Consider the following 115,353-nt stretch of genomic DNA (forward strand, 5'->3'; position numbering starts at 1 on the left):
AGTCATATGCCATCAAAAAAAGTTTATTTATACTGACAGTTAAACAAAGTGTTGGTATAAGTATGGTATATTTTGACGGTATTAAAAATTCATCAATAAAAATCTTTTTTACTGATAGAATTTTATTGTCAATATATACAAATTTTTTTCTAGTGACATCAATTACTCAAATGAATATTACATTTAATCAAATATAAATATATCAAATAATTGATTAAAGAATCAATTATTTTATAATTGTAATTGTAGTATTTATTAAATTATTAATTATATATTGATTGATTTAATTTATCATATTAAGAAATTTTTAAAATTTTAATACTTTTAATATGAATTGAATTCAGAGTTATTTAAAATCAATAATAAAAACATAAATATAATCAATTAATAAGATAATTTTAAATTATGAAAGTTAATATTAATAATAAAAATTACGAGTAAATAATGATCTAACAATGATAAGTTGATTAATATTAAAATATTTTATCTTACGAGTAAATAATGATCTAACAATGATAAGTTGATTAATATTAAAATATTTTATCTTGCCATTAACATTTTAAAATTATTTAATTTAAAGAAATAAAAAAATTAAATTTATTATATTTAATAATGAAAATAAAACAAATTGAATTTTAATTAAATTAACGTGCATTAATATCAAATAATAAAATTATAAAACGTTATAAATGAAAACAAATGAAATCAACGTGCATTAATATTTTATTAAATAAAATAAAATAAAATATTATTTAATGAAATATAAATGTATCAATCAAATATAAATTAATAAAATATTTTATTCCATTAATTTAATTATGAAAAATTAATTTGATATATTTGCTTTATATATTTACACATGAAATATATCTGAAATACATCAATTACTCAAATAGATACTATATTTAATCAAATATAAATGTATCAAATAATTATTAGAGAATCAACTATTTTATAATTGTAATTGTAGTATTTGTTAATTTATTAATTATATATTGATTGATTTAATTTGTCAAATTAAGAAAATTTTAAAATTTTAATACTTTTAATATGAATTGAATTGAGAGTGATTTAAAGTTAATAATAAAAAACATAAATATAATCAACTTAAATTTTTGAATTATTTTTAAATTAAAAATATATTAAATAAAATAAAATGTATTTATTAGATGTCTCGTGACGATTTACATAACATTTTAAGCTATTCACATAAGATTTTTTTTTTTCATTTTTTTCAAAAGCTTTGGCTTTTATAAATTTATATAAAAAAAATCAAATAAAATCATCTTTAATGAAATATAAATTATAAATTATAAATTAAATATAAATTAATAAAATATTTTATTCCATGAATTTAATTATGGAGAATTAATTTGATATATTTGCTTCATATATTTACATATGAAATACATCAATTACTCAAATTGATACTATATTTAATCAAATATAAATGTATCAAATAATTAATAAGAGAATCAATTATTTTATAATTGTAATTGTAGTATTTATTAATTTATTAATTATATATTGATTGATTTAATTTGTCAAATTAAATTTTTAAAATTTGAATACTTTAATATGAATTGAATTAAGAGTGATTTAAAATCAATAATAAAAACATAAATATAATCAATGTAGTTTTTTGAATTATATTTGCTTTATATATTTAGACATAAAATATATTAATTATTGAATACTATATTTAATCAAATATAAATATATCAAATAATTGAGTAGAGAATCAATTATTTTATAATTGTAATTGTAGTTTTTATTAATTTATTAAATATATATTGATTGACTTAATTTGTCAAATTAAAAAAATTTTAAAATTTTAGTAGTTTTAATATGAATTAAATTGAAAGTGATTTAAAGTTAATAATAAGAACATAAATATAATCAATTTAATTTTTTGAATTATTTTTAAATTAAAAATGTATTAAATAAAATAAAATATATTTATTAAATGTCACGTAGTGATTTTTAAAACCATTCACATGCCAATATTTTAAGTTGTCCAGATAGGATTTTTTTCATTTTTGTCAAAAGTTTTAGTTTTTATATATTCATATAAGATAAATACATTTTATTTTGTCTCTAATTAATAGAGGAATTTTTTATAATTTATCCTAAGATTATATATATATATATATATATGAAAATGACATGAATGGTTATTGATTAATCAGAACTATATTCTAACTAGTTAATAATATTTTGTGTCTTAAGTTGCAAATCAAACTTAAAAAAAAAAAAAGGAGTCAAAGTAACCATCTGACTATCTTACTGAAAGAAAATGTTAAATGAATGCATTTATGTTCGGATTGGTCTATTACAGGGTTAGAGGGGTTTTTCTTTTTCCTAGCAATGAATTTTACTGTGGTACAATGAAACCATAAAAAATAAATCTCGTGACTGCTAATATACAGTTTCCATCTTACGTAATAAAACATGAATTTTTAAACTAATATTGTCATAGCAATTAATAGAAAGTAGCAACACCATAATTCATCAGAATAAGCAAGAAAACTCTAACCATTTTTTACCACCTGGGAGCCACATGGAATTGGCAGCACTGTACTTGTAGGGATTTTAGGGATTCGACCCCAAATGAAAGAAATCAGATTGGGACTTTGCAGAAACAGAACAAAAGGAGAAGAAATTGATCGAAAAATGAGAGGAACCAGATGAGAAAAAAAAAAGGAATCGACAGAAAATGTGAGGAATTTGACCCAAAATAAGAGGATTCTGGGAAGGTGCAGGAGGAGGAAAGAAAAACGAAAATGGCAGAAAGGGGTTGGTGTTTGAAATTTAGGAGAAATATAGCGATATTTTTTTTATAAAAAGGCCACTAAATTCTTGAATTTAGAGGCGTTTTTATTTAAAAACGTCCCTATACAAAAATAAAATAGTGCGTTTCTAATTAGGGAAACTATTTAGCATCATTTACACTATAAATGCTATTAAGTTTCTAAAAATCAAGGCATATAGTGGCCTTTTTTTTTTTTTTTTTTTAATAAAACTGCTACTAAAACAAATATGTTGCATTTCTTTGTTCAAAAAATCTCGTGACAGCAAATATACAGTTTCCATCTTACCTAATAAAACATGAATTTTTAAACTAATATTGTCATAGCAATTAATAGAAAGTAGCAACACCATAATTTATCAGAATAAGCAAGAGAACTCTAACCTTTTTTCCCACCTGGGAGCCATAAGGAATTGGCGGTAGTATACTTGTAAGGATTTTCGGGATTCGACCCAAAATGGAAGAAATCATATTGGAACTTTGCAGAAACAGAAGAAAAATGAGAGGAAATTGATCGAAAAATGAGGGGAACCAGATCGAAAAGGAAACGAATCGGCAGAAAATGTGAGGAATTCGACCTAAAATAAGAGGATTCTAGAAAGACGCATGACGAGGAAGGAAAAACGAAAATGGCAGAAAGGTGTCTGGTGTTTGAAATTTAGTAGAAATTTAGCGGTATTTATTTTAAAGAAATGCTACTAAATTCTTAAACTTAGAGGCATTTTCATTTAAAAATGCCTGCTATACAAAAACAAAACAATGCGTTTCTAATTAGGAGAAACTATTTAGCGTCGGTTAGCTATAAATGCTACTAAGTTTCTAACAATCAAGGCATATAGCGGCATTTTTTTTTTTTAATAAAAATGCCATTAAAAAAATACAATATGTTTCATTGTTCAAAAAATTATATTTTATATTTAATAATTTTGATAATTTATTACGATATTTTAATCAACAAATATCATAAAAATATATTTTTAGTGACATTTTTAAAAATAAATGCCGTTATATAAAATTTAATGACATTTTATATATAAATCTTGCTAAGTTTATAAAACATGAAACTTTGCGATATTTATTAATGAACACCATTAAAAAATTGCTACTAAATAATTATTTTACTATAACGCCAATTTGTTGTGCAATTTACTTACAGGCCTCTGTTTCCCCTTCTAAAATGTTACCAAATCTATTAGAAAGAGCGAGCAAAAAAGAAATCCAAACAGATTCGGTTGGGAATAGAAAGTTACCTTCTCAAGAATATACAACAATTGCTTTTTGCATGCCTCAACTGTGTCAGCCAACAATACTGTAGTAATCTTGCATGGAGGCCTAGAAAAAACAATAACAGTAGTGACTATTGCTGCCTTACTATACTTCAATTTAGAAGCTCATTCTATAAGTTAGTAACGTAATTATTTGAGAATTTTAGTCTCAACGTAAGGATATATGATGAGAAAAGCACACACAAGCACACACCATAAACGTAGGGCACCGAGGCCTAAACCAACAGCAGCTGTCCCAATACCATAATCCACAACAAAGCTAAAAACCTTCTTTCTTCCAAGTAAATGGCCCCAAAGTAAATAGTCAACCAGACGAAACAGACATATATGAAAGAAACAAACTAATTGAAGCTACCGAGAAATCAATAAATACCAACTCGGTCATGTAGCAACAATTTTTTTTTTTTAAATTCTTAATCTACTTTTAAATCTCTTACTCCAACACTTATCTGACCAAAGAGAATTGATAGGAGCATTTTGTGGTCTAAAGGAAAAAAAAAACATTTTACCTTAGAGTGTGTGTTGGAACATTTTCCAAATAATAAGTCATATGAATTAAATATAATAGATAGGACATAATTATTTACTAGAAGTTGTGTCTTACAAAGAATTATGTTTATACAAATAAGCATCTTTATAGATAGTTATATGTGTACAAAGAGACTTCTATTTAATTATAAATAAAACTCTTTAGATTTTTGAAAGTTACAAAATAGAAAATATCATTTAAGTAGAAATATTTTACATATAAAACAAAAGCTAGAAAAGCCTCACTAGTTTTCTATAGCCAAATCATACAATTCTATTCTTATGCTGATAAATGCTTAGTGGATTCATTTTGTCAATGCAAAATGCAGTCAAACATTGGGCTTATTTTATCTTCAAATTTTATCACCAGTAACTCATTTGCATATTAATTAATCAACTGGTGAGAGCAAATAAAACCCTAAGGAAAGTGGCACCATTACACCCTCTTAAGCTTTTTCTCAATTTTTCATGATTTTCTAAACTCCAAGGTCTAACAATCTTAAGGTTTTATTTTTGCAAATTTATGAGAAAATTTTATTAAAGGTATTTGATAAAAGTAAATGATAGACAATGGTTCATCACCAAAAGTTTATACTACAAGTTAAGGATTGAACTTTTGTAAATAAATTTCTGGCACGATCACCATGGCAATAATATCAATAGGGACAAAAACATGACTCCTGATGATTAAAATTGTTTGCCTATTTTGAAGAAAAGAAAGTACTCAGTAACAAGGCACCTTCTAAATGTGGCATTTTACATATTTGCGTCTGATATGAAACAAATCAAAACCAAAATCTATTGATCATGTTAATGTGGTTTCCAACTTCTACCATAAATGGCTTGTAAGGTGCATGCGTCCAATGCATTTACAAAGCAACCAATATATTGGTTGGCATTCAAGTATGCCATTAATTCATTTTTTGATTTTGTTGCTTGAATCCATTTTCATGATTGTTTTTCATATTACTTGGGCTACTGAAACTTATTAATTGTACATTCCAAAAGTTTCACTAGAATGGATCTTTCATAATTATGGCTAGTAGTAACATGAAATTAATATGGTGAATATATTGGTATGATTTAGTAGCATGAAATTAATATGGTGAATATATTGGTATGATTTATTTGTGAAATTTTATGTTACTATTTTGAACTGAAAGTTTGGCCAACAAATTGGGCTAAAAGTGATATTAAAGGTTAAATGGAAATGGCACATCATTAATAGCATTAATGTTATTGCTAAATACTGACAATTTGAAGGTAGTCCATCAATATCTTATTAGCTATGTTTATGGATTTGAAAAGTTTCTTTTTGATATACCATGGAGAAGATGACATAGTTTGCAATTAAAACAATTTAAATAAAGTTTGTTTTAATGCAAACAGAGATTATAAATAATTGTAATTATATAAGGCATTTATCTGCATAGAATTTTTTAAAAAAGGAAAATGCACAAGTTTTAATGTTTTTTTTTTTTTTTTATAATTTTGATGGCTAGGATGTGTACTAGTTATGTATAGTTAATGTGTAAACCTTGGATTGTTATGTTTTATGACTTGCTTTAGCATTAAAAATTAAAGTTAAATATGCAATGAATTCTAATTCCATGTAGCCATATTGGTCATAAGAGTAAAGTTTGAAATTATTATAAATCTAGAACTATTGTTATGACCCATTTGGGTGGTGGACATGATTTCAATTAAGGCCATAAAAATGGCTAATAATGTCCATGATAAAAGGTGTATATATATGATATTTTGATAATCATTTGATAAGTTTATTAATGGTCTTTTAATATGACTATATTCTAAAAAGGATCTATAAAACACCTTTGTATATATATGTAATTTGTTAATGAAAAGTCATGCTATTTGAGTATATATTTATATAAAATAAGTTTTAAGTTTAAATTAATAAAATAAAAAGCCATGAAAAAATAGTGAAAAGATTGTCTTGTTTCATTAATGGATTTGAGGCCTTTTAACAATAATTTACTAGGTGAAAGGAACATATGATGTATGGTTCACAATTTGGTGGCAATGATATTGATTTCTTAGGATATCAACAAATATATAAAATGGTCAAATGTGAAACCATCGTGACAGCAATAAAGATAAAGTGATATGAACTAAAAGAATTTAGTGTATAAATGATACCAATAATAGTTGAATTACTATGGAAAGAGCATTCTTTCAAGAATGAATATACATACATAATGGAGGTGTTGGTCTTATGAACCTATAAGATATAAAATATGAATAAGTTAAAATTTCACCACATGGTATAGAAAATTAACATAGCTATATTAGAAATTTAAGGATAAGATTCAAGCTTATAATATGAAGTCACCCATAAGGGAAACTAGACTTAACGCTTGGTATAATGTCAAGTTTTAAGTTTAATGAGCCAAAGTGCATAATTTGTATGTGACTGTAAGCACTATAATCTTATATTTTCATCCCAAATAAAGTGCTTGGTACTCATAACGATAAGGGAAAAATGAGGTTATACTCTTAGTAAACCTATAACATAAATATATTATAGTGTTATAGTTACGAGAATACTTTTGACAGCAGCTACTTTTGTGAGTATTAAGTATGGCCACTATTAAGAGTTTAAAAACTTGGCTCTAATAGCACTAATGAAAAAAATATACAAACACATAGCCAAAATAGTGTCTCTAGATACCAAGCATTCATTAGATATGGAAGTTTATTATGTGAGATAAGTTCAATTAATCAAACAAAATAGCTGGTTCTAAACATAATCTACCATGCAATTTCGATTAACTTTAACTTGCTTTCATTAAGTGAAGGTTCAAATCGAAATATTCATTTATTTATGCAAAAGATTTCCAAAATTATCAAAGATTTGGTTTATTTTGAAAATGGTGGGGGGATTTTTGGAACATTTTCAAAATAATAAGTCATATGAATTACATATGATGGTGAATAGTTATATTTCTTTAAAAGACATAATTATTTACTAAAATTTGTGTTTTACAAAGAATTGTGTCTAACAAATAGGCATTTTTATGGATAATTATATCTGTACAAAAAGACTTGTATTTAATTATAAATAGAACTCTTTTGATTTTTGAAAGATACCAAATAGAAAATATCATTTAGGTAGAAATATTTTGTATGTGGAACAAAAACCAGAAAAGCTTCTCAAGTTTTTTATAACCAAATCATATAATTCTGTTCTTATGTTGGTGAATGCTTAGTGGATTAATATCATCAATATAAAATATAGTCAATCATTAGGTTTCATTTTATCTTCGAAATTTATCACTAGTAACTTATTTGCATATCAATTAATTAAAGTGGTGGGTGTGAATACAACCTTATGAAAAGTGGCACCTTACACTTCTTAAAGCCTTTCTTCAATTTTTCATGATTTTTTAAAATGAGAGCAATTTTGTCAATTTAATCCAATATAATGTATTGAGCTAACTTGAAGTCTCAAGCTTCATGTTAGCTTGACTACCTCAACTGACCATCTGACATCATGTGGGAATGTTAACTTGTCACCTTTTAATTAGGTCATAGACTGGTAGCCCAACTCAAGCCAGCATCGTTAGCCCTAACCTTGCAACTTAGGTCACCCTCACCATATAGGTATAAATAATCCCATTCCATTAGGTATAAAAACTTTAACTTTTCATATCTATTTTTAAGTTTTCTCACATTTTTACTCTGTTTTCAAGTATTGACTTAAGCATTGAAATAAAAATGTCAAAAAAACCTCTGGATTTTGTTATTAATCGACCTTTCACCTTGTGATTTCATCTTTCTGCTTTTGTTAAGACAGCTCGACACCAACATTTTGGTGAGTCAAGTAAAGGGACTTAAGTTTAGTTGAACAAACATGGCATTTAGGAAAAAAGTCATGAAAGAAAGAGAAAATGTTGCAACTGAGATTAGATACTTAACCTAGCTAGCAAAACCCTGACTGAATTAAACAAATAGCCTTAACAATGGAACAATTTGAAGCACTCACCCAACAATTGCAATCCTTAAAAAAGATGATATCAAACTTCACTCCACCATAAACCTCTAAAACACTGAACCCTACAACTTTAAAGAACCAACCAAGATAAAAGTTACCAATTTATAATGACAATGTTACCTCATTGGCATCTGAAGAAGATGAAACATCATTTAGCCATTCACTTACAAACACTTAAACACACATCACCACTCAAAAATCTAAACAAGCTACTTTAAAACCCCAATTTAATAAAAAATTAAAAGCTCAGATGGAAGTAATGGAAAAAGAGCACAAAAATAAAGCCTTCACCTTTGATAATGAGCTAAAGTTCTAAAAAATTCTCCATTTACCAAGAACATCAACTGAGCTTTGCCATCAAAGGGATTCAAAATGTCAACTTTGGAGACTTATAATGGTACCTCTAATCCTTTTAATTACCTTAAGCTTTACAAAACTAATATGTTGATACAGGGAATCGACAAGTCTCTAATGTGCAAAGGGCTCACCACAATACTCAAGAGAGAGCTCAATTATGGTATACCAATCTGAAACCAAGGTCCACTCCTCTTTAAAAAAGCTCGATCACTTTTTTTATCCCACTTTATCAATAATCGATAAACAAAAAAGATTATTTTGAGCCTAATGTCTATTTACTAAGGATTAAATGAATTCTTGAAAAAGTATGTCATACATTTTAACTATGAAGCTTTTCAATTCAAAGACATAGAATAAGCTGTAAAATGGATGCCCCAATAAATGAGCTAAATGATAAGGAATATCACTTTAAGCTCACCCTCTCCCTAGAACCACCAAAGACTTTGGTTGATGTTCTCTTAATTATGAAAAAATGCATCAATGTTGAAACTATAATGAAAAATAGCCAAGGTTAGAGAGGTATATTTCCCTACTTCAGCTTTAGAAGAGGAAAAGAAATAAATAATCCTTTAAGATGGAAAAATCTAAAAAATACCATAGGGCAAAAAGCTTGAGCAGAAGATATAATACTACATTACGCTGAAAAACTCTTGAGAAAAAATTTTGATGCAAATAAAAAGAGACCCTGAACTCAAATGGCCTAAGCCATTTACGTAAAATAGCAAGAGTCCTAATTAAAAAATGTGCTTTCTATAGAGATTATGGCTATAATATTGAGAATCGTATCAACTTGATGAATGATATATAGATCTTGATCAAAAAAGGTTGGTTGAATAGGTTTGTGGATCAAAGAAGGCAAGAATAAGGGAAAGAGGATTTCAAAAATAGAGATAAGGGAAAACTATAAAAAAAAAACCAAAGGAAAAAAAGAAGGGGCAATGATTAAGTTTATACTGATTAGAGGGTTGACCAAAGGGATGAAAAGATAATGATATGGATAATGACCTATTGTGAGAATCATTAACATAATAACTAGCGAGACCCGATGTTAATCAAAAAGAAGTTTGATCAAGGCACAGTTACGACTATTGGTTCCACGACCAAAAAATAAAAAAATTGAAAGAAAAAATTGGTTTCTTTTAGCTCGAAAGATTTGGAGGGAGTTTAGTTCCTATATGATGACATTATTGTTATATAGCTCATGGTGTAAAATTATATGGTAAATAGAATCTGGTTTGATAATAGGAGCTTGATTGACATATTTTATTATTTGACTGTGTTGAGGATGTGCATTATTGAAAAGATGTTGAAGCCATTTTCTACCACTCTAATCAGATTTGAAAATGAATATATACCAATAAAAGGTACAATCAAATTGCTAATCGTACTAGAGACTGAACCAAGAATTATTACCTTGGTAACCAAATTCATGATAGCAGATGTCACCTCAACAAATAACATGATTTTAGGTCAATCAAACTAGGCTTAGCTCTTTAAGATTAAATTTCTTACTCTTAATAATGTTTGAGAGGTTTGAAGAAACCGGTCCACAATAAGGTAATGCTACGTTACAACTATAAGAGGAATAATTGGGAAGCAGATTGAAAGCTTAGCTAGAGCTGAGGAGACCGAAACTAAAGATGAAATAAAGGTCAAGGTCAAGATAATGGAAGAAGCAGAAAAAGACATTTAGGGAAAGAAACATGAGATCGAGCAGGTCAAGAAAAAAAATACTCACCTAAGAGCCAACGATGAGCTTCTAAGCTCATAATCTGTATATACTTTTTGAAAAAAATTTTATGCTAAACTCCTCAGTCGACACTAACATTATTTCAAACTGAGCTCTCAAGTTAGTTTTGTGAATATATGAATGACTACATTTATCAAGCTATGAAGCTTATGCTTTCATATCAATGTGTAAATCTTTTTAAGTAAATAAATTAAGCTCACCAAAATTCACAACAAGATTTATCCTTCTTCCAAAAAATAGTTCTAACCTAAGTACATTAAAAGAAATCATTAATCAAATGCCTAAAATTGATATCAGCTGATCAGATCGACAGAAGACTTCATACTTGTGCAAAATTTTGAAAATAATAAAAATAAATGTATTCAAATAGGAGCCAAGCTCAACTAGAAAGAAAATTGGTATAGTTATTAAGAGATAATTCCATCATATATGTACGAACACTATCATATATACCTATAATTGATTACTAAGTAATGCTCCACAGATTGCATATCGACCCGAACATGAAACCAATTTGGTAAAAAAAAGAGATGTTTTACCCCTAAGAGATAAGAAGTGTTAGAAGAATAGGTCAGTAAACTACTAAGAGCTAACTTCGTTAGGGAAACATATTGCTTTGAGTGGATAACCAACATTGTAATGGTGAAAAAACATTATGGGAAATAGAGAATGTGTGTTGACTTCACTATTCTCAATAAAGCTTGTCCAAATGATAATTTCCATTTATCGAGTATCCATTAGTGGATGACAATGTTGAATATGGTCAATCAACTATATGGATGCATGTTCTGGGTATAATCAAATAAAAATGTTGAAGAAAAATGAGAATAAAATATGCTTTGTGACTGAAAAGGGATTGTATTGCTATAAAGTGATGCGTTTGGGTTAAAAAATGTAAGGACAACCTACTAAAGGTTAGCCAATAAAATGTTTAAAGATTATATCAGATGCAATGCTGAATGTACGTTGACAGCATGATTGTGAAGCGCAAGAGCTTGGACAATAATATATGAAACTTGAAGAATACCTTCAACACACTAAAAAGGTATAACATAAAGCTCAACCTGAGTAAATGTACCTTCAAAATTACAGCATGTAAATTTTTAGGATAAATGATCAACTAAAAGGTGATAAAAGCTAACTTAGAAATAGTTCAAGCTATTTAGGATATAAAGGCTCCAACCACAGTAAAAGAGGTACAAAAGTTAATTGGAAGGACTGTTGCACTGAACAGTTTATGTCAAAGTCGATAAATTGATTCCTATTATTCTTTAAGATATTAAAAAAATATCTCTCATTTTAAACGGACACCTCAGCACCAACAAGCTTTTGAAGAGCTCAAGGAATTATTCAAGATATTAAAAAATATCTCTGGTTGAGGCTCGACGAGGTGTTATATCTCTACATCACAACTACAAATCAAGCTATTAGTTCAGTACTAGTTTGAAAAAAAGCAAGAAAGCAAATGCCAATATATTTTATAAGTAAAGTATTGACTGGGGCAAAGCTTAATTATCAAAGAATAGGAAAACTAGCCTATGCAGTTATAACCTCAACTAGAAAACTCAAATTGTACTTTCAACCTTACATTTATCGACCAACCGCTCAAAAAAATCTTGTAAAAGCTTGAGTTATCAGACAAGCTGATCAAGTGGATAGTTAAGCTCAATAAATATGACTTACACATATTACCTAAACTGACTCTAAAGTCATAGGTATTAGTTGTTTTCATTATTGAGTGTACCTTGATTGAGCCGAAAAAATAACTAACATAGTTAATGATTGAAATAACGAGGAAACGTAGAAACTTTTTGTGGATGAGTCCACCACCAATAAAGGAAGTAGAGTTAGCCTAATTTTGATTAGTGCAAAAAATAAGCAGTTATAATATATGTTGAAGTTCGGGTTCAAATACTCGAATAATGAGGTAAAATATGAAGCATTAATCATAGGCTTAAGATTAGCTGTTGACTTGATGTAAAAAACCTATTTATGTATAGTGTGATTCCCAATTAGTGGTCGAACCAGTGAATAGAAAATTCAGGGCCAAAGAAGAAGAAATAAAAAAAACCTAAACAAGGCACAAGCACACTTAGTGATGTAATTAAGATACTAAGATCAGAAAACATATTAGTTAATTAGCTATCCAAGTTAGTATATGGGATCACAACAGATAGCCTAACACACGTCCTAGTCGAAGAATTGCTAAAGAAGAGCAATGATGAGAAATAAGTCGATCAAATTGAAAAGAGAGAGTCATGGATGTCCTTAATTAGAGCATATCTAGTAAAAGAGAATTACCTGAAGATAAAATCCAAGCAAAGGCTTTGATTAGAAAAGCTTTTCAATATACTATTATTAATGAAAAGTTATATAAAAGGTCATTTAGTTTGTCGTATTTGAGGTGTGTAGACGAAAAAGAAGTAAATTACATAATCAGAGATATCCATGAAGGAATATATGGAAACTACCTTAAATCTCGACCAATGGCATGCAAAGTTTTAAGAGAAGGATACTTCTGGCTGATCGTCAAGAAAAAAGTGACCAATTTAGTAAAAAAATATGACAAGTGTCAGAGGTTTTCTCATGTTTAACATCTACCCTCGATCGAGCTGACTACTATAATAAGTCCATGACCTTTTATGCAATATGGCATAGATGTGCCCAAACTTTTCATCCCAACCACTGGGTAAGGAAATTTGTGCTAGTGGTTGTTGACTATTTCACCAAATGGTTGAAGGCCAAGGCACTAGCCACTATAAAAGAGTCTTAAGTCAAAAAATTTGTATAGAAAAACATAATTTTTCAATTTGGTCTACTTTAGTCCATAATAACTAACAATGAAAAATAATTTAAAAATATAAAGTTCAAAGAATAGTGCTCAACCCTTAGTATTGACCTAAAGTTCACCTCGATCGCCAATCCATAATCTAATACTCAAGTCAAGGTGGCTAATAAGACGATATTCAAAGCTCTAAAAAGAAATGTTAAATGAGGCTAAAGGCAAATGGGTTGAGGGGTTTCTTAGAGTACTATGGGCATTGAGAATGACCACTGGGGTCCTAACAAGGGACATTCCTTTTAATTTAGCTTTTGGAACGAAGGCTATAGTTACAATTGAGATTGCCTCCCCAGCTTTCAAGTTGAGCTAAGCACTAAAAAAGGGAATGAGAAGGCTTTAAGGGCCAATTTAGATTTGGCCAAAAAGCAAAAAGACATTGCTTTAACAAGGGTAATAGCTTATTAATAAAAGGTCTCAAATTAATACAATAAAAAGGTAAGACAAAAGAACATAAAAAATGGTAACCTATTCTTTAGAAAAGTATAAGTCTCGAGAGTTGATGATTGAAAAGGGAAATTGGCCCCAAATTTGGAAGGCCTTTACATAGTAAAAGAAGTGGTATGAGCTGGGACTTGTAAACTATAAAACTTAAATGGAAATCCCATATCGAGAATGTAGAATGTGGATAATTTAAAAATCTATTTCCAGTAGAGGCTTTAAATTAGATGAAATGTATAATTATATGACCTATTTGTATTGTTGAATCCCAAGCTAAACAAAAGCTTAAAATTTAAGTACTTTCTTATTTATTTAAAGTCTAAAGTAAAGATGTATTCCTTGGAACAATGAACGGAGTCTAGATCGTGAAAAGAGGGGCCAAGAGGATCATTGTAGTTTTTTTTTTTTTTCAATGATCGGTATGGCTACCAACAGCCGACGTGACGAATAATGGCCAATTTCTAGAAATGATTGGCCCTTAAGTTTTTATTGGTTGAGAGGTTTTTGAAGGTCTTTTTTTTTTTATATAAGAGTGAAGAAATGAACTGAAAAAAATAAGTTTTATACATAAGAAAAATAGGGCCAAAATGATGTCGTTTTGGCACCCTTAAGATTTGTGCATGGACCCATTACTTAACCTAGGGTCCTTGCACTCGACCTGACCTGGCTCCCCATAGCCCCCCAACTGGTATAGTTGAACTGACATTAATCGGACCATTGATCAGTTCGGTTTAAGTACATTTTTTTGAATTTTTTGATTTAATTTTTAATTTTTATTATTTTTAGTTTTTATTGTTATTATTTATGCATGTTTAGAATTTTAAATTTTCTAGAATAAATATTTGTTTTTTTTTATAATAATAATAATAATAAATAACAATAAGCAATGAAAAAAAAGTTTAAATTTTTTATAGTGTTATTAAAAAAATTAAAATAATCCTTGTAAAATAATATAATAAAAAAAACTAAAGATAATAATGACAACAATAATAAAAAAATGGAAATGATTTCAAAACTTTTGATAACTTTATATTTGAAAAAAATAAAAAAGAATAATAACCAATAAATAAATAAAAATAATAAAAAATGTAAAAAAGGAAATTTTTATCTGAAAATGATATTCTAAGGTACCCCAAGTAGATATGACTACAAAATCTCTATGTAAGAAGATTTTTTTAAATACTACTAATGTATTAAAATATTTATAAAAAGTTTTTAATATAATAAAGTTTTTTCTTTTTTTCATAAAGTAAGATAAAATTTAACTAAAAAGTGTTAAATAAAATAAAACTTAACTAAAACTATTAATAATAATAATAAAAATATGGGAAAAGAAATTTTTACCTGATAATGGGATTTTAAGATATTTTAAGTAGTGATGTTTTAAAAATATCTAGGTAAGAAGATTTTTTAAAAAAATACTACTAGGGTACTGGAGTATTTATAAAAGAAATCTTTAATATGATAAAATTTCTTTTCTCTTTAAAATAATTGCAAAAACATTACAAAAAAAACTAATAAATTTTAAAAACATAAAATGTGTGCATCAACATATTGTCATTCACATTGCATGCATGATCTTATTTTTACAAAAAATAAATATAAGCCTCTGAAGATGAGATTCTAAAGTAGTCTGAGAAGCGATACCTAAAAAATTTCTAATTGAAGAAAAGTTCTTTTAATTTTATTAACGTATTGAAATATTTTAAAAATTATTTCAAGAAAAGGCTACTAATTTATTTTTCTCAAATAAAATGAAAAAAACAATAAAAAAATAATAAGTAAAAAAGAAAACACCAAAATTTTAATAAATAAAGGAAATCATTCTTAAACACTGAAACTAGAACTGTTTTTGGTTAAGATTAAATAATAACATATAATTAATTGGTACTGTTTTAAATGGATGATGTGAGGGTACTAATCATTTCTCATGCATAATTGACTTCTAGACCTAAATTATTTTATAGGTCCTAAAATTATATTTTTAATAATTTTAATTAATTTTAAGATTTTTATTAAAAAGGTGAATTTTAATAAGTGATGAATCGTACATAGCCAAAAAAGATTGGTAGCAACTCTATTTTTTCTCTTTTGTTTTTAAATTCATCGAGCGACTCCAAAAACCATTATGACACGGGGTTTTGAATCTTGTTGGGATAACTAAGTCAAGCCCCAAACTGAGCTCATTTTCATCAATACACCTATAGATGTCACAACCCTCTACTAGTCTGAACCTTTCTTCAAATTAGTTATACTTGTTTCATATTTCTAAGTTCATAACTAGCTTCGACATGTCACGTAACTTCTCTTATTCAACAAGGTTGTCTAGATTTGATATCAAGATAGGGTCAATAAGGGTAGATCCTAGGGTAACATTCAAGTAATTTGAGGTTGACTAGCAAAAAGTTGATATGAGGGTAAAACAATACATTTTATGGCTATACATGTATGCCACAAGAAGGTTGAGCTTAAGATAGAGTGAACCCTAGAAGGTATAATGATTCTTCCATATTAATCTTTTTTTCAAGTCTTGATGTACTAGTAACTTCTTTACTTTTTAATGAACTGGATAAAAACTATCTTAGTTTAGCCATCTATGCTATAATACTTTGTTGTATTTTCATTACTCTTTCCTTTATTTGTTTTTATGCCTTTTCGGTCTTCTCAAACCTAGTTATGTTTTCTCTTTTCATGACTCAAGCTTGAAAACGAGTATTATATCTGTGCGGGATTGATTGACTTGGGTTCTTTAGCTTTGTTATCCTTGAACCTTAGTTTATTAACTATGAATTAGAGTACATGATACAATATCATTGTTATTATTATTAATCTTTGCTTGTATTAAATTGTATGCATAGAATGAATGTAATGCAAATTGAGGCATTATTTTGGATCAATTCGAACAAAAAAAACTTTCATTAACCATAAAAATTCTTGTACATCATTCGATCATCTTTACATTAAAACAATTAAAATATTTAACCAAGCATATTACTCCCTAACTTCACATAAAAAGTCTAACAACAGCTGACTATAGCCTTGGGTCTGTATAATTTATTGTTTAAGTTCTTTTGCTTTCTCGATCATTTTGCTAATCTTTTATATAGTTTTGTAAATTTGAGAAGTCAAGTGTTCTATGTATTGTTGCCTATCTAAGCTTTCTGCTCTCAACATTTCCTAAGCTTCTACTTTTATGTTGTAAATGTGAGCCCATTCATCCTCTCTTTCTTACCATTTCATTATAATCTTATCCATATGGTTTTGATTCTTGATTAGTTAGTGTTTCACCCTTATCAGCTTTTATTTCAATTTTTTTTTGCATAGTGGAATTCTTGTTTTCTTCTTCCCTTAATCTGACCTTTAATTACTTGGTTTCATCGACAAATTTGAAAAACTTGTCCTTTCATGTCTACTGATCCTAAGTAAAAGTGACAATAACTTCTTTATTCTCTTTAGCTCTACCTTTCCAATACTTCATCATTTTTTTTTAAATCTTCGATTTCCCTTTTAGATTCTTTTAAAGGCCCAACATTCATTCTCAGCCTTTTGTTTTCTTAATGAAGATATTTCAAATCTCCTTTCAACATAGTCTGTTTCTTGGTTAACTTTTACAATGCATTGTCTTTCATCATCAGTCATATCTCAATTGATTAACTAGTTTTAACATTGTCAGTTTTGCTTTCTCTATTTTTTTCCTTCTACCTTAAATTCTTGCTAGGTAATCTCGAGGGCTGTAACACTAGCTTTGATAAAATGGTGGTAGCTATTCTACAATATCTTTCGACAACAACTTAACTTCATTGATTATTTTCACTCTCTATGAAAGATATCATTCTACCACATTATCAGCATACCTGGCTGGATTCATTTGATTGATATGTTTTAAGCTTTAATGACTTTTCAAACTTTTCTCATATAATTAGGTGTACCATAATTGAATTCGAGTAGGTTGAGTCCAAGAGTCATAGGAATAAACTATCGAGAATCATATTGTCTTTAGACCATAATAAGTATGTAGCTAACTACCCCCATATATTTAATAACGAGACCCATGGTTTAGTTTCACAATTGTATAATAAGGCTAAAAAAACCATCCATGCTGCTATCTACATTATGGCATCGATCGTGAGATTAAAAAAAATGACATCCAATTTTTTTTGTCCAATCTATCTGCCATTCTTTAATAACAAACCCCTTGATCGAAATAAAATGAGTAGAGAAAGACTGAAATGATAAATTTTTTCCCCAAAAGTGACTTTGAATCCAAATGTAGAGTAGCTGAGCACATCCTATAAATTGCCCTTCACCTTTCTTTCGATAGTAATTTAGCAACCTGATGGTTTCAACGAAGATGGTAGGAGATGGATTTATGCCATTACCTAATTGCTTGAAGAAATCCACTACTGACATTTTTACATGCCCTAATACCTTCAAAAAATTACCAACCCATAGACTACTAAAGCAAACATGTCTTGCCAACAATCATCATTCATATGTTTTTTTATGTGCTTTAGCAAAAATGTTGAAGGAATGGACTCGATTCCATTTTTTTCTTTCTCATGTTTATCAATTTGCTCAATCCTCACTTTCATGATCCTAGTAACTTCTTTCTATACCCTTTTGTTTTTTGCTTTTTCCAGTAGACCATATTCTAACTGATAGATTTTATCCAAAATAAGGATGTATACTCATCGATCATAAGAGTCAAATATTCTTGGTTGAACATAAAATCATCAATAAAATGGATCTCAAAATTGCACTACAGCTCTAATAAGTTATTCATTGATTTTTACCGACATAAGTAATGCCACATCCCCATACTTTCTAGAAAAAGATTCCTTTTTCTCTATTCCTCACTATTTTCAAATAGCCTCTTATTCTAACATGTCACTCTGACTCAAATCCATATACACTGATTGTGAAAACATTGAGATATGACCTCCCCTAAACATTTCTCTTTTTTATGTACTTTTCAACTAGCTCTTAACCTATAAATAGTTCTTACACACAGATGATGTAGTTGTAGGCATTATAAGAGCTTCTTTTGTTGAAAATTGGCCTGAAACAATACCTCCTAAGAAATATGATGCCTATATGGTGCACATAGCAAAATTAAAGGCAACAAAAGAATTAAATAGGTCAGTAATGTTAGTAAAATAAATAAATAAATAATCAAGCGTACCATATAACAAAATAGAATATACATAGTGCCTTAACTTTAGGTAATTTTTTTAAAAAAGATGACATAGCTTTATCCTAAGTTGGCTCATTACGGCTTACAATATGTTGGGTTAGGATTTATAGGTCTAAAGGTTCCTAGACTATTCCTCATATTATTGTCCATTACAGACCAGTAAGGTACTCTGATTCTTACCAATTGTAGGCTATTAACTGAAAGGTTCAATCTGAGTAGAAATATTTTGCTAGCAAATGCAAAAGTTATTACCTTACAAGAATATAACTACTTTACTTCCTTATAAAAAAAAAATAGAGCTTAGGTTTAGAGCTCATACGTATGAGTGAATATGTAAAATATGTGTAAAAAGATATATTAATCAAGCTATATAAGAGACAAACAAATGATAAAATCAAGATAAAATGCTAACATGCAAAATTAAAATGAAGGGAATTAAAATTAAATATCAACTGTAAAATCCAACAATTCGGGTAACATAAGATTAATTTTTAGCTTGAATCTAAAAAAAATGACATCCTCAATGGAGTCACTAAGCTATCATAACGATTTTGGGACCACTAGATGAAAAGTTTTAGGAAATCATGAAAAACAAAAGATGTCATTACCAATATTTTTTATTGGATGTGATTGGCAACCTAAAAAGTTTATCTTTTTAATAAAACAATAAAAATGAGTTTAAAATTTATTAAAAAGATAATTTTCAGCCTACGAAAATGAAATTAGATTCAGGAGTCAGTTACGCATAAGGAAGAATTAGCACCCCCATAAGCCTCATGAAAATTGGTACCAATTAATCATGCCTTATCTTTGGGGTTGGATAAAATGGTTTCGGTTTAAAATTTAATAATAATTCTTTTCATTTTTTGAAAAAGAAAATCAATTTTATTAGTCTTTTTTTAGGAATATTATAGAAAATCTTTAGGTTAAAGAATTACCTTAAAACCCTCTAACATCTAGATAGAATTTAAAGATAGTTCTTTTCATCTAAGATTTATTATAATATTCCTTAAAAATGAAAATAACATTCTTTGTTGAAGATAATTATTCGTGACTCTCCAACATCTAGGCAAAGTGCTAAGAATTATTTCGCTTAGAATATTATTTTTTGTTTTCTTTTATGATTCCACATTTTTAAACTACATTAAAAAAAATACATTTTTATGCGAAAAAACTAATGATGGTACAATTAGCTAGCAAATGATAATTAAAGGTATAAACATGCAAAATGACTACAAACAATAATAAACAAATGCATGTATGCCCATAGATGTTATGTACAATGATGAAATGCAATTTTGAAATTAGGCCTTTAGATATAACGAGATCACCCTGACTCTCCAACATTTAGGTAGATTTTGATACAACTATTTATATTTAAGGTTCCATTTTTAGTGATATATATTTTTTTACTCTTTTGTTTAATCTCATTATTATTGTGAGTTAAGGACTCATATGAAAAAACTTAATGAAATAAAATTTTTTGAATACTCCATTTTCTAAATGGCATTCAGGAATAAACTACTTCTTATGAGATTTTCATACGTATCCTCAAAATTTTAGGTTAGTTTTGGGTATGGGCTTAGGTTGAGGTTTTTAGTGTTTGAATGGTTTTTTTTTTTTTTTTTTTATGGCAATGATTTGTGGTTGTGAGTTGAATTTAGAGGTTAGGTTACATTAGGGTCTTGGTGGATTTGTTAGTATTTAGGGTTTCCTTTTAGGATTTCAAGGTTTTAGGATTTTTGAGTTTTAAGGTTTCAGGATTTTAAGATTTAGTGTTTTAATGTTTTAGCATTTTAGGGTTTTAGGGTTTAACGATTTTAAAGTTTTGAGGGTTTTAAGGTTTTAGGGTTTTGAAGATTTTAGGGCTTTGAATTTTAAGGTTTCGAAGTTTTAGGGATTTAAATTCTTGCGATGTTGAGATTTTAGGGTTTTGATATCTTGAAGGTTTAGTAGTTTTGAAAAAAATATGAACATCTCTAAAATTCTATAATATCAAGTCAAATTTTCGAATTAAGCTTGCTTTTATGATTTTCAAAAATTAATTTTTATGTATTTTTTTATATTTCCTTTTTCATAAAAATTTATTATTATTGTTATTTATTATTTATTTTCATTATTAAAAATTTTCTAACATCTAGGCGAAATTATTTTAAAAAAAAAATCAATTTTTATTCCCTCAAATATTTAGGTAGGGATTTAAAATTTTTCTTTCTTATCATTCTATTTTATTATTATTTTCTATTTATTTTCACCATTCCCATTTTTTCAAAATATAAATGAAAAAAATAAAAGCCAAAGAAATTTTACTATTATTTTTACTTTTTTTTTATTTATTATCTATTATATTTTAGCTTTTCATTTCTTATTTTTTTATTATTTTTATTTTTAGGAATATTTTAAAGAATGGCAACACAACTTTTGTCTAAAACTATTTTTTATTGTTTATTTAAAAAATAATAGTAATAATAATAATAATAATAATTAGCCTAAAGCTTTTATTATTCCTAAGCATTTTTAATTTATTTTAGTTATCTATAAAAAATTCACACATAACAACATAAAAAAATAGCATAAAAAATAAAAATGAAATAATAGAGATATAAAAAAAAATTGAGCAAGAAAATGAGAAAAAAAAATAAATATAAAATATAAAAATGCCTCTTTGTCAAAACAATTAGCAGTCCAACGATCGGTTCAGCCAATTTAGTATAGTTTTTTGCGGTCTAGCACGGTTTAGTGCGGTTCGTAACGATTTGAACAGATTTAGGTCAATTCAACTTAAAGGGAATCTCAAGTCATGTCAGATCAGTGCGTGGATCTTCACTCCTTAAACAACATTATTTTGTTTTTCTTTTATATTGTTATATAAAAATCTAATTTTTAAAAAACATCTCCTTCCTCTTTCATAAAAAAAACTTCCAAGCTTCTAGAAAAGTTCCAAAGCCTCTGTCGTCGTCCAAGTTCCAACTTTATGCCACCATGCTGACTGCCATCAAAAGTCATCGGTTGCTAATGTCGGTCATAAAAAAAACTAGAAGCCATCAAAATACTCCTCTTGACCCCCTTTTTGCTGATCCAAACTACTTTTTGCTAGAAAAACCTCAGGCAACCTAAATTTGACTTGCGAAGTTTCGGTTAAAACCTTTTTTTTTTTTACTTTCTTTGTTGGTTTTTTTTATCTGTTCTTTTTGGTGTTAATAGTGGTGGTTTATGGCACTGGGACCCCATTCTAAGGGTAGTGGTTCTTTTTTTGTCTTTTAGTTTTTTTTTTTCTTTTAAAGCTTAGGTTTCTTTTTGGATGGTAGTGTTTAGGATGGTAATGGGTGTTTGGCTTCTGTAGCAAGTGAAGGAGCACGCGACATTAGGGAGTTTGGGTGGTTTATGGTTGCTTTGTCATTTGGGTTTTTAAGTGTTGGTAACATGGGTATGTGGTGGCGATGGTGTGATTTTTGATAGTGCTGGAGTGTTTTGCTGGTGGTGGCTTAAAAGCTTGGCAAGTGGTTGCTTAAGTGGTATGATTTAGGTATAAGGCAGGTTCTAGTGCTTGGCCGTGGGAGTGATTTGGGTATGGGGCTAGTTTTGGTGCTTGGTAATGGGATGGGTGGTGTTCGAAAGTGTGGAGGTCCGAGCTTGGGTAGTGTTTACATTCCAGGTTTAATGGGAAAATGGTCCAAATGAAGGAAAAAATCGATCCCTTTTTGTCGAAGATGGCCACCTCTTTTTGTGTTATTCCCTTTAGCACCACGAGATAATAAAATTTAATTTTTGTAGCGTTGTAACAATGTGATGCTGTAGGAAGTTTTAATCAAATTATACTAGGGTAAAATAGAGTAAAACATGAGGAAAAGCAAGGATTGCATGAAATGAGAATTGTGCAATGCTGGTTTTTGAGATAATGGGAAAGCTTGATGGATGTGCTAGAATTAACGAGTAAAACATGAGGTGAAAATTGAAAAGATAAAAATGATGCACCAATTGGAGTCAACGATTTCTGGAAATAAGAGAAGGTTGATGACCATGTTGAGCTTTAGTATTGGCTTGCCTTTCTTTTTATTATTTATTATTTTTTTTTATTATTATTATTATTAATAAATTTTAAGACCACTTAATTTATCCTAATAAAAATAACTTAGGTTTAACAATTGAATTTGGATATCTATTGGGTTTTGAAATCTTAAGCCTAAATCATTTAATCATAATTCAAAATTAGTTTCGAGCCTACATAAAATAAAACACATCAAAGCTCGACATGAAATAAGTCTAATTCATATGTCAAAATGGGCTTAAATTAAAACATGTAACAAAACTCAAAAATAAATCACAATTTATTTTTTTTGGATAAATTTGGATGTTTACAACGTTGGAACAATCATCTCCTTATAATTTAAGCAATTTTTTTTTTTTTTTTTAAAAGTATACTAATGTAAAATTTTTTAAATAATTTTTTAATTATTATTATTATTAAATTTTAATTATTTATTAATATAATTATTATTTACTATAAAATAACTTTTTAAATTTTTTATTATTTATTAATTTTATAAATATTAATGATTTAAATTTACTATTATATATAAATTTTAATATGATGTCTTAATGATAATTTTTTTCATTGCAATTCATTTTACAGTTATTATTATTTTTACATTTAAGTATATTTTTTATCATTAATTTTAATTTATTATTATAATAATTAATTTTTTTATTATTATTTTTAATTTCATCAAAATTAATTTTACCATCTTATTCAAATAGATTATTATTTTCATTCCAGGAGGCCTCTTTATGCTGGGTTTGTCTGTAATTTTCCCCCTACGAAAAAAAAAGTTACAAAAAAGATTTGTTTAGGATGTTACGTGTCAAACTCCTATTATCTATAAATTATTTGGGGGTTTACCTTCTGATCCGAAAACCCTAGAAACAGAGAATGAAATATTAACTTCAAGCAATGGTTTTACTCGCAGGTGTCACGCCGGCGCCTCTCTCCGCATCGGGTCGGAGCTCCGAGAAGCTGAGCCTGCCTTCTCTCCAATCCAAAATGAAAACTGACCCGGAAGGCTACGAAACGGAGCTCCATCTTATCCACAGTCAATTCAACTCCGCTCTTGAGCTCTTCCAGCAGCAAGCGGCTCTCAACTTCTCCTCCATCACCGGCGTCGGTGCGGACCCAACCGTGGCCAAGGACCTCAGTGATCGCGCCATGTTCTTGGCCCACGTTACGCCGTTTTATCCCAAGCAGCTTGCCGAGTTCCCTTCCGATCTCGCTGCTTTTCTCAAAGTATCAGCGAGGACTCTTCCCTCGGGACTTAGGTTCCACGTCTCCCAAGCCCTCGTTCTCCTAGTTAATCGGAAGGTAACTTGGAAAAGGAGTAACTTGAAGTTTTTTGTTGTTATTAATTTCAAAGGGTGAAAACTTTTTGGTTGTTATTGTTGAATGCTCTGAATTTTACTTGAAATGTTGACTTTTTTGTTTTGGGCAGATTATTGATGTTAAAGACACCCTACCATTGTTCATGGAGTTGCAGACGCTAGGAGATAGGAATTTGAGGAAATTAGCATTTTCTCATGTTGTGCACAGTATTAGAAGAATGAATAAGAATCATAAGAACGAGGCTAAGAATCGCGCCCTCCAGAATATCTTATTTGCATTATTGCAGGTTTTTAAACAATGTCATTTGAATTGGAGGTTTCCTGTTGTAAAAATGTTGGATTTTTTTTAAAAATTATGTCTTCCATGTGTTTTATAGCAAGAAGATGAAGCAAGAGCAAAAAGGTCTCTTATTACCTTATGTGAACTTCATCGAAGAAAGGTTTGGTTTGATGACAGAACAGCAAATGCAATTTGTATGGCATGTTTTCATTCATCATCGAGGTATTTGTGATTTTTGTATGGTTGATAATATCTGCTGTTTATGCTGCTGAGTTCAAGTGAGTACATTTTCTGTATTCAAATTTTGCAGAATAATGATTGGTGCACTTTCGTTTCTCCTTGATTTTGAGAAGATTGAAAATGATGATGAGGATAGTGATGCTTCAAGTGGTGAAGATGAAACGACGCAAACACCTCAAGTTGTCATCAACAAAGAGGCCGTCTACAAGGTTCCTTGCATCCTATTCCTTTTTCTGTTTTTCTCTTTTAACCACTATTGTATGTTATTAGTGCCAGCTAGGCGAAGTTTCCTTGATTCTACCAGGGGTGATATGCTTAAAATGTTTTTAGCTTATGTTGGTTTATGATGATATAAATAAGTTTTAGGTGATTCAAAAAAAAATTATATATATTGCTGATGTATGGAATTTCAATTCCCTGCAGTTTGTGTCAGGTGTTTTTCTTTAAGGAACGCCAATTGCTTGCAATTTTTATGAGATGTGTTGTTGGTCTTAATGAAGTTGTATTAAATTTTCAGGCACACCATAAAGGTACAGCTGCTAGCAAGAAGAAAAAGAAGGCAAAACTACAACGTGCTATTCGAAGCATGAAAAGGCAGCAACGCATGTCATCAGAAAGTAGCACTTCTAGTTATTATTCACCCCTTAACCATCTAAAAGATGCACAGGTTTTGCCCTCTTTAGACATTTAATTAAGTTCCATTTGATGTAATTTTCTTTTATAGAAAGCTTTAAATTCTGTTTTGCACACAGGGGTTTGTAGAAAAGCTATTTTCTTGCCTTCAAACCTGCAATGAACGATTTGAGGTGAATGCTTTTCCTGATGTCTATAATTGGCGGATTTTGCTCTGCCTCTGTGATTTATAATATCTTCTATGGCGGTCATACTGATTTTATTTCCTATATCCTACCTGACTGTGTAGTTTTTGTATTTCAAATAAACTCTGTTCCATAACATTGATTGTCTAACTGCTGGTTATAATAGTTTTAGGTTAGGTTTATATTTTTATTGTGCTTTCACTCATTAATTAACTCATATTAGATTGTGTCATTAATTTTGAGTCTCCTCCTTTGTTTAACTTCAGGTTAAAATGATGATGTTGAAAGTGATTTCTAGAACAGTTGGGCTTCACCGGCTGATATTATTAAATTTTTACCCTTTCCTTCAGAGATATGTTCAGGTATGCTATCTTTATTTAAGTGTTTCTTTTTAATCAAAATGTAATTTCCTTGGTTAATAGGAGCTGATTATATTCTTTGCTGCAGCCTCATCAAAAAGATATCACTAATTTACTTGCAGCAGCAGTTCAGGCCTGTCATGATATGGTATGGTTTTCCATTTGATTGTTTGAATGGTCTGTTCTAACTACAGGCTTTTTGATTCTCTTTTTTCTTAAACTTTTCTCTAGTTTCCTGCCACCAATTCAATCTTGTTTAAGCAGGTTCCTCCTGATGCAATTGAGCCATTATTCAAACAAATAGTAAATCAATTTGTACATGATCGTTCACGTCCAGAGGTTTGCTTATGACTTAAAAGCTGCTTTATATATCATCTTTTTTGTTACTGGTTGATTAAATTGTTGCTTTATGTTCTAGGCCATTGCCGTTGGACTGAACGTGATAAGGGAAATATGTTTGCGCATGCCATTGGTAACTATCTATGTCATTTGCTTTCTGAATCCACCAACCTGCACAACTGCTCCCCCCATCCCTATGACACAGACACACAAAACCTAACATCCATCCTTCAAAAAATTCCTTCAAAATGTTTTCTGATATATTTGTGGTGCTTCTGTTAAAGTGGATTAATTGCTATGAGTTACTGGTTTTTTTCATTAGTGCATTCACTTATGCATACTATATTACTTAGAATCTGCTAAAACAATCATTTGTTTCCTGGTACTAGTTGATGACTGAAGATTTGCTTCAAGATCTCGCATTGTATAAAAAATCACATGAGAAGGCAGTCTCAGCCGCAGCACGCTCACTTATTGCTTTGTTTAGAGAGGTGTACCATTATCTTTCCATACTTTTTTGTATCCACATCCCTGCTTCTCTAAATGTCTGATTTCTTGTCTTCTTCAAATACCTTGATTGCATATTTCTCCACTTGTTTTATTGTCAGGTTTGCCCTTCACTGCTGGTTAAGAAGGATCGTGGACGCCCGGTGGACCCTAAGGCAAGACCAAGGGCGTATGGAGAGGTCAATGTCCCTAGCAATGTTCCTGACATTGAATTATTGGAACATGAAGATGAAATTGATGGCAGTGGGGATGAAAGTAGTGGTGAGGCTGCATCTAATAATTCTGTTGATGGCAAAGAAAACAGTGATGATGAAGAAGGCCAGTATACTGCAGATGATGGAAGTGAGGATGAGGATATAGTGGATGATGATGATGAGAATGATAGTATTGACAAGGATGAGAGTGATATTGATGAGGAGGAGGAGGAGGACAATGACGATGAGGACAAGGTTGAGACAGAGGAGGTGGAAGCTGAGGAGAATGATGACTATGAAGAAGTTAGTGGTTCTAGACGAGGTGACCGCCCTGGAGATGGTGAAAATGAAGATAAAAAGTCAAAAGCAAGAAAGAGAAAATTGTCTGACTTTGAGGGACAACTTATTGCTGCTGATACTAGCCTTCGAGCTTTAAAGAGGTTGGCAGAAGCAAAGATGAGCCATGTTTTGTCAGACTCAACAGATGGTATTCTTTCTGATGAGCATTTCCGAAGGATCAAGGAACTTAAGGTATGTTAAATTTTTTCAAACAGATCTAAGCTCAAGTTGATCCCAAAGGTGTGACCTTGTGGAGATCTAGAAGTTAATTTGTAATTGCTTTAAATATACTTTGATAGACTAGTTTGGACCTTGTAAAATCATTTACTTTTTTATGGTTTTTTATTTATGTTATTAGGCTAAGCGGGAAGCAAAAACTGCTTTGGCTCAACAAGGGTTTAAGATTCCAAGTTCTGATCAACTGAGTTTTAAGCGAGTGGATCCTGCAAAGCTTGAAGTATGTCTTCTCTTTCTTTACTGCTAAGTACTCTTTTCCTAAGAATAGTGACTGGTCCTAAGAACATAAATTCGTGATGTTTTTATATGTGCTTAAGGCCCATGTTCGACTTAAGCTTAACAAGGAGGAAAGACTGGCATTAGTAAAGGCAGGAAGGGAGGACAGAGTGCAGTACCAGGCTCGAACCGCTGTAAAACAGAAAAAGGTATTCTTGTTGCTTTTACAATTTATAGGCCACTTTACAGGATGTTAGTAATTGAATATGTTTCCCCTTTTTCAACTTTTGCTTAGTTTGAGAATCTTAGTTTACCTTAATAGATTGAGTCTTTGCTGCAATTAAAATGCATCTAAATGGTGCCACTGGTTGGATCCTTCTTGTACTTTCTTTGTCATGTTTCATTCATTCTTATATAATGTTGTGAACAGACGGGTGGTTTAAGCAACCGTCAGAAAGAACACAAGAAGTATATGCCTTTAGCTGCAAAGAAGGCCAAGGCTCAAAGATCTCGACAAGAGAAAAGTAAGAGGCAACGTTCTGGCAAACAGTTCCGTGGGAAGAAGGCTTGGAAATAATGAACGCACATATACAATTACACAAAACACAGCAAACGGGTCCAAAGCTTATTTTATGCACTAACCACTAAAGCAAGTGATCGAGATTTGGTGTTTTTTAAATTTCATCTGTAATTCTCGTGTCACTATAGGAGCATAATGTTATTATGGCGTAAACTGGAGAGAAGAGTGTCATTAATTTTTTTCTCCTTTCCTCGACGTGTAAGATGTTGCAATCTTTTAAGTTACTGTTGTAATGCATATTTGTCATAATTTATACTATCGGTCCAATGGAATGTGAAGGGCTGTGCCTCTCCTTTTTACTCTTGTTTTTTAATTAAGTCCAATTTTAGATGCATTTACCTGGATCAATCATCAATATCTAAGCATCAGGCCGTTTCTGGAATCAAAACCAATTAGATTATCCCAGACCAAGATTTTTACCTTTTAGGGTAGTTCCCACGCTTTTGATAAAAAGTAAAGGGAAAAATATGCAGATCTCTTGGAGTTTTCAAGGATTACTGCCCAGAGGAAGCGCACCTGATGACAGGTACCTAGCTACAGAACAACATAAAAGCACCTTGACACCGCAAATTCCAAGTAAAGCTCATTTATCACTTGAGCTACATCTAGATTCATGAGTCCTGGCACAGACATAAAATGCGAGGCGAAAACGAAATAAATAATAGATAAAATATAGCCGAGCAAGCAGAGAACCAAAAGACAGCTTACTCTTCAACCAAACACGAAGGTGAACCACTATTCTGGCCAAATATATCAGGGATTCCATCCCAATTCCTTGTCTCTCTTGCTTGCCAGTATCCTCTGATATAATGATAACAACCGTCTTCATCCTTCCGAAACCATCTTGGATGCCATCCTCTCTCTTGTAATTTCCTTGCCTGAATCACAGTACGATAAAATTTATATATCAAATCAAATAAGTAAGAAGTACAGAGAATCTAATTAAAGCTCTTTACCTCCTTAAATAACAGAGCACAATGATAATAGATTACACCAGAGATTCAAATGGGGCTTGTTTGAGATCCTTAATCACACTACTAATGTTTGAGGATCATTCTATGTTAGGCTCAGAGCCTATAGCCATTACCCATTGAACTCAAAAATAAGCAGCATAAAGCATATACCAGTTTCTGTAACTGTTCCAACCTCAGCTTTTCTGCATTTACCATTTCAGATTCTCCATTCTCCAGCTGTCCCAGGTCTGGCCTCAGTCTTGAGTCTGTCAGAGGCAATTTCTCCAATAAAACTATGAGTCAATTCTTTTAAGGATATTGCAAAATGGGTAAGATTATATCTTGTCTTAGTAACAGATTTGTCTCTTTTCACAGTAACACAGCTTCTTTCATTGGATCATACCCTTTTGGCTTCATAGTTGGATCTCCCAGTACATAATACATTGCCCCATCCCATTTGCCCACCAACATGGCCACCTTCTCACCTGTCCTATTGTCTTGCACAAATCTATGAACCTGAAATTATTGAGAGAAACCATAAATATATTCTTTCCTATAATTATAATCATTACAGTGGACTTGAGTTTCTCATTTTGATTATGTCAACAAGGTTTTCAAAGAACTGTGAGCCACTTTGGCACAAAACAGAGCACCAAATTTGCTTTCAGTATCATTTTACGAAAATTCTGTATTTTTTTGGCCAACTAAAACCTTTTCAACTCAAAATTTCTAATATTTTAGGGATAGAAGCAAATAGAATAACAATGTAAATCAACATATGAATTATTGTTTAGAACTGCTTCTAAGTTAGAGGTATTTTAGAAGAGTGGACCTTCCTGCTAATGCAACAAATCAAATATGAGCTTGTCCACCATAAACAGAAACTATGGTAAACTATGGAAAATACTTGATGAAGCTTGTTTTGCCCATTCATTAGGGAGTATAATATATGACCTGATGGGGATTTCGGTCTATGATAGATTGCTTCTTGAACTTGAGCTTGCAAGAGCAATTGCCACTGCCCTTGATGTGCATGGTGCCATAGTGATCACAATAGATTTTACCGAGAATAATATTGTACGTGGAAGTGGTAACTTTGCTCCACTGAAAAGTCTCTCCATCCTCAAACTGCAAGGTTAGAACACCAACAGGATCAAGTTGAACGGATCGTCCCAAAAATTGTCCATTGAGATTGAAGTTTGCCCAGAATTTCCATCCTCTACCCTCACGGTGACAAGCAACAATCATTGGGTGGTGACTCATCTGAACGTAAGCAGCTTGTCAAAGCAATTGTTAGATCGAATATGTCATACGACTACCCCTTGGCTTATTTCAACAAGAAGGAGCTAACAGAAAGGCTTCTGAGTTTTTCCATTAATTCAGCCCAGGACCAGTTAGTCCAGCATATTGTAGAGCTTAGGTGTGAAGATTAGTATACCTTTTCAGGGAAAAAAGGAAGTCCTTTATCTGGATGGTCAGCGTCATAGGTCTCTCCAAGAAGAGGATTGAAAGGTTTGCACTGTCGACCTTCTGTCAATGCATAGCCAGATATAGCAAAAGCTGCAACATGTAGTATTCTCATCAAGTGATTTTCCTGCAACAATTCATCAATCACTGGCAATAAATTATAACGTAAATAAACTCATTAAAAAACTGCTATGAATTCCTCATGCCAAGAACCTAAGAATGAAAGTTAAACACCATGGCAACCTTTAAACATGTAGCAGCAAAAAAGATAAACAAGACTTTATTTCTGGACAAGTTAGAAAACTGTCACAGAACCCAAACGCCAGCATCTAATTTAATGTTTACTGCAAGAAGGAATGGTTGAAGGAGAGCATCATTTAATAAATAGCAAAGACAAATAAAAACAACCCGCATAGGCAGTAGAAGGTTGCCTCCTAAAAACCAATGAAAGCATTGAAATCCTAAAATATTTCATAGAAGCAATCAAGGATGGGAAAATCAAGCTTCCATACCAAGGCTCAGGGTTATGTATACAGCAAGTTTCCTGACAAAGCCAACTCAAAGAAAAAGAGATAAAAGCAAATAATGGTGCATATCTAGAAATCTTGTCACATAAGAGATATCTAACGGGAAAAAAAAGGATCTTCCCATTATTTCTTTGCTTCTTCCTTTCTTTTTCTCCACTGTTTTCTCCTTCTCTTTATTTATTTTTTATTTGGGTTAGAGTAGAAACAAATAGTTTGAGAGTCGATGATACACAATAATTAGCAAAGGTTGCGAAACAACTGCTAATGATAAAGGAGACAGACTTCAAAAACCCAAGAAATCTAAAAGCCTAAGAAGTGTATTGGCAACTTCTAATATGCTGAGCTAGATAAGGCTGAGGCCAGTACATAATCTACCTGGATTAAAATGAAACTAGCAGATCATGCTTTAAAACTTCTTTGCCACAAAAGAAAGCAGAACTGAGGACCCGACCTGCTTTCCCAATTCCAAGGCTCAATCAACCAAGCATAAATACTCCAAATCCTCAAAGCATTTCTGCAGTGAAGAGAGTGGCTCATTAAAATAGACAGGACAGATCCCAGCTAAATCCTTTCCCATATTGTCCTTGATAATAGACCACAAGCCAACTGGCTTCTCTTTCTCCTATGGTTCTGGCAGATTATCCCTCCTTTTGACATAAGGTATTAAGGATGTTGAAGGATCCTGATTTCCTTTTCAGGCCTGCACAAACTATCAGAAAATAAAGCATCTTTATCATATAAACGGCCATTTCATGTTTCCCTACACCGATAGGAAGCACTTTTTAAAGCTTCTGAAGAGAAAAAGTCATTTGTATCAAAATATATTCCATCTTCATCTGTTCAAACATCTGCACCATCTTGACTTTCATTATCCACATCAGACTGCCCTGTGACATGACAGAGTAGAAATCTGCAACATGAGGAATGCGGGAGAGTTGTTCAACTTCAAAATCTATAGAACACTAGCTAAGGCACAGAATCTTCTCAGGAAACCTTTTCCTAACAAAAGCCTCTTTCTAGAGTAAACTAAATTTTCCTGCAGTCAAGCAAGCAATTATTTAATGGCAGGTTACAAACATGTAACCTAGGCCTTCCAATCAAGTTTGCCCATAAAATTATGAAACGTAATTTACCCATAAATAACTCTGCAATACTTAACCAATGCTACACACACAATATCAGTTAATGATTAAAAGAATAGTGAAGAGAGGAGGGGGAGGGAGAGCAAGATTAATAATTAAAAAGAAATTGTTTATTACAATTAAAAGCAAAACTAACCACTAAATCTTTTTCCTTGTCCACAATATGACTCACGTTCCTTTGTTTCATCTACTACAGTAGTTTCCAGCTGCGTTTTCTCCGTTTGCCAACAAATTAGAAGGTAGAAATGACACCTCAAACGCAAAACTTTTTTTGTGTTGACTTTCTTCATATTCTAGAGAAGATTAATGTAATATTATGAGACAAGTAAACAAAACTGAATATAAAACGACAACAGAGAAATGGGGAAAATGGCTCTGGATATTTGAGTAAAAATTACAAATATCAATGTTAAAAAATAAAGGAGATGTTTGTTTAGATGCAATCCTTGAGATGCAAATCAAACATAATATAGGATGATTATCATCCTATCCCATTCATCATTTTATCCATCAAACATTTCCTTAATATGCTTGCATTGAAGAGCCTTAGCTGATTTTGCGTCTGAGAAAGTTCTAAAACCATTAATGACTGCCTCGCCAATGCCTTCCTGTAATAAACGTGACCTTAGCTTATCGTTTGAGATGACAACATTCTCAGAAGGTTGAAAATCATTACTTGTCAACACTCTAGGGAAGAGATCTTTAGCATCCAGCAATGCCTCAATCCAAGCAGTTCTGTCCTCTCTTGACACACAACCCTAATGAAGAGTCTTTGTGCCTGTGAGTATGGTAAACCTTTTATCATCAGACTTGCTTGCACGAACTGAAGAAACCTGTGCACCAGTTTCCAAAATCAGTAATTTTTCCCCCAAAAATAAAATAAAATATATTGTTAGAAACCAATTTTCTAAAAGATAACTAAAGCAACGGAGGGTAGTAAGACATATATTCATTATTGAACCAAAGATATGAATTAGGGCATGTCTTCCCTTCTCTTGAAATGTGTTTTTCCTTCTCTCTTTTTTCTTTTCTTCCTATTGAAGTGTGTTTTAGCATTCTGATGGGAATCTTTTTTTTTTTTTAAAGGAAGAGCTTTGAGAGTGTTATGCTTGAGTAAAGCAGGCTAGTTTCCATGTACTTTCTTGTTGGAGCTTTTACAGAGTGGTGCCACTCAAAGGGGATGACTGAAATTGCATTTGGATGATTTGTTGACACGACAATGGACAAAAGAATCGTGTAAAAGGCTAGTAACACGAACCAACGCAAACTCAATCCTTTGCTATAATTCACCCATTTGTACAGGATCCCGGCGGTAACTTCTCCTATGATTGGCTCGCCACCGAGGCGTGATTCGTTATAGACGGCGAGGATTTGTCGCTGTCGGCGTTGATGGAGGAGACTTGAGAGGAGAAGCTTGGTTTGGAAGAATAGTTAACGGCTCTGATAGAAGTTTCGATGCTTAGCTGGCATTTAGGACCCGATTTGATTACAACTGCGTTGGCCCGGTCACGATCGATGGCCAAAAGAGCAATGCAGCACAGAGGATTCATTTCTTTTCGGATAAAAACAGCCGAACCTTGCATTCACCAAAACGACATCGATCAGATAATGCCGGAGACAAAGAGAAGTAGCAGCTGAGCTAGAGTTGAAGCTTTTGTGGAGAATCGATCGGATTGATGGCATGCGAGACCCGATCGGAGCTCGAAACGAAACGTTTTCGAAATGACATGGAAACGAAGATTACTTATGGAAAGGGGTGCAGTTACGAGAAGTTATAAAGAAGATACATGAATTAAAAATGCAGTATAGCGGGAAGTAAAAACTAAAAGCCTCATTTCATCGTATTGCCTATCTAAACATGTCTTTAAAAATCGAAATCCATTATTTTTTTTTCTTTTTTAGTTGAAAATTCAAAGAAAAAAAAAATATATGCATCCAAATTGACAATTTGCCCTCAATTGAAAAGGCTGATGATCATTGTGGGGGTTGAGCTGTCTTTATCGTACCAGATCCGGAATGTCCAGTTGTTGCCTTCATAAAAATCCTACAACCAATAAGCAAACACAATTCAAGCTTGTAGCCAAAAACTATGACTATAAAACCTTTTCTTAGACTTTACAATCACATTAAAATAAAATGACTTGTGAAAGAAAAATTGCTTTTATATATTTTTTTCAAAGGGTAAAACATAATACCATTTAGGAACAACCTCATTTTACCACTGACATTGCTTTTCGAAGTTGAACCTGAACCATGTTGGGAAATGTCCTATGTTGTTTAAAAAATAAAAGAAAAATGGCAACCAATCACCCATTAGATTGCGACCACATAAGAATATATACCAACAAATTTATATTCATAATTTATTTTTTTATTTTTAAAATTGTTTGTGTTCAATTCAATAAAAAATTATTATAAAAATGAGACGTGTCAGTTCGATATTGGTTTAAAGTTAAACAAAACTCATAAATTATCATATGAAAAATGAAGCCAAATCATGCACTGAAACAGTGAAGGTTGACATTGTTAAAATTAGAGTCGGTAATAATATCCGAACTCGTCAAATTTTGATTTTTATAAGTTTTTTTTTTTTAAGTTAGATTAAATCGATTTTTTTTAGAAATAAAATCAAATTTTAAATAAATCTATCTGACTTGATTTAATATATATAATTTATTTTTTAATTAATTATTTAATTTTATATTTATATATTATATAAATAAAATGATTGTATAATATTTTAATTTAATAAAAATATTATATACATATATAATTAAGATATAATATTAAAAATAATATTTGATAATTATTATATTAAATTAATTTTAAATTAAGTCATTTATAATTTTATACGTATATAAATTAAATCAAATCAAATTTAAATATTAATTTTTTAAAATTTAATTGAATTCGATAAAAAAAAAACCACCCCACCAGATCAGTTAACATCGCTGGTAAACATAAAAAAACCACGCGGTCTACCCAACAGATCACTAAAACTTGAGCAGTCATCAGGCACGCTAAGTCCTACGATGGAACTAAAAGTCTACACATCACTGCCACACATCTCAAAATGTAATTTTCTAAATTGATGTCATTCGTTCTCTCAGTAGTCAGGACCATCGAACGGACGACCTTTTCAAATTTTGTCTTTCCCCCAGTGCAACGGTCACACCCAATTATTACCCCTAAGGTACGTGGGTCCCAAAATTCTAAATTTCTCCAATCAAAGAAAGGAGTAGGTTGTCGCCTTGTCTTTTCTTTCTACAGTTTGATTGCCAACAAATCTCAATCTGAGAGAGAAAAAAGAAGGAGATTTTGTTTTTTTACGATAAAACGATGAGAATTTTTGGTGAAATGGAGTTTTGAAATGGGTTGTAATGTTGGATTATTGAGTTTGCGTACCGCCAAAGATAGCTATTCTTTCAAGAAGCTAATACTGTTGAAACGTCGCTGCTTTCTGTCGGGATCCAAGTTTGTTGTTGGCGTCAAGTCAAAACCATCAGGGGAGTTGTTCGCTTCTCCTTATTTGCGCTTCTTCAAGCGCCCTTCATGACCATGATCCCTTGCTCTCAAGTCTCTCTTGGATCTCGCTCGCAGGTCCACCGCCACAACAACCAAAAACAACTTCCTAGCTTCTGTTTTTCTTCCCGATGGACCCCACTTCTCGCCCCTCTGTCGTCATCGACCACGGCACCGGGTACGGTTTATCTTCTCATTATCGCAGCTGAATGTAACTGTAAATTGCTTGCTTGGTTGCTCACGATCTGTTTGATGAAATTCGCTACTTATATTTCATTTCAGACCATTTTATTAGTATTATTGAATTTGAATATGTGCTTGTATTTTTTTGCAGGTATACAAAGATGGGATTTTCTGGTAATGTAGAGCCGTGTTTTATTCAACCAACAGTAGTAGCAGTGAACGAGTCGTTTCTAAATCAATCCAGAACTTCTTCAAAATCAAATTGGTTAGCTCAATACTCAGCTGGGGTAATGGCAGATCTTGATTTCTTCATTGGAGATGAAGCAGTTGCGAAATCACGATCGAGTAATACTTATAACCTTACCTATCCTATTAGGCATGGTCAAGTGGATAACTGGGATGCTATGGAACGGTATTGGCAGCAATGTATATTCAATTATTTACGGTGTGATCCTGAGGATCATTATTTTTTGTTGACTGAGAGTCCACTTACTGCTCCTGAGAATCGAGAATATACGGGTGAAATTATGTTTGAGACGTTTAACGTTCCGGGGCTTTATATAGCTGTGAATTCTGTGCTTGCTTTAGCAGCTGGGTACACTACATCTAAGGTTGGTCCTTGGTGACTAATTTTCTGAAGTATTCTGTTGTTTTCTGGTATTATATGTCTTGGTTAATTATTTACTAGTATGTTAGATGAATCAGTTAGGGCTTCTTGATTCTTCATGATTGCTATTGTTTATTTTTGTAAACTAAACCTTTTAACTTTGAATTGTGAGTTTGAATGTTGGTTCTTGGATGGTTATGTATTCAGTAGTCAAATAACAATTGATTTAAAGCCATTTATTGATTGAGAAATCATTGTAATATTAATTATAAGTTGTCAATGTCCTGGGAAAAGTTTGAACTTTGAACTACCTATTTTTTTTTTTAACTTAATGTGTTAAGTTCTCTATAGAATAGCAATCTATGGTGTTGTTGAATCTGAGAATGTGTTAACAATAGACACTGTTGCAGTTATTTTAGAATCAATGGTGGTTTGTTGCAAATGCTTACAGATTTATAAATTTATCCAATCTTTACATTTGAAAGACATTAAGCTTGGAGGAAGTTGTTATGAGCTTAAAAGTCTTTGCCAACTTCCTCAAATATTTCTACTTTTGTACTCATTTGCGCCCCAATGCACATAGTTCATGTCATATACAGTTTTGATGAGTTAAAATTTGTTTATTCTTTTTATCTTTAGTTATCAGAGAGAATTATGATGAAGGCATATACCTATCACTAATCATACAGGCATGAGCTGTGGGGTATGTTGAATACTTCATGATTGTAGAGTTTAAAGAACTGGTCTATCTTGTATATAGCTTTATACCCGGTCTATCTTGTATTTAGATTTATACCATGCATTATGTGCACTGTTTGTCTTGCTAATCATCCTTTTATTTGATCACTTCCATTTAGATTGACCTACAGCTTTCTATAGTGTGAGATGACAGGTGTGGTAGTGGATATTGGAGATGGGGCCACGCATGTTGTTCCTGTTGCAGACGGTTATGTTATTGGGAGCAGCATTAAGTCAATACCTATAGCTGGAAAAGATGTTACTCTCTTCATACAGCAGCTCATGCGGGTATTTTTCTTTTCATGACTCTATAGTGCTTTGATATCATTATTATGTAAGGATGAGAAATTTATCTACACTCCTTGGCATCACTCAGCCTTATCTATGGTTGGATTTATATACTTATGCACTTCCTTTTTATACATGTGCTTTCAAACACCCAGTCCCTATATGTGCCAGTATCATGCATGCTTCCAATGGTTATTTGGGTTTTGTGGTATCTTCTTTGATGAAACACAATGCCATTTAATATATGTGCAGTTTATCATTTTAAATTTTGTTGCCATTTGAAGAAATGCTAGTTTTAATTTGACAACAAGATCTGTTCTCTGGAGGCAAGCTCAATTAGAGTGTCTTTCTGCTTTCTTTCTTCTTTTTTTGAACTTCTGAAGCTTTTGCATTCTATTATCTTTGTGTTCATTATATCTGTTCACCTAGATGGCTTTGCTTGTATAGGCTCACAAACACTGGACTTCAAATGTTAACTCTTCTAATAGGTGTTATTATGTGTGTGTGTGTGTATCTTGGATTTGTGGATATGGAGATTGTAAAATAATTAGTATTCAGTAATCATGCATCCTTGCCTTTTGACGCCATTATTTGCAGGAAAGAGGAGAGAAAATTCCACCAGAGGACTCATTTGAAGCAGCTCGGAAAGTCAAGGAGATGTACTGTTATACTTGTTCTGACATTGTCAAGGTTATTTTGCTTTCATTGGATTGTTATTTTGGAACAACTATTCACCTCATGATTCTTATCCAGCATGAGATATTGTGATGAAATTCACAAGTTCTGACATTCCAATGGTAATTTGATATTAACCATATTTTGTAATTATCTCAGGAGTTCAACAAACATGACAAAGAACCTAAAAAGTACATCAAACAATGGAGAGGCATTAGACTGAAGACAGGGGCACCATACTCCTGTGATATTGGTTATGAACGATTTTTAGGTCCTGAGGTCTGTTCTCCTTTTCCTTGCAAACTCATTCCTAAAGTTTATGATTACTGGAACTTTTGGCATTCCTCCATATTTAATAAGTACTTGTTTTTGGGATTGGTCCAGGATGACTAATGCTAGAGTAACATGTCTTTTTGTGGAGCAATTTAAGGATCCTGATTAACTAACTCTTGCAAATGGCTTGTCTCTTGGCTACCATATGAAGATTTTCCTTTATATTAATGTATATGTCAATCTCATAATATTCAAGCAATGATTTTCTTGTTCATCAGGATCTAATTACTCAGATGTTTGATCTTTTCCTTATTGTCAATAATCAAGCTATGTTTGCTGTAGAGGCTTGTTTGCCTTTCACCTATCATTGTTGTCAACTTTTTATTTGTTAAAAGCACATTCCTCCAGTCCTTTCTCTTATCCGCATATCATAAAAATCTCTCTTTAATATGAAAGAATATAGAGTATGCCCTAGCCATGCTCTTGCCAACAATATATTGGTGTAGACCAACAAATTATATTTTCTTGAATATTTAAAGTCAACTTGCAGCAATGGAAACATAATTGTAGCATATTGAGCTATCTAGTTAAGTTTTTCTTGATTTCCCATTGCTGTTTACGTGGCATTTTCCTACTTTGGTGATGCAACTAGTTAGTTGATGTTACACTTTGTTTTTCAAGAAATGATTTCTTGTTGCTGATGTTTTTCCTATGGTTGGTTTGACAGGTTTTCTTTAGTCCTGAGATCTATAGCAGTGATTTTGCAACTCCTTTACCAGATGTAATAGATAAGTGCATTCAGTCAGCACCAATTGACACAAGAAGAGCTTTGTATAAGGTGAAGTATGCATAGGCTCACAACTAAAAGAAAAGCAGATTGCAAACTTTGGTTCTTAGCTAAGATAAATCTAAATGAAAAAACTAGAAAGTATTTGAAGGTTGAGATGTACTGATTAAGGTTTGAACTGGTAGTCATGCACTTTGCTTCTTGATGGATTCTTAGATCAACTGTCAGTTTTTAATTTAATTTTCAAGGATTAAGTTCTCGGCAATGTCGGTTATTTTACATTAAGCTCTTGCATCAATGTCTTTTGTACTCATGAGTTTATTAGAATTTGTTTTCTCAAACCTGATCTGGTACTAATCTATATTTAAAGTCAGATGTTTGATTCCAAATTTTTTACCGCTATAAATTCTTAGCCTAGTTGCAAGATATTGGTACTTGCTGTGCTGACTGTTGGTTACATTCTTGATAATGACCAAAAAGCAAATGAAGCTTGCAGTTAAATACATAGACTGATGAATGAATTGAAAAGAGGAAAAGGAAATTTTCACATGTTTTTTCATATATTGGTATAAGAATTTTTACACTCACTATTTTAGCTCTTTTCAGAATATAGTGTTATCTGGTGGATCAACCATGTTCAAAGACTTCCACAGAAGGTTGCAGCGGGATCTGAAAAAGATTGTGGATGCCCGAGTCCTTGCATCTGATGCTCGGCATGGTGGGGAAGTAAAAGTAAGCATTTTAGTGCTTGTGTTTTCATCTCATTAACATTTTGCAAAAGCGAAGTGCTAATCTCCTTATGGGACTTCACCTACCAGGCACAACCTGTGGAAGTTAATGTAGTCAGTCATCCTATCCAAAGATTTGCAGTTTGGTTTGGAGGATCTGTACTTGCATCAACACCTGAATTTTTTGCGGTATGAATCTCCACTTCTAAACTCATACTCCTCTCTTGCTTTTGTCAGCCGATGTTCTTGCCTTGGTTGATATGTCAATTGCCTGATGCACCTGCCATTACTGTTGCCTTGTGCTTCTTAATCTTAAGCACTAAAATTTGGATTTTGGCTGAAAGTCTCCCGAGTCCTGACCTCCTTCATTTGCAGGCATGTCATACAAAAGCAGAATATGAGGAATATGGAGCAAGCATTTGCCGCACAAATCCTGTTTTTAAGGGGATGTATTGAGGCAAATATCCATTTTCAGCTGATTATTTAAAAAGCATTCTCCGATGATGCTCAAGTGGATGACTTGCTATTGCCACCTCCATCATGCACATCACCTTACTTCCGATGTTCCCTGTTTGCTGGGTGCTCATGTTTATTGGTTGTACGAGGTGGTGCAAACATGGTAGCCACCAGTCAAAAAGGGAAAGTTCTTACATTCATTCTTTAATCAGGAGCAAAGGGTCCTCACAACAGCCTATACAATGCAGTCAAATTTGTTGCCAGCTGGCCCTGCCAACACTTACGGATCAAATGGAGTATCAAATAGTTGAAAAAAAATATTGCTTAGCTGAATTGCATTTTTAGTGTTCAGCTTACTTAGGATGTGATGGGGATTTTTTACAAAATTTTTTTCTCTTCTTGGAGTTGGCCGAAGTAGGGTGGTTGGTTGTTTTTTGGTGGGAGCAGCGGCAAACTCCGATGGTGATTCTGTACTTTTGTTCCACTAGTACATTTTCTGTCAGAAAGCAAGATTGTAGGACAAATTTTGAGTCAGAAATTTGTTTTTGTGACATTTTGCAATTGGTATTAATCTTTTGTGTAATATTGATCAAAATTAGCAAATTTTCAAATATGGGTTACTTTTAATTTGACTAGTAGTGTGAACAATAGGTACATTTTACAACAATTAGGATGATTTCCTACATGGGCTTTTATTCTTTCCAAGCTTTTCCGAGATTAATTTTTGGAGTTACTCGACACCAAATGGGAAAAAAGGGTATTGGTGGTAGTAGTCCTAAACATTTGAACTCTTGATTTCAATAGTTCTGTATCAGATGTTACGAATCCAAAGCTCACACACTATTTAAGTGAAGTTGTTTGAATTTGGCTCATGGTAAATGGAGTTTGTTATAATTTTAATTATTTCAGAATTTATATTAAAAGGAAGAAAAAAAAAAGATAATTTTTTTATAAATTTATTCCATTTCATGTAAATAAATATGTTTGAATCCATTCAAAAACATGGGGCAGGAAGTCAAAAACTCTAAAACAAAATTCATTAACCCAGAAAATTAATCTAGCTAAACCAATATATATATATATACACAGTTGATTAAATAAAAAATATTTTTTTCATTGGAAAAGGTTAATAAATGAGAACGATGAGATTTGAACTCTCGATTTACATGTCTTACGAACCTTCTTAGCTACGTGGTACGTATGGATACTTATAGCAGTAGGAAAGCTTGGAGATGGTGAAAAAGGTAAACCTATCTTTCCTGTTTGTCTGATCCAACTTCGTTCCTTATTATAAATAGTCATCTTGCTTTCTTCGACGACTATTTCTAAACTCTGGATTTCTTTGTTTCTCTTTTGTTGCAATGTTCCGAAGTTGATTGCTGCTGGAGGGTCTTCTTAATTTTCCCTTTCCCTTTACTGATTTTGTTATCGTTTCCCTTTTTGGTTTTCTATCATGGTTGGTTCCTTGGGCTTTAAGAACTGGGTAATTGAAATTTATCTGTTTTATGACATTCTACGACTTGGGTGTTTGGTTTTTTTTCAATGGTTTTATCCAGTTGGGTGTTTTCGATGTACCTTCTACTTCTTCATTCGTTTCTATGATTTGACGAAGTAGGGCTTTTATCTGGATACTTTGACAATGCATTTTGGTAAGTTTACGTGTTGTTGCCTTTTCTATCATGTTTATCATGGAACTTTTAATTCTTTATTTTAATGTGTGGTTACTAGATCTCTCTCTATTTTTTATCTCACTGCTGTTTTCATTTGCTACGGGTTCAATTATTTTTTATTTCTTTGTTTTCAATATTCTTAAGATCTATGGTTAATGTAAATATGCTACTAAAAATTATCCTTGGAGTCTGGATTTCTTTTCCGTTTCAGTTACACTCATACTGGAATACTTGCATTCTCTACATATTTGATCTAAGGTTTACAGTTACTTTTTTCTTTGTGGTGCCTTTGGCTTCATACGGTTGGAGTTGGGAATGATTTTTTCTCTTTCGGTGCGTATTAGTCAGATTATATGGAGGCAATGGCCGAAGAACAAATAGATTTTGAAGATGAAGAGTATGGAGGCGCACAAAAGACACAGTATCAGGGAAGTGGAACCATACCTGCTCTTGCAGATGAAGAGATGATTGGGGAGGATGATGAATATGATGATCTCTACAATGATGTTAATGTTGGAGAAGGTTTTCTTCAGTTGCAACAGTCTGAGGCAAAACCGCAACCAGGTGGCATGGGCAGTACTGGACTTCAAGCTCAGAAAAATGAGGTACCTGAGCCGAGAGGTGAAGCTGGGGGTTTACAAGGGCTAAACATCCCAGGAATATCAGCTCAAGGAAAGTACCCCAATGTTAGTGCCCGTTATCCTGGGCAGGAGGGGCAGCCAGCTGTTAACAGACCAGAAATAGGATCTGGGAGTTATCCATCTGGATCTACCATTTCTCAAATGGGCAGTGTTATGGGGGTGAGCCATGATGCTCAAGTAGGTTTTCAAGGATTAAATTCAGCATCCCAGAAGGTTGGGATTGATCCTTCTGGTGTGCCTGAAAAGATTGCCAACGCCCCTGCTCAATCTCTAAATTTGGATACTGCTGGTCCTCAAGGTGCTCCACAGGTTCCTCCTAATACAATGGGTATGAATGTCAAGCATCCTAGGATGAATGAAAATCAGGTTGGGCCTTCTATAGAGAATGGTTCAACCATGCTCTTTATTGGAGAATTACATTGGTGGACAACTGATGCAGAGCTTGAGTGTGTTATCTCAATATGGAAGGGTGAAGGAGATTAAGTTCTTTGACGAGAGAGCTAGTGGTAAATCCAAAGGTTATTGTCAAGTGGAGTTCTATGATTCAGCTTCTGCGGCCGCATGCAAAGAGGGAATGAATGGTTATATGTTCAATGGGCGAGCTTGTGTTGTGGCTTTTGCTTCATCTCAGGCATTGAAGCAGATGGGAGCTTCTTATAGGAACAAAAACCAGGGCCCGCCTCTAGCACAGCCTCAAGGAAGGAGGCCAAATGATGGTTTAGGAAGAGGTGGTAATATGAATTACCAAAGTGGAGATGCAGGAAGGAACTATGGAAGGGGTGGCTGGGGACGAGGTGGGGGTGGAGGATCAATGAGAGGAAGGGGAGCTCTAGGTGTAAAGAACATGGTTAGGAGCTCTGCTGGAGTTTGAAATGGTGCTAATGGTGCAGGGGCCTATGGATAAGGACCAGCAGGACCTGCATTTGGTGGTCCTGCCACTGGCATGATACATCCACAGGGTATGATGGGAGCTGGATTTGATCCAACATATATGGGTCGAGGAGGTGGTTATGGAGGTTTTCCAGGACATGGTTTTCCTGGCATGCCTCCTTCATTTCCCACCGTTAATACAATGGGACTTGCTGGTGTAGCTCCTCATGTCAATCCTGTTTTCTTTGGCCATGGAATGGCACCTACCGGGATGGGAATGATGGGCTCAACTGGAATGGATGGACCTCATGTAGGAATGTGGGCTGACACAAGTATGGTTGGGTGGGGAGGAGACGAACATGGTCACAGGACCAGAGAGTCTAGTTATGGTGGTGAAGATGGTGCTTCAGACTATGGATACAGGGATGCGAATCATGAAAAAGGAAGGTTGAGCAGTGCCTCTTGGGAAAAGGAACGGGTTTTTGAGCATGAGCGGTCAGGCAACTCTGATAGGAGGCATCGTGACGAGAAGGAATGGGACAGGGAGAGGTTTGAGAGGGAGCATAGGGAACAACGTCACAGGGAAGAAAAGGACAGCTACAGAGAGCATCAACATCAAGATCGTGACTTGGATTATGATGATGACTGGGATAGTGGACAATCTTCTTCAAGATCTTGCAGCAGGTCCCATGTGATGCCAGAAGAAGATTGCAGGTATTGATCGAAGGATGTGGACTATGGGAACAAGAGATGCCTACCATCAGAGTGACAAAATATGCTGTGCATCTTCTTTACCATTTTTTTATCTGATCTCTAATTAAGTTTTCACTGTCAGTTTCTCTCCTCTTGGTTGCTATATTCATTTCAGCATTCATGATGATGATCAATGGTCCATATGCAGAGTGTGGCTTCTTAAGGGAAGAAGTAAGTGCTACTTGCATGGGTGGTGGGGAAGAATGGACTCCCCTTTCCTTTCTTACTGCATTCTAAAGAACAAATATTAGATGAAACACTTAATATTTGTGTTGAAAAACGTACTATTATATTCAATTTGGATATTCTTTGTGGGGATGGAATCCTAACATCCTACAGATACCATCCGCATTGGGTTTATAATTATCTGCCAAAACCTATATTCGAGGGAATGCTTTCTTGGCTTGTGGTCGTGATACTATAGAAAATCTTCTTGTTTATATGAATGTTGGGATTTTTATGTTAGAAATCTTGTTGTCATAAGATTGTGATATTGGTTGATAAGAAATCTTTCTAGCTTGTGATCTTTCTGTGCATTTTTTCTGGGGGTTAAAAGTGGGGAGGGTTCGTAGGTCGGTGTTTACTTGGCTTAAACTTTAGACATTGCTAGATGATGTGTATGATGGTGTGAGGTGAAGCTCATCTCTTTTTTTCACTTTTATCTTGCTGCTTCAATTTTGTTTCATGATGTTCTCTGGCTACTTTCTTCCTCATTTGCTTTTTGCTTGTTCTTTTTCTATAAGCATATTAGCTTTTCAATTGAAGATAATTTTTTTTGAATAATGCATGAAGCTGAATATCAAATGGTACGCATTATACATTACCAAATCATTGTATGATTTTTCCCCTTTCGCATGTTTGAAACTTGACTTTTGGTAGGTTGTTCTATATGTTAGAGAATTTTACCTTTTCTCCCATACTGGGTCATTCAGTTGATTTTTCCCCCATCAAATATTCTTTTATTTTGTTAGAGTTTTGGAATCTCATGTATGCTTATATGCTATCCTACCCAAATAATCTTCATCCCACAATTCAAATGTGCCTTTTCGTTTTATAAATAATGGTATTGTGCCAGTTATGAGGAGCAGGTATTATTCAGCTTTCCTCTATAGCTCTATAGCTTGGCTTGCAGGCTTCTAGGTTCTCTTTCTTAGGTTTTAACATAGTTTGTCTGTGATAAAGGTTGCAATCTAGTCTTGTGGATGTTTGTCAATGTTAAGCTGAAAAGGCATTGTGTTAAAGCACTAATCCTAGGGTATACTTTTTTTTTTTTTCATTCTCCTCTAATGGTGCTACCTTTTTTTTACGGTTTTTCCTTTCTTGTCTTTTAGTTTCCTAATCTTTCTCCAGTAAGTCACTGACATAGTGTTCTGAAGTTTTGAACTATGTGAGATGTTGAAACCTTGAAATGGTCCTCCAAAACAGAAGTGGTTTGAAAACAATATTTTATCTAGAATGCTTAATTTCCTGTTTTAGTGCCATTTTTTAAAGAGGTTCTGCATATTCATATCAATGCGAGCCTGAATGCCTATGTGCTTATTACTAGCCCAATTGGTTGTCTCATAGAGATGAATGTCATGCCTATAGGATTCCTAGTAGCATTGGACTTTGTTTACAATTAAAAAATGATGTTATGCTCTTTCTAACGTAGTGAGTGATGCGGGTAGATTGTGAGGTGGTGTCTGTGGCTTTTTCTTTTTTCTGCTTTACCTTTTTAATATCTATTGACATGGGGGTTTCTTTTTAACATCACATCCAGGGAGTGGAATGGACAACTTTTTGTTGAGGAAGATGTGTTAGAATGGCTGGCTTCATTGGCTTCCTCTGACATTAGCATTGGCCTTTCAAGTGTGCAAAAAATCTTTTTTTTTAGCACTGCTAAGAAACTGTAACCTCTGGAAAGAAAGTAAATCCAAATGAATTCATGAATTGGATGTTGGTCATATGTTTCAGGATACAACCAACATTACAGTCTTCTTGTAAAGCATTTTCTTTTTTCTTGTAAAGTTGAATCTGTTTATTTGGTCCAAAACTTGTGATGGCCTCTTTCATTGTTTATATGACCATATTTGGCTTTCTAATTAGCCTTTTAGGAGTTTTGTACAGAAATTGAGGCCAATACTTTTTCATACTTTGTAAACTTGTATTTGATATGTTAGCTTTGTCTTAGAATAGGCATAGATGAGCTAAATGCAAATTGTAACATGGAGTTGTTCCAACTGTAACAGCAGTGTAACATATGTACTTCCCAGTTAATGTTTAAGCATTTTGTTTCCATCAAAATGGGAAGGGTTCTGGAGTTTTTTCTTATAGTTAAGCTTAAGAGTGACAAGTTATAGCTTGCTGTTGCATTCTGTATGTTCTGGCCTCTGGGCAAAGAATTTTGGGTTGGTTTGGTTTGTATCGTGGCTGATGATGTTTTAGTCATATGCACGTTGGAGTTAAGCTTGGGAAGTTGGTTCTAATGTGTTATTGTAATGATTACCTCTTTTATAGATCAAGTTTTCCTGTCTTTTTCATTTTTAAGAAAACCAATGTAGCATACAATGTGTATCAGATCTAATGGTTTTATCCATGTTTATACTATTTGTATTGAGGAGCAACAAATCATTCTTGAAGGTGGTTTTAGCCTGTTAAGCTCCATTACTTCTGATTATGGGTGGTAATGGCCTAGTGAGGAAGGCTGTAAAAGTTCCAATCCCTTGTTTTGTTGGACTTCAGAATGTGGCCTCTTCTTTTTTTTATTCATTTTTTGTTCACTTTTTAGTCATTATTGTTGTACGTAATGATTTCTATTCTTGAAAGTTAATGCATCTGGTATTGGGAAATTGGGACTTTTAGGAGTAACATGAGAAAGGTGTAAATCCGTGTAATTTGTCCTTTTTGTACATGTTTAAGACTGCTTTGCTGCTCCTCCCTCTCCTTAGTGATCTGGTTAAGTTTCTTTGCTTCTTTTTTTAGGTTCAATGTCTTCCATAACTATCTCTCACTACATTTAGATTGCATGGACTAAAGGATTTGATTATCCAAATTGCCCTATGAATCAAATATATATACATATATCATCGTCGTGTCATGTTTCTTATTTGATATGGATTTGGATGAAGGAAATCACAAGTTTTAGATTGCATCATCCACAAAATTTTTCTAAAAGCCTTTCTGTTGCTATTGTATGCAAATCATGTTGATAAGGATCATTTACTGATGGAATATTCAAAGCAACTCACTTAGGACTGCATTGAACTTGAGGCAGTCTTGGCTTGCGTCTGCTTTCAAATAGAATTGCCTATGCTTTCTCAGATGCAGAAAAAAGTTGGCCATGGGGCATCTTTCTTGTTCTCTTTTCCTTTGGTTGCTTGCCCTTTAGTTATGCAAGTGAGATCCGTAGCTCAAATTGGAGAATTTTTTTTTACTCAAGCCTCTATATGGTTATCTGAGTAAAGTTGAATTTGCTTGAATTTTTGTGTAGTGAGGGAATGAGAAGAAGCCTTTTCCTTGCCCCCATTACATTCTAGCCATACGTACAAATGAAGGCTTTGCATTCCGTGGAATGAAACATTGTCAGTTTTACTTGAGGTTCAAATGAAGTGGGCTGACTAGAGAGAGGGGAACAGAAAGGGTCGAAGTACGATTGGATTTCGAGCTAGAGTTTTATGTACAAAAATGGTAAGATTCTGCTTGCATATGTTTTTTATTATATGCTTTAAATTGAGAGTTTAGGACAATGTTCTTGTGAGGATTATTAATGTTGCAGAGATATAATAAAAGAGTCAAATTGATGGCTTGTCAAGCTTGAGCTTTGCTCGAAATTTAGCTTAAGCTTGATCAAGTTTTGTGTTTAATACTAAGCAATTTAATCAATTAGTTGTTAGTGACGAAGTTTAACATGAATATAAGATTATAAAAAATTAAATATTTATTAGATATGGGATAATATCATATTAACAAATTTTTATCATGTATAAACGAAAATGAAAAAGGTCTTTTATATGAGAAATTAGAAAAGAGCAATAAAAGAAAATCTTAGTTTTGATATCATATTAAATATCCAACTCAAAATTAATTGATCGTAAGTGAAAGGAACCAAACTTGAAAATAGGATTATAAGAAATTAGATATTTATTAAATGTAAGATAACATCACACTAACAATATAGACCTAAAATACATATTTTTATTTACTTATATATATATATATTAAACATATTAAAAATATTATAAAAATAAAAATTTGATTAGACTTACAAGTTTTTAGGGTTTCAAAATATTTGAAGTAGTTCAGTCTTATTGTTATTTGATTAGCTTAAACTCCACTCGGCTCAATAATAAATGAGTTAAGCTCGAGTATTTATCGAGTCAAGATTGAATAGCTATCAAGTAATTTAATTTCTTTATACTTATAGACTCTTTATGTTATTTTTTATTTTAAAAAAAATGATAATATTTTGAATAACTTTTAAATTATAGTAAAATATATAATTTGATATTTTAATTTTAAAAATATTTAACATTGTTGTAGTACCTATATTATAATTCTGTTAATTAATGTGGTATTTGAACAATTATTTATTTATCATATGTTATTATTTAAAGTTATTTATATTATAAATAAGATATACATTAGTTAATAAATTCATAATTCAAATATTATATTAAAAATTTTTAGAATTTAAATATTATATTGAATATTTCATTATAATATAAGATTATATATAACATTAATCCAAAGAAAAAAAATACATGTAAATACTGTTGAACCAAATGTTGATGATCATACATTTAGTAAAGTTTACATGAAGTCGTGATTTAATATTATTTTTAGTTTTGGAAAATAAAAACGAAAAAAGATATTCACATGATACGCCATATGGATTGTACGATGGAAGGTGAAAGATTGAAGCCAAGGAACATTGAAAAATTGAAAGCAAACCATATGCCAAAATTTTCCTTGAAAATTCATGCAGCCCCCTCCCATTTCTTCATTCATAAACAGATTCAAACCAGCCTTGTGCAAACCTCAAATTACGGTGCGAATAAATGAAGTAATTCTTTTTTTTTTTTGGCCAAAAAACAAATGAAGTAATTGATAAACCAACAAATATCAATCAGACAGCTTTTCTCAGACTCCAAAAAGCTGCCAAAATTAAGCGAAACTGGTTTAGAAGACGAAGTATCCAGCGACGGCAGCAGCAGCTCCAGCGACCGCAGAGACCCTAAAGGTGATTGCACCACTGGTAGGAGGCTGAGCAGAGGAAGCAGCTGAGTTAGCTGCATCCTCACTGCCGATAGGGCCTTCAACAGCAACACCTTCATCACCACCGCCATTACTATTAGTTGGTGCACCTGCATCATCAGTGTTGCCAATGGCATCATCATTTCCGGGTGCGGCGGCGGCCTCGGATCCTCCCTGGCTGCCGGGGGAGGATGCGGTACCGCTGCTCTTAGGAGTAGTGGCATTGGCAGGCGCATCATTGGCAGCGGAAACCAACCCGAGAAGGCCAATTAAGACCAAAGCAAGAACAATGAGTTTGCCTGCCATTTTTCTTTTGTGTTGTTTTTAATAGAGGAACACCGCACAATTACGGAGGGAGAGAGAGAGATTTATATAGGATTGAAGAAATTGGACAAGAATATGAACGTAAATCCCTTTGCGAGGACTCAGGAAAACCATGCATTTTTTTTTTTTTTTTTGGTCGTGAATTTACAGGGAAGAATATATTTGGCAAATGCTATTCTTTCGTTGTTTCGTGGGGTAATTAGTTCGTTTATCCAAAAATTTGGAAAGGCTCCTTAAGTCTTAGTCTTTGAATTTATAGTTTTTTTTTAGCAAAGTATAAATTTGGAATATATATGCTCTTATATATATTATATATACTTAAATGTAAAACTACACATTTCTTTAAAAAAAAATTAAAAAAAATGTAAAACTATGCATAATTAATGACTAAAAAAGCATAAATTAACTCTGCTTGATAGTAGGTAGGATGTCAAATTCTTAATATCAATAATTATAGTTTAAATTTTGACAATTTTAATTACAAAAAAATTATACTATGTTAATGATTGAAAAAGCATGTATATATAATTAATTGACAAACTTTAAAAATAATTTTACATTTTACTTATTAAGGGTGATGGTACGAAGAATTAAATTAACAAACTTGTTTCGGTTGTAATTATTAATATTTTAATTTTGCAGAGGGAAAATAATGCAAGCCTCGTACTACGGTCAAATCTTAATGGGTCATTCATTGACTAATGGGCCCAAACCAATATATACCAGCAGTCAATTAGGCCCCAAAAATGGAGCCGAAGAAGCGGTCTGAAATTACAAAAAGAGCCACTAGCTAGGGCTTTGAAAACCAGAGAAAAACGAAAAGCGAGCCAACATTTCGCTCAAACCCTTCCACACCCTTCTTCTCACTTCCAACTCTTCAAAGGGACTGAAACGCTAAAGAAGAAGAAGCGTAGATCAGCAGCGAAACGGTGAAGCTCGGAGAAAATGGCGTTGGCGTTCGACGAGTTCGGGAGACCCTTCATTATAATAAAAGAGCAAGAGCAGAAAACGAGGCTGAGAGGGATCGAAGCCCAAAAAGCCAATATTTCCGCTGGCAAAGCGGTCGCTCGGATCCTCCGAACATCTCTGGGACCGAAGGGCATGGATAAGATGCTCCAAAGTCCCGATGGCGATGTCACCATCAGTTAACTGCCTTCCACCTATTTCTTCCTTTTCTAATTTTTTTTACTTGATCATTAAGTTTCTGGTTACTCGATTAGGTTTTTAAAAAATGATTTTGGGTTACGGATCTGCTTGACATGGACTTCGAAATGAGAGCTATTTGTGAAGATAAATTTAGGTTTTATTTGTACTTTAGGATTTTTAGTTACTTTATTAAACTTTACTAGTTTTTTAACCGGAAACTTTGGTTTAGGTAAAGTTGCCGTTGATAAACTTTTCCGACCTAGAGTTATAAGCTTAATGTTTCAGGACATAGCTTCTTGAAGTTTATATTTCGGCAGTAAATGTTAAAATTAAGGATGTTAGATTTGTTAGTGAAATTATACATAGATCGTATTCAAAGTTTCCTGATGTCTTTTTTTTTTGTTGGATATTGTCAGCAAATGATGGGGCAACGATATTGGAGCAGATGGATGTTGACAATCAAATTGCTAAGTTGATGGTTGAACTGTCTCGGAGTCAGGACTATGAAATTGGTGATGGAACAACTGGTGTTGTTGTCATGGCTGGAGCACTTCTAGAACAAGCAGAGTGGCTATTAGAACGTGGGATTCATCCCATCCGGATTGCAGAGGGTTATGAAATGGCTTCTAGAATAGCTGTTGAGCATTTGGAGCGTATAGCTCAGAAGTTTGATTTTGGACCAACAAATATAGAGCCTTTGGTTCAAACTTGCATGACCACTCTGTCCTCTAAAATGTAAGTTTTCTAGCTTTTTTTTGCGGTCTATTGCTGTACGTTGCAATTTCTATTGTCCCTAGCAATGTTCAGATCGCAATAATGCATGACTAGAAACATTCATGTTGTAACTATAACAGGATTATACTAGCTTCTTATGTTGCCCTGGCTAATTTTGCTTGAATTTTGCTCTGCTATAAAGAGAAAATTATGTCTAATTTGTTTCAAGATGGTACTTTTTGTGTGAGGGCTAATTCATATGTTTATGTCATATATCCTATATGTTTGGTAATTGTGATATCCTATCTCCACCACTAGGATTTGCCATGTTAGATTAGAGGATCATGGCTGCTATCAGTATGATGTTAAATACAATTAATTGGCTTTATATATTTCTTATCATATAGGAGTCTGCAATTGAATATAGGTATACATAAGATGATGCTTTGATCAGTAAGAGATGCCATTTAGCTTCACTTTTAGCACATTGTGTCATGGTAGCTGTTAAACAGATGGCAGGTGGTAGTAACATTGTGTTTGGTAAGAACGCTGCATCCAAGAGTCCATTTGGAGAGCAGTGAGATTGAAAATAGCGGTGGAGGTGAAATTAGTTACTATAGCGGTAAGATAAAGATGGCAGGTGGTAGTAACATTGTGTTTGGTAAGAACGTTGCATCTAAGAGTCCATTTGGAGAGCAGTGAGATTGAAAATAGCGGTGGAGGTGAAATTAGTTACTATAGCGTTAAGATAAAAATTAGTGGTAGGGATATGTTTTTAGATGCAAACACATGGTGGCGTTGAGGTGAATTGTGATGAAAAAGGAAATGACCATTAAGGATATGAGATTAATATTTGTATTTAATAAAAATTTTAAACTATTTAATATTTATATAATTTTGTTAATAAATAATTAAAATTTAATAAAATAATAGTTTATTATATAATAATACATTTTTGTTTATTTATTTTATTAATTCATAATACAATAATAAATTTTATTTATATTAATTTATTATATAATAATAAATTTTATTTATTATAATGAATTAATAAAGTTATTTTGTAATTTTAAATAAAAATAGAAAAAGGAAAAGTTAAAATATATATAAAATGAAGGATAAAAATGGAAAAAGAAAGGGATGAAGACTGGCGTTTCTTCACCTGAGCTAAACCATCAGTGGGCAAAAGCAGCTTAAATTCTTCAAACGTGCTGCTGCATTGAAATCCAAATGGGTGTTAAAAATTGATTGGCACAAAATTTTCTGGCAATTGTACCTCTAGTTCCAAACTTAGGTTTTGTTTGTTTCGCAAAAAATGATTTCCAAAAAATTATTTTTAGAAAATATTTACATTTTCTGAATTGAAAGAAATTTTTTATTGTTTGGATGAGTTAATAAAAAATGTTTGTTTGGTTATTTTCTAAAATTTTTTTTTTCAAATAATATTAATATAATATAAAAATATATTTAGTATTAAAATATATTTAAATAATTTATTATTAAAATTATTAATATTAAAAAATAATTATATTTTAATAATAATATTTAATATTAAAATATTATGTTAATATAAAAAATACTTAAAATAAAACTATTTATTATTCTTTATATTATTTATTTATTAATATAATATTATTTATAAGTAAAATTATGCTCAAAAGTATTAATAAATAGTTTTACTCATAGACTGTTTTTTTAGGAAAATGTCTTCTCCTTTTCAAAGCCATAAGACAATTTTCAGAAAAATAGTCTCATTTTCCATTGACTAGTAAGTCATTTTTCATTGACCAGCCAATTTTTTGCCAAACAAACACCTGAAAATGTGAAAATCATTTTCCAGAAGTCATTTTTGGTGAAACAAACGGAGCCTTACCTTAAATGTTAGTTAAATGCCTTAACTTGCTAAGGTATTGGTTAATCTTGATATGTAGTCCTTTTGGCTACATCTTCCCCTTATAATTTTTCTTAAATGGACCTCAAGTCAAATTACAATTTTGACTTGTTGTGATGTTTGCAAAACAGAAATAGTCTGGGCTTGTTTGGCTGTGGCTAAGGTTTTTATGGTGGAGTGTTGAACCATCTGAATTGGGTGGCACTTGACTCAATTAAAATAGCTCTTGCCACCAGCTAGCAGTTCATAAACATGATAGTATTGAGAAGTGAAACTCCTAATATTGGAATTTAAGGCAAAATGTTCAGAGTGATAAATATGTGAATGCAATGCTAGACTGAGTTATGTTGAATATTTTGTGTATTGTGCATGAGTAACCATTTTTCATTGTTTTGCAGTGTGAACCGATGCAAGTGTGCTTTGGCTGAGATTTCTGTTAAAGCAGTTCTTTCTGTTGCTGATCTGGAGAGGAAAGATGTCAATTTAGATCTGATTAAGGTTGAGGGGAAAGTTGGAGGAAAATTGGAAGATACTGAGCTAATATATGGAATCACTGTTGACAAGGACATGAGTCATCCACAGATGCCAAAGAAAATTGAAGATGCAAAAATTGCGATATTAACTTGCCCATTTGAGCCACCTAAGCCAAAGACTAAACATAAGGTAGAGATTGATACAGTGGAAAAGTTTCAGACTTTGCGCCAGCAAGAGCAAGAGTATTTTGATGACATGGTCCAAAAGTGCAAGGTATGGCCGCATGTTGGAGTTTTGAGGAATATAGTTTTCAATTTCCAAGTTGATCTTTCACATTCTCTCTTGCTTTAGATTATTCTCTTTGGTGAGAGAGGGGGTGGATTATTGTTATGACCCACCTTTGTAATTTTGGGGTAGACAACCTGTTCTGATAATAATATTGTTGCAGGATGTTGGTGCCACCTTGGTTATCTGTCAATGGGGGTTTGATGATGAGGCAAATCATTTATTAATGCACCGGAATTTGCCTGCTGTCAGATGGGTTGGTGGTGTGGAATTGGAGCTCATAGCAATAGCTACCGGTTTGTTTATATCTAGTCTATATTCTTTTGATGTCATGCTAGCTAAATTCTTGATGGATAAATATTTAGCTGCTAGTAGGGTGTTCAACTTTTTCAGCAATGGGCAATCTAATTATATTTATCTTTACAGGTGGAAGGATTGTGCCAAGGTTCCAGGAGTTGACCCCCGAAAAGCTGGGAAGGGTATGTTTTGCTCCATTCTTTCCTTGTCCATCTTTCATTGCTTGGCAATGTGTGCCAGATAAATTCCTTTCTTGGAAATTTTTTCATGCATTAGATAGACGACAACTGGTGAAGCTCAAGTGAGATGATTTGACATTTAATGGCTCTTAGTTTAAGCAAGCACTAGAGCATTGCTCGTTTGGACTGGCAATTCATGTTTGATGAAGTTTCTTCATTTTAAATTATCAGCTTAGTCCCCTGGCATTGCATCTGTATCTTACAGGAAACACTTATTTGTTCTTTCATTCTATTTTTTAGGCCGGTTTGGTCAGAGAGAAGTCTTTTGGCACCACAAAGGATAAAATGTTGTACATTGAACACTGTGCAAATTCAAGGGCTGTAACCATATTTATTCGTGGAGGTAGATTCTTTCCCTTTGTTATATTTGGTTGCAAGTGAGTTGTCTTATTGCACTATGTTCAATTGATAATAACAAGTCATCTTTATTTGGTCATCAGAATGGGAGCTATTGACAATGAGGGTTCATGACATTGTGATTTGATTTTGTATCCCTAATTGGCTTAATCCTTAGCACTTGGTCTACTCAGTGAATTACTTGTGTTTAATTTCTGTTCCTAAATTGCTGGTTATAACGTATGTCGCCTAGTCTAGGTGGTAGAGGCTCATCGGTATCAGTTTTGAAGCAAAGCTCTTTTTACTATCTAACTTTAAAAACAAATGAACAATAGGAAAATGACTTGATGGAAGAGTAATGTAAGGATAAACTTATTTGACACCTGGACACACGCCTAGATGCTTCTTCAATTTTCTTGGAATGCATTCCACTGCATTCTTGTTTGAGATGTTTGGACATCTTTATCCTGGCCAACGCAGAACTGGTTGGCCATTTGCATATGTTTATTATAACACATAGCCTGCATGGGTTTGCTCTTATAATGTTGTAGAGAGACAAAAGTAACAAACGGTAGAATATCAAAGTGCAATGCACTAAGCTGAATTGAGATGGATTAGGCATATATATCTCATGGAAAGTATTCCTTTGTGTTTAATGATGCATTAGGAAACAAGATGATGATAGAGGAGACAAAACGCAGCATCCATGATGCATTGTGTGTGGCCAGGAATCTGATTCGTAACAATTCTATAGTCTATGGTGGTGGCTCAGCTGAGATTTCTTGCTCAGTTGCTGTAGAGACAGCTGCAGATAAATATCCGGGAGTAGAGCAGGTAAGAAGCACATTTAATCATCTAAATATTGTAGTATTTCTTTTTTGCAAGAGTAATTAGATTTTATATTAATTTTCTTTTATCTGCAGTATGCAATCCGGGCATTTGCAGATGCTTTAGATGCTATCCCCATGGCCCTGGCTGAAAATAGTGGGCTCCAGCCCATTGAGACACTATCAGCAGTGAAATCTCAGCAAATTAAGGTATTTGCTAGTTAGTATGATGATGACTTTGGTCCTGTATAATCTCACCATTGTGGATTATTATCATTAATTTTGTTTCTATATCTGATGTGCAGGAGAATAATCCTCACTTTGGAATAGATTGCAATGATGTTGGGACTAATGATATGTGTGAGCAAAATGTCTTTGAGACGCTGATTGGGAAGCAGCAGCAGATCTTGCTGGCAACACAAGTTGTTAAGATGATTTTGAAGATTGATGATGTCATTTCCCCATCTTACTACTGAGGTTTAATGTAAAACTGCTTCAGCCAGAGGTAACGCTATTTTGATGGTTGTGTATGATTCACTTGAGAGAAACATGTTTGAACCGCCAGTCCCATGGTTGGTAGAATGATCACTATTCTAGTTGATGTGGTTGCTTATTTCTTTAGTTACTTTTTCAATCACCTAGGGATCATGGGGTAGTATTTCTCATGGATGTAAAAATCCTGGACAACAAAGTGCTTAGTTAATGTGTAATTTGAATTTTGATTGTTTCCCTCTGATATATTGGATATTGACCCGCATGCTCAGGTGCTGTGAATTTGCTTTTTCTTTTCCCTGTTTTACTGTGTTCTTCCTAGTTGGGGTCTTGCTCATTGCTTGACTTCTGTGCTTGGGCATCTTCGGACTCTTCTCATTGTAGCTACCCGCAAAATCCCGTTTTGCACAATTTGTCATATTCCCTCTCATTTTTCACGCCTCAAAACCATGTCATTTTCATATTGTAATTACCATTTTTTAAGAAGTAAAAAAAAAAAAAAATCAAAAGCATATCAATTTTACCAATGAGCAAGCAGCAAAACAATTTATCCCTATAAATTTATTCATAAAATTTTGAATTTTAGTTTAATTGATTAATCTAATTATTTTTAAAAAATATCATTAAACAAATTTAAAATTTAAAATTCATTATTCTTACTCGTATCTGCAAGCTACAATCTTTTTTATTAATAAAAAACTTATCAATAAACAATTATTTAATAAACCGAACGAGGTATACCGAAAAGAAAAAGGAAAGAAAGCACTGTCTCCCTCACATTGTGTCACGTGGCCTATAGCTTGCTTAAAAGATATGAAGTCTAAAATGAATGAAATACCACCCCAAGGTCCGTAGTTTCTTTGTTTGGACCTTAAAACCAGAAGATTTGCGGTTTGGATTAAATACATTGTGTATGATAATAAGATAACAATCTTTCATTAAAAAAAAGGGACCAAAAAAAACTACCAATCTTTCATTTGCTATTTATGGATGGGATGGAAACGATTGGGGATAGGTGGGTGTCATTTATGGCATCTGGAATTGTCGGAGACAGGAGCTTTAATAGTAGACTCGTGAATTGGCTGTCGGTCGAAGTGAATAATGGTGGATGAAGCATTCCTAATTTCCTAGCCACCAAAAATTTATTTGATAAAAGAAAGGCACCAAGACCGAGGCTGCCAAGCTTACAACTTTGTCAAGGGAGCCAACGGACAGTCGCAATCAATAGGCACAAACAAAGCCTTTTTGTTTTCCTTGCACCAACTTCAATTCACACCCCCACTGCCTACTGTTACTGTACCACCCCATGTGAGGAAAACCACATTCGGTACGTGGAAAAGAGATAAAATTTTGATGTATAACGATGACTAATTTCATTGATTGATTGAATTGAACATTCAATTTATCATTCACAGAAACAGGCTGATTAAAATCTTATAGTTGTATACATTATCCAATTCAAAATTACAAAAATTACCAATAAACAGAAACATGAATCCTGATTCTTTTAATTACAATTTGGCCTTATTTGTTGCTTCCATCTTTCATGTTTCAATTTTTATCTTTTCTTTTTTATTACTTTGCCTAGCTAGCTAGCTTAGCTAGCAGCGCGACGCCTTCTTGCAAACGAGTGCACCAGCTCCTGCTGTGAGTGAGCTCACCAGTGACGACGGTCTCGCACCCAAGCTCGATGCCTTGGCATAACTAGAAGAGGCTCCGGTGCCAGACGGGGTGAAGAATGCTCCATTCAACATCAAATCCCCTTCCGACCTCCAATTCCAGTGCTTCCATTGGCTTTGCGGCGCATCCTCATGTTTAGTCACCTGAATTTTGTACCATATGATGTCAGTTTAAAGCTTACTAACTAATTACATTTTCTAATTTCTATCTTGGATTTGTTCTGACCTCTTTGTTGTTTACGTTATCTGGTGCAAGAAATCTATTGCCCTGACTGTTGATTGTGGGATCAGCACTGCCGCCGAGTGCATACATTTCCCAATGCGTGTAGTCATTGTTCACCACGTGAAAATATCCGTGCCTGCATCTGTATATATATACAAGTTGAAAAGGGAAAACGATTATAAAAATGGCTAAGGCTAATGTTTGACTCAATTAATTTATTACCTAGGCATTCTTTGCACAAGCCCTTCTCCAAAGTGGTTGAAGGCAATGGTGACTTGCATGTTCTTGTCCTGTTTGTAAGAGTCGCTGTGGCCCAACAGCATGACCTTGTTATGATGGGTCATGTAACTGTTAGAAATGGTGATGGCTGTGGAACCATGAATGGCATCAATCAGACCATCATTGCAATTAGACAAAGAGCAATGGTCCACCCAGACGTGGCTGCCTCCAAATATAGACACCCCATCACCGTCCGATGTAGTCCTCCAACCGTAATGGCTAGGGGAGTCCCTCACATAAGCATTCCCTCCTCTCTTGCAATCATGAATGTTAATCCCATGAATTATAACGTTGGTCACGTACTGTACAGTAATGCATGGCCCGCCGGCAATGTGAACGTTGGCCCCTCGGCCGTCGATGGTCTTGAATGAGTTCATGAGCAATTCTTCCTTCAGTTTGATCACCATGTCACGAGCAAAAATGATCCATAAAGGTTCATCTTGGATAACAGCATGCCTAAGAGTGCCAGGTTTGGGGTTGACAGGGTCACGGTCACTTGGGTCGCTCACCACATATATTTTCCCATCCCTGCCACCAATGGCATGCTTGCCGAACCCAATGGCACAATCAGCTAGCCTCTGACGGTTCTTTTCCCAATAAGGGTCGCACCGCCAGCAGTCATCAATGGGGTTGCCGGTTCCACATGAGAGAAATCCCAGGTTTCTCCTAGCAATAGTGGCATTCCTGATGCTCCTGCATATAATAACACATGGAAATTAAAGAAAATATGTGACACATATTCAATTAATAAATACGGTATATGAAATTAATACGTACTGATTGACTTGTTGTACAACTTGCTCGGGATCTTGAACTGGTGAGGAGAAAATGGAGGTGGAAGCCAGGAAAGGCAAGATCAGTACAAAATGGAATAATGGAATTGCCATTTAGGCCTGAGAAACTGAGAGAAACAAGAGGGGTTTTTGTAAAGGGAATAAGCAAGCTGGTATTATAATAGGGTTTTTTTTTTTTTTAATAAATAACTGCCCACTCTTGCCCTTGAAAGGGTCCCAGCAGTCTGGTAGTTTGAGCAGTTAGCCGCTCAATCTCCCCATTTTGGTTTGCATATATGTTCATATTCCATGACTCTAATTAATTTTTTTTTTAAAAGGACAATTGCTTCAATCCCACATGATTTGTGAACTATTAAATCTTATTTTCACCTCACACTTATAATAACTTTATTTCACTAGGTAATTTGGGATCTTTTAAGCATATCTAGTATTAATTAACAACCCAATTACTCGTAATTTACCTTCAATGTAACACATCTTGTGTTACAAATCTTGTAATTCATTACCCAATACTTATATCTTGAACCATTCTTTTGTTTTGTTTTCCCTTTTGTGCTTATGATAAATGAATGGTGAATTTAGTTACGAGGAGAACTGTAATTGTTCATTCACTCGTATAAAATATAAATGATATTTTAATTAATTATTGAATTAACTATTTTTGGCTACGTAATACACAATATTAAAGTAAAAAAAATTTTAATTAAATTAAAATTATAAAATTAAATCCGAAATTTAATCCAATTAAATCATTTTAACTACGTACACCGACACTCTCTCAATTTCACATTATTGTCGCTCTTGATTTCCAAACTTCAAATGTGAAGACAAATTTCCCCCTTTCTTTCTTTCTCCATCACACGTAACTTATGTCGCATACAATTTCCCTCAAAAATCTCTTTTTTTTTTTTTCTTGCTTTTATGTAAGGGTCGTCCAATCAGGTCTGGTCATGATCATTTTTCACCACGTAAATTAATCTAATTTTGAATAATCACCTGAAATATTTTAACTCGATCAATCTGTCGATAATAAATTTATTACAGATTAAAGCCTAATTTGTAAGAGTTGGCGTGATAGATTTTCATTGTGTCATAATATTATTATAAATTTTAAATTTTAATTTCAAAATGATATAATTGTGCCATAAAAAAGTTTTACTAAAATGAAGAATAAATTAATCCATTTTTAAGTCTCATTTCACTTCTTCTAACTCTAACTATTAAAGACGCTTAAGAAAATATGAAAAATTTAATTTTGAATCAAATCTTTTTTTTATTTATATTAAAATTTTATCATCATGATGTAAAAAAAAAAAAAAAACCTATACCCGCCATGACCATAATGATATAATCACCATGTAATAATAATACTGTGCTTTAAGAAAAAAATAATGTATAGAGTTAGACAACTCCAACTCCTCCCCTTAAATTTTAGCTGACATCAATAAATTCATTTGGAAGACCTTTTTTTTTTTTTTTTTTTTAAATGCTGTTGTAGCTTTCATTTTCCTCTTTTTACCCACATCAAGAAAATCCTCTCTGCTTTGTCAACTTTGATGCATAAATTATTCATACACTCATTAATATTATGGGTGTCAGAATTTAATTTCCTATCTCTTACAGTTAGATCTGTCCGTGAATGGATAGATAGAGGATGAGTTTCAAAGCTGCTCAGCCACGTGCTGTAATAAGAATATATTATTTATAATTATTATAATATAATTAATTAATGATAATTTAATATTATGTAAAATTTATAAAAAATTACGTAAAATTCATATTTTTAAATAATAAATTTTTACATAATTTTTTGTTATGATTAATTAATGATAAGATTATACTAAGAAAATTATAGGTGAAATGTTTACTGCTATAGCATGTGCTTTATTTGCTTATCTTAGAATAAATTATAAGATATCGATCCAAAGGCAATTACAACCATGTCAATTCAGCTAGCATTCCAATGCCCGCTGCTTTTCCTTTTCTTAATCCTTGCAATTGGTTAAGAGATAACTGTACATATGGTCAGTACAACATATGTATAGTCAGAACACAACTTAGAAATATATTATGTTTTATAGTTTCAAAAAATAATTAATGCTGAAAAAGTACACTAACATTTATTTTTAAAATATAAAAAGATATTATAACTTAAAGATAAAGAGAAAAAATTATTTACACTGCAATTTAAAATTTAAATTTATTAAATATTATTTTTAAGAATAATTATATAAATTAATTGAATTAAATATTATATTAAAATACAATAACATTCTTATTAAATTATGGGTTTTATGCTAACAAGTGGCGACATTAAATAATATTTTAGATTAAGTTTAATATGTACTTAAACAAAAACTCTTTCATTGAAATAAAAAAAAATGAAACTCTGAATATTCTGAAGCAAAGCACATGCAATATGGAAGTGGGGACTTGCAAATTAAAGTTGCGATGGAGAAGGCAACGCTGCATTGAAATAAAATTATGCTTTATATATATATATATATATATATATATATATATAATTGTTGAGTCTTATTACAATCAAATTCTTTGCCTTAACATTTCGGGGTGTTGGTTGTTTTGGAACATGGAGTGAATAGTGGACAGACGGAGGTCCGTACCGTACGTGAAATTGGTGAATGGTCGCCCTTTCTGTAGGGAAGGCACACATTCTCCCATGTGAGCTTTGTTCCCTTAAAAATTCCTTCCCAGCTGCCCCATGCATGTGGTGGATCCTTCATTTTCGATCGAGCTCAAAATCTAAGCCTTTGATTCCTATTCTCAGGGTATCTGAAGCCGTCGATGGCCAAGTTTCAGATAGACAACGTGAAGAAGGGGTGAGTTGGTGACTACAAAAGGCAAACTCCAATCTTTCCTATCACCAATTCAGCACTATGTAGCAATATTCTTAATCCACTTAACAGGTCTTTTGCTAATGCTCAAAGTCACGTATGTGGCAAGTCATTCTCAGCCATTAATTTTCCTTCATTTTTTTTAATTTTCTTTTTGTTAGATACATAGCCAGTCTTTAGTTTTCTTTTGTCATAAGCTACAATAATTTTTCCAAGTTCGCTGAGCATATATATAATAGTCGTGAAAAGAAATGATAGCAGGCACAATGCATGCATGAGATGATCTCACCTTTGTGCAATATTGTTACATGGATAAGACCACTTTATCATCTACAATTATTGCCTTCAAGAATCTTGCTTTATTTAAAATTGTCATTAAAAAATATGCTATTTAACATAATTGGTTTATACAATTATTTTTTAAAATTTAATAAATTAAATTAAATTCAAGAATATGATATTTAACATAATTGGTTTATACTTTGCTTTCATATATGTGTCTTGTCAAACATCTCTTATAGTTACCGCTTGTTTTAATTTCTTGTTCACTTTAAAGCAAAGGCTCTAAAATCTCTCTCAATATTCTTAAGTAAGTAACGATTTAATTATCCAAATAATGCATTGTTTATTAAATCATGTTAGTTTCTTTTCTCTGATTTAATAATAAAAAACGTCTATAGTCTTTACACCCATCATATATTATATGTGTATGCTATGATTCATCTATCCAAACGTCAAAAACATCACATGGCCTGAGACCACCAGCCCATGTGCCCCCGCTCGCCAATCCATAGCCATTAGTCATGAAATTCGCACATCCTTTTTTTTTTTTTTTGTTTTGTATTTTAACTTTTTTAAATATAAAACGTCGCAATCTTAAAATTTGAAAAAGAATTATATATAGATGTTAAAATTTGAATTTTAAGTTTATTAAATATTATTATTTAATAATGATTGTATAAATTAATTGCACTAAATTTTAAATTTTTTATATATTCTTATTTGCTTGTTGATTAACTATGGCTGAATCGAAATTTTCTTGTTGTTGGTATTTGTGCTTTTTAAGCTTGTTCACTGGCTTTTGTGAAACTTTTAATGAAAGAAAGATGGTTTTAAGCACCAAAAACATGGATCAAGTTGAAGAAAATAATTGTATTTGCTCAGATGAATTTTATAATCATAGTTTGCACATAAAATCATCTTTAGAATTACAACCCCAAGCTATAAGTCATAGTATAAATGGTTTTGTTGATTTATCATCTTCTTTCTTTAAAAAACTATTTGTAAAAAGTGATAAAATTGAAAATAAAATAGATAGTTTAGTAGAGCAAAAATCTTCAATTAATACTTTAGGACCTTTATATTATGGAAATACTATTATGATTTTAAATGATGAAAAACCTTCATCATGTTTAAAACCAACAAAATTCTCTAAACAAGAGAAATTGGACTTTGAATCTTATAAAAGCTTAATTGAACATTTGAAAAACAAAATGGAAAAAGCTGATAATCCTCAAAATAGAATTGAATATTTACAAATGATTGAAAAATTTTATGAAACGTATAAAGCACTCTTCAAAAAATTTAATTATCATTATATGCTTAATTATGATACAACAGAAGAAACTAGTGATGAAAGCATTGATGATAATTTTGACGATATCTTAGCTAATAATCCAGTAGTGAAAGATGAAATATCTAACACAGATATAGAGTCAGAAACTTCTGAACAAACAAAAGAAGAAAAACCTAATCCACAAAAATTGGATCATGGTAAAAGAAATTGGTAAAGTTTCTAACTCAGAAACTGATGATTTATTAAGATTTCTAGATATGTCTAATCCAAACATTCTAGAACAACATCAACCATCTCTTCTAACCAAAGATGAGATAAAACAAATAGAACTAGGGCAAACATTCCAGAGTTCTAATAATTCAATAGATTTTCTAAACAAGAAAAATGTGGCGATAGGTGGAACATATCTAGATCTATCAAAATCTCTCATATCAAAATATGAAAAAATCATAAATGATTGGGCATAATTAATATCTATAGTAGTAACCCACTACAAAGACAATTGGACAAAAAAAAATTTTAAATTATTTTTATGGTACATGACAAGGTGATGTTCTTCAATTTTTCAAAAAATGAGAAAATTCAGAATTAGGAAAAACCCAAAAAAGGAATCTCTTAAATCAAATCACCATTATTCCAGATTTACTTAAAAGTCTAACTCTGATCTTGAAAATGAATTTTATGACAGAATGGATGAAACCGTTCCAAATAGTGAAGCTTAATACATACTGTCAAAATTAAAACTTTGTAATATTAGAAATCTTAGTGATTACTCAAAAAAATATATGAGTGAATATCAAAAACTAGATGAAGATCATTTAGCATTTTGGAAAAAATAATATTTTCACAAACTTCTCTCATTATATGATGAATTATGTTTACAAAATTATTCTACTTACCTAGAATTAAGGATAAAAAAATCCAATTCTAGTAGTAGTACTAGTAATAATATATCTCTTTATGATACTTTAGGAAATAGAATAAATTATATCCAAAAACAAGTTATCAAATATTGCCTTAAATAAAAGGCTACAAAGTAGGTCAAAAGCAAACTTAGTGATAAATAATATACTAAGATTTTAGAAAATGAGTTTGAATTTGATTGTAAAAACAAAAAAGATATATTCATATTGGAGCCATTATGATATAAATAAATTTCTTTTTATTATAAGGAAGGACTTCCTGATTATAGCTGTTTTAATTAATAAAAGATTTTCAAACTATGTTAATTCCATAATTGGTGGAATTTAGTCTAATTTAGTTAATGGAGCAATTTGGTTTAAAGTAAAACCAAACTATTTTATCTCTATTAAAGATACTTTAATAGAAAATTGTTTAAGACTTAGAATTAAAACAAAAACTTTTGATCTAAAAAAAGTAGTACAAGATCTCTCAATAAATTGGACAACCATTTAAAAGTTAACAAATGTTGCTATTACTTCTATTAAAGAAATAAATCCAAAAATTATTTAAAATTTTGAACCAAAACCTTTTGATTATGAATCAAACCTAGATTGATGAATCTTAGAGATCTTTCATGCAGAACAAAAACAAGAAAAAGCCAGGATGGTAATCAACTATAAAAGGTTTAATCAAAATTTAGTCTTTTATGTGTATTTTATACCTAGAAAAGATTTTTTAATAAATTTAGTATCATAATGTATAGATCTATGGACTCACCACTAAACATGAATAAGAGAAATTACCATTAATCTTTTTTATTTAGATGTAATTGATCACCTGATTGAATCTGTCATATTTAAAGAGGAGTCTCAAGACTGACTTATGTATCTTTAAATAATAGATCTTCATCTATGAAACCCGAATTTAAGTTCAAAAGTGTGGTTATGCGTGAGGAATGTTATAACACCCTCATAGCAATCATCTCAAGGATAGTACTAGTTTGATTCCAAATTATCCAAGCCTTAAAATATGTTTATAAGTTTACCAAAATATTAAATATTGAAAACTAATCTTAAAATTGTCCCAATAGTTTGGTAGCAATTTAAGATAATTCTCACCTCAAAAATATTTATGAAGACTAGTGTCTTATTCTGAAGAGGTTTCATCATTAGATTTGTTAGTTCAATTTATTTTAAAAAATTAGTAAAGTCTTCTAATAGTTTTGTAGGATTTACTTTGAAGTAAATCTCTCAATATTTTAGTGAGATTTTATTGTAAAAAAATTTTTGAGAATTAAATTAAGTCTCTCAATAGTTTAGTAAGACTAATTTGAAGTAATCCTCCAATAGTTTGGAGGATAAAAATTATTTTTTATTTTTCTTTCATTATTATTATTATCATTTTTTTGAAAAAAAAATGATTCATGGAATTTTTCAATAATTTGGTGGATTCCATTTAAAAAATTAAATCCATGAAAATTCTCCAATAGTTTAGTGGAATTCATAAATTTATTTTATAAGGATTTTATTTTGAAAGAGATTTTCTTTGTTTTCTATTTTTATACATTTTTGAAAACTTATTTGAAAAAGATTTTTTGTTTTTATTTTTATTATTATATTTTTTATTTGTTTTTAAGAAAGAAAAGATTTTTTTTAAATATTGAATTACTAAATAAGATAAATAATTAAAAACCAATAAAATAGAATAATAATGAAATAGAAAAAAAACTGAAAATAAAACCTCATAATATAAAATAAATGAAAATTGAAAAATAAAATAAAAATGAAAAAAAAAACTTTGTGATCGGGTCGAGTTAGTACACGGGTTGACGTGCGGATAATGGGTCAGAGCGCAAATCCTGGGCTACAAAAACGCTATTGTTTTAGGGCAATATAAAAGAAATCCTTTAAAGTTTTTATCTAAGATGCCCTCTGATCCCTCTCTCTCTACCATTAGGATTATTTGCCTTTTCTCTAGAATTCCCCAATAAACCCACTGAAAACTTCAATAAAAAACTGAGAACTCCTTCGATTTCTAAAAAAATCATCAAAAAATTCAACTAAAAATTGAAAAACCCATCGATTTCTACAAAATTGGCCAAAATGTGACAAAAAAATTCAACAAATCACTGAAAAATTCATCAAAAAATTTATGTTCATCTTAAAAAACCAAAAAATTTCCTAAAAAAGCCCAGATCTCCCCAAAATTTCTCAGATTTATCTAAAAATTCTCCAAAATCCTAATTCCAACCCTAGAAACCTAAATCCAAGCCCCAAAACTTTAAATCAAACCCCGAAAAACCCAATCCAAAAATTCTAGAACAAAAATACCCAGTAATCAAAACTCACCCTTAAATTTTCCAAAGTTTTCTTTTCACCTTCCAGTTAATCCCCTTTTTATGTTCCTTTGACTTTTAGTTCAATTTATAGCCATTCTTAAGAGAATTTTTAGAAAACGAACAAAATCAATTCAAGCTTGAATATTGGAATTTGATTCTACCCGAGCATAATCTCAGGCCTATAATTTAATCCCAATTGAATTCAATAGTTACCTTCATTAAAACTTTTGACTAAATTGATTCCCAAGTTTCAGTTTCTTGATCTTCAATTAAGGAGAAAGGAAAGAAAATAAATAATAATAATAATAATAACTATAATATAATAATTATTATTATAATTATAATAACTATAATATAATATAATATAATATAGTACCATAATAATAATATAATAATAGTGATATACTATACTATAATACTAGTAATAATAATAAAATTGACCTAATTGACCCCGAACACAAATATGTGTCTACATTTAGCAAAAAATACTAAATATTTTAGTAAATTCGATTACAAATTAGGTTTTTGGCAAATCATGCTTTCTAAAAAGTCAAAACCTTTAACTGCTTTTAGTGCTCCACAAGGCTAATATCAATAGACTGTAATGCCATTTGGTCTCTGTAATGTATCACAAAATTTTCAAAGATGGATAGACACAATTTTTAAAAAATACAAAAATTTTTGTTGTGTCTATATAGATGATATCCCTATTTTTTCTGAAAATCTTGATTTACATAGAAAACACCTAAATTTAATCTCCCAAGAATTTATTAAGCATGGGATTATACTAAGTCCCAAAAAAATTGAACTAGAAAAAACAAAAATTGAATTTGTAGGATTAAACCTTTCCTCTAATGGTTTAACTCTATAAGATCATATTATTTCCAAAATTGAAGAATTTCCAAAACAACTAGAAAATAAAAAATATTTACAACAATTATTAGATCTTCTTAATTATGGAGGACAATTTATCAAAAATCTTTTTAAAAAAGAAAAACTTTTACAAGAAAAATTTAAAAATGATATCCTTTTTAATTGGACAAAACAAGATATTGATATTATCAAACAGATAAAATCAAATCTTATTTATATTCCTGAAGTCTATCTTCTTAAAATAGGTAATTTATTAATTTTAGAAACAAATGTCTGATATGAACACTGGAAATGTGTGTTAAAAGCAAAAGTTCAAAACAATGAACTTAATGGTGGCTATAATTTTAGAAAGTTTAAAACAAACGAAATAAAATATATCATTTTTGAAAAAGAATTATTTGCAATAAAAAAAATGCAATAACTTTTTCATATTTATCTTGCATATGCAAACTTTATAATAAGAATAGACAACCAAGCTGTTTGTGATTTTTTTAAAAATAAGAAAATAAATACTAATCCAAGAAAAATTAGATGGTATAATTTTCTTTGCAATATAATTTTAATATTGAATTTATTAAAGGAACTAAAAATATTCTTACTGATTTTCTTAACAGATCCAATGGTTAACCCTAGTTGTTTAACCTTGATTAGGTATAACAGTACAACTTTAATTATTTCCTGACTTTTACTATACATCTTTTAATTGTAACTACAGTGACTAGCCATCTTTTTTTTCTTTTAGATTGTCGACTACAGGTTGGTGAGCTATCTGATAGCTATTTTAGCTGTATGATAACTTTGGAAGTCAAGCTTCACTTCTCTTGGATGGCTTATTCTTATCCTTCTTGGATGTTATTTAGATTAACTAATTCTTCATTTTTAGGTTGAACTGGCTGTGGTGAATTAGTTCTGGATTTGTTCCATAAACTTCAACCTTCTTGGTATTGGAATAAAAGATGTAAAAGATGATTTAAATCTTCCATTAGAGATAACTTTGTTAGTAACTTTAATGCTGTTGGGTCTGATGGGTGAAAATTTATTCCCGGTGAAGAGTATGTCCTTTCGATAAAGATTCTACAACCATTAGTCTAAATTAAGATCCTTGGATAATTTGGTTGTGTTACCTCATTGATCAAGGATTTTGCATGTTGCATCATAGATATTCCTCATTGGAACTAATATTTGCTTGGTTGACTGAATTTTTAAAGAATAATCTTTAATTGTTCTGGGTTGTCAATGGAGTTTAATTGTTGTTCAATTAAAGGTCCAAACATTAATTTTTGCATTTTTCAGATTTGATAGGGTTATATAAATCTTTCTCTTTGAAAGATTTCAAAAGATTGGTAATTTTGAAATGAATATAGAAAAAATATTGATCGTTTTTAATGAATTCAGTAAATTTAGCTTTGATAAAGGCTGAAAAATCTTTGATGTGGTGTAAAGAAAATTTTGTACCATAATTTATCCCACTAATCCCAATTCAATGCTATTTATGTCAAATGGTTCATAATAAAATTTGAATTTGATATTTGGGAATGTTGCTTCACCTATTACTAGTTGTTCAGATAGGTTGAAAAATAATATTCTTCAAATTTTGCTTGTAATAATTTTTCCTATTTCAAAAAAAATTGAATTATTGATTCATAAAAATATTTTTTTGGGTAAAAAAACTTGTTGCTTTTTCAAATAGTATCTCATTTATTATAGTACTATTTTGGCTTCTACCAAAATACTTGATTAAAAAAGTTTTTAAAAAGCTAATCAATCCTTGTCTCAATAGTAAATATGAGATTTTAGAAATTTTAAGTTTCAAGTTTAAAATTTTTTAAAAATTTTTATTTAATTATATATTAACTTATTAATTATTGGTTTCATTTATTTATTGATTTTGTTGTTTTGATGTATATTTAAAATTGTTTGTTCATGATTTTATTTTTTATTCATATATAATTCATAAAAAAGATTTTTAAAAACAAAGCCTTCTTTATAAAGGTACATAAAATATTATATCAATTCAGATTTGATGGGTTGTTACTTGTTAGTTTTTCTTTTAAAGTAAGGTTTAAAGTTTGAATTAATTTTTTATAAATCTTATAAGTTTTTACAAAAGGGATAAATATATAGTTGACTATTGTATTATATATTTTAATCAATTTGGTATTTTAAAAAATAAAATTGTTAATTTGATACTTCAAATTGTATTATATTATCTACTTTGATATATGGAACTGAAGTATTTTAAAAAAATTTTAAAAATACAAAATTTAAAAAAAATCTAAAAATTTTAATAAAAAATTCTAAAAATTCTTAAAAAATTTTAAAAATTAAAAAAGAAAATTTTCTTAAAACTCAAAAAAATTCACAAAAACTTTTTAAAAAATGAAAAATATAAAAATATACATCTTTTAAAAAGATAATGAAAACTTTTAAAAATTTTGAAAAATTTTAATTTTTTAATTATATGTATATTTTTTATATTTTTTTTTTATATTTTTTGAAAATTTTTAAAATTCTTATTTTTATTAAATATTAAATATTTTATTTTTTCAAAAAAATTTTAAAATTTTAAAATATTTCAGATTTTTTTTAATTTTAAAAATTTTCAGATTTTCATATATATTTTTTAAATTTAGATTGCTTTAATTTTCAATTTTTTAAAGTTTTTGTGAATTTTTTTTAATTTTAAGAAAATTTTATTTTTATTAAGTTTTTTATTTTCTTATTTTCCTAATTGTTTCATTTTTTAGATTTTTACTAAAAATTTTTAGATTTTTTAAAAATTTGAGAATTAAAAAAAATTTTCTTTTAATACTAATATGACAATTACTGATGTGACATTAACTGAAAATTTTATCACATATTAATATGTTATTGGATATTCATATCACTTTAATAAGTTAACTACTGATATTAAACTTCATATCGCTTCAATAAGTTTACTACTAATATTAAACTAAGATATCAAAATAGATGATGAATGAAAACTAAAGTATAAAATTGATAATTTTATTTTTTTTTAGATACAAAATTGCTAAAAAAAATGTGTGATACAGGAATAAATAATTATTTAACACTTAAAAAAAATAAAGGATGAAGAAAACCGAACGTTGGCCTTCAACTTTTTCAAAGGAATTGAAGAATAATTTCTTTTCATGACAACTTTTGCTACAAAATTCTCTATTTACTTTAAAGACATATAGAATCTGGGTGGATATCGCATGATGATGAAAAGTAACAATGGAAAGTGCACCATCATCACTTTATTAAAGCATAATCATGAATACAAATCACACGCTCTTAATAAACTATTTAATTTTTAATTTCAATAATAAATTCAATTTTTGAAAATTTTAATTATTAAAAATGCAAAAAAAAAAAAAGTTTAATGAAAAGGCCTATATGTATGGACTTGGATTTTAGATTTTCACTCAAATTTTATTCCGAGCCTGAGTTACATTAATGTAATTATATATAAAATTTTCTAGATAATCTTATTACAAACAAAATCAATATACTTTATCAAAGGAGATTGGTGGCTTGGCTAGAAATTGCAAGTTCCAAGCATGTACATTAGTGCTGCCATCTTATATAGAAACCAATAATACTCCCTCCATTTTCTTTTATTTGAATTTTTTGTTAAATTAATTCAATTTTGACCTTATTTTTTAAAATAATATATGCTTGATTTATTGAAAAAAAATTTTAAACATGAAATTTGATAAATCATTTTTTAATTCTATTTGATATTAAAAAATGTCAAAATTATGTTCATTTGACAAAAAAATAAAATATGAACAAATAAAATGATACAATGAAATATAAAGAAGATACCCATTGAGTAAATTAATCAACATTTGTTGGTCTAAATGATAATAAGCTCGATTTTACTTAAGTAATATTTCGATTTCGAATCTTGTAAATAAAAAAATAAATTTAAAAAAGGTTTTTTTTTTTTAGAGTTTGATCCTATTTGATTCCGAATTAATCGGGACTTAAAATCACTATTAAATACTATAAAATCTCTAATCAAATAAAATTAAGTAAATTATAATTTCACATGGAATAATTTAATTTATGCTTAATTTGAATGATCAGTGGTTCAGTTAAAAACAATGCAATAACACGTGGATTGGATTCCTTTCACTACCATCCAAAATGAAGCAATAATAATGAATAATCCAGAGAGGGAGAAATCAACCCACTCTTAATGATTGGATCATGTGGAAGTTTGTGAAACTAATAAGAGTACTAACATAATAGCCAACGTCCTTATATTTTAGAGGACAACAAATTGCAAAATGATGGTTTTTGACTCTCTCTAATCACAAATTAATATTAAAAAAAAAAAAAGAAAATTCATTGTATTAGTCTAACTTGCATCATAAGTATATGGACCGAACTTCTTCTCTATTCATTTTGCCGGATTACAATCTTACTTAAGTTACAAGAAAGGAAAATCTCACATGAATAAAGTTGGATGATAAGTTATTATAATTTGACAGTCTAGACATTAGTCTTTAATGTTGATGATGAGATGAGGACGAATTTAAAAATTAATTTAATTAATTTATATAATTATTTTAAAAAATAGTATTTAACATGTTTAAGATTATAATTTTAAAACTTATAATAATTCTTTTTATAAAAAAAATTATGGAAAAGTCTAAAGATTAGAAACAAGAAAACATGAGACAAGGAAGAACTTTCACTTTGCAAATGGAAATATTGCAACACTTCACTAAAAACAAAAAAAAAATTAAATGATTAAAATTTTATCCATATAAAATAAAATCAATCCAACCCAGTTAGCCTCTCTACTATCACCTTTATTTGCAACTAAAAGTATAATTGATTGAATTCTAATTGATACAGTATTAAGTTTGAGCTCGATTCGAAATTTAAGTTCAAAACTCGACTCGAACTCAATCGAGTTTATTTTTTTAGTTTGAACTCAACTCAAAATAAAAATCGCGTAACTCGAGCTCGTTCAATTAAGTTTTATTAACATGTAAAAATAAATTCGATTTTTATATTCGAAAAAAACTCGATTATTTATATTCAAGTTCGAGTTCAAATTTGAGATATTTTATTAATTAAAATAATAAAAATATATTTAAATATAAAAACTCAATTAAGCTCGTTAATTATTCAAATCGAGTATAAGAATGTTCGAACTCGACTCAATTAATAAATTGAGTTATTTGATCAATAAATTAAATTATTCGAACTCGAGTCTAACTTAATAATAATAAAATCGAATTTAAATTTTATTTAAATCGAACTTAAATAATTTATAAGTATTAAAATATTATTTACGTATTTACTTGCAACTAAGAGGAAATTGGGCATTGAAGAGGTTCGAAGCCTGAGTAAAGTTGGTAGAAATCGATGCAGCTAAGGAATATCCCAGTTATTGGACCTTACGGCCTAATCCACAATTCACTATTTGGTAGGGCTCGGTACGGATGACAATAGCTAGAGTCAAGTCGATTTTTTATTCGTTTTAATTTGGATTCGACTGTTTAATATGTATATTCAATTTTAATATCAAATTTTTTTTTATATTTAATATGCATATTAATAAATTGTTGTCGTTCAATTTAAAATTAATTTAATAAGTTTAATTTAATATAATATTTATAAAATATTTAATATAAATAATATTTTATTAAATTAAGATATTAAATTAAATTATTAAATATATAAATATAATATTTTATTAATATAATATATATTAATATAAAATTAAATAAATAATAAAAAGAATATATTTTAAATATACTCCAATTGAGATGATGTTACCTAATATCTGACTTCAATTTGATTTCAATTTAAAAAAAAAATCCAATCCACTAACAATCCGACCATCAATTTAAAAAAAAAAATCAATTATATTAAATCTGAGCGGATCAAAATTTATCAAATATGAATCATCTTGCCATCCTACTAATCGGTGATCAAGCTCCGAAATGCTAAGTCTCGGAGTCGGTGCATGACTATACGAGAAATGGAATGGCCTAAACAGCAACCAGAGAGTTTGTATGTAGCTTAAACTAAAACAAATTTAAAGCCCACATTGAGGCCTAGATCACCAAGCTCAGTTCAGACTGCAGACTTCAAGAGCCAACTGGCTTCATAATGCTTGTGCTAGGCTTTCTGTCTGGATGAGTATCCAGACCAGCAAATCAAACAGGATAATGGGTAGTTTCAACGTGGACAAATGATTGAGAACCAAGTTCTTTTTATCTCATTTGTAAATTGTGACTCAGTAAATAAAAATGGTGGGACAATAATTTTTTTTTTAAACTCAAACGCCAATTTGGATAAAAAATTGAAGATATATACTTTTACAAAAATATTCATGGTAGAATGAACTGTTGAAAGATGAAAGAATAATGCTAAGGAGTATTTGGATGAGAGAAAATTAATTAGATAACTTAAAAATAATGATGACGGTGAAATATTCATATCATAAATTTTTGTTTTATTAAAAATTTATTTTAAATATATTAACAAAATATTCTATTTCTATTAATTTTTATTTAAAAATCATCAAATTTGAAAGTAAAATGACAATTCAATAAAATTAAAATACAATCACAAAATTCACATTCACCTAAAATATAAAGTGACAAATTTATCATTTATCTCAATTTTTTTTTTTTTGTTTTCAAATCTAAACCTTTTATTTTTAACGAAATAGAGTAAATATTAAAATTAATTTTCAATTACTCATAATTTTTTTTTATCATTTATCACTTTTCAATAAGCAAATATAAAATAATTGCAGAAGGCAGTGGGCCAATTTTAAACCTTTATGTTTTGGTAGGAAAAATTCACATCCCTTGATATTATTCTGAACTTACCATATAAAAGAGACCCTTCCAATGATTTTGCCACAAATCTTACAGGAAGAAGGGAGAAGTGGAACATTTCATTAGCTGTATGGAAGTTGGCCCTTTGATCAAGGCTCCATTTGGGAGCCCGACTGGAAGCCTCTCACTGCACCAGAGAGCGTGATTTATGACTGAACCTCCCAAATGGACCTCAAAAGTCTGAAACTGCTCCAGTGTCCATTGGCTATCAACTAAAACAGTTGAATATCAGTGGATTCAAGAATGCAATTCAACATAAATAAGTAATCAATGAACCTTAACAGATGTTTCAACTATTAACAACTTAAGGCCTATGTGCTAACTATTTTCTTGGGAAATCGACCATTTTTTTTTTTGTTTGTTTCTATTTACAAACTAAACAAGGAAATCTAAACACCAAATCCAGTGTGTGATTTGATAAGCTAAAGGATGACATGATGTAAGAGATGGGAGGGGAAACCATAGAATTCCTAATTGAGATCAATATCAACCCGTTCGGGGTTTCCCCTTTCTGTCTGATTGTTAACTAGCTCTATGCCTAGCTGACCTTTGTCTCCTGCACCAAATGCATAAAGCTTCCCTGATTCAGTGAGTGCAAATGTATGGGCATTCCAGTATATGGAGTTTGTAAGGCTGATCTGCAACACCCGTTCATTCACTTGCTTCAATGACGTTACCAGTTCTGGGCTCAACACATTAGCATGTCTGTTTTCCTGCCAGATAAACAATAAACCATAATGACTGGATGAACATATTTTGGTACAAAAGAAGCAGCAGTGTAGGAATAAGAGAAGGGGTTGCATATACTGGAATTTGAACCCTAGACTTATTAGATACCACCTCTTAAAGAGTAGCAATATGAACCAATTGAGCTAAGTTTTGGGTTACAAATAAATTTTTTTTTTTTTAACACTTTTGGTCACTCAATGAATTCATATGCCCCCTTATCATGTTCAAGGACAACATTGTTATACTAATATCAGTGTCCAATTAAAACTAGTATGTGCATGACAAGGACAATGCCAATTCTTCAAGGACAGCGGCTGACTTGATGAATCCACATCAGATGCTGTGGCTTCACTGCATCACTTCTTTTGAAATCTAGAACTTTCTAAAGTTGATCTCTCAAAACAACGTTAAGAGGAAGCGACATTGCATATCATAATGGTGTGTTTATTTCAGTATTTGGAAACAAACAGATCACACTCAATGGGGACAATAGGAAAAAGAAATGCTTCTCTACAGGTTAAACCATAAATGCCCTCCGAGGCATATGCAAGTGTTACGAGTCAAGACTTAAGCTCCGAATCTGCGTGGCTCCGGGACCCGAGCATCTACTCATCCGGCGTCTCAGATCAGCCTAACCGCCACGGTTCACACCTTTGTGAGGTATTGTCCGCTCTAACCCCTCTGTCTCATGGTTTTATTCTACAAAAAATACCTTATAAGGAAGAGATGGTGTGAACACTTTTATACCCCAGTAACCCTCTTATTATGTTCGATGTGAGATTCATGATTCTTCTTTAGGTCCGTGACATTCTCCCCCACCCAACCTCGTGATGCCCTCGCCACAGAGGCTAGTCACCCTGCCTACCTCCCTCGAGGAGCTTGACGTGAATCGAACGGTTTAGGGCTGACTCTGATACCACTTGTCACAGGTCGAGACTTAGGCTCCGAACCCGCGCGGCTCCGGAACTCGGGTATCCACTCATCCAGCGTCCCAGATCAGCCTAACCGCTACGATTCACACCCTTGTGAGATATTATCCGTTCTGACCGTCCTGGCCTCACGGTTTTATCCTATAAAAGGCACCTCACAAGGAAGAGATAGTGTGAACCCTTTTATATTCCAGTGACACTCCTATTATGTTCGATATGAGATTCAGGACTCTTCCTTAGGTCCGTGACATAAGTATATTACAAGAAACTACAAGGAACTACATAGAAAATGCATTGCAGCTTTGAAACTAATCTAAATGGTTAATATCATTTTCCTTCTCAAAAATTATTTCAGGAATCATCCAATGTGCATACTATTATTAGAAAATAGTGAAATAGTATGAAATATTAGAAGGGAAGGGAAGTTCAAACCTGTCCTTCAGCGGCAGTATTATGTCCTAAGCTAGCAGATTCCCCACAACCAAAAGAGTAAACAGCACCATCATCAGATACCACAAAGGTTGTATAGTCCCCTGTAGCAACATGAACAGCTTTGACCTTGCTTAATGCTTCTACCACCTTAGGAACTGATTCACACTCTTCATTTCCATGACCTAAGCACCCATAACGTCCCCAACCCCAGGTGCAAACCCTTCCATCCCGACCCACAACAGCTGCATGCCAAGCACCAGAAGCAACCACCATTGGCTGAAGGTTCAAAAGTTGAAATTGTTCAATTAATCGAGGGTACTTTTCATCAGTTCTTGACCCATGTCCAAGCTTTCCGCCCAAGCCACACCCGACAGAGTACACTGACCTAATGATTCCAAAAGAAGGGCACACCACTAAGTAATTATTCCTAAAACACATTCCAATGATCAAATAATGACATGTGCCTATATATGGAACAACAAGATGGATGTAGTTTGAGATTCTAGAAAAGACAAATACTATAAGAATTTCAGAATTCAGGACTGTCATTCATTATTTCAAAGATTTATGATGGTAAGTCATCAAACCTTTCTGAAAGCTAATTCAGATATGAGAGTTTTCCTAAAATATGGAAGGAAACAGAAGTATGCTTCTATTAGATGCCCTCTAATGTGAAGATGATTTTTAGTTTATGATAAGAACAGTTTGCATGCCAGTTTAAAAATAAATTTAAGGAGCCAGTTTAAAAGGCATTCGGATGAACTAACATGCCACTTGGTTGACAAGCTAGGCAAAGAAGGTAGCAATATCCAGCTGCAATTTGCACAACAGGTATGTTCTCTAATGCCCCCAAAAGAGGCCGGGGCTCCACATCATTTGGCTCAGTTTGGTGACCAAGCTTGCTATCCTTGCCCCAAGAGAATGTGTAAACTCTGCCCTCTCTGGACAAAACAGCTGAGAAAAAGTTTCCAATTGCAGCCTGCACCACAAATATGTCTTTCAAAGACTCAATAGGCTGCGGAGTTGAAACTAGTTTAGTTCCTTGAACCCCATATTCTGCTTCACCAAAGGAATCCTTTCCAAAGGCATAAACTCTCCCAGCATCACTAATCAGCATTGTCCTGCCAGCCCCAGCTGCTGCTTGGATAATTCGAATGCCTTGCAGAGATCTACAATATAATGGAGTTGCATTAACTCTTTGCATTTATACTTTTACAGAACCACGCATAAAGGGATAAAAATATTGGCAACCTTATTTGCTGAGGCCGCCAATCATCTTCAGTAGTGCCATGTCCTAACTGTCCGGAACTATTAGAGCCAAAAGAGTAAACTACTCCTTTTGATGTCACAGCAATGCTGTGACCAGGCCCTGCAATTGCCTGTGATTTCTCCCTCCTGCAACACGCTTCCCCAGATAGCAGAAACCTGAGGACCAATTTCCACGATCCCCCACATTTTTGCTTAAAACTTTGACGTTCTTCGTCAGTCATTGGCTTAAATATAGCTCTCTTTTGGCACATGTCAAGAGCAGCAAGCTCCGATATGGACAATTTATAATCAGGGGCAAAGTTTGCTGGCTGCCTAAAGAAGGAGCATGTTGCCTGGAACACATGTTTACAAAATCAAATCAGCCAACATTATCAATTCTAACACTCAAAAGGAGCTTCACTTTCAGAAAGTTAAGAAAAAACCCACTTGCCTCTAGTTTTGCAAGATCTTGAGGGTCCAAATTACACGCAGTAAGGACATGAAGAACAATAGAAGGATTGGCAGCTAAGGGGAATTCTCCAGGAGTGGAGTCCCCAAAGCAATGACGTACTTGTCGCTGAAATGTGGGTACAGGAGCAGCAACAATAGCAGTAATTGGTTGATCAGGTATGTTATGGTACTGAATAGTTGGGGTTCCGCTTGTTGTGGCATCCATGGGCACTGTCCAAGTTTTGCAGTGCCCAACCTTGGCAATGAGATGATATAAATTTCTGACAATGATGGGTACAATGATCCAAACTACTTCCTAAATACTAAAACTTTGTTGACTTATTGGTTCAATCTACAAGTGCCAACAATATCTACCTTAAATAATGGATTGATTCAGCAAACTTCAAGTCTCAAACCTACAAATAGAAAACGAAAAGAGATTCTCATAAAAACTCCTTATATCACAACAAGAAAAAAGAAAAACATTTTACACCACAAATCAAAGGGTATTTTTTAAACCACGTGAGCAACGTTATCCAATAGGAGAGGCTGAGAATGAGATGATCAAAGCCAAATATTTATGCAGAGTCCGATCATCCAATTATTTACACACAGCCGACAGAAATAGACCAGGTGGAATGATCCAAATTGTGAACGGAAAGCCAAAATGGCCAAGCACAGAGACACCAAAACGGCAAAAACTGTAGCAGAAAAGCTCGTATAGATGATCGAAAAACAGAAATTTTAAACCACGCAATTGAAGGAGGAAACGCCGAAAGAAGAAAACTTTGAAAACAAGAATACTATTCCTCCATGAAAAGCATATTCCACACTCAAAAGAAAACCCAGAAAAGCAAAGAATTCTAGGAGGAGACACTCAAGTTCACGTAAACTGCCTAAGAAAAGGTCAGATTGATCATTGACCTGATCAAAAATTAACCAGGCAAGCAAAATCAACATCCACCGATCAAAAAACAGGGGATATATTTTCTTGATAATAATCCATCTTATTGAGAAACCCAGATGATCAAAACCTTCAGATAATCAAAATTGACAAAGTACACTCGATCACGTAACCATCAGAAGCAGAAAAATGGAGAATCCAAAGAACAAAAAGAATAGAGCAAAATTACGTGTTTAATAACTTTTTTTTCTCTAATTCTATAATATGATAATTATAGATCAAGGCAGTATAACATAGAGATGAAATTACATATCAGAAAGACCCACGATTCCTCAAAATCCATCTGCATCCGTCAATAATTGAACAGAATTCCCACCCAAAAATAAGAAAACTGCAAAATTTTAGATCAAATTGGAAGAACAGGAAAGTGGGTATATCTAATCAGAGTCTCTGCTCTGTTTTATCTGAAGGGACTTGAGAAATGGATTGTGGTTGGGATTTTAGAAAGGAAATTTTTTTTTTGAAAAAAAGTAGAGAATTTCTTCTTTTTTTTTTTCTTTTTCAGCTTTATTGGTGTGTGATTTTTCAAAGAAAGAGGTGAAAGCCTCCCTTCTTCTCCATATCTATACGTTTTTCAAAGCGATGAGGTGTCTTTCTTGCTACACATTTCACCCCCATAAATTTATACTTCCTGAGACAATTTTTACACGTCAGTTTCCTGTAAACTATGGCAGCTGACCACAACCTTTGGTTCAACGAAATCTGAGGGGGTAAATTTTTTTCTCTCAAAGATGATAATTGATAAGAGAGCCGAAGAGGTGGTGAACAAAAACAGGGGACCCTTTTTTCTCTTTTGCTGTTAAATTGGAGTTACCATGAAGTTTCCAAGGTGAAAAATCGTTTGGCAAACCAAAACTTTGGAATTTTGCAAAGGTTTATGGTGCGAAAAGGACATGGACTTCTCTTATCAGTCTTGGTATTTTCTCTGGTTCACTTTCTGATTCATTTCTATGATATTTGGAAGCATCTAACTTTTGGAATTTTGGATAGTACTCTGCTACATACTGTTGTACCCCTTAACTTGTTGATCAGGCTTGGATTTAGAGTAAGTTTCAGGATTTCAGATTAACTATACAAGTAGAACTTTTCACATCAGAACAAAAAAAAAATGCTCATGAATCTTCAGATACTTATCAGCCAATTTTGACTTCTCCTATCATTTTGTCTTTCAAAACACTAGTATTATCAAGGCTACTAATTGGTGACATCAGGTCTAGACTCTGGGTCTGGTCTTAGCTCTTAATCAATTAGTATGGAACCCAGACTTCAACCATCAAGTACATTCTAACACCCACAGTGAAGTTATAAAAAACCTATTCCGCTAACCTTTCAAATAAGGTCTAAATTAAACAAAAATGGGTTTTGAACTTAAAGCCTGGTTAAACACTTTGAGTGGACCCTGGCATCAATGTGCCATGTGTTAGAAAAAAACCATACCTATCTTCATTAGCTGTCATTTGTTTGGGAAAAAAAATTTTCTCATGATGCTGCAACTTCCTTGAAAGGCAGATAAAATGAGTTTGATGTACTTGAATGCATGCCGTAAAAGAGAAGGACTTAATTTTTACCTAGTAATTCTTGCCAAATTTTTACTATGCAGACACAGGAAATTATTTCTCTTCCTTTCTTACTTTAGCTTGCTCAAAACAATAATAATACTAGTCAAACTTAGAAATCCGTTTACTCTTAATCAAGGAAAATAAAATATTAAATTTATTTGTTATTGATTTTTTTACTTGATATTATCAAAAGTTAACCTTTGGTTATTAAAATTAAAAATACAATATTCTAATATCAGATTTTACATTGATCTTTAATTTAGCATAAAATATTATAAAGCCAAAATACCTCACTAGGATTTATATATACTTAAGTGAAATCATTAGTGCTTCAAACAATAAACTAATAGGAGTTATATATTTATTCTTTAAATACTTCATCGAGCATCTTCTGTAAACATTATCACATCAGAAACCTGGATGGGGGAGAATATATGTGATCAAGTACTTGGCTGAAGATTACTGGTCTAGTTTTGTTTTAGTATTTGCCTGTTTGTAATACTAAAACAATGATGAGGGGTCAACCGGGTCAGCTTCATCATCCATTATTTGCAAGTTTTTTTTTTTTTTTAATAAAAATAAATAAGTTATGTTAAAAATATACTGCAACAATGTCTTCTTCTGAAAACCTTATCTTTACTTCTGTATGTACATGTGTAATATGTCCATGCAACAATTGCAAAGGAGCTGAATAAATTACTAATCTTTATAAATCCCTCTGACATTTTTTTAAGAAAAAATTTTTTTAATAAAAAAGCAGTTAAATTGGTGGTTAATCAATGAAGAGAAAGAAAATGGATTTGTGACATGCATGATGACAAAAATAAAACCCTGGATGCTCCATGATCAAAGGTCGGTTCTGATTGGAATGATCACTAGAGCTCACTATGGCATTACCAAAGGAATTTTCTTCTTTGGGTTTACCTCAAAGGATTCATGTGGATTTTTTGGCATTTATTTCCATTACTTGCAAATATATTCTTGTGATAATCAGAAAAATACGACCTAATCATATTACCAAAAATAAAATAAAATTGACGAACATTTGATTATCGGACAGCTATAATTTATTTATACATTTTGAATTATTGGGACAGAAAAAATCATAAACTTCCATTTTTTACAAGACATAATCAATTAATCAATTTTTTATTCATTAAAAAAGTCGTAATTTGAAGACAAAAAAAGAGATTGTAAATATCAAAATTTAAACATATATTTATTAAATATTACGTTTTAAAAATAATTATACGAATCAATTAAAATTATGTCTGAATTTATATTGTCAGTTTTATTGTCAGCTTTGAATAAAAGATACTATGCTGTTTTTCATAGAATTACATATTAGAAATTTGCAATTGTGACCGTTTAATAAACCCTGAAAGTGAAATGAGGGACCATTACCAAGCCTCAAGAAAATTGAATCTGAGACCTTCCTTGTCGTGCCTGTAAGTAGAACTTCCATGCAACTAAAAAGATGTGTAAAAATGTGCTCATCGTATACGCCAAGGCACCCAATTTCTTTTGATTTTCTGACCTCCTTTGTCGTCTTAAAAGTCTCCGGAGAAGGGCAATTGTATTCAGCATCGGTTGATTAAGCCTTTTTCAGTTTGAAGTTTAAGTGGGTCTTCGACCAAGCTCACAAAAAACCCGAGAACGTCCAATTGAGCAAGGGCACATGAACTATCCATAGATTTAGTTACAACAGGTACGTGGGAAACCTCTATGCTCAAGGACAAGGCCTACAAGTCTCGTCTCATTCAATGTTTGTTTTCTTCTTTTTTCGAGATTTCTTTGTAAGAAAAAGGTCATATGAATGAACTTATACAACACGTGCTAGTTCGAATGGAGCAACTCCAGCTGTCCTGCAATCAAATATATGAACTCGAGGGCTTTTACCAAGCAGTTGTCATTAGTAGCATTGTTTTTTGAATACTAATATCAAATTATTCAAACATGCGTGCGCATAGAAAATTGCAAAAACCGAACTTTTATTTATTATTAAACTTGTACAGAATAATCATTTGAACGAATCAGTCATGTTTGAGCTCTTACAAGTTACAAAAGGTATAATGTGAAACCTCCAAAATCTTATGTTGTCCTGTATTTTGCTTGTTGAGCTGTTTCTGCAAAAGAGTCACGTACAAACCAGATATCACCAAAGGGCAACATACCCTCCATCTAGAGAAATGCCATCAAGCCCAAAGACACTCGATTTCGATCATATTAATAATGGTTGATGAGCTTCACAGACTCTCGATGGTGCCAGGAGTATCATTCTTCTCCCTGCATCCAATTTAACAGGCAAATCAACTCGTCCTCTCGCTTTTGATTGACTTGAGATCCTGACTTCATCACTACCATGTTTCTCCTTTTTCTGTCACGCCCTCCTGTCTTCCTGCATGTATTCTTCAGAATATTTGTTTTCTATAGCGGCTGTACTAGTGCATACTTCAAAACCGTTTCCTAAGATACAGTGAATTTCGAAATAATTAGATAACTTATTAAAAAATATTTAATGAAAATGAACAATGATTAACAATAAAAATAACAAAAAAGGTCTTTTCTCGTATCCAGCTCTTCCACTTAAGATTTATGCTAAAAGACGTGTAAATGTGAATCCTATCCTATGTTCAATCAATAAAGCAAGGATGGGAGAGTGGAAGGATAAGGCAGTTCACACCCATTACAAAACAATGAAACGAAAAGAATAATAACAATTAGGGTGAGGAGGCTATTATATTCAATTGTGAACTCTGATCTGGATATAGAAGATCCAAGAAGGAGACACAATTGAGGGATGAACCCAAAATACCGTAAAATTATGATTCAAGTTGATTGAACATGCATTGATAGCAGAATACAAGTCACATTCAACTGGAGACCTAAACATTAGATTGCCCCAGCTATTAACATACTTTAACTGCATTTTTTTCCTGAATAACTAAATTCTAAGGTTTCTCCATAAGAAACAAAATTTTGTGACCAACTTGCAATTCAGCAGCCAAGAACTTTTAGTAATTTTCATTCTATCAGAAGGAAATAGCAAACAAGATTCAAGAATTTTAGTGAATCAACAGCTTTATACCTTCTCTAGATGTTCCAAAGATTCACTGTTCTTGCTAAACGAGGAAGCCTTCTTTTGATCTTCCTTTAGGTCCTCACTAGAGAGGTCACCATTCACAACTCCTACATTGGAGGAACCTTGGCCTGCCACAATTTGACGTGAAAAAACTAAAAAATAAAACTATGCAAAGAATTAAGAGTAAAACTGAATGTATATTAAAAATTTACTTTTATGAATTAATTCAAGCACCTTAAGTTTATATACAACTAATTGATGGGTAAATTAAGAAATTAAAATTTCTTAAAATTGATCATATAATTGAGGAATTGTCTATCATAATTTTTTATTCTTAATTCTAGAGATTTTATAGATACAAATATAAATATTATAGATTACAATATTATAACCAGGTGCAAATAAATGTTTTTTCACACTCTCTTTCAAGTTGGTGAATAGGTTTTTTTCATTCCCGACTTGAAAATAAATTCCTGAAATGTTGCATTACCGAGACTTGTAGTCAACACATCTATAAGTTAACCCTTGCTTGATACATACGGTGTATAAATCAACCCACTGTCTAGTTTCTCTTTTATGAAGTGTCGGTCTACTATAATGTGTTTTGTTCTATTATGTTACATAGGATTGTGTGCAATACTTATTGCAAACTTGTTATCACAATAAAGTCTCATTTGTCCATCTCATTTGATCTTCAATATTCTAAGATAATTTTCAACCAAAGTAATTCACAAATTCCTTGAGCTATTACTCTAAACTCTATTCCAACATCTTGCTATCACATTATGTTTTTTACTCTTCTAAGTTACAAGATTAACACCTAAAAAAGTGCAGTAACTGGAGGTAAATCTTTTATCAGTTACCAAACTTGCATAATCCACATATGTATATGCCTTTAGAACTAATCCTAATTTTTTTTATCAAGATATCTCACGTAAGATTAGCCCTCAAATAGCGTAACACAAGGTAGACAGCTTATAGGTGCACTTTTTTAGGGCTATGCATAAATTAACTTATCACGCTTACAGCATATATTATATTAAGTCTGGAATGTAAGAGATAAAGAAGTTTTCCAACTAATCTCCAGTACATCTCTTTATCTATATCAGTATCTTCATTAGTTTCTCTAAGTTTATGATTAGAATCTATAGAGGTATTTGCAAGTTTACATTCGAGCTTTCTAATTTTCTTCAAAAGATCACATATTTCTGTTGTGAGATGAAAATATCATTCCGTGAGTGAGCTACTTCAATTCTTAGGAAGTACTTCAATCTTTCTATCTCTTTGATATCAAATTCTCAGGTCAAACATTGTTTTAGAGATTCTCACTCATTTTCATCATTTTCAGTTATAATTTTATCATCAACATACATTAATAAAACTATTACTCTCCCTAAATTTGAGTGCTTGATAAATAGTGTATGATCTCTTTTACTCTGCTTATACCCAATTACTAGCATCATTTTGACAAATCTCCTGAACTAAGCCCTAGGAAACTATTTAAAGCCATATAAAATTTTTTTTCAACTTACAACCTTTGTTTACTTCTAGATGACCTTTAAATCCCTATAGGACCTTCATATATATTTTTCTTTTCCAAATCACCATGTAGAAAAACATTATTTACATTAAACTATTGAAGCTACCAATTGTAATTTACAGCCAAAGAAACAAAATGCTAACTATATTCATCTTGGCAACTGGAGTAACAGTTTTCTGATAATCCACTCCATAAGTTTGAGTATAGTCCTTAGCCAACAACCTGACTTTATACCTTTCAATAATACTATCTATCTTGTATTTACAGTGAAAATCCATTTAAACCCAACTCGATTTTTTCCTTTGAGCAACTTTACAAGTTCTCATGTCTTATTTTTCTCTAATGCCTTTATTTCATTTTTCATGACTTGCCTCCATTTTTCACTAGATAATGTCTTGGATAATGTAATTAGAATATAAATAGTATTTAGGCTCCTAAGAAATTTTTGTGAAATGGTGAAAATTTTTCAAATGACACAAAATTTGAAATTTGGTGTAGTGAATGCTTATTATACTCTCTAGTTCCTTTCTTAATGGCAATAGGTAGATCATAATAACTAGTTATAGTTTTAGAAGATTCATGTTCATTTTAAAAAATAGAGTCAAAGACTGTAATTACCTCACTTTCAAACTTAGGATCAGGTTCTTTAACTTGCACTAGTTTAGGAGCTGGAACTTTCCTTCTTAAGTATATCTGTAATTTTTTCATAAAATCAAGAATAATATTATCCTTTGTCATATTTTTTATGTTTGAAATGTGTTTAGATTCAAATTCAATATTTGACTTGGACTCAGAAGAAACATGTTTAGACTCAGAAAAATTAATGAGTGAAAATGTTAAAGAGGAAAAGTAAATTTAGATTCAAAAAAATTAATGAGTGAAAATATTAAAGAGGAATACAAGTTAAGCAAAAAGAAGTCTTTATCTTTATCTTTTATGAATGATGCTCCCCTTAAAGATAAGATTGAGTAAAAAATGATTTATTTTCTTCAAAAGTAACATCTACAAACACATAAAATTTTCTAATAGGATGATGATAGCATTTATACCCTTTTTGAGTTGAGGAATACTCTACAAAAATGTATTTAACTGTTCTAAGATCTAACTTTTCCTTATTACTACTGTGAACATAAACAAATGATGTACAACCAAATATCTTAGGTGTGAGATTATTTGTGGTATTAAAATTGGGATAGAATTATGATAGTAGTTTTATAGAAGTTTTAAATCTAAAAACCCTTGAAGGTAACTTATTTATAATGTATATAGCAGTAAGAACAATTTTCCCCCATTATGATTTGGGTATGTTTGCTTTAAAAAATAAAGCTTAAGTTGTGGTTAGTAAATGGTCGTTTTTTTTTTTTTTTTGCCACTCCTTTCTTCTGAAGAGTATTAACATAAGATGACTCATGGATAATTTTTTTTTTTTTGCAATAGGCAAATAAACTCTAGTTGAAATAGTCACTTGTATTATCAAACCTAAGTCTCTTGATTTCACTCTAAATTGATTTTTGATCATGTTTTGAAAACTTAAAAACACATTATTCCCATCTAATTTAGATTTAAGTAAAAATATCCAAAAAAATTTTGTACAATCATCTATGAAAAAAACAAATCACCTTGCACTAGAAATACTAAAAATTGTAAAAGGATCTCATATATCACTATGAATTAAGTAAAAATGAGTATAACTCCTTTTGTTACTAATTGAAAAAGACACATATTTATGCTTTGTAAGTTCACAAATATCACAATGAAAATTTTTAATATTTAATCCTTTGAACAAAAAAAGAAACATGTTTTTCAAAGTTTCAAAGAAAAAATGTCTAAAATGAAAGTGATAAAATTAGATTTTGCCTTTATTAGAAGATTTTTTTCATATAGAAATGACAAAGGTAAATTATTTTTAATATTATTTGTATTATTTGATGTCTTAAGATAGTATAGTCCATTATTTTCCTTAGCAAGTCTAATTCTTTTTCTCAAACTTTAATCCAAAAATTCACAATAAGAATGATAAAAAGTCACTTTGTAGTTCATGTCTCTAGTAAGTTTATGTATAAATATCAGATTAGTAGATAATCTAAAAACATGAAAAATATTTTTTAGAACAAATGAGGAATTGATTTAAATATCTCATAATCTTGTCATTGTAGTAAGTGAATAATCTACAACAATAATTTTTTTATCACTATGACACAGGGTATATATACTAAACTTCTATAAAAAATATATCATGTGATTTATGGCTCCTAAGTCAATGACCTAAGAACTCATAATAGGCTTAACTGAGACATTTAATCTATGAAAATTAAAAACTTTACCTAAACTTAAGACTTTACCTAAGGAACACATCCCAGTAAGCTTTTCAAAAGTTTTTAATAGGCTTCTCAACTTTTCAATATCTTATTTGTCTAACTTTCCTTGTTCTTAAGACATTTGTAATACTCCAACAGTTTTACCAATTGACACTTTTTCAAATCGGATGGTAGTGATAGTAAATTCTATTATCTTTGACATTGTTATCTTTTGTTGAATTAAAACAAATCTTAAGATATAACTACAAATAACTTTTACCAACTAAAGCTAAAGAAGGGAAAAATAAAATGGCTATGAAGGCCTTAATAAGATTTGGCAATGAAGACCTAAAATAAAAGTAAGCAATGGAAGCTGCAAATTTTGCTTCCTAAGAAGAACCAAATGTTCTAATACCATGTGAAAAAACTAAAAAAATAAGATTGTATGAAGAACTAAGAGTAAAACTAAACGAATTTGAAAAACTACTCTTAAGAATTATATAAGTACCTTAGATTTATATACAACTAACTAGTAGGTAAACTAGGAAACCAAATTTTCTTAAAACTGATCCTATAATTGAAGAATTGTCTATCTTAATTTTCTGTCTTTAATTCTAGAGATACAAATACTTAATTCTAGATATACAAATATAAATATTATTTATTACAACTAACTATAAATAAGTGTTTTCCCACATTTGATATTTCTCATTTTTTCTGGTAATTAAGCCGGCTCCAGCACCATTTTCCTTATCAAAGATGGTACCCTCTATCTTATGCCCCTCATTTGTTAATTGATCATCTTTAGGTGCTGCCACTTGAGCTTTCCTCCTTTCTTCTTCTCTTTGCTTTCTTCTTCTCGCCTATTGCTCCTTTAGCTGTTTAAATCAGGAAGATATCAAACATAAGGTCTATGAGCAACAACAAGTACAAGAAAGGCCATTCCAAGTCAGCAAATTGAACAGTACCTTTCACCAGGGTGCAGCCCCTCTGGTGTCAACTTTTCTTCTTATTTGGCCTTTTTTCTGATGGAATTCAATTCAGAGAGAGACTTCTGAAGCCAGCCTTGCTCTTCCTTGACGATATCATCATTAAGTTGCTCCGCAGGATCCTTTGCCTCCCCTAACTTTTGAAGCCATACTTGTTGTGCTGTACTTAATATGTTATTTGTGAACCTGCAAATGCATAATTAGCGTTAGGAAACACATTCAAGGTTTTGATAGAGAAGGATTACAAAAAGCAATGCAACATAAAGTGGTGTATCTTATAATAATTTAGAAAGGAACGGCTTTGCATCTGCTCACCAATATAGACTTAGACCAGAAGGAGCTGAAAGAGCAAAATAACCAATCATTAGAGGAAGTTCGTCAGGACTTGAGAGCTTTTCATGTTTGAATCATTGCTCTAAGAAAAGTAAAAATAAAAAAAAATTATAATAGGAAATCAGTTATAGTCTGAATTTAAGTAATTTATACATCATGAAGCTGAAAACTTCCTAAGTCATCTAAAAGTCGGATGAAAATAAGTAAGCAACAATTAGAAGTATTTATATAAGAAATAATACTTGGCAACTTCTCCCAACAAAATGAGACAATAAATCAAGCGACATCGTGATTAGAAAAAATCGAATCATCAAGAAGAAAAATGGTGAGAAAATTTCCCACATAAATTTTACATGGAAAAAGTCATAAAGATCAAATGGCTACATGTTGTTATGGCTAAGATTATAAATTTACTTAGATTTAAGATCTTTTTCTCCTTAAAATTAGACATTTGAGTGTATTGTATGTAAAAGAGGTAATTCCTCAATATCCAAGTCAGTTATTTACAGATAACTTAAATATACAAACTAGAAAAACATTGAGCCTCTGCAAATTATCATGTTTCTCACACTCTAGTCAACATTTTTTGAGGAATGCCATATACAAACAAAGTAAAGGGACATTAAAAATAACTATCTCTCACAATATTAATAAATTGTATTTTAACAAAAGAATTAGTTTGAATTGGGGATTTTAGTAGGAACTTCCATCATTGCTAAAAGAACTGACATACAACCATGCTAGTTAATGGTGGAATGACTGACCTGTGCTGATTGCATGATTTGGACAGATATGTACTATGATGAGATATGCAAACGTATCTGACCATCCAAGGGCCAAAAGGGCAGCAAAACAAAAGATAGTAGTATTCAATTTACTATCATTAAGGTCATGTTTGGTATATAAGATTATGATAAGATATGATAAGATGATATTATGAATAAAATTAGATTAAATAATGTCATCCTACCTTATATTTGATGTGTGCAAGAATTAAGATAAGATAATTTATTTATTAGTCAAAATTATCCTGCTTCAAAGTTTATAATATAAATTATTGATGTAATTTTTAAGAGTTTAATAGGACATGTAAGTTTAATCCCATGAATTAAAAATAATCCTCTCTACGTTAGGAAGATTGAATCTCCAATAACAAAAGGATAATAATCGTTCTTGTAATCTTATCTCTTTCAATTAAATACAAACCAAACATAATATAAAATGATTATCATGTTATCTTATTCATTGTCCTATGCACCAATCATAACCTTAGTTCCCTATTCGAAGATTTGAAATTTTGACACAGACATATACGAGGCCAAAACTCTATTAAAGCCCAATAATAGAGATTGAACATAATTGAAATAGAAACGAAAATACTGGAAAATAAGTAAAATAAAGTACGTGGATTTCAAAATCTTTAGAAATTTAAAACAGAAGGCGGATTATGCGGAATCTATTAAGTTAATGAAATTAGTAAGGCATTGTGATGTGAATAAAATGTATCATGAGTACCTGCTAATGGGTTTATCCCAGCTAGTTTACATAATTGAGCAGTTTCAAGTTGAATTCTCTCCTGAAAGTATAAAAGAAAAGTAGCTCAAAGATTAAAATGGCTTCGACATACCAAATTAACTAGATCAAAACAAATCGAAGCTGAAAACGTTTAATTAATATCCTCTCTTTTTTTCTTTCTTTCTTCTTTCGCCTTTAAAGCAATGAGCATCTATTTCATTTATCATAACTAACAACTAGAATTATGAGTCAGTCTCCTTAGCCATATTAACCAAAACAATAGAGTCATTCCTGCTTAAACAACATGCAAAATTTCACCTGACCTCCAGCAATCTCTGCTGAATAGCCTTTATTTGAGGCTGCAACGAAAGCATGGCCATTGCTGATTCTACCTGTGCGCAAGAACAAAAACTGCAAATATAATCACAAAACAAAAACAAGTATTTTCTGTATGAAATAAATTAATTTAAAATTAAAAAAATAATCCAAAAAATAAACAAACAATTATTGAGAGGGGTAATGAACTCCTCTTATCCTAATTTGTTTCTATTGCTTTGTTTGGTTTTGTCTCAAACAACAAACCTGCTTCCTAGTCAAAGAAATGTGGTAGCGTTAACAAGCACAGTCAGGAGTACAACAGCAAAACCATAAGCGTACCATCTTTTAAAACCTGAATAAATACAACCCAAACGACAACAATTCATTACCAGAACTTTATAAAGGAACAAAAAAAAAAACCTTTTTTAATTACCTTAAAAATAGTTTCCATGGAATTGGTTTTTCCCGAAAGCCGATGATTGTTTTGTTTAGTAGTAGTGGTGGTCGCAGTAACAGTTTCGGAAGACGAAACGACAGCGTCGGGAATCGTATAGAGAAGGTTTTCATCTCTAGTAAACAGCCCTGACACCCTCGGAAGCATCCGGGGCGGGCAGAGTCCCGGTTTGAACCGAAATTGGTTACGGATAAAGAGCCGTGAAGACCACTTCTTTGAGCGGGAAAACCGGAAAATTGAGTTCGATTTAAAAGAGGATCCGGGGGGGGGGGGGGTTCCGGTTCGGTCAACGGAAGGAGATAGGTCAAAAGGGCATGTTCGGTCTGAACGAGAGAGAAGCGGCCATTTTTTGTTTTGTTTTAAATTTTTATGTGGAACCCTATATTTATGGTTGCAGTTGCAGATGTTTCTGTCAAAGTTTAGTCTCCTGTGTTCCGGATGGGAGATGATGCGGAGACACGGGAGCGGAAAAAGATTCTTTTAAAAAATAAAAAATGAAAAATCCGGGGAAAGAGGAGATGTTGACGGGTGATCCTTTAAAAAAAAATTACTGACTTTCGATTAATCAATATGTTATTAGAATTATAATTTTAAAGTTACGGGTCAAAAAAATTTTAAAGAACATTCTGTAAATAAATATAAAATAAAGAGAGTTCATAGATTAAAATTAAAAAAATTATAGTTGAAAAAGAAATGTAAGTATTTTGTTTCACGTGGCAATATAAGAATGATCAGAGTGAAATCAGATGAAATAAAATAATTATAAAGTACAAAATATAAACAAGCCTTGTTACCATCTAGCTAAAAGCAGGGTTTCATATCAAGTTAGGGAGAAGGTGGCTGTGTTGTGATGCTATGTGAATCAAGTTTCGGAAAACGAAGAGATCCAAAAATAGAATTGTAGTTCATCTTGAATGTTACTATTAATAGGCATGAGCTAGCCATGCATGTCAGCTTGCGTTTCTATATAGATGCTAACCATTCCCTTTCAAGGATTAGTAGTGAAGTTGCCGAAGATGTCAACTCATTACAAGGCTTTCCATCAATGCCGAGTTGAAACAGAGAAGCCCAAAGATAAGCTTGCGTGATCTTGGCATGAACAGATTTAACCTAGCTTTTGGGCTCTATTGTGTATCTGAACCATTGGACAAAAACTATTAAAAGCAGGCAGCACCCCAGAGGGTTTCATCAAATAATCAGGCCGTTTCGCAAATTTTTCCCCAATCCTATCTGTTTCTGCATTTGTTGATTTGCATGATGATGGCTGATAGATTTAGCTGGTTAGTTTGGAATTGTTGGTTGAATTGAAAAATTATAGTATTTTGAAGAAAAGTACGTATTCGAAAACATTAAAGCGATATAAATCAGTGTTTCTATTCCGATCGCCTGTTTGAGATGTGTAGATATGAGATTATGTGGAGGGGTTAATGTTCACAAATTGACCTCAGGCAATGGGACAGACAGGGAGGCGATAAGAAAACTCTGGTGGGGTACACAACATGAGGTCTGTATCTCACCAATCACGCTCTCTAGATAAGAGAGGAATCCAATTCAATTGGACCTTATTTGGTTCGCTTCACATCAAATCTCTATGCCAAAAGCCAACTGATCAAACCCTATTTCTCTTCCACAGAAGCTCCCACCATCCCACAAAATCTCCCCCTTGAGGATCAGCAGCAGAAACTGAATCGCAAAATATCAAATGGCAGCAAGCGTTTCAACAATGGCCATGCTCAATGCAAAATGCCTGAGCATCAGTTCAAACAAGATGGTCAACCCACCAAAGCCAACCGCAAAACCCATCTCCCTTCACTCCATGCAGAACCTCCCCAAAGGCCTCACCATGTCAAAACCAGCTGACAACTCGAACCTCCCTTCTTCACTAGCGAGCACTACCATTGCCGGAGCTATCTTTTCAACCTTGAGCTCATGTGATCCTGCGTTTGCCGCACAACAGATTGCTGAAATAGCTGAAGGAGATAACCGGGGGCTAGCTCTATTGCTTCCCATAATCCTAGCCATAGCTTGGGTACTCTTCAACATCCTCCAGCCAGCACTTAATCAGCTGAACCGAATGAGGAGCACCAAGGGGGTGATTGTTGGGCTAGGACTTGGGGGATTGGCTGCATCAGGATTCATGTCAACATCAGAAGCATCAGCCAGTGAAATCGCCATGATTGCTGATGCTGCATCTAGTGACAACAGGAGTACCCTTCTTCTTTTTGTTGTAGCTCCAGCTCTTCTTTGGGTGGCCTACAACATTCTGCAACCGGCTTTGAACCAACTTAACAGGATGAGGTCTCAGTGAGATATGGATTTTTTTAGGGGCATGATGACATGTAAATTACCTGTAATTGCACCATATGTTAATGAAACTCTCTTTTACTCGAAAACAAATTTTCCTTTCCATGATTTAAACTGTAAGTCTGAAAAGTGAAAAACTTAAAAAGAATGTTTCCCTTTTTTGTAATGTTTTAAGAACTGAGAATATGTTAATCATTGTTTGTAAATGATCATAATTATATATTTACATGAGAATCCCCTGACTAATTCCAATTAATTAAATATGCTATATGTTTGTATAAGTGTATCATTAATTAGGGGCTTTTTATAAAGCAAATTTCAGTCTGTCCATGGCGATAGAAGGGATTGCAAATATAGATGTCACCTGTTGCATAAACTCACTAGGTAAATCCCATTTCATTCAAAAATTTCGGTATAGAGACATAATTGCTTTTTATATCAAACATCAAAGTACTAAATTCATCAACACACCTTAGTTCAAATGAAACAGGACGCAAATTAAATTCAGATCCAGTCATCCAAAAACTTGTGCATACCAATAATGTTTAATTATAACATAAAACTGCGAAACATTGGCATGAGGCTGATAACAGTCCCTGACAATGATATCGGAGAGCACGAGAATGACCCCTACTTCATCGTAAAGGAGAACAAAAATCCCCCCATAACAGATGAAAAATAAAAACAAGGAAAAAAAAAACATTTTGATTATACTGCCTGACTATCTGGAACAAATTCATCAGGCTGGCTATCAAGGTCTTGAGAAGCTGTTAGTTTGGCCTTCTTGTAACTGCTCGAATTGCGAAGGATTGCATGCAAGGGCATGCTCTTTGGGCTACAAGGTCTGCTCAAGTAAAAACCACAATTAAAGACGACAATAATAGATTAAGAATACAATGGAAAACTTTGAAATCAAACCTAGCCCTAGTGCTTGTTTGAATGTGGGCTTCTGTATTCAATTTTTCTGCTCTCTTAGTAAGATAAAGTGCTAGACAGTACTAAGAATTTAGAACACATTCTAGCCCCAACAATGGATTTGGAAGACTTTATAGGTGAAAAAGGGCGCAAATACAACATTACATAGTGAAATTATTCGATCAAAAAAGAATTTACTTCATTTTTTTATTGGCATTATCAAATGAACAAAAAAAAGCTGCCAAAACCAATTTGAAGAATTCTTTCCAGCGGTTTGACATTTGCATATGCATTGCACAAGTCTTTGACCTGGTTACCACCAGAATTCAAGACCAACGCACAATCCAAAGAGAACAACTTTTAAAATTAATAATGCTCGCATCAATAATTTTCATCGTCAAGCTCAATTTCAAGAAGAAAAGGATGATAAGATAGACTGGCTTTCACCATGTGACAGGCCAAACTTAACTTAGCAAGTTTAAGTTGCAAGAGAAAATTTGTTGATGCATAAATTGATTAAACATCAAAGCGTATGAAATGTAGCCTCAAACCTAGCGAGGAGTTTCTAAACCATACATAAAATATGCTAACAATAGCAGTAAAATACAAATATGCAAGATCTATATCTTAAAACAAAGGAAATTATTTATCATTGTTAATCCAACTTACCCTGGATTTTTTCTGTTTCTTCCAGCACCTTCTTCCCCTTCTGAGTTATAAGATCCTATAGCAAAATTTAACATAGACAGAAGAACTATCATCCATGCCAGCTGGATCAAATTTCACAATTAATAAAATGATGCAACAAAAGTATGAGAATAATGCTAATTATGTTATATCTTCAAATGTGGTTGCACGTCAAAACTATGTGGAAGAAGGTAAATAACCTGTATGTAACTATAATGCATACCAACAATATCAGCTAGACACTTCAAAATATTTAGAAAGAAAACACAAATTAAGACAAACAAACTGATTCAAAAAATCAGGTGCATGGAGAGGAGGTTGCGGGATGGGAAGGTTTGGAAGTGGGGGACTACGTTTCATGAAATCGTTAATGCAATGAAACTGAAGGGAAAGAAATTCTCGGTTACGTTCTAGTAGAAGGTCACCTGAAGAGGTGTTTCAACTGATTGCTGCTGATGTACAGGCTAGATTCTGTGTTTCAAATATAGGTGTTAATTTTGTAAACAATGATCTTTGTGGGAAATGGGGGATAAGCCACCAATGGCCCTTTTTCTATTTGAAATAATTTCTTTTTCAATTATCCAAAAAAAAAAAAAAAGAAAAACAAGAGATGGTGGAATTATGAAAGAAAAAGCTGAAATTTGATGCACTTGTTCATTTAATAGAAAAATTCTAAAGGCACAATTAAATAAAATGCAACTGAAAAACTAACAATCATGATATAATCAACTTTGTTCAGAAAAAAAAATCAGTAATAAGAATATGAATTACCATTTCGTGATGAACTAATGTTCATCTCACTATCATCTGAATCATCAGTCGATGAACTATTCGATGGAGTTCTGGTGCTGGCATCTGAGTTGCCTGCTCCATCTTCATCATCAGAACTATCCTTATCAGAACTATGCTTAAATATTGTACCTGCTATAGGCAGTAAGCTCTTCTTATTTGCCAAGCTGTTCATAACTTTCCCATTATTACTTCCAGCAGCTTTTGCAATTTCCACATGAGATCGATGCTCGTTACCTCCCTTATTTAGATCAATGGTGTCTTTAGATCTTTCTAAGGAAGAGCTTGATACAGCATGAGCATTGTTTTTCTCCACAAGAATATGTGCCCTTGAGGAATTGATGTGAATTGGCCTTTGAGCTTCTTTGGGAATGGAATTGATTTTGTCAGATTTATTAGATTGCAGAGGCTCTTTTGCTGCACTTGCAGAAATGGTCAAAAGTGTCTTACTTGATTGAACATTGGAGCTATGTGGTTCAACCTTCGATGATAATCTTTGAGATTGGACAGAGCTAGATTTGGCAGCTGGGGCTTTTGCTTCCTTACATTGATTCCCATTTAACATCTGGGAAGATGGTAAATCAAGTCTGGATCCACATGATTGTACATCAGGCTTCTTCTTCTTCTTCTTTTTCTCTTTCACCTCAGTTTCCACTCCTCTTTTGTTGGTCACCTTATCAATGAGTATCTCACCAGAATCAACAATTGCATGCTGGTGTTGGCTTTCGATCCTTTCACTTTCACAGGGAACTTCTAAGGCGCTTTTAGGGTGATCTACATTGACAACATTTTGAATAGGCCTTCCCTCATGATTGGATTTAAGTGTATTTTGGGATGAGTCAAGCTGAGTGTGATCAGGGCTAATTCCAACCCCAGTATTATTCTTAGATCCCAAATCTGACCCTTTCAAATGTACTGCTGAACTTGAATTCACCTTTGCAATCCTACTTGTGGATTTAGATGATGCACTCACCTCACTAATGTTATCAGCCGGGACTGTTGGATCCCAGTGATCAACATCATCTTTTCCTTGCAATTCTGGGGGGACCACCACATTAGAACTTTTCTTCTTAGTTTTCTTCCTAGATTTCTTGACCATATTTTCTGCATTTGCTGGACCATTGTTGCATTGCTGCAAGGACTCCAGTACATCTCCAATTATGTCATCTGTTCTCACATCAGTTGTGCCATCTTGCTCTGCATTGTCACTCAAATGGTCACAACCCACAGAGGCAGGATGCTCTGCAGGAGATATATCACTTGTAGGACCTTTATCATGTAATACATCTACTGCTTCTTTTCCTCCAACTGGATCCTTAGTCTTCTTTGACTTCTTTATTTTCTTCGCAGACTTCTTAGGTTCCATGATTTTATCTTCCAATGTATCACTCTGATTTTCGTGCCCTGAAACCCCAATGTCATTATGGTGACTAATTCCCTCTTGGGGCAGAATTGTAGGATGGCCGTCCACATGACTGGCATTCTGATCAATTGAATCTCTTGTCTTTGTTACTGATGCAACATCTGGTTCAGGTGCTTCATTTTTGCTTTGAATGCTTTCCATGTTGCCATCATCAGTATCATCCATATCGTCACCACCCACTAAAGTCAGTACGAATATTAGCAAAAGTTAATTTCTTGCCTTAATTCTACTAATCATGAAAGTGACAAAGAGAAGAGTAAGGTCGAAATTGAAGGGAAAAAAAAAAACAATTGCTTATTTATGCAGAAATGGAAACTTACCCCCTGAGCGAGGCACTCTACATGCTTTGCTACCTTCTTGCATCTCCATTGAAGAGATAAGACAAGGTTCAGAAATTGCTCCACCCGTAGAAAATTTTTCAAGAACAAATTCTGGATCAACTTCACTGCCCACATCTTTGTGATTAATAGCTTCTATGGCCTGAAAAGTGCCCACATTAACATCTTTTGCACTAGAGATTTCACTACCTGCTTGAGTAACGTTTGATTTTCTCTTTTTCCTTTTCTTCTTCCCACCACTATCATTGGCAGCCAACAAACGGTTTTCTTTTACAGATTCAGTATTTAAATGGTACAAGATAGCACTTGTGCTTTCCAGTTTTTGACCTAAATCAGAGGTCGCAGTATCTGGTCCAGTGCCTTGTTTAACAAAGTCAGAAATCGAAACTCCATTTTTTATTAAAGAATTTTCATTACCATCTTTCTTCTCGGCTTTGTGCTTTTTCTTTGATGCAGGCCCAGATAGTGAGGAATTTTCTGTTAACTTATATTCTTGCTCACTGACAGAAACATCTTTATGTTTATTAGTTTCACATTCAGAATGTTCTCCTGAAACTTTTGTTCCGTCATCAACCATCCTTTTTCTAGTGGCTGATCTCATATTTCTAGCAGAAGACAAACTCCTGCAGGATTCATCAACCAAATTCTTGTCATTCCAAACTGCACTTCTTCCATTCTGAAATGAATTTTCCTGGAGTACATTGTCTGAACTCAATGCATCTTTACCAGATTCAACAACTAAAGCACCATTTTTTCTAACATCATGGTCATGGATGACATCTTTGCTTCTCTTTTTAATTTTGTGCTTTTCCTTCAAAACAGATGCAGCTACAGAAGCTGGTAGATCTTCACATATTTTGTTATCTCCAACATCTTTCTCCTGTACCTTCGGCCTTGACTCCTTATTGTTAGCAGGGAACAAAACCTTGGAATCACTATCAGCTGTATGTTCAACTTCCATATGCAAATCTTCTGAATTTTCTTTGGTGGAATTACTAAAACCAAACTGCTGAGATGCAGAATTCTGTTTCGCATGACAGTTGTTCCTATCTTCTGGCAATGATGCATCATTGATGTTGGCCAATCTTTTGGAAGTACCACCAGGTAGAAGATCAACCACATCAGCTGAAGAATTATTAGTTGTGATACCAAAACAAGCTACAACATTGCCAGCATCAGGTTTGCGGGAATTATGATTTTCTCTATGCTCTTCTGCACTTGAGGCATCAACAGAAAGAAACCAACTTTTGCTCATTCCATCAAAAGCACTTTTTACAAACATGGAATCTGAAAGGTGATAAAGATATCCTCTGCGCTTTACCTGTTCATGTGTATGAAGCCATTTCAACATAAGGATTTAAATCAACAGTCAGCATCCCTAAAAACCTAGAAATGCAAGAAATAGCACCATACCTTTAAGGCATTAATCTTTATCTCCCCAATTTTAGGAAAGCACAATGGGTGTTCATACAGTATCTTTTCTGCAAATCAGGAGCACAAAAATATTATCTAAAAAACAGAACTTTAAACACAAGCAGTTAATATTAAAACTGAAGATGATATATCAGTCACTAAAAGTTTGAGAGAAAGAACTATGGTTTATGAGGATTTGCCTCCAAAAAAACCCTCTATCTACAATATTAAAACACCTTATGTTGGTTAAAAGAAGTTTTTTAGATTAACTTAAATTAAGATTAAAAAGAAGTTAAACAATTACAACCAATAACTATTTTTCAGCATGATAAAGCATAAAGAGAAATAATCCATGACTTCCATTACATAACTAACAACCAGTAACTATTTTTCAGCATGATAAAGCGTAAAGAGAAATAATCCATCACTTCCACTACATAACTAAATCTTCTTATCATAACATTGCCACGTTACTCCCTGTTCAAACATTCTAGAGGAACTCTTGGTGACATCACCAACTCTTTAATCCATTTGAACAACTCTAGCTCTCTCGATTTTGGGTCCATTCCAGCGGAAATTTCAAGACTTTCAATTTCAAATTTTGATCTTTGAGGTCTCAAATGGATGAAAATAGTATATGAACAAAAAAAAAAAAAAAACCCTCTAAACTGGCATTGAATAAATCATTTAAAAAGAGCTCACAAAGTCACACCCATAATGTTGCTCCGCATGGAACTGATTCCATATAGCATTTATAACCAAAAAAAAATAATAATAAAGCAAAGCAAGAAAATTTGCTTAGACAATGGTAACCAAAAACAGCATCAATAAATCAAAATTTAGAAGGTAGAAAAGGAGAAAGCGACTTACTTTTAAGATCAGAAACAGTGTCAGAGTCAGAGACGATCATGGCCAGGTGGGTGTCGAGGCTGGTATCTATGAAAACAGTATTTAAGACAGAGGAACCACCGGAACCCGCAGCAGAATCCGGCTTTTCCATTTCCATATCAAGTCGGCGGCGACTCAGAACTTAAAAGGGTTTCGAGTTTAAATATAAAACGAAGTGTAGTATTTTCGGGTCAAGAGGGGTTTCGTTTGTGTAGAAGAGGGAACGTGCTTCGGTTATATGGCGGCATGTATTGAAATAGAAGAATGTTGCAACTTGGGCTGTTTTCTTATAAAGACAAGTTCACCACTTCCTGTTCGCTTACCGAATGAATGAAAGCAATGGTGGCAATGGGCCTATTTTAGATTTGAGTTTGGCCTACTTTCAACTAGCCCATATAAATTGGAAATTTCACCTTTTCAAGCTTTTGTTCACTGTTTCATTTTCTTTTTCCTTGCCTCCAATCCTTTTGCCCTTTTATTCAAAACGATTATATTATTGCATCAGTCGCGAAATTTTTTAATTCCATCAGAGATCGTCAAATATAAAGTAATTTTTGATTTAGTAGATAAGGGACTGGTTGAAAGTTGAAATGAAAAATGTATTAGACTTATCAAATAAAAAAAAAAGTGATATTTTAAATGCAATTAACGCTCAAATCAATCAAAAATATGAATAAAAAAATAAATAGCAGAAAGTGTTAATAAGTTGTGAATATCTTACTATCTAATCTTACCTTTTATACTTGATTATGATAACGTAACTAATTGAACAATCATCAGGAAATCATGTGAAAAAATAAAATAATTAAACACTATTTTATAAAAAAACTATAAAATACAAATCAATTTTAATAATAATAATTTTTAAAAAACAATTAAATAAATTCATTATTTTTTTCTAATCACTATAAATTTATAATATAAATCTTTTTAAAATAATTTATTAAAAAACTCGATTTTTAAAATTTGTAATGATTAACTCCTTGAGATAATGTTTACTATATTTTTCATGAGGGTAGTTAAAAAATAATATTAAAAATTATTTTTTCATGATGATAAATAATTATGTAAAAGTTCACTATTTATAAACATGAGCTCTACATAAAATTTTGATAAATCTCAAACAATTTTAAATTATTAATTAATTATACTACAATAATTATAAATCTAATGTTTTTGCCTATTTAGAGTATATTACTTAATTATTAAAAGAACACGTGACTATTGTTTAGATTTATTTATAGTATTAAAAAAAAAAAAAAAAAAAAAGGCACTCCGAGGCATGTTATTTAGAATTTGAATGCTAAAAAGTAGGGATTGCCGTTACTTGGATCTTACACTGTTTTGTGATCAGCCGGTTTGAAACTAAAATTAAATATGCAGAGGAAATCAAGTTAATACAGCTTTTTCTATGATGATAAACCAAAAGGGTTAGTTTGGCCCAAGGTTTTATTTTCTCCAAATGTCAAAGGACCTAAATTTGTTTGCAAGGGAATAATATGAAGGAAAGCAAAATGCAAGAAAAGGTTCAGATTTCTCTACTTTCATCCTTATCCTTCCAAAGCATCCAAATACATAACGGAATGGTCACAATGCCATGCTTGAAAAGAAATTTATCAACAGAGTAATAATTAAATTTAAAATATATATATATAGGGGGAAAAAAAAGAAAATAGAACTAGTGCAAATCGAAAGGTAATATAAGCCAAAAGCTCATCCCAGCAGAAATAGAACAGACACAACATAGTGTTTTTCTAGTCCTTCCTAGAATCTTTGAGTTGCCCCCTCCTTCGAATGCCAAGGCAAAACCGAAAACGCCATGTATCCACTACACTCTCCGGCAGTGAATAAGCCAAGCCCCAGAGGATGGAATGAGGCCAGTAGGGTGTGCAACGAGGTTCGTAGCCTATCCAGCGCATTGCTGCCTGAGCATAACCGTCTGTTGATGGAACAAAGAAAGAGGATCTTTTGATTGACGCCATTTTGGTTGCCACATATAGTGGAACCTGCATCAAGGAACCCCTTCATTGATCAGAGAATGCCAACTCCAAAAAAAAAGGAGAAAAATGGTAGTCAATTCACAGAGTCTAGCAGCTCTCAATGTTTGTGACAATTGAATTACCCAGAGTATTGTTGATAAAGATAAAAAATTTTGTGAGCCACAGCTTTTGTCGACTGTCCTAAATACTTAAAATTCATAGAAATTCAACTTTTCTCTTGTGATTATATGCATGGATAGACTAACTTCCCCAATTCAACATTGACACTCCAACCTATTTTGCGAATAGAACACAAAGTAACCTTAGATGCCTACACTGAAAGTAATTTTCTCAAGATTTGCATCAGCTGATTCACATGATAACAAAATGATAGTCGTATCGTGCATTCAGTTTTGGTAGCATATTCTACTCTTGCTATTCATCCTAATCATATCCCCTTTACCATAGAAATCATTCAACTCATCGAAAAGTATAGTCAGTATAAGCATAGGGGTAAACAGCGAGTGGGAGAGAAGGAAGCCAGAGAAAATTGGGTGGATAAAAAGGAGGGGAGATTAAGATCCACAGATATCAAAACAACTAAATTTCAAAAACAAGTTCTAAGCTCTGAAAGGCAATATGAGTTGGGGGGTATGAAGTATCCTAAAATCTAATGTGAGAATTGATGATCTATTGATGACAATTGTGCATGTATGAGATATTGAGTGCTTTCACCATAAGTGAAAGACAGTACCCTTTTCCTGGAATTAAATTAATACCATAATAAAAACAGCATAAAAACATTGTCGTATCAGCCATCTTATTCAGAATATAGAGACTTCACAATTTGCTTGGTGCCAATTAGTTTGATTAAACTCATAAACACAAAAACAAATGACAGAAATAAGTTTAGAAACTATCCAATTGCCTCACATATGGAACCATCTTGTATTCCAAGCACAATTGCATGATACTAACAACCGATACAAAAGAGAGAGAAAGTGAAAGTGATTGAAAATTTTGTAGTCCAAAACAGTAAACCTTTTCTTCTTCCCAAAGAAATTAGCTAATATAAACAATATTATATTCCAGGTTGCTTAAAGAACATCATATATTGGTAGTGAGTTCAACAAGAAAATCAAACTTGTGGACATTTCCAGTCAACAATAAAATGCCTTTCGAATGAAGAAAACGATATATAGATATATAGATATATATATATATATATCTACTCACTCCAGAAAAAATAGATTGCATGACCTACGTTCATTATAAAAATATGTCCCAGATAGAGAGTCCTTTTCACTATATATTAGCAAATAAAGTTGTTTATGAGTAAATTATCTACATATAATTTTTATACAGTGGTAATTTGTTATTAAAGAGCCAAGGATATTCAATATTGAATCATTGATTACTCATAGCCAGCTGTTTCTAACAAATGAAAAAGTGGAAATGATATTATTCTAGTAATTAAATTTTGAAATATGAAAAATGCATACCGATCTAGAGTTTAGACCAATCCATATCTGGAGTCTCACCATTTACCTTTACTAACAACTAAGGCAGAAGGGCTAAAAATTTTCAAGTTTCATATCCTTTATAGCACTAAAGTATAGCAAACAGTACCTGACACTGGACATCAATTCCCCTATTCTTGTATTCAACATAAAGGCACCTTGAGAATTGATCAATATACCTGAAACAATCCCAAAAAAGATCACATTTAGTTGCTAAAACAATAAATCAAACTTCAATTAACTTTGCAAAAGGCCAACACTTACGCCTTAGTAGCAGCATAAACAGCATAAAGTGGATCAGAAGGGATGACAATAGCAGCACCAGAACCAATATTCACAATTGCACCTTTCTTTCTCTTCACCATGGCAGGCAAAACAGCCTGAGTAACCTTAGTGGTACCTTCAACATTAACCTTAATCAAATTCCTCAACAGCACCTCATCAACCTCATGGAAAAACCTTGCATAAGGATATGAAATCCCAACATTATTAATCAAAACTCCAACATCCAATCCTTCAATCGCTTCTTTTATCTTCTTTATACCCTCATCAAGATCACCTGTGAAGTCCACAACAACTGTCTTGACCTGAATCCTCCCATACTTAGCCATGATTAAATTAGTAACATCTTTCAGTTTCTCAGGATTACGACCCACCAAGACAAGATTAAGCCCTTTCCTAGCTAACTGAAAGGCAAAACCTTTGCCTATACCATCGGTTGGTCCTGTTACAAGACCCCAAGAGCCATATTTTTTGAGATTCTTCCCAGGTCTAAGGAAATTGACCCAGACCCATTTGAGAAAAGCAAATGAAAACTTCAAGATCGATAAAGAACCCAAAGAGAAAAGAACAAGAGCCCAGAAAGGTTGAGTCTTGAGAGTATCGAAGAAACAGGTTGCCATGTGCATGGATTTTGCAGAGGAAAAAGTTGAAATTTTTGTGAATATAACAAAAAAGAGAGAGATCTAAGAGGCAGATATATGGAGTTAATAAAAAGGGAAAATCTTTAGCAAACCTTTAGTTCGTTTGGGGTTGATGGAGTTGGATATGGCTTCGACTGTGACAAAGAGAGAGGGGTACGGTAGGCAGAAGCAGATGGGGAAATTGGAATTAAATGAACGAAACAAAATAGAAAGCAAAAGGATTAGATTTCGAGGAGGAAGAAAAAGGAGGTGGTTGAAGTAGATGAGCTGAAAACCACCTTACTTATGACGACAGAGTCACAGACATAACTGAAACTTGGGAGATATTAGTACTATGTCCAATGTCCTGTTTTACGTTCCTTCCTATAGTTCCATTTTATTTTGTCTTTGAGAAATATATTGTCGCTAAACACTCATGATATAAAATCATCGATTGAATTGAGGATGATGCCTTCTAGTTTGAAATGGACAGTATTTGAGTACGAGGGAGCCAGGTAGCACTTTAACAACTATCCAACTAAAGTTAATGAAGACGTAAGCATCCCATTCCCCATCCATTTTAATTTTTTGGGTTAATTGGTTGGCAAATGGAACTTAATTTAGGACCCGGCTATTGAAGCTCTATGTTGATTGTTACTTATCATGAAGATTGGGGCACGTGGTGCACTTGGCTGTAGAAATGAGAAAATGATCGGATTTAAAAAAAATTAATAATTAATTTAATTAATTTTTATTTAATATATTATTAAATAATCGATCAAATATTATTAAATAATCGATTATAATCGAATCGATTTTGATCGGTTCAATTAAGTAATTGATTTTTTTTATTATTATTATTAATTATTTAATCACAAATTCAATCCAATAAAATTTAAATTTTAATATAATTCAAACTAAATTATTAAAAAATTTAATAATTTCAATAATATTTTATAAAATAAATAAATAAAAATATTTATCTCAATTTTTTTTATTTTTAATTATTAAAAAGTCAGTTAATAATTATTTAATCACAATTCAATTCAATAAAATTCAAACTTTAGTATCATTCAAACTAAATTACTAACAAATTTAATAATTTCAACAATATTTTATAAAAAAAATAAATAAAAATATTTATCTCAATTTTGTTTATTTTTAATTATTAGAAAGTCAGTTAATTCGATTAGTGCGATTATCAATTTTAAAAATCGAAAATCGATTGAATTATCTAATTTAATCGATTTAAAAAATCAATTATAACTAAAATCGAATAAATCGAATCGATTCAACTGAATTCACTCGATTTCGATCGATCTAATCGATTCAAATCGACTTTTGCTCACTCCTATTTGGCTGTAACAAGTTCTGGCCTCCTTTTCATCGTCTATGGAATTTTGGTTGAATATACTGATTAAAGCAAAGCAGGAGGAGGATTTAGACGTTTTCGATGAATGTAATTAGGCTGATTTGAAGCAACTGGAACAAGTGTGTTGCCACGAGAATACTCAGTGCATCACTAAGCATATTCCTGTTTTACGTTCCTATAGTTCCAAGATATTTGTCACATCAAGATGCCAAAGTAATAGAAGAGATTATAGCAGCTGATGTCTAAGTTTAATTATATACACTCGAGCTTGATTTAGATAGGGCTAGAAATTGATTAATTAAGAAAAAAAACCTCCCATAGCTTCAAATATAAAGAAAAAAGAATTCATTATGGTAAATATATAATTCATACATTTCTCCTAAATATAAACTCAAGATAGAAATCGTTTACATTAATATAAATTTTACATTTTTTTTATTTTTGAATCAAAATAAAATTTAAAGACAATAATAGTATCTTATAAGCATTTTTTTCATATATATATATATATATATATATATATATATATATATATATATATATGCAAAAGTGAATAGCTTCCTATCAGATATACGCCTTTGAACTAACCTGCCGGCTTAGTAAATGTGCATTCATTCCGCACAAGCTGATCATAATTAGGGAGGTTTATTCCGATAGAAATTTATGCCATTTATACTCATTAAGGTTTTAGTACTGTCATCTCAAATAGATCGGCATCCTTATATAAGATGCAATCCCTTGAACTGAGTTCGTTAAATTTCATTAAATCAAGTCCATGAGATCAGATCAATTTCAGAATATTATAATACTATATTAATATTATACTATCTTCTCCACATCTTTAATTACCAATCAAAAATAAAAAGTTAGAATGGAATAAAGTATAGTAATATTGTATAAATATTAGTATATTCTTTTTTATAAAAAAAAAATTATAAATTTTGAGATTTAAATTTTAAATTAAATTTCAAATTCAATATTAATATCTCCATTAATATGCTGTTATCATGGAATGGGATTCCCAAAGCAAGAAAAAAAATGTACATATTTTGGTAAAGATGAAAACATGGAGAATTTACAATATTCCATCCAATGCATGCTAATTTACTAAGTTTTTTTTAATTGAATTGGGTTAAATCCTAATAATTAAAAATAAAATAAGTTTTATACTAAGTCCAAAATCTAAAAAATATTAAAATTCGAATCCTACTATAATAAGAATCTATATTTTATAAGAAAGGAATGAAACTACGAGCTCCCTCTCCGACGGAGGCCAAATAGAGAGACGCCAGATACGAAGAAGGGCATAAGGAATATAGCAAGCGCCCAAAACACCATTGAATGGAGTGAGACCAATACGGAGTGCAGCGGGGTTCGTACCCTATCTGCCGGATTGCCGCTTCGGCATAATCTTCTGGCGATAGAACGAACATTCATGATTTCTCGATTAATGCTGCTTTGGATGCTAAATTTGCTGCCACATATAGCGGCACCTGCGCAAACAATATCATCTCCAATGTGTGTCAAACAAATCGATTATTACTTTTCCTGAAGATGAAAGACGTATCCCAAGCAATTGTTATTAATTAATTAACTAATAAGAGTTGAAGAAGTTAAAACTTTAGAAATTTCTAAAATTAAATATTTGTAAGTTGAATTTGGTAAGAGTATAGATTCTTGATTTTTTTACATTTTAATCACTAGAGATTTAGTGATTATTTATAAAAAGATTAATATTATAAATAATTTTTAAATTATAATAAAATAATTAAATGATATTTGAATTTTAAAACTCTTTAATGTGGATTGATGTTTAAATTATAAATTTATTTACAAATATTATATTTATTTTTGTCGTGGTTAATTTAAAATGACATTTTACATAAAAATAATTTTTTAAGGATTAAATTAATTAATAAATTTATAATTCAAATATCATATTAAATATTTTTAAAATTTAAATATTATATTAAATATTTTATTATAATTCAGAGATCATTCGTGACATTAACTTTTTGTAAAACCTATACATACACAATACATCAAAAAATACATAAAATTTAAATTAAAAAAAAAAACATAAAATTTATATGAAATAAGGTTACTTAAAGATGTTCATTACTCGAACTAGGCTTTGATTCACAGTGTAAAAACTTGAATCCTAGCTCAATTCAACTCACTCATTTATTTTTTTTTATAAAAAAATTGTAATCTAAAAATAAAAAATTGTCATACTCATACCTGACATTGCACGTCAATCCCACATAGCTTGTATTCCACGTAGAGAGATCTCGATAATTGATCGATGTAGCTGCGGTTGTCTCATATATCACAAGCAAAATAAATGAATAAGTAAACTGAAAAACGTAATAGAAAATCTTCAAAATTAAACAATGGATTTTCTCATTTGCAATGGAAGCTTTTGACAATATTTTTTTGAGGTCAATCCAGTTTTTGAGTGGGAAAAATATTTGTGTTCCAAACTAACCTTGAAACATGATTACCAATTTGCCAAAAACAAATTTTTTTTCTTGCTGCATGCAGGAAAAATGAAAACCAAGAATATAAGATAAATTGATAAAGCTTAGGCTTTTGTAGAAGCACAGATTGTGTAGAGAGGATGTGAAGGCACAACAATGAAAGCTCCAGACCCAATATTGACAATGGCACAACGCTTCCTGTTTAACATCCCTGGTAGCACAGCTCTGGTAACCCAAGTAGTCCCCTACAAATTCACCCTTACAATTTCCTTCCACACCTGCTCTTCTACCTCGTGGAAAAACATGGCTCCAGGGTATGTCATCCCCACATTGTTGATCAAAACACCAACTTCCACCTCGTTGACTGCCTCTTCTATCAGCTTGAAGCCGGTCGAGACACCGCTGTAGAAATCATGGGCCACAATCTTGATCTTGGTATTGGGAAATTCTGCTTGGATTTCAACTGTTTTCTGCTTGTTCGAATTTCGACTGACTAGGATTAAGTTAAGGTCTCGACGTGCTAGTTGGCATGCAAAGGCTTTTCCTATTCCATCGGTGGCTCCAGTGATGAGAGCCCATGAACCGTACTTCTTGTTGAGGTTCTTGGGTGGCCTGAAAAATGTAGTGAAAACCTAGTTAAGAAGAGAGATGGAGTGGTTGAGGAGGGAGAGGAAACCTAAAAATGAGAGAAGCAACCAGGTGGGTTGCATTTCGAGATGGTTGATGCTTACTGATGGCACCGATCGATCTTTCTAGTTTCTGCTCTATTAATATTGCTGAAAAATTGATACCTCGATTTTATTTTATTTTATATATATATATATAATACATTCAAATTTTAATAAAAATAATGTATATGTAAATGTTTTAAAATAATATTTTAACTATTCTTAATTTATATTAGAATTAATAATTTTAAGTACAATAAAAAAAATATATGAATAAAATATAAAAATAATATGATTTAAAATTTTAATAAAAATAATATATAAATTTGATAAAAATAAAAATATATATTTATATTTAATATATCAATATAAATTATAATATAATAATTTTTATATTATATATATTTAATACAAAATAAATATAATAAAAATATACGAATTATTATATTTAATTTATCATCTATAAACATTTGTGAATCAAACCCAACACATTGCATTAAATTAGTATAGTTATGAAATAAAAGCTAAGTCGCATTCTAACGGTTGATTTCATAATTGTAAATCAAGAGAAGTTGGAATAATAATTAAGCAAACATATCGTACCAATTTACAGTTGTGGATTGTTTGAGAACAAGTGAATAGCTAACGTGGATCGTGGCCAAATTATAGCGGCAATATCCTTTGTTTATCCCTGTATCCTGTGGTGAGTAAACAGCTTTGAATTAAATTAAATTTATTTTAAATTTTTAAATAATTCTTAAAATTATAAATTTTTAAATTTTAATTTGAATTTAAATTAAATTTTTATATCGTTCAATACGATCCAAATTGAATTTATCGGTTTGGTTCGATTTTCACTTTTAAAGTTTAATTTTTTATTATTTTAATATAATTTTTAATATATTTAATATATTTAAATAGATTTAAGTATAGAATAATTAATTTTATTTTATAAAAATTTAAAATACATATAAAAATTAATAAAAATATATAATTAGATTTGATTCTTTTTTTTATCAATTTTTATTTCTATATCTAAATCTAATATATACATTTAATATTTAAATTTAATCTAAATTGAATAAAAAAAAAATTCAATCCAAATCAAATTGAATATTATAATTTTAAATTAATTTTTGATTTTCTCTCTTTTTTTTTTTTTTCTCACTATCCCCGTGAATCATGATCTCAATGTTACCATCTTTGAATTTTTTTATTACAAAAGAGATAATAATTTTAAAATAAAAAATTATAAGTATTAAAATATATATTTCAGGGATTCATTTGAATAAATAGTGAGATTGAAAATAACGATGACAATAAATTTAGTTATTATAATAATAAAATTAATTACTGTAACTGTGAGATTAAATAAGTGATAAAATATGTATTCAAATTTAAAAACAATGATAACTGTGAAGTGAATTATAATAAAAAAAAGTAAATGATTATTAAAAATATTATATTAAAAATTACATATATTAAATTTTATAATATATTTGGTATTTATAATTTAATCAATAACTAAAATTAATAGAATTATTTTTCATTTTTAAATAATAATTTTGTTGAATATTAATAATAACATATTTATTCATATTAAATTGGACAGAATAATATTTTTATTTAATTATTTAGAGTCTCATTTTTTTTGTTTTATATATAACTAGATTATAACTCATATGATGTACGAAATAATTCTACTTATTTAATATGAATATATATATATATATATACAAATTAGTTTCTTTTTAAAATTATATTTAAATCTTTAAAACTCATTATATATATAAAATTTGTAGATATTGACTTGTTATTAAAATATAAATTTTTTGTGAACAGCAAGATAAAAATTATATTTTTTTATATTTTTTATTACAATAATATTTATATACATATAAGATTATATCAATTAAAAATAAATTATACCTTTCTTTAAAAAATAAAAAATATATTATTGAATGATAAATTAAATAATAAAATAAGTATTAACATACTTTAACTTTAGTAATATTGACTAAATTATTGTGCAAAATATAAAAAATATGTGAAAATATGTGAAAAATAAATTATAAAAATATTATTTTTCATAATAATGAAACTGTAGTAACAATAAAATATAACTTAGAAAAAAATTATAAACAAATAAAATAAAACAAATTGTAATAGTAATAGAATATATTTTGAAAAAAAGTTACTGAAAAAATAAAAAATTAATGTATAACATATTACATTTGTAGTTTTAAATTTGTAGAAGAATTCTTTAATGAAAATTAGAATTAAATAAATAATTTTGTAAATTAGTTTTTTAAAATTTAAAATGGATAAATAAGTGATAAAGATAATATTAAATTTTTTGTATTTATTTGAAATATAAATTTGATAATTAGAATTCAAATGGATATAATTGTTTTGATGATTTTATTATTTAAAAGTTTAAGATGAAAATTTTTTGAATTTTCAAAATCTTACATAAAGTTACTTGAATTTTTATTACCTGACATAAATATTTTTAAAATATAATTTTTTAAATCAAGATAAAAAAGATTATTGAATGATTTGGATAAACTTAATCTTTATAATTTTTAAACATGTTTGAAAGATTTTGATAATTAAATAATTTTTTAAATAAGGTTATTTGGTAAACAACTAAAATTATTTATTAAAAAAATAAAATCTATATTTCATATTTTTAATTTAAAAAATATATCTCTAAATTGATTTGATTTTCTATTATAATTTGAATAATTTTGATATTTGAATAAATTAAAAATTATCTAATTTGTAATTAAAAGAAATTATCTTATTCTTTTAAAAAACTATCTTATGTGTCATTTAAGAGAGTTATCCACATAATCGCTCATATGACAAACTTGTTTATGTATATTATTATAATATATATATATCTTAGATTAACTATGTATCTTTTTTCTATTGATGTAATTCTTTTATTTAATAAATAAATTCATTATATATTTTTTATTATATATTTTCATTTATATGATTTTTTTTATTTCTAAATGATAATTTTTTTCAAAAAGTATTGATATATTTAATATATCTTAAAATAAAATAGTAAATATTTATTTACTTTATGATTTATATAATTATCTATTTTTTATTCACTAATAATTTACTTAATTATAAAAATGGTGAAAATGAAATAAAACAAACAAATAATCATTAAAGACATTAATTTAAAATTAAATTAATAAATTATTTTCATATATATTTTGACTTTATTTAAAATTTATCATATTGAATTTTATTAAAAATAATATTAATAATATGTTTTATACTTGCAATTTTAGGTTGAGATATCATATATTTATATAAATATATTAAAATAAATCTAATTTGCTTATATATTAGTATATAATAAATATGCATTTTATTTATACTAAATCAAAACTACGTAGTTTTGATACGTTGCTTTATAAACATAAAGTAAAAACCATATATTCTTTCATTGTCTCCTTTTTCATCTCTTCCCCTCCCCCCACCAACGTCCCGCACTATCAGACAATATTAGCCGTTCCATTCTCACCTTTCTCTTTCATCTCTTCCCCTCATTCCCACGATGCTACACGATCATTAGTCTCTACCTTCTTCTCTGTTACTTTTTTTTTTTTTAGCTTTAGATTTTTTTTCATCACCCTTAAATAAAAAATCAACGCTTTCTTTTTTATTCTTCAATGGTGTTTTTTTTTTTTTTTTTCATTTGCTGATGTTCAGTTAAAAACTAGTGGAGAACCGGCTTTCTTTCTGTTTCTACCTTCTGCCTTCATAATAGTTCTTTTTTTTTTCTGTTATTTTTTTAATTTTGCTTGACTGTTAGTTAAGGGGTAAACTAAGATACTAGGTGAAGTTGAAGCTCACTGGATCATAAAAGGCCAGTCAACCAACAGGGATGCAGCACGGTAGAATTGCTCCGACCGTGTCATATCCAGACAGCCAAATGAAACATCACGACATGGTTGAGTAAAAAGGTGTTTACCGTAGTTTTGGTTGAATCCAAATGAGATCTAAGGCCCCGTTTGAATGCTCAGTGGCCTCCAGTGAGGTGCGATTGAGGCTCTTAATCTCATTGTGGATTCGTTTGGCACACACTCCAGTGTTGATTGAATGCTTTTTAAGTGATCAGAACGGAACTTCATTCATTCAGTGAAAATTTTAATGACCACTTGCACCTATTTTTCTCATTAATATCCCTACGTTCATATTTTATTCTTCTTTTTGTCCTTACTATTAAATGCATAGGCCGATGAGTAGAAGTATTCTGCCACGTACCTTTTCCTTTATTTTAATTTTGTTTTTCTTTTTATTTTATTTTTTATTAATTTAAAATTTTTAAATTAATTTATTATAATTATTTAACTTATCATTTATATAATTATTTAATATATCTAAACAATTAAATAAAAATATTTTTTAAATTTAATACATATATATTGTTAATTTTTTACATAATTATTAATTTATACAAAAATAATTTTATTAATTTTTAATTATTTATTAAATTTATAAATATAAAAGATCAAAATCTAATTATATATAAATTTAAATTTAATGTTTTTAATTTTTTTATATTTTATCTCATCATTATTATTACATTTATATCTAAATAAATATTTCGTTATTATTTTTAATTTTACTACCACAACACCTAATATTATTATTATAATAATTAATCTTACAGTCATTTTTATTTTTAATTTCATCATTAATTTAAATAAATTTTAAATTTATTAAATATTATTTTTTATAAATAATTTCATGTAACTATGTTTAAAATTAAATTTTAATAAAATTGATCATCAAATTCATTTAATTTAATTAATAAATTGGTTATAAAATTAATTTTTATTTGAAAATAAATTTCATGATATAATCTAAAATGAAAAAAAAAAAAAGAAAAAAACGGAGTATCGTTGACGTGTCTTTGGTTTTGAAAAACACGGCAATGCCCTCGTTTTCGCGTACGAGTCTCCATCCATATGACGCTTTTTTTTTTTACTACTGACTAACCAAAGCAACATCTGCCCAAGTCTCAAGGACTTATTATTATTTTGTGTGTGTGTGTGTGAGAGAGAGAGAGAGAGATGTAGTGTTATTATGTTCAAAATCATTGTCTTCTCGAGTTTTAACTTTTAACCATAAGTTTCTTACTCATCATTGTCCGGATTAAGACAAAAGCCCGTGG

At 31.4% G+C, this 115,353-nt stretch overlaps 10 protein-coding genes and 3 pseudogenes across 27 annotated transcripts; 5 read left to right on the top strand and 8 right to left on the bottom strand.

Moving 5' to 3' along the window:
- Positions 1–24,129: 24,129 nt before the first annotated feature.
- Positions 24,130–29,000, top strand: LOC111287266 (uncharacterized). Of its 3 annotated transcripts, none has more exons than XM_089759940.1 (15): positions 24,130–24,575; positions 24,703–24,879; positions 24,970–25,094; positions 25,183–25,321; positions 25,630–25,779; positions 25,865–25,918; positions 26,197–26,292; positions 26,378–26,437; positions 26,521–26,628; positions 26,708–26,761; positions 27,018–27,119; positions 27,237–27,860; positions 28,027–28,125; positions 28,223–28,330; positions 28,552–29,000. In XM_089759940.1, the coding sequence occupies exons 1-15, from the start codon at positions 24,171–24,173 to the stop codon at positions 28,696–28,698; spliced, it is 2,448 nt and encodes an 815-aa protein (XP_089616066.1). In that variant the 5' UTR covers positions 24,130–24,170; the 3' UTR covers positions 28,699–29,000. The 3 variants fall into 3 exon arrangements, with proteins under 3 accessions (XP_089616066.1, XP_022733406.1, XP_089616067.1); XM_022877671.2 differs by having other exon boundaries at positions 26,554–26,628; XM_089759941.1 differs by lacking the exon at positions 25,865–25,918.
- LOC111287267 (oxysterol-binding protein-related protein 1D-like) lies at positions 28,785–34,795 on the bottom strand (annotated as a pseudogene). Its single transcript, XR_016341726.1, has 8 exons — positions 34,049–34,795; positions 32,927–33,623; positions 32,100–32,558; positions 31,093–31,248; positions 30,609–30,917; positions 29,826–30,170; positions 29,410–29,579; positions 28,785–29,321 (listed from the first exon to the last, which is right to left on the bottom strand). The product of XR_016341726.1 is annotated as an oxysterol-binding protein-related protein 1D-like (transcript).
- A 1,245-nt stretch (positions 34,796–36,040) lies between these two features.
- Positions 36,041–41,630, top strand: LOC111287088 (actin-related protein 3-like). Its single transcript, XM_022877305.2, has 9 exons — positions 36,041–36,490; positions 36,647–37,106; positions 37,982–38,128; positions 38,726–38,818; positions 38,963–39,082; positions 39,804–39,914; positions 40,470–40,595; positions 40,682–40,780; positions 40,967–41,630. Exons 1-9 carry the CDS (start codon positions 36,444–36,446, stop codon positions 41,045–41,047), a joined length of 1,284 nt encoding a protein of 427 aa, XP_022733040.1. The 5' UTR covers positions 36,041–36,443; the 3' UTR covers positions 41,048–41,630.
- A 438-nt stretch (positions 41,631–42,068) lies between these two features.
- LOC111287087 (uncharacterized) lies at positions 42,069–48,818 on the top strand (annotated as a pseudogene). The gene is made up of 3 exons (XR_016341725.1): positions 42,069–42,291; positions 43,062–45,152; positions 48,451–48,818. The product of XR_016341725.1 is annotated as an uncharacterized LOC111287087 (transcript).
- Positions 48,819–49,645: 827 nt separating this feature from the next.
- Positions 49,646–50,722, bottom strand: LOC111287430 (uncharacterized). The gene has a single exon (XM_022878004.2). The coding sequence runs from the start codon at positions 50,517–50,519 to the stop codon at positions 50,139–50,141; it is 381 nt and encodes a 126-aa protein (XP_022733739.1). The 5' UTR covers positions 50,520–50,722; the 3' UTR covers positions 49,646–50,138.
- A 622-nt stretch (positions 50,723–51,344) lies between these two features.
- On the top strand, positions 51,345–57,503 carry LOC111287429 (T-complex protein 1 subunit epsilon-like). Its single transcript, XM_022878002.2, has 9 exons — positions 51,345–51,681; positions 52,100–52,418; positions 54,687–55,035; positions 55,211–55,343; positions 55,474–55,526; positions 55,824–55,926; positions 56,587–56,753; positions 56,843–56,956; positions 57,052–57,503. Exons 1-9 carry the CDS (start codon positions 51,483–51,485, stop codon positions 57,220–57,222), a joined length of 1,608 nt encoding a protein of 535 aa, XP_022733737.2. The 5' UTR covers positions 51,345–51,482; the 3' UTR covers positions 57,223–57,503.
- Positions 57,504–58,586: 1,083 nt separating this feature from the next.
- Positions 58,587–60,353, bottom strand: LOC111287400 (putative pectate lyase 5). The gene is made up of 4 exons (XM_022877940.2): positions 60,197–60,353; positions 59,363–60,112; positions 59,144–59,282; positions 58,587–59,061 (listed from the first exon to the last, which is right to left on the bottom strand). The coding sequence occupies exons 1-4, from the start codon at positions 60,304–60,306 to the stop codon at positions 58,840–58,842; spliced, it is 1,221 nt and encodes a 406-aa protein (XP_022733675.2). The 5' UTR covers positions 60,307–60,353; the 3' UTR covers positions 58,587–58,839.
- A 15,512-nt stretch (positions 60,354–75,865) lies between these two features.
- On the bottom strand, positions 75,866–80,912 carry LOC111287098 (ultraviolet-B receptor UVR8-like). 2 transcript variants are annotated; one of them, XM_022877328.2, is made up of 6 exons: positions 80,635–80,912; positions 79,423–79,837; positions 78,975–79,324; positions 78,491–78,892; positions 77,724–78,108; positions 75,866–76,346 (listed from the first exon to the last, which is right to left on the bottom strand). In XM_022877328.2, the coding sequence occupies exons 2-6, from the start codon at positions 79,645–79,647 to the stop codon at positions 76,104–76,106; spliced, it is 1,605 nt and encodes a 534-aa protein (XP_022733063.1). In that variant the 5' UTR covers positions 79,648–79,837; positions 80,635–80,912; the 3' UTR covers positions 75,866–76,103. The 2 variants fall into 2 exon arrangements, with proteins under 2 accessions (XP_022733063.1, XP_022733064.1); XM_022877329.2 differs by lacking the exon at positions 80,635–80,912 and adding an exon at positions 79,941–80,172.
- An 8,425-nt stretch (positions 80,913–89,337) lies between these two features.
- LOC111287065 (ALBINO3-like protein 1, chloroplastic) lies at positions 89,338–93,686 on the bottom strand. Of its 8 annotated transcripts, none has more exons than XM_089759947.1 (7): positions 92,452–93,686; positions 92,024–92,092; positions 91,701–91,761; positions 90,950–90,982; positions 90,168–90,192; positions 89,832–90,038; positions 89,338–89,741 (listed from the first exon to the last, which is right to left on the bottom strand). In XM_089759947.1, the coding sequence occupies exons 1-6, from the start codon at positions 92,617–92,619 to the stop codon at positions 89,873–89,875; spliced, it is 522 nt and encodes a 173-aa protein (XP_089616073.1). In that variant the 5' UTR covers positions 92,620–93,686; the 3' UTR covers positions 89,338–89,741; positions 89,832–89,872. The 8 variants fall into 8 exon arrangements, with proteins under 8 accessions (XP_089616073.1, XP_089616072.1, XP_089616075.1 ...); XM_089759946.1 differs by having other exon boundaries at positions 91,701–91,756; positions 92,019–92,092; XM_089759949.1 differs by having other exon boundaries at positions 92,024–92,111.
- Positions 93,687–94,026: 340 nt separating this feature from the next.
- LOC111287064 (photosystem II reaction center proteins PsbY, chloroplastic-like) lies at positions 94,027–95,013 on the top strand. Its single transcript, XM_022877269.2, has one exon. It carries the CDS (start codon positions 94,175–94,177, stop codon positions 94,778–94,780), a length of 606 nt encoding a protein of 201 aa, XP_022733004.2. The 5' UTR covers positions 94,027–94,174; the 3' UTR covers positions 94,781–95,013.
- On the bottom strand, positions 94,681–101,456 carry LOC111287063 (uncharacterized). Of its 5 annotated transcripts, none has more exons than XM_089759942.1 (6): positions 101,212–101,456; positions 100,342–100,409; positions 98,911–100,249; positions 97,150–98,769; positions 96,361–96,415; positions 94,681–94,820 (listed from the first exon to the last, which is right to left on the bottom strand). In XM_089759942.1, the coding sequence occupies exons 1-6, from the start codon at positions 101,345–101,347 to the stop codon at positions 94,817–94,819; spliced, it is 3,222 nt and encodes a 1,073-aa protein (XP_089616068.1). In that variant the 5' UTR covers positions 101,348–101,456; the 3' UTR covers positions 94,681–94,816. The 5 variants fall into 5 exon arrangements, with proteins under 5 accessions (XP_089616068.1, XP_089616069.1, XP_022733002.2 ...); XM_089759943.1 differs by having other exon boundaries at positions 94,806–94,820; positions 96,361–96,461; XM_022877267.2 differs by lacking the exon at positions 94,681–94,820 and adding an exon at positions 95,253–95,620.
- Positions 101,457–102,744: 1,288 nt separating this feature from the next.
- Positions 102,745–106,040, bottom strand: LOC111288355 (very-long-chain 3-oxoacyl-CoA reductase 1-like). Its single transcript, XM_022879228.2, has 3 exons — positions 104,993–106,040; positions 104,838–104,907; positions 102,745–103,235 (listed from the first exon to the last, which is right to left on the bottom strand). The coding sequence occupies exons 1-3, from the start codon at positions 105,634–105,636 to the stop codon at positions 102,984–102,986; spliced, it is 966 nt and encodes a 321-aa protein (XP_022734963.1). The 5' UTR covers positions 105,637–106,040; the 3' UTR covers positions 102,745–102,983.
- A 2,184-nt stretch (positions 106,041–108,224) lies between these two features.
- On the bottom strand, positions 108,225–110,226 carry LOC149519344 (very-long-chain 3-oxoacyl-CoA reductase-like protein At1g24470 pseudogene; annotated as a pseudogene). Its single transcript, XR_016341892.1, has 3 exons — positions 109,591–110,226; positions 109,244–109,313; positions 108,225–108,495 (listed from the first exon to the last, which is right to left on the bottom strand). The product of XR_016341892.1 is annotated as a very-long-chain 3-oxoacyl-CoA reductase-like protein At1g24470 pseudogene (transcript).
- Between the last annotated feature and the right edge of the window lie 5,127 nt (positions 110,227–115,353).

Source organism: Durio zibethinus, chromosome 4, assembly GCF_047325235.1.
Source record: "Durio zibethinus cultivar Kanyao isolate XHJ-2024 chromosome 4, ASM4732523v1, whole genome shotgun sequence".
Taxonomy (NCBI): Eukaryota; Viridiplantae; Streptophyta; class Magnoliopsida; order Malvales; family Malvaceae; genus Durio; species Durio zibethinus.

Coding starts and splice junctions, on each gene's coding strand:
- LOC111287266 (XM_089759940.1), top strand. CDS start 24,171: ATGGTTTTACTCGCAGGTGTCACGCCGGCGCCTCTCTCCGCATCGGGT. Junction 25,780..25,864: donor ACCATCTAAAAGATGCACAG/GTTTTGCCCTCT, acceptor TTTTGCACACAG/GGGTTTGTAGAAAAGCTATT. Junction 28,331..28,551: donor CCGCTGTAAAACAGAAAAAG/GTATTCTTGTTG, acceptor TGTTGTGAACAG/ACGGGTGGTTTAAGCAACCG.
- LOC111287088 (XM_022877305.2), top strand. CDS start 36,444: ATGGACCCCACTTCTCGCCCCTCTGTCGTCATCGACCACGGCACCGG. Junction 40,596..40,681: donor GGCATGGTGGGGAAGTAAAA/GTAAGCATTTTA, acceptor TTCACCTACCAG/GCACAACCTGTGGAAGTTAA. Junction 40,781..40,966: donor CAACACCTGAATTTTTTGCG/GTATGAATCTCC, acceptor CTTCATTTGCAG/GCATGTCATACAAAAGCAGA.
- LOC111287430 (XM_022878004.2), bottom strand. CDS start 50,519: ATGGCAGGCAAACTCATTGTTCTTGCTTTGGTCTTAATTGGCCTTCTC.
- LOC111287429 (XM_022878002.2), top strand. CDS start 51,483: ATGGCGTTGGCGTTCGACGAGTTCGGGAGACCCTTCATTATAATAAAA. Junction 51,682..52,099: donor CGATGGCGATGTCACCATCA/GTTAACTGCCTT, acceptor GGATATTGTCAG/CAAATGATGGGGCAACGATA. Junction 55,036..55,210: donor ACATGGTCCAAAAGTGCAAG/GTATGGCCGCAT, acceptor ATATTGTTGCAG/GATGTTGGTGCCACCTTGGT.
- LOC111287400 (XM_022877940.2), bottom strand. CDS start 60,306: ATGGCAATTCCATTATTCCATTTTGTACTGATCTTGCCTTTCCTGGCT. Junction 59,283..59,362: donor CTTGTGCAAAGAATGCCTAG/GTAATAAATTAA, acceptor ATATATATACAG/ATGCAGGCACGGATATTTTC. Junction 59,062..59,143: donor ATAACGTAAACAACAAAGAG/GTCAGAACAAAT, acceptor TACAAAATTCAG/GTGACTAAACATGAGGATGC.
- LOC111287098 (XM_022877328.2), bottom strand. CDS start 79,647: ATGGATGCCACAACAAGCGGAACCCCAACTATTCAGTACCATAACATA. Junction 78,893..78,974: donor TGGCGGCCTCAGCAAATAAG/GTTGCCAATATT, acceptor ATTATATTGTAG/ATCTCTGCAAGGCATTCGAA. Junction 78,109..78,490: donor GCTTGTCAACCAAGTGGCAT/GTTAGTTCATCC, acceptor TGGAATCATTAG/GTCAGTGTACTCTGTCGGGT.
- LOC111287065 (XM_089759945.1), bottom strand. CDS start 92,619: ATGCTTCCGAGGGTGTCAGGGCTGTTTACTAGAGATGAAAACCTTCTC. Junction 91,762..92,018: donor CAGAGATTGCTGGAGGTCAG/GTGAAATTTTGC, acceptor TTATACTTTCAG/GAGAGAATTCAACTTGAAAC. Junction 90,983..91,700: donor TGGGATAAACCCATTAGCAG/GTACTCATGATA, acceptor ATCTCATCATAG/TACATATCTGTCCAAATCAT.
- LOC111287064 (XM_022877269.2), top strand. CDS start 94,175: ATGGCAGCAAGCGTTTCAACAATGGCCATGCTCAATGCAAAATGCCTG.
- LOC111287063 (XM_022877267.2), bottom strand. CDS start 101,347: ATGGAAATGGAAAAGCCGGATTCTGCTGCGGGTTCCGGTGGTTCCTCT. Junction 100,250..100,341: donor TAAAGATTAATGCCTTAAAG/GTATGGTGCTAT, acceptor ACACATGAACAG/GTAAAGCGCAGAGGATATCT. Junction 96,416..97,149: donor CATTAGTTCATCACGAAATG/GTAATTCATATT, acceptor ATTTTGCTATAG/GATCTTATAACTCAGAAGGG.
- LOC111288355 (XM_022879228.2), bottom strand. CDS start 105,636: ATGCACATGGCAACCTGTTTCTTCGATACTCTCAAGACTCAACCTTTC. Junction 104,908..104,992: donor GTTTATGCTGCTACTAAGGC/GTAAGTGTTGGC, acceptor GGATTGTTTCAG/GTATATTGATCAATTCTCAA. Junction 103,236..104,837: donor GAATTGATGTCCAGTGTCAG/GTACTGTTTGCT, acceptor TCCTTGATGCAG/GTTCCACTATATGTGGCAAC.